Genomic DNA, 144,179 nt, shown 5'->3' with positions numbered 1-144,179 from the left:
TAAAACTAATCTAATTTCTTTGGACTCGCAGTCCCTAAGCTTCATTTGGGCAACGGACGATTATGTAAGTTAATATTTCAGACTGACTGTTTATTAAGAGGATTTCTCTCCATTCATACAAATTGAAATAGCAGGCGACCAAGAATAATCAGGTGGGATTGAGTGAAGCTCAAGTGCTCTACTTCATATCTATCAATTTTAATAATAATCCTGGACCGGTGGCTGGAGGTTAATAGGACCGTTCCCAAAATTCCATGATTAAACTCAACTCCTTGATGGTCGATTAAGTGCTTAGCTTGTTTTACCTTAAGCACGCTTTTCCATTTTCACCTTTGAAGTGGATTTCATGGAGAGGAGGTTGTATGCTATTACTGTCATTGAGGTGCTTGCAGTCTTTTGGGTATTAACAAAACTGAACGAAAGGTGGATTGTTATTCGAGTTAATCTCTCACAATTTGCAGTGGGTAACGGGTGCCAATAGTTCGGAAGCGATAAAAAGTGAACTTATATCCCGATAATTGATATATACAGTCTTTTAATAATAGGAATAACGGTCATTTCATTTCAGAAAGATGGACCACTCCACTCCTTAATTTTTTCTAAACAGCCTAGTCAGACCTTTGACCAGACGTTGGACGCCTTTGAGTAATGTTGAAAGTAACCTGTTTGTAACTCAGATGAATGCCACTACATGTTCGTCAACTACAGTGATGTATTATTTAAAACAAGTAGATCAGGGAAACCACGTAACGGGAAGTCATCAAACTCTTTTATTCGGTCTAAAGTGTAAGAAACTGCAAGCTCCTGAAGATGGAATTTTGAACACATGCTATTACTCAAAGTAGATGTCAACGCCGTTCATACTAGAGCATGTTGTGACAATTAAATAACCTTAAAATTATTGGTGGCTACTTTTCTGTTTGACTGACTGTCCTTTACGTTTCAACACCAGATCAACTTAGTGGACTATTTATTCATTGGACCATAAGACTTCATTTACTAATTTATAGGGTTGAAATTACTTTGGTGTACGAAAAACCAAGCTATCCCAAAGTGGACTTAATCAGTATCCGTGAGATCACTTACTTAATACTTTCAAGTGCAAAGTACTTCTGCAAGACTGACAGAAGCCCATCTGTATTCACTCTTTGTGGTCACCTGTTAGTAGTCGAAAACTGTGTATGTGAGTACGAATGCGCGCTAGTAGTGACATGAAAGATGAAATAACTTTACAAATAGTGGAAGCCAGAGTGACACTGCATTAATCCAGGCCTTCTTTGACACTGTCGTGACTTAATCTGGGTGTTATGTTTACGATGAGTCAACGAGAGCAGTTTCGTCCTGTTGAGGTTTAGCAACTATGTGCGATTAATACCTTCGAAGGGTTTGTGATCCCCAGTCGTAATACTATGTTAGTAATACTGAAGTTCGATAACATGTGTTCTGGCAGTAACAACCCAGTTAGTATCACTAACTTAAAAACCAGCTTTAGTGCCTTAGACATAATTTTACTAATATTACCACAGCGACTTTTATATTACCCATTATTTGCCAACGTTGGGACTGGATGGAGAAAGTACAGGTAGTCAGTTTATGGCACAGCGCCTTGATGTGGGCGAGTTGTATAGGACTCGGATTCTCTGAACAAACAAGGCTCCATGGTCCGAGTTCTAGAGATAACAAGACTCAGTGAACTGAGATGTCATCAGATATAACTCAGATTAGCCAGTTGGGATTTTTGCAATTTCTTAATACATAAAAGTGAGATCAGCTCCACTAACATAATCCTTTTGGTTATATTCAAGCAGAACCCTTGCTCAAGTATTTGTGAACTGTATGACCCTTCCGTTCCAATTCCCGGCTGTTTAAAATAAGTGGAACTCATTAGACACACGCTGGATAAAAAAGACTAACGTTGAGAGGTACTTTTGTATTCTGATCATAAGGAAAAGCAAGACCTGCATACAGGAAGGTTGCACTTAAGCTCTTCGAAGAGAACCGGAAAGAGCTTATAGAGTAAAAATGTTATGGCTCTAGGACCATAAAGAGACACTTTGAAACAAAAAAAGGTTACAATGGATGTTATCCAGTGTTGCGCACCCACCAACGATAGCAGTAAGACGATAAAGATCACCTTTGTGAGGCTGCAGTCTATCGCACAGAACTGCCACGGATGCACACAGATGTTTCACGTCCTCTTCAGAAAGATTTAGGAGGAATAAATACCAACACACTGGCACGAAAAACACATCCCACTAAGATAAGGAAGTATACCTTACAAAGTGAGAGATACAGAGGCGTCACAGTCAGTCAGTCAGCTACAACGTAGGACCAGACACATATGTGCATCCGTCCAAGTTGCCACACATTAGCACAACAAGATGAGCACCGAATTCATAGTAGTCACTTCAATTATAGTAAAGATTGTGTATAAGGATATAGTACAGGAAGAAAAAAATAGTTCATAGGAAAAAAGATATGAAGCGATTTTAATTTCACAGTTTAAGGGAATACAGAGTGTATACACCTACGGCATTGTGATCGATTCTGAGCCATGTCACCCAGTGTTTCTAACTATTTGTTACGATAGTCCTGCAGACTTCAACCAAGTAGTCTGCGTCTGCCAACATGGCTCAGACTTTGTGGACTGATGGCACGTTTTGGTTTGGCCGCCCCTAACTTTGTTCCATCCATCTCCAACACCGGTTAGCATTGCATGTCGTGGTAATCGGCGTTCAGGCATACGCAACACGTGGCCCAACCATCTCAGTCGATAAAGATTCACCATCGTTCCCTAATACCCTACGTCTAACCTCATTATTACTTACCCAGTGATCCCAGCAGACGCCAGCAATATTTCTAAGGCATCTGTGGTCAAATACTAGTAACTTACGAGTGCCTTCTACTCTTAATGGCCATGTTTCGCTGCCGTAAATTAAAACAGAACGGACTGCCGCTCAGTATACCCGTCCTTTTATTGATAGACGGATATCTCGCCTTCGCCATAGGTGACGTAAGTTGGCAAAAGCCAAACGAGCTTTTCGAATCCGTGCTGAGATTTTGTCAGACACCAACGCATTAGAGCTGAGCAGACTTCCAAGATAAGTGAAGTTGTCAACGCGTTCGACCACTTCACTCCCTATCCCTAGTTCAGGTGTTGACGCAGGCCATTCCTGAAGCAAAAACTTGCATTTAGAGGGAGAGAAGTGCATCCCAAACATTCTGGCATTGTTGCTTAGTGCTACCAGAAGACTCTGAATTTTGTCAGCGTCTTCACCAAACAGGACTATGTCATCTGCGTATTCTAAGTCGACAAGTGGACCTCCTGGAAGGAGATCAATGCCCGAGAATTCAGTCGACGAGAACGTTATTTCCATCAGTAGGTCTATGATGAAGTTAAACAAAAATAGAGAGAGTGGACAGCCTTGACGGACACCACTTGAGGTTGCAAAAGCAGATGACAGTTCGCCATAAGCTCTGACTGGACTGGTAGTGTTCGAGTAAAGAGGCTTCACAAGGTTTATGTACCTCTGAGGTACGCCTTTCAATGACAGACACTGCCACAGAATCTCGCGGTCTACCGAGTCAAATGCTGCTTTTAAGTCAAGAAAGACCAACATTGTCGGACACCGATAAGTATGCCTATGTTCTAGAACCTGACGGATGGTGAATATGTGGTCGATACAGCCACGATCAGGTCTGAAGCCAGCCTGACTTTCTCGTGTTGATAGTTCACGAGTCTTTGTTAGGCGTCCGATAATTATTGAGGCTAGTATTTTAGATGCTATATTAGTTAAACTAATCCCTCTATGGTTGTCACAGGACGATTTTGATCCCTTCTTATATATTGGGATTACGTCCAACTCCCAGATTTTAGCTAAAATATTAGTCAACTTAATCGCTAAAATTGGACCAACTGCCCAACCTAGTTTCAGATTAGCTATGGCCTTACGAACTTCAGCTAGAGTCGGGGGACCTACTTCAATGTTCCATTCACGCTGTCTGGGAATGATGGGTAGTTGTAGAGTAGATGAAGGCCTGTTGAACTGCTCCTTAAAGCGTTCCGCCCATCGTTCTGAACGCCTGGGTTGAGAGCAGATAAGAGCGTTTTTTTCCGAGATAGTCTCACTTACACTTGACTATTTAGTTGCAGTTTCTTTTATGAGTCTGAAGAGCTGTCTTGTGTTACCTACAGCCGCCACCTTTTTTATCTCTTTTGCTTTCGTTGTTCACCACGGCTCACGGTTATTCTTTAGACTTTTGGTTAACCTAGATCTGATTTGCTTTCGCCCTTCATCGTGTTCAAAGCCTGAAGGGATGAGTTTGCGAGAACCCATCTGTGCAATAGACTAAGTAGGAACCCACTGATTTTTCGTAACCCTGTAGTTTAAATCGCAGAGCCATCACACTAATACCGGTGACAGGAAAAGTTTACAAACGTCTTGCTGAGCCGAATGAAAAATCCAAGAGGCTCCCAACTTTGAGACCAAAACACTGGTTTTTATGCAGACCGATTATTTAACAGATAAACCCCGACACTACTTATCTTTGTTTGAACAATCAATCGGACAGAACTTATTATTGTACATCAACTCAGACTGTGAGAAGGCATTTAACAGCGTGAATAGAAAAACTGAAATTTTCTGACACTGTGGAGTACCTAAGATCGTCACCACCTCATAGAACACCTACGAATGACTGAAGTGAAAACTTGTACATGGAAAGTAGCTCACAGATGTATCCTAACTAAAGACGCGTGTCAAACAAAGGTGCCTGCTCTCACAATTTCTTTTTCTTCTAGCTGTTTTTGCGTTATGAAGATGTCCATGTCCCGATAAAAGCACGGAATACAGTATACACCTTGGACGCAGCTGGATAATTTAGACCATTCTTTACCATGCAAAAGCTTCTGCAGCGATAGGACTCAATATTCAAGACTCTGGAGTACGATATAGTGAGTACCAACCAGCTCTGAAAGAGGTGGTGACTTTTATATACCTGGGAAGCATCACCAATACACAAGAAAGATCTGATACAGATGTGAAGCAAGACCAACATTCTTATACTTGAAGAGTATCTGACACTCGATACAACTGTCATTCAAAACCAAAATTAAGACTCTCAACACAAATATCAAAAGTGCTATTATATGGGGGTGAAACCTGGAGAACTGATACTACAATCACCAAAAAGTACAGGTATTTGTGAACAGCTGTCAGTGAAACATACTACAGAATCCTTGGCAAGAGACCATCAGTAACCAACTGTGACAGAAAACAGAATAGCTTACAGCTGAGGAGGAAGTTAGGAAGAAGCTTGTTAGCGGGACATAGACTAGATTAAAGCATGCTCAATGCATGATTGCTTTGGTGCACGCTGATTGGCTGATTCTTATCCAATCAGCACTAGTCGATAGTTGGGGAATACTCTGGAATCTTCTTATGTAAAAACTATAAATATACTGACGTTTTCCCTATTGTGCTTCTGACTTGCTTCTTGCCTCCATCTAACCTTGTTATTTGGAATATAATCTCCTTCCTGTTCAACCGTGTTCTGATTTGGGGACTTGTCGAGTGAATCGGTGTCCTAGAATACTAAGCAATAGGAATAGCTGGGTCATTACCGTAAGAGAGAGAGAGTTATAACAGTGGCGACGGGGAAAAAGGAAAACAAATTCAAGATGCCCATATCAGATGACCAGCTTAACCGAATACTACAACAACAGCAAGCACAACTTGATGCACAAATGCGGTTGTTAGAGACCCTGACTCAACAGCTCAACATTCACAGCTCGAGTTCACATGCTATTTCAAGTACGTCTTGTGATGCAGTTGCTAGCAGCATCCCAGAATTCATCTATGATCCCGAAAGTGGAAATACTTTTCTCACGTGGTTCAAACGTTGGGAAGATACATTTAGAACAGAATTCTGTAACCAAGACTATGCGTGAAAGACCCGATTGTTGGTACGTAAGTTGGGAAGCAATGAACATGCACGTTTTGCTGACCATATATTGCCAAAGTTACCTCGAGAGCTCAGTTTCGAGGAGACGGTATTTCAGTTGTCAGAGATATTCGGCGAGTCATCCTCGTTGTTTAGTATTCGATATCGGTGTCTAAATTTGGTGAAACGCGAAGCTGATGAATATGGTGTTCTAGCAGACATTGTCAACAGAGAATGTGAACGTTTCAAGTTACGCTCGTTGACTGATGACCAATTTAAATGCTTAATATTCATCAAAGCTCTTCAGTCACCACAAGATGCTGAGATCAGGACGAGACTTTTAGCTCGACTGGATCAAGACCCAAACGTCACACTCAGAACATTGACAGATGAGTGTAAGCGTCTACAAAGCATCAGACACGACGAGTTGATTGAACGGGTAAATCCTAATTTAACCTGCGGTAGTGTAAATACTATTACTAGGTTAAAAGTTCAGAAGCCGGTAACAACTCGTAACAAACCAAGGACTGCGTGCTGGTTATGCGGTGATTGGCATTATGCCCGATTCTGTCCATTCAAGAAGCATAAATGTCAGGCGTGCAACAAACGTGGACATAAAGGTCATTGTCCACCGAAGCGTACGTCTCAGCCTAAGAAGAAGCATAAACGTCCTCGACATGTGAAATCAGCCGAGTCCAAATCTCTTTCTTTGGTAGCTGCTTTTCAAACAAACTATGACATTCAGAGAAAGTATGTTACCATCCAGATAAACGGCATATCAGCTCGTCTTCAAATTGACACGGCATCAGATATCACGTTAGTGTCTAGAGAAACGTATAACTTGCTGGGTAAACCGCCAATGATGCCATCTAAGAAAACGGCTAAAAACGCATCAGGTGGTGTGCTAAAACTGGTTGGTGAATTACAGTGTGAATTTTCCTTCAATGGAACTAACTGTACAGGAATATGTTACCTAACAGAACGGCCGAACCTTGATCTTCTTGGTCTAGATATGCTAGACAAACTTGGAATAATGGATATACCAATTAACAGTGTCTGTAACGTATCGTACTCATCATTGGACACCCCAGTACTTCCAAAGAAGACAGGTGAAAGGTTACTAGAAAAACTGAAAAGAAAGTTTGCCTCTGTTTTTCAGAATAGCCTTGGCCACTGTACCAAGATGAAAGCGCACTTACCAGTAAAACCAGATGCCATACCTATTTTTCGCCCGAGACGTCCTATACCATATGCTGCTCTTGAGCTAGTCGACCAGGAACTTAATCGCTTGCAACAGGCTGGTGTAATCCGACCAGTTGACTACTCTGCATGGGCCGCACCGATCGTAGTGATTAAGAAGGCCAATGGGACTATACGCATATGTGCCGATTTCTCGACCGGTTTAAACGCTGCATTAGATGTATATCAATATCCATTACCAGTTCCTGAAGACCTGTTTGCCAAGCTTAATGGTGGGACATGCTTCGCGAAAATAGACTTCTCTGATGCTTATCTCCAAGTGGAAGTAGATGAAGATAGTAGAGAGCTTCTGACCATTAACACTCATCGAGGGTTATTTCAATACACCCGTCTACCATTTGGCATCAAGACCGCACCCGCCATCTTTCAGCAAATAATGGATACGATGCTAACAAGTATACCTGGTACAGCAGCTTATCTAGATGATATCATAGTTATGGGTTCAACTGACAGTGAACTTTCTGATCGACTACACCAAGTCCTTAACCGAGTGTTGGAGTATGGCTTCCAACTACGTGAGGAAAAATGTATCTTCTTCATGCATTCGATCAAATAGCTTGGTTTTATCTTAGATAAGAACGGTCGCCGACCAGACCCTGCCAACATCGAAGCCATTCAGAAGATGCCTGCACCAACTGATGTTTCTTCATTAAGATCCTTCTTGGGGTTAATCAGTCATTACAGCACATTCTTGCTTGAAATGCATCGAGTGAGAGGTCCCCTAAATGAATTACTATCGAAAGATAAACCTTGACAGTGGTCAGCAGAATGTCAAGCATCTTTTGACAGAGTCAAATCAATGCTCAGCTCAAAGATTCTTTTGACGCACTTCGATCTCAGCTTGGAAATTGTTGTTGCATCTGATGCCTCTAGTCATGGAGTTGGAGCAGTGATATCTCACGTGTTTCCGGATAAACCAGAAAAGACAATTGCCCATGCTGCTAGATCACTTACTCCAGCCGAGCGAAACTACAGCCAAATTGAAAAGGAAGCTCTTGCAATCATTTTCGCAGTCAAAAGATTTCATAAAATGTTCTATGGTCGTACATTTACTCTACTGACAGATCACAAACCTTTGATTGCAATCTTTGGTTCTAAGAAATGAATCCCTGTCTATACGGCTAATAGACTACAGCGCTGGGCAACAATGCTCCTGAGTTATGATTTTAATATCAAGTATCAGTCGACAAATACTATCGGTCAAGCTGACGCTCTCTCCCGATTAATTGGAGTTCAACATCCTGGACCAGAGGATATAATCATTGCCTCCACAGCAGTAGACCCAGAAATACGAAGTATAGTGGCAGATGCCATTCGAAACACTCCAGTGTCGTCAGATGAAGTCAGGGAAGAAACGCTTCGAGACCCAACACTACAAGAAGTTAGAAAGTTCCACCTAGAAGGGTGGCCCTCGAAAATCTATTCCACAGAGCTTCAACAGTTTTACCAGCGAAGACTCTCTCTTTCAATCATCGATGACTGTCTGCTGTTTGCCGAACGTATCATAATTCCCAAGAAGCTACAACCAGCAGTGCTTGAACAGTTGCATGCAGGACATCCTGGAATAAATCGCATGAAAGCACTAGCACGAAGTTATATATACTGGCCGCATTTAGACACCCAACTGGAGCAGCTATCCCGTTCGTGTACCAAATGTGCATTAGCAACAAAAGCACCGCGAAAAGCAGAGCTGCAATCATGGCCAATACCACAGTTACCGTGGCAGCGTATACATTTGGACTTTGCTGGTCCACTTCATGGACAAACTTACCTTTTGGTGGTTGATGCATATAGCAAGTGGCCAGAAATTTTTCTCATGGAACACCCGACTGCAAGCTGCACAGTCAGTAAACTACGTCAACTATTCAGTCGTTTTGGAATCCCGGAATTGATAGTTAGTGACAACGGAACACAGTTTACGTCCGAAATCTCACAATTTTGTCGGCAGAACGGAATCCAGCACCTCCGAACACCTCCATTCCATCCCCAATCAAATGGCCAAGTGGAACGCTTTGTGAGTACATTTAAAAATGCTCTAAAAAAATCCAAAGGGGAAGGGACCACTGAAGTTATCTTAGAGAGGTTCCTGTCTATTTATCGCTCTACACCGAACCCTCAGACAATTAACGGGGTCTCTCCAGCAGAAGCTCTACTTGGCAGAAAGATACGAACACATTTCGATGTCATCCGTCCTACGCCAGTTATTGAACCCCAACGAAACCTATCGATGGAGAATCAGTTTAACCGACATCATGGGGCACAAAGACGATTGTTCACGGTGGGACAAAAAGTGCTTGCTATGGACTATCGTGGGAAACATCCTACATGGACAGCTGGTCGGATCTTGAAAAAGAAGGGGAGTGTGGTTTACGAGGTGTCAGTTGGCTCGGAAGTTTGGGTACGTCATGCTAACCAATTGAAAGCAACCTCGATAGCCAGCAACAAGATTCAATATCGATTACCTCTTGATGTTCTGCTAGACACCTTTGAAATCAAAACGCCGGGAATAGACACATCAGTTTCTGTGCAAGAAAGGAGTGATACTTCTTTATTGCCTAGACGATGGACTAATCGAAAGCACAGGCCAGTCACTCGGTTGCAGTTGGACCCTAGCACCAGATCCTACGAATCTGCTCAGAGGGGAGGTGTTAGCGAGACATAGACTAGATTAAAGCATGCTCAATGCATGATTGCTTTGGTGCACGCTGATTGGCTGATTCTTATCCAATCAGCACTAGTCGATAGTTGGGGAATACTCTGGAATCTTCTTATGTAAAAACTATAAATATACTGACGTTTTCCCTATTGTGCTTCTGACTTGCTTCTTGCCTCCATCTAACCTTGTTATTTGGAATATAATCTCCTTCCTGTTCAACCGTGTTCTGATTTGGGGACTTGTCGAGTGAATCGGTGTCCTAGAATACTAAGCAATGGGAATAGCTGGGTCATTACCGTAAGAGAGAGAGAGTTATAACAAAGCTAGAAGTGGATGGGATATAGTTTGCGAGAACCAATAAAACTGTATCACAAAACAAGCAGTACATCAAGATCTTTAAGGCGAAAGGAAAAAAACAGACCAAAGAACACATGATGCTGGGAATTGAAGGCAGTTATCAGGGACATAAATATTAATAGGCAAAAATTAGAAAGGATAGCTCAGGACAGAATTGGTTGGATCTCATTAGTAGGCCGTCTATCCCGAAAGGTAACAGCCTTAGGTCAATTGCACCTAAAGTGAGTTTAATGATGTTCAACTAAAGCACTGATATATAGTGATACTGCTAGTTTGTGTAAACCGAAATCTATGGGGCGAAGGAAGAAGGCTCTAGAAACGATTACACATCTGACGTATGCTGGAATACGGTTTTTACACTTAATTATCCCATATTCTGGTTTTCTTAGAAACAGATGGTTACTACACCCTGTAATGTTTTAGAGATATAAAGGAATCACAACTAAGACTTACATTAATCAGGATTTCGTTTGACTGACTTTGATTTTACATACATCCTAACTACTCAAAGAGCAGATCTATATAGAATTACATAAACCCGTTACTAAATGTTATATCCTTGGTGCATAGAATTTGATTCGTATTTCTTATGACAAGACCTGTTTTGGAGACTAAAAACAACCATTAACTTTGAACAAATGACCATTTGATTCACAGTGACCTATGAGAACTTTTATTTGAAACAAAACTGAACAAGCATACATGTTAATATAAGCACATAGTCCCATTTTAGGAAGCCAGATTATCGTAGTTAGCACAGTGGTAACTTTGAATCAACAACAAACATCTTGGTTGTTGAAAAGAATCAAATGACGTTTTGTTAACATGAGTGCAAGACCGACAGTGGTTAAGTATCTACTGTTAAGCAGTACAGTGTCCAAATGAACTAGGATACGAGACCACTATTTAAGCGCATTAGCTTCCAAGATGTTACAGGCGGGTCAAGACTCGTCTACATTGCAATAAGTGGCCAGTTTATTTCATGGACTATTCCGTTCACAACGTAATTCATGAAGTCAGGCATCAACAATTCAGTATATAGATTTTCTATTGGTATATGAAATACATTAACGTGATCAGGGAGTGGCTCAACATTTACAGCATGCGGTTTCCAGGCGAGTGGCAGGTCTGAACCTCGCCTAGAGACAGTAAAGTATTACTAGTTTTTATACTCGAATTGTTACTTGCAACCAAGTACAAGAATCTGCTTCTCATAATGAGTAATCTACAATTACAATTAACATGAACGGTACGTAGGTATTCTGGGGAAAGTTAAATGGAATATCTCCAACTCTTCGACAGTGAATGAAGGATCTGTTTAGGAGTCCAATAATAATCAAAGTACATGAATATTAACTACTATTTTGCAGATTTTAGCTTTAATGCCTATGTTTCTGTAACGGTGCACAATATTACCAGGTGTTATAAAGACCTAACAAAAAAATCAAATATAAAAACGTATCTCGTTGGTCAAATTGATAAGTGCGCAAAACAAGGTGAAATGAAAAATCACACAAGAGCCTTCATGAGGTAGCATCTCAAATTTCTTCAATTGACTGTTTCTATGAGCACCCAATGAAACCGAAGACTAAGTATACTGGGACATTTAAGCTGCCCAGTACATAAAACTAAACTATTAATAAGGACTTACGAGGGGTATAAGTATGAATAACCGGTCTCCCGTAATGATCAAACTGTGGTCTTACACTGGAATCATTGTTCTGAGTAGGCAACTGCATTACACCAGGTGGCAAAGAATTTGGTAACATCGGAGGATTTCCCGGTACTTGTTGTGTCAAAAAATTTGGGTTCACATGAGCATTTGTTGCGATGGATGTTGCAATCGTGCTAGGAAGAGTGAAGTTTGAGGGTAATAGTCCTGTAGCATTTGCTGCTAAGGTTGCTGTTGACATGCCACTCGGAGGCATTAGAACGCCGGTTGAACCCGGAAAGTTTAAAGGCAATTGATTTACGTTTGCATTTCCGCCTAAGCCGGAGTGTGAATTGTGATTAGCAAGAGCTTGTTGAATACTAGATGACAGATTGGCTGCATTTCGAACGTTTGGGACGACTTGTCCCATCAAAGGACTGTTATTGCGTACACTGAATCCAAGTGATGCAGGCATAGTAGGTGTAGCCATTAATGGAGGCGGTAAGCGGTTCCCCAAAACACCAGTAGTGCCTGCTAAAAATCGTCAATACATACAGAGATCGACAGTTACCTCCAGACACCTTCATTGTCTGCATTTCTTCCGTGCGAGGTCGGGCAGTAGCCTGATTGTCGCTGCCAGCGGCTTTTTCAAAAACGCTCAAATTGTGCTTTGTATAGCTTGTGACAACAGGATTTTGGCCGTGGAGATCTATTTTTGGAAATTTGTCCATAGCCAAACGCATGGACTGTTCTGACCCGAAAACCATTACACAAAACCTACAAGTAAATTGACGTGTATTCCCACAGCTTACCCTTTGGATTGACCATTTTGTCGGTTTTCGTGAAATTTTATTTCAATAACATCGTTAATACCGATACCTGATGCTGCTTCTAGCAAATCTAAATCTGTTGTCCACTACAAATTTGTTTTTTATTCGTTATTTGAAAAATTCACAACTACCCAAGTCAAATTACCGACATAGACTGATACACGGCGCCCTGGAGGAGCTGAAGAACTATATGAGTGCTTAGAGGCCTTTGTAACATGACAATTATACATAATAGAACAGAAAATTACCATTGATGGAACGCCAGAAGAATTCTCTGACTTAATTGGTGCGATAACATCGTCATATAACTCTGTGAGATCGGTACATTCCTAGGAAGCAATATAGAGAAAATCTAATTAGTACCTGCACGAAGTCCTCGTCAATATTATCATACAAGTCTATTTCAGTGTTATCACCCGCCATCCCAACGACTGAAATTACGAATCTCCAGACTCAGTACGAAATATAAACAAAACATTCAATAGAAAGAAGCCAAGATTGTATATTCTAATGTTAGTCTTAAGTCATAGTTAATAATTTTTCCAACATCGAGAATTCATTTCTGACCATGAGATAATCTTGAGTTTACAATACTTCTAATGCTAAGATCCGAGTAACAGACTTCAGTTTGTAGCTGTAAATAATTCTTCAGTCTTCATTTACAAGGGTAGGGAGTCTATCGATCCATATATTAATCCTTGCAGTTTGTTACACTGTGGAGGTTTAAGCTCATTTTCAATATATCAACAGGAGGTGCTGATATTACATGTTCCGGTAGAGAATTCCAGTAATTTACTACTCAGTGCGAGAAATGAAACTCCAGACTTCATAAGATAGGCCAGAGAGACCTTTGCCACTTTAGTCCCTCGTCATTGGACTCATTCCAGCACGTCCGCCTCATACATCAAACAGGGACTCGCTTCTTGAATCCTATATTTCAAATGCAGTCGCACGAAAGTCGGGTATAATAATACAAACACTTCTTCATCCAAACACTGAAAAGACCTCTCAATAGCCCATAATACCCTACAGTCTCTTGCAGCAGCAGCCTTACAGTTACTAGTAGTTTTGAGATCTCTGCCTATTATGGTTAATAATAATTATCATAAGAAAAGGGAGAATGGTAATAATGGGGGAACGGAAAGGTACAATCAGAAGAAATCTTTCAGTTAAGGGAGAAACAACCACTTTTTATGAAGAAAGTAAAAGAACGTTACAGCAGGATCGCCACTGACTTCTATTCTGACCCATATCTGATAACGTCTCTAGCCACTGTGTAGCACCATCTCTACGACCCCAGCCAAGAAGTCAAGAAGGACCAACGGAAGCCAGTCCTTTGCAGCTTTCTTTCACACCACGACACCATGTCATATACTGACCACCTCTCCACCTTCTCCAACCAGTTCAAGTGTCGAAAAATGATGCACGACGTGGAATTCTCTGGGACGACATTCGTAGAACATGCCCAAGCCACCGAAGTCGGTGTTTCAAGATGGTGACACCAATTGCATTATCGTCTCTGTGCCCGAACACACGATGCCGAACCTCTGTATTACTAACATGGAGTTGCCACCAAATGTCAGCAATCCTTCAGAGGCAACGATGATCGAACACAGGGAGTCGTCTAACGTCCTCAACTCGGAGAGGCCAGGTTTCACAAGCATAGAGCAAAACTGCTCTCATCGACGCGTTGTAGATCCGACCTTTTACAGCCAGACTAACATCACGAAGGCGCCAAAGGTGGCCCAGATTGGCATAAGCCGCTCTGGCTTTCACTATTAGTGCATTGATCTCATCACTCACACCACCAACAGCACTTATGCAGCTACCCAGATACACGAACTTCTCGACTACTTCTATCTGCTCACCACTTAGGGTGAGTACAGGATTAGAATCCTGCCAATCTTGTAGAAGGACTTTGCATTTTGAAGGTTCAAAGCACATACCATACCTACGGACACTAATTGCCAACTGATTAAGTGCGGATTTCATGGCTTGGGCATTATCGCACAGTAAGACAATATCATCCGCATACTCAAGGTCGAGAAGTCTTTCTCCGGACAACAGATCCACACCGCCATTACTTACATCAATCAGAGCTGTTTCCAGAATGTCATCGATGGCGAAATTGAAGAAAAATGGTGAGATTGGGCACCCCTGCCTAACCCCACTGCTCGAATGAAACAATGGAGAAAGGTGGTTGTATGCCCTCACTCTGTCTGAGGTGTTTGTATATAGGGCTTCTAGGTTGTTAATAAACTTCTCAGGCACACCCTTCTTCAATAGACAATCCCAGAGAACAATCCTATCCAACGAATCGAAGGCAGCCCTGATGTCAAGAAACACTACGATTGTTGGCCTTTGATAAGTATGGCGGTGTTCTAACATTTGGCTGAGGGTGAAGATATGATCAATACATCCACGACCAGAACGAAAACCAGCCTACTCCTCGCGAGTCAATCTTTCTCGGGTTTTGAACAACCTACGAAGTATGACGGAAGCCAATAGCTTGGACACAATCGGAAGTAGACTTATCCCCCGATAGTTGTTACAGGAACGACGTGTACCCGTTTTAAAGATAGGGACAACTATCGACTCATTCCATGACGTTGGTACACTCTCTAGCTCCCAAACCTTTGTAAACAACGTCGTCAGTTCCTTAGTTAGAAAGTCACCACCATCTTTAAAAAGAGTCGGGGGTAAGTCATCTGGGTCAGGTGATTTGTAGCGCTTCAAGAGTTGGAGTTCCTTGTGGACTTCCTCCTCGTTTGGTGGATCAGTCGTCACCGGTCATGGAGGGCAGGACAGTTTGACCGATGTTGCCGGAGCAGCAGGCCAGTTGAACTGCCCTTCGAAAAATTCTGCCCATCGTCCAAGACGTCGTTGGGTGTTAGTGATTGGCATCCCGTCCTCCTCACAGATTGTTTCACTCACACCAGACTTCTTGCTGCCAGTGGCTCGGATGAGTTGGAAGAGCTTCCGGTAGTTACCAGATGCAGCTGCTGCTTCCAGCTCATTAGCACGCTTCGACCACCAGGCTTCTCGGTCCTTACGCAAGCTTTCGCCCAATTTCATTACGTAACATCCTTCGTTTATGATCAAACTCACGGTCACCCGGAGTAGACCGACGGGCTTCAATGAGTTGTAAGGAACCAGAAGAAACCCAGTGCTTAAAGGCAGGACGTTTCGCGAACCCACAACTGACTGTACCCGCCATTTTCATGGCGTCATGCGATTGCAACCAATGCTCATCTATAATTTTCGGTGGAATGGTAGCTAGCCTAGAGGCTAGCTCGGTTCGATAATTACTTGCAACAGAAATTGCAACCAACTTGCTAACATCAATCCTTCGGTGGCGGTCACTTCGTTGTCCACTGAAAAATAAGGTGAGATTGGTGCAGACTAGGGCATGATCAGGGTCCAGGTAGGTACTCCAAAAGAAGCGGCAGTCTTGTACACAACCAAACCAGTGGTAGCTGATCGTGATGTGATCAATCTGACTCCAGGCTTGAGATGCAGAGGGAGGACGCCATGTGGCATTTCATTCTGTTTGTGTGCGGGCTGTGATACTGCCCGAATGCCCAGACCGCAGCAGGTGGTTTTCTTAGGGGGCCACACCCCGAGCCTTTGACCTTAAGGTCTGACCCATAAGGCAGTGGAGCATCGTGAGGAGATGCAGTCCCATGGTAGCCGGTGGCCAACGATTGGTTCATACGCCATTTGTTCCTTCAGGATACTGGAGCCCATATGCACCATTGGGTTGGAATACGGTTAAAGCGCCGGACATTCGCTTTTTGTCCTCTCATTTTCGTAAACAACACCCCCGCCACGAGAAGGCAGTGAGTAGGACCTCCCTGGAAGAGGCTATATACGCGTGGCCGTGTGAGAGCATTTCGAGGGGGAGGGCGGGCTCACCCCACTCTCGGTCATACAAGGGCATTTGGGGGCCTTCTTATATACGAGAATAACCATTTCGGATTATTTTTACAATCCCCAGTCAATTGTTTTTCATACGACTATCTGGACTTGCTTATCAACACTTTACAAGCATTCCTGGTCCTACAATAACTTGACCTGTAGTGTTTTTTTAAGCCAGTAGAAATGAACGTATTCCAGTGCTTTTTCCTACGTCTCAGAAGTTTATTGACTTGTTTGGCTATTCATGTTAGACAGTTATTCGATCTAGGTATGGTAAGTGAACGTAACTGAACTGAACTTGCCTTTAAATATAGACCACGCTTCTTCAACTGATGAGCTAGTATCTACTGACCATTCTGTCTTAGCAACGCACTCCTGAATGGCTGATATGTTAGCTCTCCATACATTTGAGCGAGGCTTGATGTGATCGTATATCTCGTCACCAGCTCTAAACATGAATGGCAAAACAGTGTGATAAGTATTCACTAACGGTGGAAGAATATTTAGGTTGGCAATGTCCTCTGTTACATGAGTGATTACCAAGTGTAACAATGAAGAGCCTTTATTTGAAGCAAAACGTATGGGTTTGGGCACATGCTGTACTAACACATGCTCCATTACCGTTTTCAGGAACCTACTAACGAAGTAGTTTTTAGATACAGCCGTGGCCATCTCAGTTCAACTTATATCAGGTGCATTCGTCTCCTCAAATCAAGTATCTAGATAAAATATTATGCCCTCCCACATAATTTATAACAGCCATCCGAATAATTTTTTCCATTAGTTTGACAACTGCAGTAATAAATCCCTAAAACAAATAACTCTCTGAGTCTTTAACATTTGAGGCTAACCGCACAAGTTTTAATGGACTCACCTAACTGAAGGCGCTTGATCATGCAACGGCACCAGATCACGAGTGAGTACACCGTGCTTCACTTCCCCTACAACCGCTAGCCAGATTAGATAAGTCTCTTTTCGTTACATCGATATTCTATCAAATATATCTTCGAATCTTTTCGCTTTTGACTTCTGATTTCACTGGGTTGGTACGTTTTAATTATAGAAGGTTTTACTCGTTAAGGTGTTGCCAAACTCCGAATACTTGTGGCATCTTTTGATTACTTATGTTGTCTTCCGTGTTTTTCGATTCACTTATTGTACCTATGTCCAGCACTAACCATTTAATATTGTTTAGTCACTTCCATCACGTCGCTTATAATTTTGATCTGTAGTCTACGACTTCTGCTGATTGTAGCAATTTACTATGATCAATTTTTAAACCTCTGACTTCAAATGTCGAGATCGCATTTCCTTCTTCGCTGCCACATTTCTACACTTTCGGGTGCCCTGCTAAATGAATATAAAACTGGAAACGGACATTTGCGAACAGAAAACTGTCAACGACATTGAGTGACTTTCTGTTTTCAAGCGATGGAAGTATGATCTTCAACACCAAATTGTAAAGTACCTATAGTACCATCATTGTAATATAACCAGCTAAAGCTCAACGATCCTTAGTTAAAAAAACCATTAGTCACTTTTTGACGCTTTCTGTTTCAATGCGACTTATTAGGACGTCTTTTTTAAAATTATTATTTTGAATCTCTTATTATGCATCATTCTACATATAAACAACCTGGTCGTGATTGCTCAATAAGTTGATAAACCCGAAATTCTTAGACCGATTATCATTTTTTATTTCCAAGTCAGTCTCCTGCTACTCTTTCTGACCTATCTTCAGGCTTCCAATGGATCCTTGAGTGACTCGCGTTGGGTGAATTTCTTCAACACATTCGGTACTGAATCAAACGGCCATTGAAACTAAGTAGGAGTGTTGTATGATGACAGAATCAATCTTAACAGCTTCTACGTTAGACGGGAGAGCGCTGAACCTTGAAAGTTTACTGAATACAAAGCCAAGTTTGAGGATAGTTTATGAAGAGTAAACAACCCCATACCATGAACAGCCTCATGCAGCAGCGGTTCTACTATGTATTTTCACGCCTGTTCATGCTAATAAATGCTTTTTGTCCTAATAAGATTGTGTTTATTCGGCTCAGTCACTTGGTCGCCATGATGAGATAAAGTTAACTGAATGTATACATTCAGGGTGTAAGCTAGAAGGTTTCAACCAATCCGTCCAACTTGAGTAGACTGACCATACGCATATGTCGGAGTCAGATTATTGTCTACACCGACTCGTCTGATCATGGCAGTCAGAAATATGCAAAAATCATTAAAGAATACACTCAAATAGGTAATAGATAAATACATTTAGAACGAAATAAGTTTACAGAACTGCCACATTTAAATGGTCGAGATTTGTCGTCTCGATTAAATATTTCCTATATTAAATTTACCCAAGTGTTTTACGGCTAGCCCAGCTTCAAGCGTCGTGTGCCTAGATGCCAACTTCACATCACCGCCCTCCAACAAGAATCAACACGAATCTGATTCGATTCCAAGCAAGTTTCGGTTATCTCCGGTGCAGCGTCACTATGCCCTAACCAAACCGTTAACCTGGCTGGACGGTTTCCACATTAGATGACACGCCGCTGGTTGTTCAGCAGTCTATCAAACATCGTGAAAGTCAAGGATGACTAATGCACATTAGCTGATAACCAGTACAGTTCTTCCTCAATGTCATGTTTGTACCATACACTCATCATGTTAGCGACAGTGCCTGGACACCGAAAGAAAGCAATCAACGTTGGGTATTAACCACGTGGTATGACATTGCTGTGAATTCATAATATTCCCGCCTAACTCAAGAAGACCGAAATCACCCACAAAAATCATCTACACTGGTGACCTACATGTAGATACCAAACACCTGGGTCAAAGTGCACACCAAAAACTAGCTGATGGTTGATATACTAATCCCTTGTCATATAATCTGTACTTTTGGCCAGTACAGTAGAGGCATATTAGTTAGTGGTTGTTCTATCATTTTACAGCCACAAAAAGTTTGGATTCTATAGCTAATCACGATCTCAGGACTTGGCATAAACGAATGAAGTACATAGACAATCGATTCTAGTATTATAATAGAAGACGTTAAAAGTGAGTCACATGAAGACGTTAGTCAATCACGTTGGAGTAGATATCCAAAAACCCAATATCGAACGACTACGTAAGGTCAATAGCGTGCCACTCGAACTGTAGTGAAAGCCCCTAGATACACTATACACCCATACACTGTACACCACAACTGCAATTTTCGCGACTACTGTTCAGATAGTGATAGAAGTGGTCTTAAAAGTACCCTTTCAATTAGTCACTCTTTTTTAAAACGTTTCATGGAAAAGGTAGTATTAGGGATAAATTGTCTTTGATTGCTTAAATATGTATTAGACGGAGGATGTTACTTGATACTGGTTCGTTAATCTAAAACAGCCACCACAATGGCGGTCATCACCTCTGTTTGTGACCTTCACTCTCCAAAATACTGAAACATCTGTATACCTCACCATAGTACAACTTAACCAGAGCCCCTAATACCTATAAATATATATTTAAATACGTCGGCGGTTAATAAACCTTCAACATGATATCTCATCGCTTCAAAAAACAGAGTAGACCGGAGTCGTATATGCAGCCAATGTTATCATGTCAACAGCAGTGAAATACTCCCTTCAGCATTTTATTCTGTGGTAAAAGACATTTCGCTGGATTTTGTCATTTAATCAAAAACCGTTGTTAGCGAGTCGCTAAGGTCAAGCGTTAAGATGGGTATTGAAAATCGAGCGATAGAATCGGCAGATCCATAGTAAGATGGAGAGAATCATTCAGGGTCTAGCCACATATTCATTCAGGAAGTCTATTCACAACATTGACGATCAATCGCAAAGGGTTTAGATGTGATCAATCATAAGTTTCTTAATCATTCCAGGTGTGCATGGATTATGTAATTAAATTCGAAACATTTTCCTACTTTTTCTAGGTTTTAAGACTCTCTGAGTAACAATATAGGTTGATGGAGGGAAAGTTACTGTGGTCTCCATGTCTAAATCTAAGAAAGATAGCAGTACCTTGATTGTACCACTGTTAAAATCAGTAAGCTATAGTTGAACCTAAAAGAATCTTTCGGAGTGGAGACATTGACCTCCAAAGTATGTGGTCATGACCAGCATTTTTGATTCTGAGACAATGATTTATTTGGTACCATGAAAATTTTCATGTCGGTCATTCAAATATATAAACTTCGGAATGGCATTGCCCCAACAAAAGTTTATCAGAACTCATGATATCAAGCACAACTGCCACTGTTCATTCAGACTAGTGAAAAATTGATCAAAGTTCAAGAACGACTAAGCTACTTGTCCTATAATAACAACACAACACTTGTGACTGGAACAACCATATTAAATGAAACCACAAATATATATGAATAATATTCCACACGGTTAAAATACAATTTCAAGAAACTAGGCGTTCTTAGTATTTATCAACGTACAGCGAATTTCTGATGCGCCTCACTATACCCCTTCGGTGTAACAATCATGGTTGACTATAAAGGAATGACAGCTGTCTAGCGAACCGAATCAAAATAAATCTAACATTCTGTGGTCGTAAAGACTGCCGATATTTGACAAACTGATGAGTCCTGCTAAAGTGATCCTCAGCGTTATTTTCCAGACGTTTCTAATAACCGCGGGCTAAATCAAAACGATAATTCGAACACGAGAGAAAAGGATCAAAGTCTGGTGGTAGAGATTTATTGGCTGCTCTTTTCATTTTCTACAATAATATAGCCGAACTGACGATTCAAAAGAAGGCCAGCTTCAAGGCGAAGTACATCGTTTAAAAATTAAAGCATGTGAACTTAGAACTGTGAAATAAAATAAATTCGTTAATGTTGGAACGACTAATACGAACTGCTGAATTGGATAAGCATATACGCCAGATGAAAAATTGAGATTACTGATCGGAATAAATCACAGCTAAGCTGATGTGAGAGTTAATAACGACACTACAAATGAAAAATGACACAGTACATACGACAATAGGAATTAAGTAAGAATTAGTAAATATAATATTAGTGATAACGATAGTGTCAATAATGACAATTAGTAATGATATTATTTGTGGTTACAATAAGTTTAAGTAATAAAAATGCATGAGGGTGGCCTGAACGCCAAATGAATAGTGCCAACATATCGTCAAAATGATTATCAACTAAGTGACTGGCCAAGTTAAAAAGAGAGATCAAATATGATCGTTTATATTCAAAATCGGTCACAATGGGGTATCCGGATTATGTTCATTCGTTGGTCTGCATAACTTTGATAAATGGGTATTAATCAGCGTTAATGTTTCGTGTAATTTTCACGGGATTACCTGTTAATCTCTAGGCATTTTAAAGGATTTGACGAATTCATTCACTATCTTATTACTGGAGTTGTTTCGGTCATCCAGCTTCTAAAATTTCAGATCGCTAGTTAAGATGTTATTCATCTTGTCCATACAGTATTATCATACTTTAGTAGAGTGGTCGGTAATCATTCTAAAACCACACCATAAACACGTAGTTGGGTATAGTACTAGGGATTTATTCCAGTTTGTCGACAAGATTGAAAGCATAATTACTGAAATTCGAAAGATAATGTCCTTAAACGTAATGTCGTTGATTACAAATGTAACTCTCAGGGAAATTGTCGGATATGCCCGTGGAGAACTTGTAGAATATAAAGTAGAGATTACATTCCTAGTAGATATCACCAATGGATTATCTCTAAAACGAAGTATAAACTTAAACCTCGAATTCACTGGCGAAATATGTAAACAGACAGACGATGAATTCACTTGATATTGTTTTACTTGAATCTTCCCATTGATGTTTTTGGACTGAAATTGATCAGTCTCTTATTGGCATATGTGCAAACAGGACGAAACGCGCGTCCTGGATTCCACTGCTAGCCACTATCCATCTTTGCTTATAATGCTTGTAAATTAAGGCAATATCGAGGCATACGTACAGTATGCACATATGCCAATAAGAGACTGATCAATTTCAGTTCAAAAACATCAATGGGAAGACTCGAGTAAAACAATATCAAGTGAATTGAACTTCAACCCATTGCACAAGCAAGTGGCTATCAGGACTCAGTAGCTAAGTGGATAACGCGATGGCGTTTGAAGCGAACGGTACTGAGTTCGAGTCTTAGAGTGAACATCAACTCTGAGATGCAGGTACATCCAGCCGACTAGTCCCAAACAGGACGAAACGCGCGTCCTGGATTCCACTGCTAGCCACTGTCCATCTTTGCTTATAGACAGACGATGAGTTCACTATTAGGTCCCATATTGGCTGAAAGTTTCCTCACTAAACTAAAAAACGGTCAACTGACACAGCAAGGTGACCGCTGATAAATGGACGATGTATTCACCCTTTGTAACGTTCTTACTGATCAGACAGAGATATACAGGCGATTGAACAAGGCCCATCGTCTATTAAATTCCCATTTGGGGTTGAAAATAAGGAGTAACGAACGGAGTACCAATATTCGGTTTGAACGCAGAACTAATGAACCAAGGTTTATCCGACTAGACCACACTACGTTTTTCTGCATGGCGTACGAATCGTTTTTAAGTGACCAGGATTAAATTATATCAAAACACAAACTCTGTGTTCAGTTTAAGCGGTTCTAATTTAAGAATTAGAATAAATCATATCAGTAGTACAAAATACCTCAAACGGTACAACTTGTGCTATGCAGTCAAGAGTTTCTCTAACATAAACCGGCGTGCTAAACAACAAAATAACTAGTTAATACACAAGAGTTATATAGCTGAGAATCAATCCAAATATTCCTAACAAAATGGGACCAAATCTAAATTTGCAAAGATTCCGGCAACCTCTCCAGGAAGACAGTCAAAGGCTAACTGTCATGCACTGAAACATGGTCAAACACAATCTTATTATCAGCAGTCCGGAAGCATGTACCAGCAAAATTAATTACCAAAATGTAGATCTTTACCAAAAGCCATATGATAAAAGCTCAGATGAGAAAAACTGGAGAACATAGAGGGTGGTTGTAAGAGACTCAAATGAAGGCTGAAATACAAGAGAGGATGAAGAAAAAACAGATGACACTACTGTTGGATAAAATGCTGTGTAGAAATTCGCAGCCTGTTTTCTCCATTGCATAGAGGTAGAACAGCCTTTCTAGGTATTCTAATTACAAAGACGATAAGTATGTCAATAAAAAGAAACTTTACGAAAACTACATGGATTGGCCAGTTCACAAATTTTCATAGTTTTGTTTCTCTACAATGTATAAGGAACCCGATCATCTCACTTCATAGTGGAATCAATACCATATTCCCCTTAAATGAGGCTAAAGAAGAACCAAAAGCACTGTGAACTATTCTGGAATAAGACTGGTATTTGGATAAATTTATAAATAAACATTTAATTATGAAAAGGGATCACAAGAAAAGACTGACGTTGAGCGAAATGTCTATGTACATATCCTTACAGTTTTGTGATATTCGTAATAACTGATTACTCCTGGAATTCATTTTGCCTTTGCTGCCTGAATCTTCCCATTGGTGTCTAGGACTTTAACTGATCACTCTCATTAGCATATGTGCATCCCGTGCTGATTGCCTTGATATTGCCTTAAATCAAAAGCATTACAAGCAGAGACGGATTATGGTTATCAGTGGAATCCAGAGGAAATTTCGTTCAGTTGATACTCATTAACCGAATGTACATTCATCCCAGACTTGATGTTTACTTCAGGACACAAACCCACTACTATTTGCGTTAAAAATATGCCAGAAAAGATTGATCGGTTTCGGTCCTAAGCATTTATAGGAAGATCAAGACAACCAATACATACATTCAAAATAGCAACTAACTATCTGAACTCAGTAGTGGATGACATTTTAAACAAGCGGTGCTGCGTTTAAGTCCTGGAGTGAACATCAACTCTGAGACGCAGGTAGATCCATCTGAAGAGTTCCAAATAAGACGAAACGTGCACTTCGGATTTCACTGCTAACAACCATCAACATCTGAGTATGATGATTCCTTTGAATTTGGTTGCGTAATTATTTCGAGTGACAAATATCACAAGCTCTGTAGTGCACATTTAGTTCCACCTACCTTAATTTACACTATTTGGCATTTCCAGATGAACCCATTTCATTTTCCTACGCGAATCTAAAAAACTACTACTAAATTAGGTTAAGTGTACAAATTTCGAATGCTGTAAAAAAGCTAAACTTCATTAAAAGATTTATCAGGATAACGGGAAGGTTAGAGAAGTTATCCTCAAATTTCAGGAACAAGCCATCAAGTGTAAATTTGGTAACTATTTACATGTGCGGATGCGTGATCGATTGATAGCAGGAATTAACATACCTAATTTGGAAAGCAAGCTTATGCGAATTCGAAATTTTCCCTCCTAGAATGCTAGAACGGTTTGTATTAATTATGATTCAGTGCATGAAATCGACTTCCAGGACATCAAGGATTTTATTACATTACTCGGTTATCTTAATCCGATGATAAATGTTTAAATAACGGTAATTTTCGTTCTCGCGGAAGAATGGATAACAATTCGGGGATGCTTCCCGAATCAAGTTACAGAGGCGAGCACAGGATTGGTGTGGCAAATTAACCTTACGTAATTAATGTTCCTTTCGTCATGCTGGAAGCTATAAGTGTGGCAAAATGAGACAGATCCAGTCGGTTTTCTGCGAGCATGCCATCAGATTTCAATATCATCCGATGATATAGTGAATATAGTCACCATCACTGTTTTTGGTAAGTCTAAGTTCCTGAGAATGCCATTCGGATTAAAGAATGCCTTACAGACATTCCAACAATTTATGGATGAGGTCACAAAGGGCCTGGTTTTCGTTTCCACGTTTAAAGACCATGTATTAATAGCTAGTAGCTCACTTCGTGACATATTGGTCATCTGAATCAACTATTCGAATTATTTTGTAGATTTTAAGTAGTTATTAGTCCATTGAAATGCATTTTCGCAGTCAAAAGTCTGGGTTTTCTCAGATTAAAACATGGAATCAAGCCAGTAAACGGAAAAGTCGCAGCCATCAAAAATTCCACAGATCCAGATTTATTGAATAAACTTTGACGTCTCATGGGGATGATTAGTTTTTTTCGCCGGTCTATTCCACATTGTTCAGACATCTTGCAACTGTAACTTATCAACAGTGATGATCTCTGTCGAATGATTTGGGGCCTACACGAGTTAAACGGGAGCGATTTGACTGACAGCTAACGTCGAAGTCACACCTCTCAGTCAGCGCCTAACGTGGATCATTCCTTCGTCGTATCAAGGTACTATGGATGCTTTGAAGTCTGTACAACACAAATTACGTTATTACAGAAATATATTAGTTAAAGTAGGTACAAGCGAAAATGTGACCCTCACCGCACGGGCCAGTTCAAGGTGTGCGATTGACTAATGAGCGTTGGTGGTCCGTGGCCTTGAAGGGGATCGATGATCTGTTCGATATTCAGTGACCTAACTGCTATGTGATTTGGCTAGGGCTCAGTGACTCCACACAACTTTCAAAGGAGTCGTCGAAAAACAAAAAGTTCATATTATCTTTCGAAGCAAAAAATGGTTTTCCTATGGTCAAAACAGCAACTGACTTCACTACCACTTTGATTTACTTAGATCCTGACTCAGAAGCAATACTATTTTGTCTGCAGACGCGTCTGAAGCAGAAATAGTTGCAGTACTACTATTTCGAAGAAACTAGAGCGAACCCTAACGCGATATAGAAATTTCGGAAGTGAATTACTGGCCATCTGCTTAGCGGTTAGATATTCTGAACATCTTCAAAGTAAAGATTTTGTGATACTCAACCATCACATATCTTTGACTTACGCCTTTAAACCTAAGGGCGACCGTTAGCCCACCAGAGAAATGCAACAATTAGATTTCCCAATTTTCAACCAACATACAGTCTATAAAATGTTAATCAAATATTGTGGCAGATGTGCTATCACGTTTCAACGTGGATGCTATTTGACCCACCAAAGGAGTTGATTTATTAGACATTGAACATTTACAGATTGGTGATTCTTCTCTCACTGTGTGTAACGAACATTCAAGTCTAATGTTAAAAAGTGTTCCAATGCCACATTACGACTCTACTATAATGTGTGATACTTCGACTGGAACACACAAACTATTTGTGTCAATAATGTATAGGAGGATGGTTTTTGATTGTCTTCACTCAGTATTTCATCCAGAAGTCCGTGCTATCATGAGACTGATCGCGGGAAGGTCATCCCAGTCATTAGACAGTTGAAAAGCTCGCGGGTGGCACAGCTTAATGTAACCAGATGGAGTGAATTCTTACCTCTGATTTTATTGAGTATATTCTACATAGTCAAGGAATATCTTCAATATGCACTTGCACACCTCATTTATGGAACTAAATTAACTAGACCTGGTCAAGTGATAATGCAAACAGATACATCCAAATGTACAGACTTCGCTTCTCTCAGTGAAATACTAATAGGCCGTTTGAACAGTTTTAGGCCTGCTGCATCTCAACTAGATTTCTTAGAAGAGCAAATGAACAAGCATTTAAATTCACATTTGTCCGCGTTCATTCAGTAAAACGTTTATTGCAACAATATTACGAAGGAACTTAGGAAGTGGTGAAGAGACAAGCAAAACATTTTACAATCAAAAAGAACGGAAAAAGGAGACCGTTTTAACTGACAAGACGTAGGGATGCCGCTGGTGGACTCACAGAAGCTCTAAGCTCTAAAAGAACTGACGACATTCCATCCAATCATCGTTTGGAAGAATTTTTCAGAATCTCGACGTGTGACTTCTCAGTGCAAGCGGATTAGATGGCTGTAATAATGATTTTGTTTATACTAAATACTTGAGTGTTCTGTACTGCCTTTGACACTTTTTGGAGTAAGATTCTTTCCCACTCGTCTTCTGTCTCCTAAATTGCGACTTGGAGGTTTCAAACGTTTGAGCGCCCAAGTCGTACGCGTTATAGTAAGAATCTAATTTTTAGATATAACGCAAGATTGTACCTGCATTTGTAGAATCTGAATCATATGACGCCCGAAAGTCGTCTAAACACAGCGGCAACTGCACAACACAACTTCCCACATTTCCAGACAATTCTTCGCTTACTCCTGTGGAATCAGCACCCCTTACAATCGGTTATGCTAATGTCACAAATCTAGTTCCCAATTCCACCATTTTACACATCTAAAAACCACCCGCAAGGGTAGATAGGTACATGTCCATAAACGTTATGTTGAATTAATTACTTGATTTTTCTCCTGTTATTTATTGTGTGAGTAGATATCTATGTACTAGCATAGTTGTTAATAACATTTACTTTGCAAGCAAACATTTTTTTGAAAACACACCCAATCGTGTGCATTTTTATTAATGATATATTCACCGTTTTATCCCTACATGGATGTACGATCTGTATGATATTCATTATTAAGTGTGTAACGACATTTAACTTTGTTGTGCTCATTCGTTTAAGTATTAAACATATACACTATATACATTTTGGTAGAATATTAATTAAGGCTGATATTGGCGTTCTGGACTCAACAGGCAGGAGTTGAAGAGAAACAACGATAAGGAGTCTAGGTTGCTCGTACCGACCAACAAGTAATTAGTTTGGTACAGTACCTAGATTGTATAAGTCCTGCTCTAATTAGCAGTCTTATCACGTGAGAACTGATAAGCCACAAGATATAACAAGAATGGATTTTGAAAACGAATAGTTCACACATTTCACGCATCCAAACAGATGATCAGAGAAACGAAGTGAAGGAAGCGAAGCGATATGAAATGACACGCAGTAGAAAAGGCGAGTGAATCAACCTGATTTAACCAACCGTAACTCAATATTCATATTTAGACAAGAATAAATTACAGACATATAACAAATAGGGCAAGCAATTAACACACATACAATCATATAAAAACAGCCGGGGTTATTAGGCGAATAATCCACAGGGTAAAAACGTAGCTTGAAATGGATGAATAAACTAACCTGTCCTTGACATAGTACCAGCCACTACAGGACTTATACATCATATCCCTGTACAAATCGTACATACCATTCATGATACATGGCAGTGGAAAGTCCAACTGTGTTTATTATAAAGCATTTAACAAGTAGAAAGCTGATGTTTTGAAACAATAACTTTGTTAATCAGCAATACAAAAGCTGGAGTCGAATTCATACGTTATTCTAAAACCCACAGGACTATTTTGAGCAATAATATTCAACACCACAAAAACATATCATTCTATGAATTCTCAACGGAATACCATACCATGTTGAGTGATAACCAAATATATTATGAAACCTTTCTGAACTCAAAAATACATAACATAATTAATAATCTCTGGTTTTTCACTTATATTAACGTATTGAGTTTTACACTTATCTTGTTATTCTTATTGCCCTGTTAAATTCTATCTTGTGCATCATTCCATTTCAAAAGTAAATAAGATTTACTATGCCAATAATTTCTCTGATACTGTCCAAATAAGCACGTAAAGTACTTGAAGGAATCTCATGGACCCAGGATCCTTTGAAACAAAGAAATAGAGAATCACGATGAATGTTATCCAATGTTATGCACCCATCAATGATAAAAACGACGACGAAGATCAGTTCTATGAGAGGTTACAATCAATAATAGGGATGTGCTCAGGAAAGGACCTGACTATCTTGATGAGATGGCGATAAAGTTAGAATGGACAACACTGGGTATGAAGATATCATGGGACGTTATGGACTGGGAGAAAGGAACGAGAATGGTGACGGATTCGCAAATTTATGTGTATTCGACAAAATGGTTATAGGCGGCAAAGTATTACCCCACGTACGCATACACAAAGCTATATGGGTATCACCGAATCGCGTCACAGAGAACCAGACAGATTATATTTGCCTCATTAAAAAACTCAGGAGGACAATGGAAGATGTGAGAACCAGGAAAGGAGCTAATATAGCTTCGGATCACCACATGGTTGTAGCCAAGATTAAACTGAAGCTAAAGATGCAATGGACAGCATTACAAAGGCTACATAGAGACTTCATCCAAGATACTGACAAACTAGACAAATTCAAGATAGCTCTCAACAACAGGTTCCAAGCCTCACAGGATATACTGAAAGAAGAAACTACTATGAAAGACAACTGGAAAGGGATCAAGAAAACACTAACGTTGACAGGTCAGAAAGTGCTTGGTCGCAAGAAGCATCATCATAAGGTATGGATCTCTATAGAAACACTGGAAAAGATTCAAGAAAGGACGAAAAAGAAGACAGCAATTAACAACAGTCAAACAAGAACAGAGAAAATCAAGGCACACACTGAATACACAGAAGTAAACAAGCAAATGAAGAAGAGCAATAGAGCCGACAAGCAAAAATACGTAGGAGAGCTAGCAACAACAGCGGAAAAATCTGCCAAAGAAGGAAATATAGAACACCTATATGATACAAAGAAGATACAGGTAGGGAAATATAGTAGACTAGAGGGACCGGTCAAGGACAAAAAATGAAAGTCAATCACTGAGATTTAAGAACAGAGGGGTAAAAAACTTTGAGGAATTCTTGAATAGACCAGCTCCATTGAATCCACAGGACATCGAAGCAGCACATACAGACCCTCCTATGGATGTCACTCTACGAACGATCAAAAAGATCAGGATGGCCATCAAACAAACTAAGAGTGGGAAAGCAGCAGGACCTGACAACGTGTCAGCCGAAGCCCTGGAGTCAGACATAGAAGTATTTATTTATTTGAACACATGAATGTTGGTGCAAAGGAGCAGATACAGAAGCAAACGCAAACATGCATCACACTCTATTCAGGAAGATTTAGGATAGAAAGAAGTACCAACAGATTAGAAAGAAGGATAGCTCATCACGATACCAAAGACAGGAGATTTGAGCAAATGTGAGAACTACAGAAGCGTCACACTACTATGGATATCAGAAAAAGTTCTCAACAAAGTGTTGCTTTACAAGATGAGATCAACAGACCAGACTCCTTACGGATAGGTCGTGCACAGACCAAATATCGACGCTACGGATCGTCGAACAAACAATTGAATGGAACTTGTCAGTTTACATCAACTCCCTTGATTATGAGGCGTTCGACAGTGTGGATAGCACCTTATGGAACCTTCTTCGACACTATGGTGTACCTGAGAAAATCGTCGACATCACCCAGAATTCATACGACGGATTACACTGTAAAGTGGTGCATTGAGGACAGCTGACAAATGATTTCCAAGTGAGTACCGGAGTCAGACAAGGCTGCTCACTCTGGCTCTTTCTCTTTCTTCTGGTGATTGACCGGATTATCAAGACCTCTACATCTGAGGGGAATCACGGAATATGATGGACAGCTCGAATGCAACTAGATAAATTAGACTTCGCAGATAACCTAGCTCATCTATTCGACACACACCAACAAATGCAGGTGGAGATAGCCAGTGTAGCAATGGTCTCTACATCAGTAGACCTCAACATACACAAGAGAAAAAGCAATATTCTCAAATACAACACAGAGATCACAAAGTCAATTACACTTGATGGAGAAGCCCTGGTAGAGGTGGAAACTTCCAAGTACCTGGATGGTATCATCAATTAACAAGGAGGATCAGATGCAGATGTACATGTAAGGATTGGCAAAGTAAGGGCAGCATTCCTACAGTTGAAGGACTTATAGAACTCAAAACAACTGTCAACTAATATCAAAATCAAAATCTCCAATACGAATATCAAGATAGTCCTACTGTACAGAGCTGAACCTTGGAGAGATACCACAACGATCATCAAAAATGTACAAGTATTTATAAACAGATGTCTACGCAAGATACTCAATGTCCATTGACCGAATACCATCAACAACACCCTACTGTGGGAGGGAACAAAGCAGCTTCCAGATAAACAGGAAGTCAGGAAAAGATGTTGGAAGTGGATGGGGCATACAGTAGGGAAATCATTAAACTGAATCACAAGGCGAGCCCTAACGTGGAATCCTGAAGGGAAAAGGGGAAGACCAAGGAATACACTGCGTCGAGAATTGGGAGCAGACATAAGGATTGATGGCAACTGGAAAGGACTGCCCAGGACAGAGTTCGATGGAGAATGCCTGTGAGCGGCTTATGCCCTCCATGAGGGGTAACAGGTGTAAGTAATGTCAATAATTTGAACCACACACCAATAGTTCTTAGTAGCTGAAACAAGCACCTTGATTGAGATAAATGAGAACGTAGGAGCGCGGATTAATTACAATGACCAAAGTATCAATTCGTGATAAAGAAAAGATATTACTGAAATATCTCGGGTGCTTCAAAGAGGTAATAACATAAATTTTTAAAGATATTGAATCAGGATGCAAGCAGTACTAGATATAGGATATGACAAACGGTTATCACAGTAAATTTTATATGAATCACTATATGTAATTCGGAAGAAAAAGAAAATTACCTATCATCGAAATTAAATTCCACTGATTTATGATCAAATGGAAAACAGATTTATAATCAGAATTCTAACAACTAAGTGGTTTACAAGACAACAATATATTTTGATAATAAAGGGATCGTTTACAAAAACACAATCAACAGACAAAATAAAAAGTATAGCATAATTTGATAAGTTTTATACAGGCCATACATGATGAAAACAACCATAATAATGATAATGCTTACATTTAGTTTGGTATAGATGTAGCCAATGCAAAAACAACAAACTATTCAAACAAACAAAAACTGTGTCTATTTTATCCATAAGTGGGTGCAAATTTTACTTATAGGAAATTTAACTATTTTTTTTTTAGCACAATCCTTTCAGTTTACTTTTAATAAATAAATAAAAAAAGAAGTGATAGAACTTTTCCAAGAAAATAACACAAAATAAAGTTTAAACTGAAATGAAAGTAGAGACGAAAGCAAAGAAATATAGAGATTATAATTTTAATCGAAATAGAACAAAATACTGAAACATAGTTACACTGGTCTATTTGGTTGAAATAATAATAATAATAATGACTGATCAACAGTTGATATACACAATAAACAATCAGTTCACTGAGAATACAAAGACAAAATCATAGTTGTTTTAACAAATTTGAAAAACATACAAAACAAGATATCAACAACGTTATAATAATAATAATAATAATAATAATTTGAAAATGTGAAAATAAAAAATAAATTAATTAGGAATTAATGATTAATTCATATTAACAAAATGACTGTGTTTTAAATAAAATTAGTTATTTCATAAAATGCAATTCAATTAATAATTAACAGTATTTTCTTCTTTTAATTATTTACAGGTGAACGAATATACACAGTTTTTGTATGGTATGACATAGACAGATAGATTGAATTGAATAATTTGAACAAATGAAGATAAATATACTTTAGATAAATGAAATAATAACTTATTTAGCAAATCAGTAATGTAAGAAACGAAATGAATGAATGTAAAAAGAAAAAGTCACTTTATAACAGAATATAGTTACACAATATAAATTAAACAATAAGCTTCGTTTGAATACTATGATTACAATTATGTACATAACAGTTAGATGATACCTAAAAACATGATATATATATATATATATATATATATATATATATATATATCTGAGAAAAATTGTAAACTTTAAGCGGAGGTGGACAAGTGACTAGACAGAACTGGATAATGACGAATAAGTGTGATAAAGATTTGTTAAAGGTCAAGTGTTATTGTTTAAGTTATTATTCAATGAAGTTTTGTAATGTGGATATCGTATTGTTGTTTAGTGATTCCGTAATGGTTTTATTGAAATTTAAATATTCCTTTATACAATCAATGCTCTCATAGTCGATTTTATCACTATTACTATTATTCAATTGGGAAGAAGTATCGGAGGCATTAAAAATAGTAGGTGGTAAAGAAAGATGAGATTCTTTTGAAACTTGTGTAGTCACCAACTCCGATAAGTGCGAATCTGAAACTCCAACTTTCTACACATAAGAATAGAGGAAAAAAATCACATGTTTATCTATGCATGAAATTGTAATTAGAATGAAAAGTACTATAAAGTGATAAGTTTGTCCAAAAGGTGGTGTTGTATACGAAATTGAGAGGACGAAAAGCGAATATCCGGCGCCTTAACCGGGTTGGTGGATATGGGGGGTCCACCTAAGAGAGTTGGAAAACCCTGATTTCAAACCAATGGTGCATATGGGCTCCATGGTGCTGAGAGAACCTATTATTGGTCACGGGCTAGCATTAGAATGCATCTCCTAAATTCGCTCCACCGCCTTGTGGATTAGATCTCTAGATCAAATGCTTGGGGTGTGGCCCACTAAAAAAAACCACCTGCTTCGGTATGGGCGCCTGGGTAGTATTTCAACCCTTCCTTGCATCAATGTTTATGTGCTTAAATAAATAAATATAATAAATAAGTCTAACTAGTACATTCTATTAATATACTTACCTAATGCCTAGTTTTATAATTAAAAAGGCAAGCGGATTTAAGTATGAAAATTATGTTTTGTTACTTTATAAGTGGTATTTGATCTTTCTGTTGAAGCATAAACAGACTGAAAAGTTAAACAGAATATTTCTTTCATCCACATTCTATTATTACAAAAGGAAATAGTGAGGTAAACTAGTCTTAATATCGGATTAGAAATTGTAACTAACGGTATATAGGAATTCAGCTCTACATACGTATGGACTTTTCTGGTCAACGTTTTTTAGTAAGGTTCTTTTCAACATGTCAGTCAGTTGAATTTAATCACTTCAGATTTATAAAGAGAATACAAAAGACAACTTCAGTTTTTTTCGAAATACGAAACAAACAACAAATCATTCAGAAATACATCAAATATTTATATGACAGACATGTACTATGAAAACATATGGTGAAAAGAAGTATCTTGAATTAATGATGAATTACTATAAAAACGTCTGTTAATACTCTCCAACATATTTTTGAAAGGAACGTATGAAGCTGCAGTAATTGGAGATAAAGGTACTCTGAACACAACCCCTAGCAGGCGAGCCCGACGATAACAACTATTTCGATACTGTGGTTGAACATGGCTATCATGACCACTCGATTGGGGTACGGTAGCCAAAAAACAGAATTCTTGAAGTCACATAATAGTAAGCAAGTTGATTAAGTAGCATTAAAACCAAAAATGGAAGATTTAAATTTCAAGAGGAAAATCTTATTATCACAGAGTGACGGCAAGCAAGGTATTTTCTAAAAACGACCAGTCTATTCAGTGATTTTGCCTTTCTAATGACAGTAGAAATGGTCAGCGAGATTCACACTCCACGAGTTTTTTTTATCCCTGTGATAAGAATTGAAAAGTACGGGTCCAACAGAACAATAAATGTTTAGAAAAAGATTGTGTGCAGCTGAGTTCGAAAAGTTATTTCTATGGCTCTGATGTTATCTTTTCAGGTTAACAAGACGTTCAACCAGTAATCCAGTATCCCTTGCAGGTCGCACAAGCAATGTTCTAACACAATGTGAGCAATCAATTTTCTGCACATCTCTAAAATTGACCGACTTCGTCCTGTTTATAACAAAAATCATCAATTTATGGATATTTACACACTAATACAAAATTTGTCAAAATACAAATTCAATCTACTGATTATAATTAACTTTATTTATTCTTGTGTAAAGAAGAAACAACTTTAAAACTCCATGGTAAATTAAAAGATTTCAAACAAATAACTCAATGAGAAATTGCAAAGAAATACTACAGATAATGAAATAAATACATATTACGGATATTAACAATTGCACAGAAAATGTTCAGATTATCATAAATCAACTTGAACCTACTGTTGTCGTCTCACATATCGATTGCTCATTAACATCATCATTACTGTTATCAAGATTGTTTTGGTCTTTATCACAACTAACTGCCAATGATAGTTGTTCAGATAATTGCCCTTGATCTGTGGCTTCTGAATTGGAATATGACAGAGGAAAATCTTGATTAGGCATAGAATCCATATCGTAAATGGTTGTAGACAGTTGGGAGTCAGCAGAAATATGATTTTGATCCAAATGAACAACAGTAACAGGAATATTTAAATCGATCACTTCAACATCATTTGACAAGTAATCTGTGTAGAGCAATAGATAAGATAAATCGCATTGTCGAATGATTTGTAGAATTTTATGGTGTGAAGAGTAATTATTATGAACCACTGTTGTGGAAGTAGCCTATGAAAAACTATCAACACTAACACAAACTAGTATTAAGAGTATGGATAACGAGACTAAGGATTTAGTGACTCACAATTATTGCGATTAAGAAGAGGATTAGTAAGGACAATCACTCCATAACTACAATCCGACAGTAAAACATAAGACATTGCACTGCAGTAATATACATTTTATTTTTAAGGCTGGAATATGTAGAGAGAGATATACGAAGGAAAATGGATAGAGTTAATACTGTTAAAAACGTCAAATGTGGCGGAAAACAGGTGAAATCTTTGGCTAAGTCAAACGACTGATTACGAAAAATACTGTTTATCAAAGAAGTTCTGTCTGTTATTTATTGCTTGCCAAATATAATTACTGAAGGGATGAATGGGGCATAGCGTATTAATTGATAGGTGAATAAGAAGTTAAGAAGTTAGTAAAATTTCATTCTAAAATACCATGTTTGAGGGACTTGAGTAATCAAGTACAAAGAGGAATAAAAGCAGAAATACGCTTGAAGAGTTTAGTTATTAAAAAAATATCTGCTTCTTATGTACGTTACAATTACCGTCTCTTATATTATTGAGTGGTGATGGTAACACGAAAATATTGCATCCTTGTAAATAAATACTATTCTTTAGCTGTCTCGTTGAATATTTGAGGGAAAAGTTGTGGGATATCGCCAGACATTGTTGGTAGTTCTGTTAATTTACTTTAAAAATTCTTCTATTTCTCGTAAACTTTGAACTTTCCACCCCTACTTTTCAGTGGTTTATTTTTTGGTAATTTAAACTTTTAGTACATCAAGCTACTTTTCCTCTCTTAAGATAACCTGCTAAGTATTCATAGGTGTTAAATTTATGAAAATGATTAAAATTTCAAATTACGGGCGTCCCTCTAATACGAAGAAAAGCTAATGAGAACTCGATAGTACAGCCACTGACATACATGATGCTTCACAAATTACCCCCAAACAACGAAACCTATGAGTAAGACAAGAGTTCAGAGAAAGCTTGATATTCCAGAAGTCAAAACTAAGCTATAACAACACATTTTGATAAAACAATAAGAAAATGGAGTTAAAATATTCGCGCTACACATTTCGAACAGTTTGGTCATGCATATTTGTCAAAACATTTTATATGAAAACTAATAAAGGTCGATTAAATAAACATCCAAAACTGTAAATAAAGCAGAGAAAAGTTAATATCGGAATAATGAAGATTTATCACACCACCTTTGGCCGTAAAGTGGCTTAAAGATTATCAGGATAGATTCAAGGTTGTCTCTAAACATAAAGGTTTGAACTTGAGAATAGTTAGTTTCTATAAACCTAAGAATTCGTCCTTGACGACGCCTATAAAGTGCTTCAAAAGCTATTTTGATGACCTTTATTAATTTTCATGTAAAATCCCTTAACAAATACATGTGTGACCAGACTTTTCGAAATGTATAGTGCAAATACACCACTTTTCAGAACAACTCCGTCTTCTCATCCTATCAAAATATACGAAAGGAACTGTTTAAAACTCTAGGAACTTAGCAACAAAACGCAACCTTGGGACACAGTAAAATCAGCATACTAATAGTCAGAAGACAGGGAAGGTCGTGTAGAAATATGAATTACCAAATATATTATTGCATACACATAGTTCCCTTTATTATCTTAAATAGAGCAAGAACAAAGATTGGTGCAAAATAATATGAATTCATTTTATTTCGTTAGGTTCTCATCAGCTGCTTACAACCTAAATTATTTGAAATTCAAATTATTACAGATATTGACATATTTATACATAAGAGTGTGATTAAGGATCAATACATGTGTATGATGATGTAGCAAAGATTCAGATAGAGTTAATGAGCTCATAAAATGTTTGATTCGAATAAATAAATAAAGTTTGAGAGGGAAAGTTCTGGAACATTGAAATAGTGATTAGAACTCATGAAAATAGATTAATGGTAATAAAGAAAATATGAATTGAAATCAATCAGTTATGTATGATGTAATTTATATTTCAGAAAGAGTTGCAATAATGACGTAATAAATAAATAAATAGGAGCAAATGAATAGAAAGAGTGGGGGTTATTGTTACCAGGGTAAAGAAAGATTTATTACTGTCTCTTTTTGTATACATAGATCTGGTTTTAAACGTTTGATTGCTAACGCTTCAGCGAATTTCAAAAGGTTCGAGTTTGATTGTTTGTTAATCACCTTGAAGGACTTCAGTATATCAGCTTTATGTCCTGTATCAAGGAGATGTCTTGCGATAGCACTGTTGAATGCAGTTATCATTGGTGGATAGAAACGAACATATATTGAAAAAAAAACTAGATAACCCGAATTCGCTTTGGCAAACAGATTTTCTTGAAACAGTATGAAATATCTTGAGATGTTTCGTTTCTTCACTTTCAACATCAAATATCTGGGATCTATCCGTGAATGATGTAAGCTTACACCTTATCTTACCATATCAGAAATATAACTCTAGTTATGGTTTTAATCCGTATTTCGTTCCAATCATTTATCAGAATTTAAAAATACCACAAACTATTTTATGATAGAAAAATTTTGAGTAGGAAAAAAGTATAAAAAGTGGACCTGAAACGAAATTTACAAAATTGTTTAAAGTAAACAAAAGAGGGCTTTGATATATCTCAATATGTATGGATAAATACTAAAAAAGCTCAGTATTGTTTATTCCTCTGCCTATGAACAAGAATTTCTAATTGTAATGATTTTAAATATTTAAAGCTAACCACATTATTAACAGGTGGATGAGTTACTCAATTCATAGATTTTTCAGTCATTTTTTAATACTTTGAATGATTTCCTTTAGTCTTCAATTACTAACAACAGATGATAAACGTTAACCTGAAAATTGAAAAATCATTTCACACAACAGTTGTCAGTGGATGATATCGTTTAGCTGAAGTTTGACACTTTGACGCCATTTAAATCTAACCGCTATCACTATGCCTTAACGAGATGTAGTATCTTTCTAGTGTTTCAGTAAATTTATTGCATAAAATTCCATACAGATATAAATTTTATTTATTTTATTTTATTTGAACACATATATATTGGTACAGGAGTGCGCCAAATATATATGCGCCACACAATTTCAGTTCATTAATTGCGTGTGGGCTGCGATACTGCCCGGGTGCCCAGACCGCAGCAGGTGGTTATCTTAGGGGGGCACACCCCGAGCCTTTGACTTAAAGGTCTAACCCACAAGGCAGTGGAGCATCGTAAGGAGATGCAGTCCCATGGTAGCCGGTGACCGAAAATTGGTTCATACGCCATTTGTTCCCGCAGGATACTGGTGCCCATGTGCACCATAGATTTGGAATCCGGTTAAAGCGCCGGACATTCGCTGTTCGTCCTCTCATTTTCGTAAACAACACCCCCGCCACGAGAAGGCAGTGAGTAGGACTTCCCTGGCAGAGGCTGTATACGCGCGGCCGTGTGAGAGTATTTCGAGAGGGAGGGCGAACCCACCCCGATCTCGGCCATACCAGGGCATTTGGGGGGTGTAGTGAACGAGAACAGCAGTTGGTATAATCAAATGTATTTGAACACAAATTAAAAAATCTCATAGTAAAATCTGGGAACCATACAGAACAAACTTGATTTGCAAAATGTCAATCAACTGTCCCATTCTTCATTGTTCCTTCATTCCCACACTAATCAATCACTGTTCTCGTTCTCTTTTCTTCGGTCTTCTTAACCATCTGCCGCCAAACATTTCACTTTCGATTGATGATAAATACTACTTACATCTGTCGACATCAGTTGCACACACCACATAGGTACGAAAAAAGGGACAAATATCCCGTATAAAACAGAGCGTAATGAAATTTACTGATCAAACACAGATCTTATCCTCTAAAGGATTGATAATAAAGGTCACCAGCTAAAATATTTGAAACAAACAAATCTATAAAAACGGCAACAGATTTCATTCCTTTTATGCTACAAGAGTAAAAACAGACCGGTGGTACATACATAAAATGATAAAGTTAAACATGCACGTAAATACAAAGGAAAGTATGGTGAAAAAATGTGATTATTTTAGATGTGTTAAAGGTTTATATGTTGTTAAAACCACCGAAGAAGAAAAATATTTTGGAAGTGTTGTCGTTTACTAATTTTAAGAAGTTTCTTTCCAATAAGACTAAATAAAGGTACACATACATAATATGTATTGAAAATGATTTACCTGAAACTGGCTGACAGTTTGTTGATACACCATCATAATGTGAAGAGAAGTATACAGTCCCTTCATCACTTTTACTGGTACTATTATTATTCACAATATAAGCACATGAAGTTATATTGTTTGCTAGCAATGCAGAATCAATATCAGTCGTGGAAAAATTCTGGGATATTGAAGAATTTATTTGAATATGATCACTGTTTTTATTCTCATTTTTGTTATCATTAGATGAACAAATTTCATCTGTTGTATATTCGTAATTTGATTCACAATTAGTAGACATGATAGTATGATTAAAATTTATTTCATTGGAATTATTATTATTTGTTTGAGTTAATTCAACTGGTGTACCTGTCATATAATATAATACACCATCGGAACTCATAACAGGATATAGTTGAATAAAAGAATACGGTGTTAAAGATTCATGACTAAATGACAAGTCACAATTTGTAGTTATAGCTTTAGTTGTATGTAGCTGATTGTCTGAACAACAAGAAACTGGATTTTCTATTGATGAATTAACTACAACATTAGATATGAGGGAATCAGTAGATACTAGACTAGAATTATGTGCATCAGACGACCATGGAATAGGGTAGACTTGAACACCGGGAATAGAAGAATCATTTGATAACTATTAATTCCAAAAAAAGAAACTTTATTAACTTGCAAAATCTTAACGGAGAACTATATATTTGTATAGAATTTATTAGAAAAAGTCAGTACCAGTAGTGATCTGAAAGCTCAGTTGTAGTATCTTTACTAGTGACAATGAGTGACATCGGTTTGGACTGTACGAGGAGCATCAATTCCTTCAAGATTGTAGATATACCTTATTGACGGATGCTAACTTCTAGACACAGGGCTTACTAACAACTGCCCCAACAACTTAAAATCAACGAAAATTAATGTGCTTAAAAAAGAAACACAATTCAGCATGGCAGTCAGTACAATTATATATACCAAAAGAGCACTGATATTGTTATGATGAACTATGTTAGAGATTTTACATTGGTACACAATATGTTACGTGCTAACTCGACTTACCACTTGAGCTAGAAGAAAAGAGTGAAAGAAAAAGTCTATTGGGCTACTAAACAATATGCATAAATAGTCACATATATGTACATGACCTTTGAAAATGAATTAGTTTCTTAGCTAATGATATGCATTTGTCCTTAAGGTTATATACTTGGTTGTCATCAAGTGACCCTCTCGTCTGAAGAAACAGCCTTGGAGTGCTTCCAGGTCTTGAATGGTAGTCTAGTTTCAATTGACTCATGATCTCAATCACTGATAACACATATAAATCAAAGAATTGCATGTTAAGAATAGATTCAACGCATCAACGGAGGTAGACTGTTAACATCAATTTTTAGAATCATCACATGTAGCATTCTATGGGTGTCAAACAATGAACTCTATGGTTTAAAAGGAGATAGGAAAAATCTATGCATACACCAAATGCTGGTGTCTCGATAAAATGAAGTGTAATCTGATCTGCTAAAACAAAACACAGCAAATAGTTAAAATGATTGCATTTGTAATTTACTACTTACATTTTGTGACGTATCACTACTGTTACATGTAGTGAAAGAAATCTGGGAGGCATAAGCTGCTGCAACAGTGAGTAAATGCGGTGGTTTATTAACTGTATCACTTGTGTTGACCATAGAATCATAAATTACATGATTATTTATATTCATACTATCATTTTGGTTATCAGGATTATTATTTGCAGAGTGGAGAACAATGTTGGCTGAATTTGGATGAATATGCAGATTCCCGTTCGACGTATAATTTGATGAATATTTGCATAGTCCAATAGAAGTATTATTACCACCATCGTTCTTATTGACTTTTCTTGCCAATAATGAATTTTGTTCAGATGAAAATAAACTGTTAGTCTGACGACGAGCATTTCGACGTTTTGGTTTTAGATCCAGCAATGAAAACTGCATGGATGATTGCTTATTACACGGTTTAGGCTACATTTTCGTTCCATTTTTTTGGGAAAAAGCAAAAAGTAATAATAAATACAAGGTACGATGAACAGTTAAACATCTTTCTAGTGAATATTCAAAATTGAACAGGGCTAGGCTGATAGCTTCATAACATTGTAATCAGTTTCGATCCAGTTTGTAATGGTTTAGATTACCCCATAGTTGATATTTTGACTGAAATTTTACCAGTCTATTCTATGTAAAATTGCAAATAATTATTCAGTCAGTCAGCTACAACGTAGGACCAAGCACAAATATGCATCGGTTCAAGTTGCCACATCTCATTAGTACAATAAGATGAACATCAAGTTAATAATAGTTACTACGATGATAGTAATATATAAAAGAAAGATTGTGTATAAAGATATAATACAAGAAGAAAGAACTAGTTCGTAAAAAGAAAGGTATAAAGCAGTTTTAATCTCACGGTTTAAGGGCAGACATATCTAAGAAAATCTTTTTAAATAAAACTAAGTAACTAATTTATGATCAAATAATCATTATTTTTTATAAGTAATAAGATATAACAATAAACAATGAATCAGAAGAGTTTGGTTTACAATTAGACATGAAAAACAATTGTTTGATAAATACTTATTAAACTTATTCAAACTAATTCACCAAAAAATAACCTTCCATGTTTCATATCTTTGTTTTAATGATTATTTCTTCAGAAAATCCCCTAAAAGTATTTGGATAAAATAAAAAGCAAACTATTTATTCCTCATCATATCTCAAATAAAGCAAGTTTGTGAGTGTGTGAGAGATAAAAATCTAAACAAAATATGTTTGTTACTATAGATGTGCTGTGTGCTACTTATATCTGTCGACATAAGTAACATATGTAAGACCAATTGGAAGTGGAAACCCTATCAGTAGAAGGCTAAGAATATCAAGTTGAAGAGAATAGCAGGGAAAATAGAAAGAAATAACGAATAGGAAGAATCATACAGATTGTGAAGGATAAATGATGGAATTTCGCAAATGAAGTATTCAATGTATGGTTCTCATATTTTCCAAGAGATTCTGTAATTTTATGTTAAAATATATATTCGTTGTCCCCACCTGTGTTCTCGTTCATTGCATAGAGACAAAAAATTACTACAGCAACGATTTTTGTCATAAATGGTTGTAACAACAAAATGTCACGATGTTGATTCACAATACTTTATAAACCATTTGTCAACAGAAAAATTATACTTGATTACGGTTTGAATACACGGAATAAGTTATTTTTAAATCGACGGCAAGTAGATGAGCTAATATATTGATAAATTACATGATATAAGGTACAAACAAGTGGTTAATTTCAATGTTTACAAGGAAATGATGAATAATATCATCAAGGTAGAAACTAAAACACCAGTAATGTGTGTTATCGTTGTTCTAAGTTACCTATATAAGTTCTCTTACAAGTGTGAATTGAAGAACTATAATCTATAGTTTAATGATACTACAATATCATACTGACATTTGACATAGTAACACATATAGTACGATAATATAAATTATAATGATGAAATCCAAACTAACTAAACAGTACAACTAGATCACTACTTCTAAACTGTTTGAAAGTATAATAAACCTTCTTTATGGGTTAACGGACAAATGGTAATTATTATCATTACATTAATTAAAAAATGCATTAAATGAACGTAGAATACAGTAATCATTATGATACTCACTAGAATTGTACGATATCGAGATTCAATGATGTTTTCTTTACGATGATTATTATTATTACTATCAAGTAAATCATTCCTATAACTATTAACTGTATCATTAGATCGCGTGGACTTTTTGTCTAAATTTAGCAACGAAAAAAGATAAAAACAATTTTCTTTAACTAATTTCTAGGTAAAATCCAAACTGGAGTATATGATACAATTTCAGTAAGTAATATAATTATAATTCGAAATTTATTCATGTAACTCGATAGGGCAAATTTCTTTCAACATAAAATGAGTTAATTAAATCTGTGCAAAGAAATAAGCAATTGAACGTAGTGATTAAGAAAACATAGTTCAGATTTTAAAATGTTATTCATTCTGTCGGATTTAAGTGAAAAACGCGCTTGCCTTTTAAATCATCAAGTTTGATTGTATAGAAGATAGTGTTATGTGACTAAGCGTTATTTGACTAGAATTTATCTTATTCAAATCAACATAGGGAAAACTTTATAAATGAATCTACATAAAGAACTACATACATAAGGTTAAAAAGAATAATGAAATGTGTAGATATAGTTGTAGATTACTCGAGTAACAAACTTCTATTTAATAAACTGACAATTTCATTACTAGTTAAAGAATATATTTTACATTATAGAGTTTAAGAAAAGATCATTATTTATGATGTCGACAGCCACCTCTTTAGAAGTAAGATACATTATCTCCCTTAAGATGGGACAAACTATATATTGTATTAAGGTAGAGATGTAGGAAAGTTATATTAACTGGATCATTAACCACAAGTCACTCCCCATACCTCTGTTTAGACCAGTTTGGCCACCTGAAAATGAGTAAGGTATGATTACTTTCATTCATTTTTTTAGCAAGACAGCTTCTTACGCAGTTATATTTTTCCTATTTGTCTGGTTGAGTTCATAGTAGTTGAATTGGAATGTACAAGGAAGTGAAACACATTATTTCACGTCTAATTTTTGGTCGGAAAAATAAGTATTTAAAAGGATTACTTGTCAGTGCTTTCGTAATTCACTGACAATTATGTCATGTGCTTAGATGCATTTGATTATTGAAGATGGTCAATGATTCGAGTTCTTCACGCTATCCAACTAGATTTGACTTTAGGTATGTGTAGACAACTCATTTTACACTGATATTTTATAGACCAGACTTGAAAGGTACTATTTGAAACAGCATAGGAAAGTGGATTTCTAAATATAAGTTTTCAAACTAAAGGAAAGCAGCTTGTGACCTTCAAAACTGCGACTCTGTTAGAAGAGAATAAATTTCTTCATATATCAGTGTGCGAAATTGTACGCTCCTAAGGAGACCTTGAGATAACTAGTTTTCTTTAATAAACGTTAGTTCTTCCATAACTACATAACTGGAATAACTTTTTTCCACTCCATACTATCGCGCTGGCCTTGGTTCTTATTTGATTGGCTATTCTCACTTCTAATTTACTAGTTTTATGGGGTCCAAAGGTCATTTTCTATTGCTATATACTAAGAGTTGTTATATTTCAAGTTTGACTTAGTTAAATATCATGCTTTTTGTGTTGCGTACCGCGTTGCGTTGGGGATAATCGTTGAAGCATTGTGCGTCAGTTGCCTGATCTATGGAGTTCGTATTAAATCCCATTAGTATTAGAAGAATCTCGTATTCGTACGCAGAAATCGCCATAAGCCTAAATCATAAACACCACATGCACTCAAGAAGTTCATATGCATTGCCTATCGTTCTATCTATGAAGGTAAAATATGCATTTCCGAGAAGGAGGTTGAAACAGAACCCTATCATGAACAGTCATTTTTATAACACTTCTAATAATAATATTAGTGATAACAAGAGAGTTGATATGAAGAAATAAAGTTAAATAGTTACTTACTTGATTTATGCGCTCTTGCATGGATCTACAATGAACATAGACAGAATTTAGTGGATAATTTAGAAATCCTTCTTGAAAATAGTGTGAATATAAAACAAGCCAAGTTTCATTCAATTTAGTCATTCATAATAGTTACTTTACATTATTCCCTATACCCTAGCCCATAAATACAACAGAGAACTTTAAATTATAAATAACAGAACTGCATACACTAAACACAAACGTACACTTATTATGCAGTAAATAGAAATAACATCATTTCTAGACTTTAGTTATCACAATCCTCTTGCCTTAGGGGATCATGGTAGTACTATCAAAGGTGTTACCCATTACTTGACGCATTATCCAAACAAAAGTATCAAGTGTCCACGCAACAAAATTATTGATGAGTTATGCAAGCAAAAAATAAATATAAATACATTTGTAACAGAGTCGGTATATCTCTTGAAAAGATAGCTAATTGAGGAAAACAGCGAAGTTTATTCATAATTACTCATCAACAAATTTGTGTATGGACTGAAATACTGCTTGAGTACTCAGACCTGAGAAAGTGGTTTTCTTAAGGGGTCATTCCTCGAGCCTTTGACCTAGAGGTCGGATCTATATGACAAACGGGAAACACTAAATTACGTCTTACGTTAGCCAATAGTCAGAAACAGATTCATAAGCCAAGTTTCTTCAGGGTCATGAAGCGTTTGTACACTACTGGCTTGAAATCAGCATTTCCTAACTCCCTAAACCGAACAACCTGGAAATAAGCACACTCATTACTTTGAAACAGGTTCATGAATTTACTTTGACTCGTTCCGCAACTTCATTATCTCTGCGACATTCTTGTTAGTACACTCTTACATAATAGCACTATTTCACTAGATATACAGGACAAACTGTATTCATCTTGATCATATTGAGCATGTAGTCCTACTATTTTGCATAATAAGCTCATATAAGATAGTGAGAACAATTCATTAATAATCCACTCAATTAAAACATGATAAATATCATTAATAATTCTCTAGAGATTAGTATTATAAACTAGCGCTACTGTATAAAAAGACTGAAATAACTGATAAAAATGGCATTATCGTAAGTAACAACAAACAGAACTTAACCACTGCACTTGTCGCTTTAGAAGAAAAACCACCATGATAATAGAGGATACATTATTAAACGTCATAATAGATAGACATTTTGGGGTAAATTACTTTTATAAATACAGCTGCAACTAGTGATAAAATGATATTTAGTAGAACAACATCATAGTAATTGACGTTACTTCTCTTAATATACAATTAATCATAATGCTGGTGTGTTCAGATGCCAAATATTAATTTGATAAATATTTACTGAAACTATTTGAAGTTTTCCAATCAATCATTAATTTTCCACATTATACAAAACAAGACTAAATATGGAAGTGATAAGTGTAACTAAAAATACAGTTCTAATGCAATGAAAACGCCATTCGAAAATTGTTAAATTACTTTGTATGCCTGACTGGTAGCAAAACTACGATTGCACTGAGAGCACATAAATTCATAGTTTACAGTGGTGGATGAATATTTCTCAGGTGAATGGCCATCTAAATCAACTAAATAAAAAAATTAGCCGAAAAAAATGAAAAAAAAAACGAAAGATAATCAGCAGAAGTAATCTTTTTTTGGTATTTGTGAGATAAACGGCATCCCCAATTGCATAAATTAGGCTACATGTGACAACATCGATCTCAGTGATATATATACACTCATTATTTACATATGTTTAAATTGTGTTAAACTACTATTCTATACTTTTATCAGCCGACTTCATTAGTTTCACTTAGACGTAACCATTATATTCGGTTTTCTATTAAAATCAGAGTTGGTATTTACACTCCTTAGTAGATCATACTGTTGTTGCTGCGCTGATGTGGAAGGTGGGGACTTGAAGTGATACAAATTTGTGCTCTATTGAATATATATAAATTATTATTTATTCCCTAGCATTACATTATCTATTTACTTTCATCCATCGCGGAGACTTGATTTTCTACTCTACAGTACGAATGAATTGTTTCCTTATTTTATGTGCAACATTTCATTATAATTGCTGTATACTACAAACATAACACAAAGGTACATAAACGTACTTTCGTAGCCTAGGAGAAGCATATATCTATTAAGATATCAAGATATCAGTAAGTTTTATTTATTGGAACACATAAATACTGGTAAAAGAATGCGCCACACAAAACAATTAGAATTTAAGGGGAAGGAAAAAAAAGAGAGAATAATAACGAAGAGATTGACGTAAGGTGGTGTAATAATAATAATGGTAAAAATGGGGGAACGGAAAGGTACAATCAGAAGAAATCTTTCAGTTAAGGGAGAAACAACCACTTTTTATGAAGAAAGTAAAAGAACGTTACAGCAGGATCGCCACTGACTTCTATTCTGACCCATATCTGATAACGTCTCTAGCCACTGTGTAGCACCATCTCTACGACCCCAGCCAAGAAGTCAAGAAGGACCAACGGAAGCCAGTCCTTTGCAGCTTTCTTTCACACCACGACACCATGTCATATACTGACCACCTCTCCGCCTTCTCCAACCAGTCCCAGAGTCGGCAAATGATGCACGACGTGGAATTCTCTGGGACGACATTCGTAGAACATGCCCAAGCCACCGAAGTCGGTGTTTCAAGATGGTGACACCAATTGCATTATCGTCTCTGTGCCCGAACACACGATGCCGAACCTCTGTATTACTAACATGGAGTTGCCACCAAATGTCAGCAATCCTTCAGAGGCAACGATGATCGAACACAGGGAGTCGTCTAACGTCCTCAACTCGGAGAGGCCAGGTTTCACAAGCATAGAGCAAAACTGCTCTCATCGACGCGTTGTAGATCCGACCTTTTACAGCCAGACTAACATCACGAAGGCGCCAAAGGTGGCCCAGATTGGCATAAGCCGCTCTGGCTTTCACTATTAGTGCATTGATCTCATCACTCACACCACCAACAGCACTTATGCAGCTACCCAGATACACGAACTTCTCGACTACTTCTATCTGCTCACCACTTAGGGTGAGTACAGGATTAGAATCCTGCCAATCTTGTAGAAGGACTTTGCACTTTGAAGGTTCAAAGCACATACCATACCTACGGACACTAATTGCCAACTGATTAAGTGCGGATTTCATGGCTTGGGCATTATCGCACAGTAAGACAATATCGTCCGCATACTCAAGGTCGAGAAGTCTTTCTCCGGACAACAGATCCACACCGCCATTACTTACATCAATCAGAGCTGTTTCCAGAATGTCATCGATGGCGAAATTGAAGAAAAATGGTGAGATTGGGCACCCCTGTCTAACCCCACTGCTCGAATGAAACAATGGAGAAAGGTGGTTGTATGCCCTCACTCTGTCTGAGGTGTTTGTATATAGGGCTTCTAGGTTGTTAATAAACTTCTCAGGCACACCCTTCTTCAATAGACAATCCCAGAGAACAATCCTATCCAACGAATCGAAGGCAGCCCTGATGTCAAGAAACACTACGATTGTTGGCCTTTGATAAGTATGGCGGTGTTCTAACATTTGGCTGAGGGTGAAGATATGATCAATACATCCACGACCAGAACGAAAACCAGCCTACTCCTCGCGAGTCAATCTTTCTCGGGTTTTGAACAACCTACGAAGTATGACGGAAGCCAATAGCTTGGACACAATCGGAAGTAGACTTATCCCCCGATAGTTGTTACAGGAACGACGTGTACCCGTTTTAAAGATAGGGACAACTATCGACTCATTCCATGACGTTGGTACACTCTCTAGCTCCCAAACCTTTGTAAACAACGTCGTCAGTTCCTTAGTTAGAAAGTCACCACCATCTTTAAAAAGAGTCGGGGGTAAGTCATCTGGGTCAGGTGATTTGTAGAGCTTCAAGAGTTGGAGTTCCTTGTGGACTTCCTCCTCATTTGGTGGATCAGTCGTCGCCGGTCATGGAGGGCAGGACAGTCTGACCGATGTTGTCGGAGCAGCAGGCCAGTTGAACTGCCCTTCGAAGTAAGTATATCAAGTCAAATCTGCAAATTTTACACCAGTACTAGAGAGAAGCAATTAATAAGACGAAATGCAAATGATTCAAAATAGTAACATTACTGGCCTAAAGAAATTCTAAACAGGAAATATAATTTGAAAAGAATAGATGACAAGAATTAATATTAAAACTCAAGATCTAGAGTAAGACAATAAAAGAAATATTCCCATCACCGTAACCGATTTTGAGACATATCTTCTGAGGTTTACAATTATATATGACAATTATTTAGCTAATACTAAACAGAGAATCAACTGAATGTGTCCAGTTGAGTTTCATTAAAAACAAAAAAGAAGAATATAGGTCATTTGAATAATACGAGAATATCGACTACAGAGTTGATTTAAAGCCTTATTAGCATCTACAAATGTTTAGCAAAACGAATATAGATTATTTGAAGTTCATGATCTCCTTTACTGTTACTGCTACAAGTTTTGATCGTTCTTTAAAACTATACTATGATAAGCTTCAGATTTCAAACTATTATTCACTTCTTAATATTTGATCTAAACAGTGCGCATCCACGATCCCGCACGCGGGATTTGAACCAAGGAAGTTAAGTTTCGCGTGCGAACGCTTAACCTCTAGACCGATGAACCGGCATCCAACGGTATTAATGTCTAACTTCGACCAATCCACGATATTGCGTGACAATCTTTCATTGTCTCCTGTGGATAAATGTCTCACACCCGACACGGTTGAATTCCACTAGCCACGGCTTCGAATCCCGTGTGTGGGATTATGGATGCGCACTGCTGAGTCCCATACTAGGAAAAAAAGGCCGTCCAGTACTTTCAGGTTCTCAATTGTGGTCTAACACTGATCGGTTCATGATGTCAATTAAAACTCAGCGATCTCCAAAACCCTATACTGTTAATCTAAACAGTTAAAAAAATCAAATAGTGTATAAATCAGATTTAGCGATTAAAGTATGAAATAAAATCAGATTTCACTGACATTGAACTGAACATACAGTGAATAGCAACAAAATGTACGCATATTCCAATAATAAATCTAATAAACTCTATAATGTGGTTGAAAAATAATTTTAAGAAATGACGAGTTAGTAGGTTGTGAGTGCTGGATATTGTTACTCAAAACTTGATGTCGATTTGTATGTATTCACTGTGAAATATCACAAAATAACTGCTGTTTTAAATAAATTACATCAATCTGAAATTGACGTTTTGATTCATTTACCGTTAGCTGACTTAACTATCAACGGCTGGAGAAAAGCAAATTCTACTTGCCAGCCAATTAACAACCTAATAATTATGGACAAAATGTTTCGTAAGCTGTACATTTATTAAGTGTACAAAAATGTTTAATTATGTGACTTTCGAAACCATCATTTTCAGTTAGTAACCGCGCCAAGAAGTTCCGAGTCATTCACGTATTGTTTTTATATCAATTATCTAATAACTAACGTCATATTATTTAACCCTTAGTGTTAACAAGAATTAGAATCCAGAGCTTTTTTCCGACTGACTTTAATCAACCTACAATGAATATGAAGTACCCTGAGCTATTTAGTAATTCGGGTTAGTGGTTATAATACAGGTTGATTGATAGGATTCAATCTAGCAACATGAACTAGGAATGAAATTGATCACTATTATATAGTTAAATTGTGCGTATTCTTCATATAACAAACGTAATTTTGAAATAACTTTGAGTAAGAAATTTAGGAAATCGGAAAGCATTTTGTTAAACACTGTAAATACCTGGTTTTTCATCAGACTGATGAGCTGGTGCATGCGATCGAAGAGTGTGACGTTCAAATGCTTTATAACTACTAAAACAACGGTTACAATCAGGGCACTTATGCTTCAAGGAAGAGTTTATTGGCTAAAACGGGAAGAAAACAATAAAGTTATAAAGTGATATAAAGACAAAATAAACAACAAATAATGCATCATCAAAATCATTTACTTTTTAATGGATTTATTGAATTTATGTACATACAAATTCAGTAACTACTGCACATAACAGCCTATCGCTTGAAAAATATGATAACATTAATCCGTTTAAAAAAGGTGGGATAACCACGAATCTTTGCCAATTTTCCGAATATACTGTTATAGCTTGAACCCTTATGAACGAACTATCAAAAACCAATATATATGATTTTATGAACTAAAATTTCTACAACTGTACTAAAAACTATCCACCGACTACCTAAATATGTTAAGTATTAATTATACTCACAAATTTATCGGCTTTAATAAAAACAAAATATTTATCCCGACTACTTTTGAAGCGTAACATTCCATTTAAAAGTTATAAAATTAATTTGTACACACGAGACAGAATAAGGTATTACTAATTTTTTGCATCTCTAGACTTTCTTCATTGTGTTAATGTAAACTGAAGCAACATGGACTGATACGAATATCCATGTATTATATTGTTGCTATGTTCTGTTAGCGGGACATAGATTAGATTAAAGCATATTGGAAAATGCTGATTAGTCATTTCCTAGCTAGTCAGAGCTAGTTTATTATTTATATGTATCTAAACGCGTATACATTGGTACAAGGATGCACCAAATAGATATGCGTCACATAAATCATCCGATTGATGTGAGGGCTGGGATACTGCCCGGGTGCTAGTGGATACTCAGAGAAGACTCTAGAATCTTCGTGTAAAATTATAAACATACATTTTTCTTGTGACTCCTACTTCCACTCAGCCTAGTTTATTTGGAATATAACTGCATTTTCGTTCAACCATGTTCTTACTTGGGGACTCATTGAGTAAGTCAAAGTGTCCGAAGAACACTAAGCAGTAAGAGTAGCTGCGTTGTAATAACAGAAATCATAACATATGGTTATGTCTATTTTTTGTATACTAAATTATCGTTATGTACTAAATGATTTCTTTTTCAGTTTGCTTACAATCTATATATACAATCAACATATATTCAGAAACATATATTTATTTGTTCATTATTTACTTACATTCCTTTTTCTATTTATTTAAATGTATTTTGTTTAAACTAATGAAAGCAACCCATGATGTCGTTGAAGAAAAATTAAAGACAATGCTAAATAAGAACTTTCGTCTAAATTTAAACGAATAGTTTCACAATATTTGGGCGCCGAGTTCATTTGAGACATTAAAAAGAAGAATATATTTGTAAAATCTCAGCGAATGAATGTATCTTGTTATTGAGATTTCAGTACGGGCCTTTCCTGCTTGCAGAATTGAGAAAACGATTGAACTACATTAATAAAATCAGTTCATTTCGTAATCGATAACAGCAACTAGTATACAACATATCAACACCTGACGGCAAATACAAACAGAAGATTAATTGTAGGGAAACTTGGTGTTCGAAGTATAAAAAGAGATCACAAAGAATCCGTAAAACAACGTACATTTATAGTAATATAAACAATCAAGGGTATCGAAATTTAGTGATCTTAACAAATCAGGTGCTATCTGTGGGGTTCGAACGCGCGCTATCCAACTTTACAATCTGAGACGTTAGCAGTGATCTATTAAGGCCGTCACCAAACTTTTTTCAAGACTGAGATATTTACGACCGATCGATCACTGAGTAGTGACCTGGATCACATTTGTCTAGTCCTTTAGATCTGACCGGATTTTATCCATCAAATCGGAATTATGTACTCCGAAGTACAAATTGGGCAAACAAAAGTATAAACCGAAAAATAACCTGTCCAATTACAATCTTCCAGTGGATTATTACAACAAACTTACATCTTTCGGTGAATTAGATGCGGATAAGAATGCCCCATATACCAAAGATGAAGTAGATTCATCGTCCCCACCGGATATACCCACAGGTTTTTCCGGATTTTGAAGTTCTGGAACATTCGGTGCCGTTGTAGGTAGTGGTGGTGAGCTGTTTAAAGTGATCGTAATCTTCTTACGTGTGCAGTTCAATTCTCTTAAAACAGGAGAAACTGGTGACTGTGGGGGACTGATTGAATCAACTGAATTTAGATCGTTGGTAACAGGAGAAGCTTCATCTACATTTGTTGGAGATTTTGATGCATAAGATGTTTGGCAATACAAAGTGTTTAAAATGTCTGAAGTGTGATCTTCTTTAGTATCGGAAGCAGCGAAGTTTGAATTATCAGTGGTTAATACTGACTCCAGACCAATATGATTGGAATCATTTGAGTCATCACATGAACATAGTTCTGAATACATTTTGATCTGAATCTGGTGTCTATCAATAAGGTGAGTTTCAACTAAAGATTCATTATCTGTTCGAAAACCGGAACAAATACGACAAAGATATATAACTGATGGAGTGTTAGGTCGTTCCGTAGTAATATTTTTCTCACCTGTAAACAAAAGAAGGAAGCGCGAACCATAGTCGTAAGGGTTACATTTGCAGAAAAATAAGTGCAAAGAGAAGGATAGGTTTGGCTAGTCCTAACCTTCATACTTAAGTAAGGGAATGGAGTACATATGGACCAAATATATTGAATTAGTGAAAACAATTGTAAGGCTTTGCATTAAGAACGAGTCTTTTTTATCGTATAAAAATCGTCATTCCGTCCTTCAAAAACTAAGCATAATCAAAAAGAATATTTGCAAACGTCTGCGCTATTGTTAATTGAAAACCATGACTGTTTCAAAATCACGGTTATAGAAAATGCTAGATTACAGTTAATTTCGTTGAGACATTGTATATTGACAAGTATGGTTTAGTTTCTTGAAGATCATAAATGATTTATGTATGAAATCAAAAAGATGAATGCCATATGTTATACATTAACTATGTACTAAATAATAATAATAATAATAATAATAATAATAATAATAATATCCCCAGATTCCATTTGAACTACTTTTCTCAAACCTGAACATTCATTTAACACAGCTTTTAACCTGAATAGTATATAATGTAGAAAAATAAATCATTAAACTAATAATCTACTTCGACTGCCAAAATATTTTAAATACGAGCCTTCATATCTACGTGGAAGAAGCCGGCCAGAAATGGGGTATTGCAGAAATCTTGTTTAGTAAGCAACGAAATTGAGATCGCGTAGTTAAATTTCAGGTACTTATGTTTAAAACATACTACAGACAGGAAGCACGTTGGAGCACGCCGACTAATCCACTTCTAACCAATCAGCGATAGTGGATAAGCAGAAAACACTCTGTAATCTCCTTACGTAAAAAAATTATATATACAGTGACATTTTCTTACTATATGAACTTAGTTTAAACCACCTTTTTGCATGGAAATAATTACTTTCCTGTCTACGCTGTGTTTTAATTTTGGTATGATTGGAGTAGGGTAAAGTGTTCAAGAAACGCTGTGCAATAGAAGAATACCAGATCACAGTGAGAGACTTAATAGTTACTTTTAGCCTAAGATTGCTAATCGCCTAATTGATTCTGATTTTCTGCAGTCATTCAGGTAGTAGGCAAGAAATGAAGTGGTTGGAAGAATAACAAGGTCTAAGTTGAGCTGACTATGGCAACGCTGGTAAGTTGTTTAGTCAGTGTACATATCATTTTGATTTGGCTAATCATGTTGATTGCCCTGAACTGTTTTCAGTCATTCTACTCTATCGCAATAAATAACACACACGTTTAAGACAAGATACTCGGAAATCACTGCTAATGCTCAAAATATCACTTGACGCCCTCAAATAAAAACAAGATCTGTTTTTGAATACTATGATTCTCAATTTCTATCATTTTGATCAACTTTTTATCTGATTAATTTTTTAACAGGTGTGATTGTGATATTTCGTCTTTAAAGTTTCAGAATGACAGATAGAAATAGAATCACTATACAGTTCAAACGCTAATCTCTGTATAAACAATGGCAAAATTTTCTTGTATTGCACAAGTTATTTAACGTTTTATAAAATATATGATGACAGGTAATTAGTGTATGGTTCGTATTCTGCAAAACGGTACACATCAACAAAAGTGATACTCAATCCCTTTATTTCATGACTGTGAAACGTGGTCTTTAAAATTAGATGACCACTTTATTCCGATGTGTTAATGGGGTGTGACAAATTTAACCGATGTATACACGTACCATGTTCTGCATTGCGTTTGACTGATTGACATTTGTAGGTTACTAATATTCGATCATAGATATCACACAACCATAATCCCCATATCCTGGGCACCATCAAGTGATTAATCAGTCAGCCAGTCGTGTGAAAGGTGGAACCTAACCTATGTGTGTGTCGGTTTAAGTTACCACGCCACATTAGGACAGAGACAAAATTAACAAGATAAATCCCAGAACAGTAGAAGTAGTAACAGTACCAGTAGTAATAGGAAACATTAAGTGTAGAAAAAACGAAACAAAAATTCATAAGGAGATTTCGGGATTCAGAAACTAAAGGAAGACAAAGAGTGAATGCACTTGATCTATTGTAGACGATTGTAAGCCATGTCACCCAAAGTCTCTAACCACTGATTGCGATAATCACGCGGACCCCCACTAGGAAATCTGAGTGAGCATTGCTAACGTTAAACACGGGGTACTAGCCAGAGACGATAAATCGGTTAATTAAGTAGTAAAATCTTTATCGAATAAGGTGGTTGGAGCATGTGTTACGTATACCTAACCACCACTTCCCTAGATGCGGAATATCGTCTGGAGTAAGATTAGGTGGAAGAAAGCTAGGGACGGTCGAATCAAAATATGGAATCAACTCATGAATCTGTTGGTTGTTAAACCGAGCCATGTTGGTGTGTGCAGACTACTCGATCGAGGTCCTCTTAATTATCATGATCAATGGTTGGAGGCATGATTCAGAGTCGGTCCCAATGATACAGATCCATTCACTCTCTTTTTCTATAAGTAGATTTTGAGTTTCGAAGTAATTTTACACATTTTATTTTGTGAATTCATTCTTTACTCTTAAATTATATTACATGTTCGGTCTTTTTAATCTCGCTGCTATTTCTACAACTCCAGTATTCATCATGTTAATTTGATCTTACTGCACTGATATGCTGTGGCAGCTTAAACTGATGTACATTTAAGCTAGGTTCTACACTGCTCATGACTGAGTGAGTGATAATGAGTTCCCGTGAAAATCATTAAATTACCACCATAGTTACCTTCAGTACTTGCAATAATCAATTATTACTTTGTTAATAATAAGAAACAAGTTAGTTGAGCGAAACTATAAATATTGGATGAAATAAACGAATAAGCCAAGCGGTGGCAAATGAATACAATAAATAGGTTGTGGACGGCACATCATAGTCTGACATTTACCAAGCAAACCGCATAAAAAATACCAATTTATTTCTTAGATTTCTACGAATATTGCCTATAATAAGTGCATAATTTATTTTTGCCAGTGACTAACAAATAAGCTTATAACGACTAGTGAAACTGAAATATACCACTATCTTTGGAAATTTAGAACTAATTTTCAATGATTATCTATATGCCACGGAAGAAAAATCTATGTTGAGTACGTCAAATAATCAAGTATTGTTGACAAATATACAAGAAGCTGATGTTCCAACTTTCATGAAGGCTACATGTTACAGAAACCAGCTCACACATTGCTAATAGATCTCTAATAACGATAAAGAACGATAGACTCACTTGAATTCATCTACTATGGTTAGAGGAGACAGGTAGTATCATTGGCCTTCATACAAAGTGTAGAGTTAAGTTCACTTATACTTAGTTACTGAGTTATATTCGATCTGTCATAGGACAGAACTCGGTGAAAATGTTTGTTACATTGCAGAATATTCATGATTTGAATATGGAAAGTTTAGGGTGCCCAAGTCGTCAAATATTTAAAGACCCATGCAGCTTAGTTAATTATAAGACGGATAATAACGTTTTGCCAAATAAGTTAGAGTGAATTTCTTTAAGTGTTTTAGTGTGATCGTAAGATGATTTATGATCGGAAAGAAACGAAAAACATATATATAATTAAAGACGGAAACAACTCACATTTTATCTTGATTATGTACTTTTTCCATAGGTTGTTCAGCATAGTCCATTAAATACCATTTGAACATTGACGGAAAACCTGAGCAAGGGTGAACAATAATTAGAAAAACAACCAATAATGTGAGAACGAAACATTCTTAACATGACATACAATTAAAGAATGTCAACAACACTAACCACAACAAAGTGATAATAACAGCAAAAGTAGTAATAAATGGACATTCTAGTATTAATGGATACCGTCGAGATACCATGTTATCACCATGGTAGGACTTCACTATGCTTGACTTGAAACCTAAAATCAAGTACTGGGCTTTGTATCACAGTTGCAGCTGCATAAACTTAAGTTCCAACCATTTAAAACAGATAACTCACTGCAGCTGAGTTTACTTTCGAGATATTTACAACACTCTACCTACATGAGAGAAAAAACTAGGGGGATGACATGTTATCAATGCATAACGTTGTTGACTATTGATCTAAATCATGCTGGTTGATGCAGAATACCCTGGAGTCAGAAAAATAACTGAGATCACTCGCTTAAGACTAAGAAACGGCTAAGAATCAGTCACAATGACACAAATGACATTACTCCTTATTATCTTGATCTTTAAAACTCTAGTTCCCTCTCATACATACTGTTCTACCGTCTTTTTTAACCAGATTTTCAATACTCAAACATTATTTAAATCATTTCTGCCGTTCGTTCAGTTAGTTTCATTTCATCGTGCTTATATAGTATGACAACTTTGGGCAAAGCACATTCGTGCCAGGCTTTATGTTGATGATGACCGACTGATGGTTATTTCAAGCAATAATGTTACTTGCTTTAAAGTAATAAGCGACTTGGAGAATTTGAAGAACTAATTCAGGGGATGGAGTGCTACCGGAGAAAAAAATCGAAAAGATGCTTCACTGAAAATATCACTTTTGTAAAAGCTGTATAAGGAACCAATAAAAATAAAAATGTGGATGAAACACTTCAAATTAAGTTTCATACGAAAAATAGTCCAAAGTACTACATTTTATTTACAAAAGGGCACTAACTAAACATATTTAGACAGGATAAAAGCCGGATACAAGTAGACATTTGAGAATTTTAAGACAAAAATATAAAAATGACTTTATGAACGGAAACCCAGAGCCTTTACGGGAATCGAGTCAACGGTCAACAGGATGTACAGTAGACCTTTTGTACTTTTCCACTGCAGCGAACCTGGGAAACTATCGTTCAATTTCAAATTTCAAAGCACCATGAATAACAGTTGAGCATACAATGGATTGGTAGCACCGAATCGAATTAAGAAACTTCTAACACTGTTGTAAACCACTGGGCCCGACTACCATTAAACTGATTAATTATAGATGTTAACCAAAAGCATTGTTAACTAACGAATGAAATCCATCAATTAATTTACAACCTAATACAAGGGTTTAAAGATTAAATTTACCAAGTCTCTAAACTGCACGGTAAAGGAGCGAATAGTAAGACAAGACCAAAACAACGCGTTGTGAATTTAAAGCAGAATACTCAGTAAACGTATCTACACCATTGGGATAGACTGAGACTACATATCACGATTACCTTAAAACAAAGAATTAATAACTAATTACTGTTGGGTATTCTATTGAAATAGGTGGTGGTTCAGTAACATAAATTTGTACTACCTTGGTTAATACATGTTTGCGTGAATATATAGTTAACTCCATATATTAAATCTCATTTAAATAACCCCTACAATAACTACAGTTTTTGCCGCTTCGTAATAGTGACCAATCTTTCCACGTCAGTTTTAAGAAGTGTATTACGTACTGTAGATAGCCATGCGAACGTTTGAATATAAGATAATATTAAGGAGTATGATAAAACTATGATTCACGGATGACCCTTAGGAGACCCAAAAGTGACCTTGATAAATCCCACCTACTCACTAGGGTTAAAAGAGGGTTAGAAATTAGTATGGGGAATAAGGATTAGAATTTGTAGTCAGTGTTAGGAATTAGAATAAGGGTTTTAATTATGAACTGACATCAGTTACAATGCCGAAATCCCATTTAAACATATATATGGGTGAACTTCGTGTCGAAATCCCAGACTCTCTATCTTTAATTTCGTTGGTTCGACCAGAAGTTAGTCTTGCCAGAATTACTTAGTGCATTAGCATATATTGTCCCTCATAGTCTACAACAGATTTAACCGTATTGGCGTTAATGAACCAATAATCCAGTACAAAAGTAAAACAACAGGGATCTTTGGAGCATACTTATTAACACAATCGGTCTACGACTGAGAAGTTAAAGAAAACGGTAATGTTGAGCGGTTGTAATTAAGCAGCTTAACCATAGAGATGTGAACATATGGTAACAATGTCTACTGTAAATATTTTAAGAACTGAAACAAATATAAGCAAAACAAAGCAGATTGATAATAGCGACTGGTTATAAAAGCCAATATTTAATGCAGAAACAATTCGTGTGGTTAACTTCAAAATTAATATGAATTCGAAAGCCAACACAGCATGAATCCGGTCTGTTCAGTGACGGAGAGCTTAATGAGTAGTTCAACAGTTAATGCCTAAATAAATGAGTAAAAAAAATAGTCGCTATCAGTTGCTACACTTTCAAACCAATAGGTCACAGGTTCACAACCTCACATGGCTACTTCAATTTTGGCGGATTATCATTAAACATACAGTGTGGCTCCAACAGGAACAAAAGCACCCACACTTCCTGACTCAGTTACACCTATAATGGCACAAGACAGCAGTGTACCTATCTACTTTGCTGAAACAATTATCTCAGTAGACCTACTGTTATAAAAATGGTGCGCCTCATGTTACTTAACACCGCATAATTGAGCTTGCGACTTTAAGCCCTAAAACCATACTACCTGACAGACAAAACATAAAAGTCCCACATATAATACGGCTATAGATGAAACGAAAACTTATATTTATACTTTTTTTCTGTGGCCATTAACTACTCGGTTTTACTTTTAGTATAGTGACCCTTGCTAATTAGAAATAACCGGAACAAAAAATTGTGACGGAAGACGATATCAAAGTGATAAAAATATTTCATTTCGCATTTTTTTATTTAGAAAGACGTAATTAGAGACAAATATTTGTCAATAAAGCTGTCCAATATTGGACAGCTTTTTTGATCTCAACGGAAAAAATACACGTAATTCAATAATTTGTAGATGACAGGACAAATCTAATCTGTGGTAGATGGCCTTTTCACATAAATTTCGAATAAAAATACGTATATACTTAAAATTACCTTAGCTACATATGAGGTAAACTTGTGACAGAGAAACGAATACTTCCTAATCCCCGCTAAACTCAGTAGCACAACCACCGGTAACGTTAAACAAGGATCCATGAATTTCTTGCTATGTCCAATAAACTAATTTAAAAAGTTGTGTTTCAATAAACATTACCAGACCACAGACTTTCGTTTCCATACATTCTTGTATTAGATGAAGTAAAATATTTATTGCCTGGATAAAGTAGACGTTTAGTCTATCTTTTTCACTACTCCTAGAGATATCGACAATAACTTCGTTATAGTTAGAGCAGTCAGATCAGAGTGACTCGCCTAGTGACGGCGTTTGCTCAGAGTTAAAATATACTTTCCCTGACTGTCTTCGAGGTAACTCCCTTGAGGGCAATTTTTGCACTTCCAGACATGTTGTTTCAAACATTCTGAACGCAAATTATTTTAAGACGGACCATTATCCGAATATAGTTGAATTCCAAAGAAATGCAATAGCATCAGGCCTAGCACATGATAAAACTTACTCCTTCTGCCCCCCCCCTCTTTCCTCATTCTCGATGGCAAATCTTTGAATCCTGTGACGGATCACTCTACTAACCATCCCTGTTGCTCCAGTCACCACACCAGCAATCTCCATCATGTGGTTATTCAAGTGAGATATGAAGATAAGATGGAGAGTTCAGGCAAAAAATCATGTACTTTGCCTTATCTAAGGCCAAATTACATAACACAAAAGTGCTTTTACAGTACATGGGCGTAGCTTGGCTTAGAACATTATTCAAAACAATCTGGGATGTTGGAATTTAGATTTCAACACAGACTATTGAAACAACTCGAATTTTTTTGAAGTCTGACTTTAGATTGCTTCTATCACAGATGGTTATTTCTGTGATTAAGTTATCCGGGATTAGTATCGTGTAGTATATTTAGGTCAGGACATGATACGGTTAGCCATGTTCTAAAAAGGTGATACTCGAGAACCTCATGTAAAGTGTTTTGAGAATATTATACTCTAAAAGACGGACCAAAGCTTGACCAGCTGACATATATTTCAAAGTGACTAGTAAGATAAGCAAATTTGCATAGATATAAGTATTGCGTAGAAAATACAAGTTCTGGGAACTTTTTGTACCTCTCTGCGTCAGGGTATGTGTAAATCCAATTCACTTTAATTTTCATGTGACGATAATGTATTTGTATAAGGTTTTAGTACAAACTGTTGACCGTGTTAGTTGGGAAAAGCACGGTCAAAGCGTTTTTATGAATAATATTTGCATCTACTACATTAGTACCACTGTTGTCGACAGGCTGTTGTGTTTTGTGATAGCTGAGCCAAATAGTGCGTAACTGGTGAACTCATTTAACACTGTACTACTGGGATTACAAGACATCTTATACTTAGATTTATGAAGATTAATTGCTAGACGTGTCGGTACATACAAAATAGCTATAAATAGGATCAAATGAATTTTTACGGCTCCAACATACTCAAAAGCAAGCCCCCATACTTTTAAACACTGTTGGCAATGGTAAGGCCAAATAACTATCAGAAAATCGAACAATTCAATGGTAGCCTCACTTGATTGTTTTATGTTCATTCTAAAATCTCTGGTAAAATACTGTAACTTTGTTGGTGACTTACCGTAAATTGTGGAAGCAAATGTAAAGCAGCGTTTAAAATTTTATCACGGAACTCCGATTAATATACTACTTTGATGTTCAATTTTATTCTCCAGTGACCATACTAATCAAATCTATTGTAGCCAGTTTTATTCAGGTTCCCTGGAGACGCAGTTTATTAGATTTACAGTTGCAATAAAATGTGTTCAGTTTTTAAAAAAACATGGGGAAAAGTAGTATTGGTAAGAAAGTTCTGGTGTATCGCTGCGACTGTATCAAGTGTATATCAAATCTGTAAAAACTTAGGTTGGTTGGTTAAGAGTTGCGTGCAAACATCTAAGTAAATATCAGGACATTATAGCTCAAGTATTCATTCATTTCCTCATTTCACATAGGCACTATATTTCCTAATACTTCATATAGAATACTTAAAAGCTTTGTGTGTTTGAAAAGAAAACGTCGCGATTCACTGAACCGTCTACGATCTAAATGAGCGCCTATTTACTAGTAATCTGGTTTCTTCTATCAGTAGAACGAGAGGAACCCATCAGCAGGAAAGATCTGATAACCGTCATAATTTATTTGCCTGGAGCTTCCGGATCACTTGAAAAGTGATAAGACGGTTGATCACCCTAATATTTTTCCTCAGTCATGCAGTTCGCAAGAGTTTTCATGATATGAAGAAGTTCTGTACCGAGACTAGTCAGCGTTTTCTACCCTTGATTTAGAGGGAACGAAGTATGTGACATTGTCGGTAGTCACTACTTCTGAATAAGCAGCTCCGAGATGGAAGTTTCAGCTGTTAAAGTCTCTGCCTCAGTTGCTGTTATTTGTTTTTTGCAACCTTTATGTTTGCCTCCAGTTCCTGGAGGAAGGTGTTTTTCGTTTGTCTCCATCTTCCTTTGATAATTTAAAGCCAAAGTTTTCCTCAAGATGAAGGTTAAGGATTTATGCACATTATTTTATATCGAACTTCAGCGTTTTCGTCTAATTTCATGTTCAGCTAGCGGTTAGTATTTTCTCTGTTTGCATAAGTTGTTGCTGACGCTCTCTGCTCAATGGATTTACAGTGTTGTACGTAAACAACAGTTCATAGATTGATGTACGTTCGTATTGATTTTAGGTGACCATTTTTTGATTTTCTATACAGATAGCAGTTGGGACTTTTTTGCCGATTCGTACATTTTAATAGGAGAGTCGCTCACGTTTGATATGAACACGAAGGATGACCCAATAAAACAAAGATTTATTCGATTGAACCAAACAACTGCGTTCTTGCTTACAGGATGAGGAAACTATTCGAGTCACAATCAGCGACTACATCAAAACTGGAATTCCAAGCGTAGCTGATGCGGTGCCATAATATTTTTAGGAAAGTTTATGTCTAAAATTCAATATATTTCAACAATCACGATCACCCAACACACAGTCAAAGATCCCCTGATGCGAAATCATGCACTGTACTGCAAGGAATGAGTAATACACAAATCTTTCAAGTACCTGAGAATCGAAAGGAGCATACTAGACAAGGTGAATCAAAAATCTGTTTCCAGGAATCACATCAAACTACAAACTTTTCAAGCGGGCAATCAAGGAAAACATTTAATCAGTAACCCGTAGCTGCCATGTAGAGTTTGACCAACCAAGTCCTTATGGTCAACTATCTGGGATCACGCACTAATGAAAGCAAGGCCTGACCGAAGTCAGTCAGTAGATGTTTTTTCCAAAATGATCGAAAAATATGACTACGGACGTCCTGAGTTAAAACTAACACATGCAACACAAGGAGAAAATTTCAAAACTAAAATTCAATCAAATAAAACATTTTGGAGAAATATGGATAGTATTGATCCGCTTACACTCTTAAATACACATTAGATCATCGTTATTAGTTATTAACCCCATATACGTATACACTGGCTACCGTTTAATTCAGGAATTCCCCACCAGAAGTGTTCTGATTAGTATGGTTTTAAAAAAGTTGAAGTAGTTTGAATTATGTACAGTAGATACTCATCCTTTCTCGTAGAATAATTCAAAATACACTGGTTGGGTAGGATATGGTTCGGATTAAAATATTTTACACATAAATTTTGCGGAATTATCTAACAGATTAGCACTACTAGGATACATAGATCTCAGAGTTGATCACTAAGCTTAAACAGTCCGATACGCAAGGCATCTGGTAAATAACAAGACAACAGGCACAGAATCATCACTATTTAAAAGAAAAAGAGGTTTTCAAGTTAATCAGAAACACCATCCTACTTATTTTGGGTAGATCGAAAGGTCAGTTCCAAGGGCAACTGCCGAACCAGTGAAAATACTGAAGAAGAACTCCGAGATTAGTGCTGAGATTATAAAATAAATCTGGTTCGTAATAACCACATATATCGGTTGGAACCTTAAAACAATCACAATTGCAATTGAAGAAAATAATAACAGTTCCATCTAGTGCTAAAGCTCTAACTGGATGTGTGGATAAAATAGTTGAAACAATAACTCTACATTTAAGAGTATCGGAAAGGATTATTTGAAGTGGTATTGGTCCTAACCACAACATGTTCAAACCAGGTGATATAACTGGGAAAATATATATTCGACATTTAGTACGGAGAGAAGACCGACATTGTTGAACGCGGGAATGTCAACTCAGTCGGATGACATGGCTCAGCCTCACAGACGTGATCATTCTACATAACCTGTCTTTATTCACATTAAATATATTATCCTACAATAATAATAATAATAATAATAATAATAATAATATATTTCTGCATGAGCAAGTACACGCCATTTTTGCAGGCATGATCTACAAATTACATTTGTTGGCTCACAGCGTGCTTCCCAACTTATTAGGTTTATAGCTGTTGTAAGGTAGACTCGTGGAAAGCTTGCTGTAAACTACAACCTTGAGGAGACGCGTAGGTCAAGTTTGTTCCAGACGTCAGGAGTTCCATAGCCCTCAGAGCGAATTTCTGAAGAAAAAAAAGAGAAACAGAAGAGCAGCAAGACACTTGGATATGAAAGCCAAACGTTGCTTAACAGTGTGTAGTAGAACGGACAGAGGTATAATAAATTAGAATAAATTCGTATTATCTCTCGTTAGAGTGAAATGAAGTCAGAGGCTCCATATAAGAGAATGTACTAATGAAGAACAGTAAGTTGTGATGTTTAACAAGTTGGAGTAAGCCCACATGAAGGAAGGGAAGTCAAGGTTGGTACAAGGAAAGCGGTTTATTAGGAGGGAGTGTGCATATAGAGGGTGAAGTGTTAAGAACACAAATGACTATATCTTTTACTGTCTGTTTTTTTCTTTCTTTTTTCGTCCATCCGATTCCAGCCACACAATCCTAGTGTAAAAGTCCGAGTTAGCACGTTATAGTTTGTCTTAGTAGAACAGCTAATCCAGCATAAAATTGGAAACATGAGTCTGAGTGGTGGGTGTAGGGAGACGATCTATATCACAGGTTGATTGACTAATTCTCAGTCATAAAGAGCCTGATACGTACAAAATGTTCTGCCCCCACAAACACGGGTGGATTGAAGTTATCACCCTCACCATCAATGCTTGGAGATTATGTTTCTGCTGTTATATGTACGGATTTATACTGACACTTTTGATCTCCGATTATGAACCTCAAGTATTGAGATATAACACAAACCATACATAAAATAATACTACAGTTGCAACAGCTATACTTCAGAACCATTTCTGGAGAGCCACTTTTACACTCTGAGCCTTCGTCTGCAGTTATTGCCCTTCATGATAAAATGGTTCAAATGGTTGTAGATGGAATCGAAGAAGCTTTCGCTTAACGGGCTTCCGTATCTAGTAGCAGTGGATCATCAATACCTCCAGGCAGGAAACTAGGTATGTTAGCGAAAGAAGTGGAAAAAGAAATTGTTAAATCATACTAAGATACTATCCATAGTCCTTAAGAATATGTCAATTTTCCTCTTAAAACACTCCTGGGAATTCTTTTGGACTATCTCAGCCGGCAGCGAATTACAGCATTTGACTACTCTTTAGGAGCAGAAATTGTATCTACAGTCCTTTCTGTTTTGTTGTCTCCAATTTCTGGGTGTTACACTTTAGTTTTGTGTTGGAGCTAAACTTAAGCAGGCGTTCAAGGGGACGTCCAGAAGTGCTAAGGCTGCTGTAATCCATTAGAAGATCATCTCTAAAACGCCTAAACTCTAATGGGTAAAGATTTAGTGGTTGAAGGCTTGAATTTGAGTCCCCGAACTGATTTCGTGGCTCACCATTGGATGCGTTCCAGAGTGTCATTATGCTTTTGGAGTGAGTAGGACATACTATGCTTTCGTATGTTTTCGGGACGAATCAAACTGTTGAAGATTACGTTGAAAGTTCTTCCGTTGAACTAGCCATAAATGCACTCCATTCTTACCAGTACGAGGTTTACTCGAAAGGAATTTTTATCACAGTTAACGTAAGACTTCAAATCGTAAGACCAGCACTCCTACATCTTTTACAACTTGAGATACTTCTAGAGGGGAGTTGCCGTAGTTGTAGCTGTGGTCTGCAACATGTCTCAGATGAACTACTTTACACTTTGAAGCGTTAAAAGGGAATCCGTTGTCATCTACCCAACTTTGAAGTCAAGTTAGATCTTCCTGAAGAGATAGTATATCCTCTTTGTTGCATATTTCTCTCCAAAGTTTCACATCAATAAAAACCAATAAGTTTGACGATACCTGAAATATAAGGGCTTGGTAACATACAGAGTTCAAATCATTTATCTGCGTCTAATTTTTTCATGATACTTTGAGATTCTTATGTGTTGTAGAGATTTTCGTGTTCTGGTTGACAGCCTGAATGTAGAGGAAAAACGATAGTATGTAGTCTTGTCTGATACCACTATACGCATAGGATTCAGTTCCTCTTCAGTTTCATTGAATGGTGCTGATCTTCTAGGGTACTCTAAATTGTTGAAGGAGGATTGAAAAGATTCGTAAATCCATTCACTTGAATGCTGCCTCTTAATTAAGAAAGCTGATGTTGATCCTGACCGATAATATTGAATAGACCAAACATTTTTATTTAATATCCACAGCTTACTCCCTAACTGATTATTATTACTTTTTATTCGGTTGAAGATAGAACAAGCTTCATTCTTTTCATAAACATTCCCAGCGTTTCCACAAGTTCAGTTCGTAATGTCCTAGCTGCTGTTCGGTAGGAATGTATTTATTGTCACCTGTGTAATTAGATGAATGTTTTCATGTTATTTGTGGTAATTAAAGTATTTTAAGTTTTAGAAACATTACAAATGTTAAATATATATATTGCTACCTGTCATAACAGTAAACGTACCAAAAATCAGGCTGTCAAAGTTTTGAGTTCCATCTGGGCAGTTCATGTGATAGCGAATTGAGTTCTACAAATGGTGCATAATGAACTTACCATAATGTGACTATCTAATCTACAAAATCTCATGTCGAAATCACATTATTGTCCATACTGACTCGTCACATCGCCATAGTCGGTACTGTGGTTTGCAAGAATCATCAGAAAATAATTTGCTCACTGCAAGTGGAATAAGTCTACAGAATGACCACAACCACGTGGTCGATGCATGATACCTAAATTAAGTGGTCTCACTTTGACTTTATCTGCTGCCCAGCGGCTAACGAAGATCTTCTCAGTAGATGCATGTTCGGCTCCGCAGCCATACTTAGGTGGAAAATCAGAAACTGTCCGATTATAAAAAGTTCAGGATATCCTAAATTATTGTTTGTTCTAGTTCATATTCTAATAGTACGGAACATTTTTATCATTGCTAACAACCAAATGTCGTTTTTTTCCTTCTTACTTATTATTATGGGGCCAGTGAAATGTCACTGAGTATCGAACAGATCATCGATTCCTGTCAAGGTCAATGGCAACCAACGCACAACAGTTGATCGTATGTCATGGACTGGAACATAAGGTGGTGGTCTCACTATCTTATTAGTATTCATCCTTATTAATATATTCCCTGTTATGACCTTGAATTGTCTACTCTCGATTAAGACATTAACGCAGTAGGCTGATCGGCTAAACCTTGAGGCTAGTACGCGTGAGTTCGAGGCGGGGTAGAGAGGAGAAAACCATCCTATCACCTGATTGACTGACAAGCACGCGAATGAGAGAAGACAAGACAACTGGAACAATATTCGCTCTATTCTGATATACTGATTTCCCGTGAGTTCAGATTAGTGTTAAAGGTACATGGATAAATAAGTGATTAACCCAACCACAACGTACAATAATTTTGGAAAATACAATTATGTCCAAAACTGGGAATTAGAGTAGAAAATAAGGTGCAAAATATTGTATTTAAACTACAATAGCTTCGGAACAAAAAGGAGTATAGCAATGAATGACACATCGAACGAAAGCCCATATTCTGTAGAATGAAATAGGGACAAAAATAAATATCAATGCTTTACAAGCTTTGAATAAAATGAAATAACGTCCCGAAAAATAGTTTTCATGGTTTGTCAGGGCTTGTTGTTTCCCTGTTCACATCATTTCCTTAATAACGTCGTTTGTGCTATATGGTCTTCAAATAAGCCATAGTAATTTGGTACATCGAAGGGGTAATCCACGTTAGTATTGACCGCAAAGTGTGGCTTCGAAGTTAGCTGTCTCGCCACACTCTTCTCGTCTAACTCCAGTAGGTCTCCAGTCCTTCGACACAGATGGTCTGCGTTGGTAATCTACATTATCTTACTCACAAACTTTTCAGCCTTAAACTCCCTTTTCACATTCCCTGACCAGCTCTCTGACCTTATTATCTCCAAACAACATATCATTTGACTAGTGTCTTATGATTCATCTCATTAGTTAACCTAATAGGAGTGTGATATACTATATGGATGTTCATCCTATAATGCAGAAGATTTAGCTGTCTGATTTACGTGTAACATTGAACTAGTTGAGACAGTGTATCCTAACAGAGTGTGCAACATGGAGTCTAGATTATAGCGACATTCCACAGACGTAGCATCACAAAAGGAGGGAGAGTGGTGTTCCTGTAGAAAAAACATGATGGTGTGGAGATAACCTTAACCCATTCATGTTTGCGGGACAGAAAAGCTCGCTAACACACTGTTTCTTTTGAGGTATAACTAACCAGTGGTATGAGTGTCAACTTGCCGTGGCAAATATTTCTTTGACTCACGTTTTTAACCTTGAACTGGTTTTCTCCCTACTGGAAAATTCCAATAGCCAAGCTAAACTGAACAATTAAGCCAAGTAGAGATTCACAAATAACTCTATAAAAGTTATCATAATAAAGAAGAGCTATTTTAATTGCTATCAAAATAGCCATCTATGTATATAAACACTGTGCATTCCTTTATGCATTTTGGAAATATACATAATCTTATACATAATCCTTTGTTTTTCAACCAGCTAATATATCCTGTTGAAGAAGTTACCTGAAGCAGACAGATGTATGGCACCACTGTGGTTCTCGAAACCAATAAATTATCATTTCCTTGTTATCTTGGTGAGATATTCCACTTTTCCGTCTGCTAGTGTTTTTGCCTTCCCAAAAATCGTTTTAATTAGCCACAGTGCGTTTGAATTTATTTGCATATCTGGCTTCAGTACTTCAGCTGATATACCGTCTGTACTTGCTACCTTGCTATTATTAGTTTTTCTGATGTGTGTTGGTAATTTCTCTTACTATCGGTGTGGTGTCACCAGTTAGGGGATTGCATTTGCTGCTTCGATATCAGGTGAGTGTCGCACTTTATTCAGCTATTTCGTCGCAACTGAACTGCAGATGTTGATCTGTCCTTCTTGTCTCGACTAACCACTTCGGTTTACTATATTTTCGTTCAAGCTTTTTGATTGCGTTAAAAAGTTCGTCGTATTTCTTTCTTTTGGAGCTTTTACCGTTCTTACCGTGTCTTCTACAAGTTTCTTATTGTCAGCTCTATCACTTGTTTTCACTCATTTGTTTGTTTCTGCCAATTCACTCCGTGTCTTATCTTATGTTTGGCCGTTGTTGATTACTGTTTTCTTGTTTACACCTCTTGGATCTGGACCAGGATATCCACATAGATCCATTATTTATGCTGGTATTTCACGCTGTCCAGCACTTCCTGTCATGGTAAGGTACGTGGCTGTTGAATTCCTTTGCAGTTGTTTCCCCTGTTAACTTCCTCTTCTTACAGTAAACCTTGAAGGGCTTAAAACTCGTTACTGATAGGAATCTTGGATTCGAAAAGCTTATCAACGTCTGGAAGAAAGGCTGCATAAAATACTTTTGGTGATGTTTTACTAACTTCCCTAAGTTTAGCTTGTCTACTAAAGGCTGATGATATGAAGCTTTGTCAGATCCCCTCTTGTTCGTACACCCTTGATTGATCTTCCGAGTTTTTTATTATGCAATTGTAATCCGTCTGGTTTGCTGTAGGATGGTTCAATAGAGCCTATGTGACATTGCTCGTGTGCTTGTGGGGGGAAATTGTGCCACCAATAACCATGTTGTTCAAATCACACGTACTAGTGAGTTTCTATCCGTCACCGTCCTATTGTTTAAGTCCTCGATGTCTTCATATCCAGTGTTTTCTGAGCGGCTTTGATGTTCAGGTCGCTTATCAAGATGGTTGGGTCTTTTATTTGGCAGCTCTCTGAGATGGGCTGCAGACTCTCATAAATTTGTTCTCCACGATTTTGATGCCATCCATGTTGGGTGTGTTGCACTGGATGACACTCATTGTGAACGCTTATTTATTTGTTTTGAAACGCTCTTTGAAAAACTTCGTCAATAGGTTCTTCATCCTTTAAGCGCTTTTCGTACTCGTATGATCAACATTAGTGCTTATCTTTGTGCTCAGCGAACAAGTATTCATGATCACAAGACAATATCAGCTCTCCCAGTGCAAGTTCTTTATGCTTTACACATGTCCACCGGATCTCCTCAACTCTAAGGTTATTCGGGATGAATTTTCTTATTTTTGTGGCTATTTGCATGGTCCCCTTGGCCCTCCTAATTGTCTGGACATTAAACATACCTACATTAGATGTTACTGTGGTTGTGTGGTTTCCTGGGGCCCGTCAAATGTCATGTAACAAAATCACCAATGAGAAAAACAAATTTTATGAACTTGTTCAGCAACAGTGGCCCTGAGTCATCTCTGAACCCTTAATCGTCCCCTGTATGGTAGCTTTCCTCCCAGCTCATCCTGTACAGTCCATAACAAATGTTAGTCTCCACTGTATGAGTCATATATTTCAGAAGTACGTTGTCAATAAACAAGCAGACGAGACCACACCATAAAGGAAAAAATAATAATCACACAGGATCGTGCCCAAAGTGGCTGTAATTACGAAATTTAGAACGACAAATCATATGATAGCAGCCAATAAGTCAACTGAACTCTGATGGTGAAAGGAGTAAAATCATATGTGTAATCTAGGCGCCTAATAGCTATTCAATAAGAATATGTGCAACAATAGTTCTTAAATAATTCCCAGCAGTTATCACTCGCCCATTCTTCATTTGGGTGTAACAGGTTGTAAAATCGGGGGTAACCATGTGTATTCTGATTAGTCTTGGGTTCAGCCATGAGGCACCATAGTACTTCGGTATGAGGACATTTCTGCTCCACAAACAGAGTTTGAGTGGCTTAAGAGACTTATTTGTTTGGGTTTTTAACATGTCCATTTTTATGGTGTGACGTGGAAAATATTTGTCCAGCCTTCATCCCTTATTCGAACTTGTCTCCAGCAATAACTCTAGAATGGATCCAGAAAGAGTTATGGAACTATGAACAGGCCAGAAATATACTAATAAAGAGCGGCGCCGGTCAGCAACAACTGAATGGATTATCAACACTAGTCAAACAGCTTGACGAAAAAGCTTATAAATTACTGACTGTCCCATTTATTATGTCATGATCGTCTAGGCTGAAAAAAACAGTATGAAATTTATAGATAAAGACAGAAAGACAAAATATCTCACAATCTATAAAATTTGCCCCTTATTATTTACCTCGAACTAGTACTGCTGCCAACACTCGACCTTTAATCATAAACAACTACAGTCCTTGAGCATCGCTAATCTCACTACTCAAAGGTCATTTTGATTTCATGACGCCTGGATTTCAATTCCGAAAAAGGCTTTGAAAACATACGGCCGGACCACACATGGCTCGTCACTACTTAAAAACTGCAAATGTTGAAATTATATAGTACAGAGTAGTTCTATACATTAGTCAACTTCTGGGAGATTCTACAATCACAATATTCACCAAGGGAACGACCGTCATAATCGCATAATGCAATCAAATGTACCTGTTTCCATCGTGGATCGCTAGAACTTAAATGGCGTACTAAACATGTGATAGTCTTCAGAATACCATTTAGGAATCCTGAGACGAAAAATGAGTAGGCAGAATATGTATGATGGAGGCATCAGAATACCTCAAGATCGATATCCGGAACACAAGGAAGAAATAAAGTAGTGTGCTTTGAGAATAATAATAATAAATGCGAACATAGACACGAATTAGTGAACTTAAAACTTCCAAACTAATTATCTGGAGAAAGAGTTCTAAAATTGGAATGGAAAACCATGCTATCTTTATTTTCGTGTATTCTGCAAACCTGTGTTTTTGAATAAAAATTTACAGCTTAATGAAAGGTTTATATTTAATGTTAGATCCTTATAAGATTTTAGAAAATTAATTGAGCACTGTTTCTGTGGCACTGTACATATTAATTTGTTTCAAGGCGCGGCTTGCAGTTTTTTCACGTTCCGCAGACACTACGATGCAGACTGTATCCAACCAACCGAAAGAGAAACCTAAGGCCGTACAAGTGTTTGGGCGGAAGGTAATTTATATATTTAGGCCTCTCATGTGTTATAGAAAACAGCAACAGCTGTCGCTCACTGTAAACTCGGGTCTGGAACCATCAGAGTGAACGGCAGACCATTGGATGTACTGGAACCACGTCCTTTGTTACCCAAACTAATGGAGCCCATCCTACTCCTTGGAAAACACGGATTATCTACTTTGGACATCAGAGTTCGTGTCAGTGGTGGTGGCCGAGTGGCTCAGATATATGCTGTCAGACAAGCTATTGCTAAATCAGTTGTAGCATTCCATCAAAAATACGTCGATGAGTGTTCTAAGAACATAATTAAGGAGAAGTTCGTTCAGTATGATAGAAGCTTATTAGTTGCTGATCCAAGAAGATGTGAACCAAAGAAGTTTGGCGGCTCCGGAGCTCGTGCAAGATACCAGAAATCATACCGTTAAAGCTAGCATAAATATATTCTGATGGCTATATAGTTTCTTTTTCATTGACTGCAGATTACATTTTGTTGAACTGATTAGGATGACACTTTAAATGTTAAGTGGATAGGATGAATATATGACGTTCAGGTATGTGAAATAATATGTTTTGAAGACAAGTCAGAGCACTCATCGAGACTGACCGTTCAATTATATAAGAACTTAGTTTGATAGCCGTACAGTAGTAGTCATCTGAGGTGTATATTCGAGTGATAAGAGTCACACCGTACTTTCTATAGTCTCAAATGGTGATTGTTATTTGGAAGTTAGTTTCACTTTCGCCGCACAGAAAATACTTCATCATGAAACCTCTACAGGACCAACAATATCCGGGCCTATTCTGCATCTAAACTTCCAAATAGGATTTTCAGGGTTGATTTCCAAAACTTAGTACTGCGAAATTTGTTAGTTCAGTCACAGGAACATAAAACGAACTGTATTGATTGGATGAACTAGTCTTTATTTTACATGGCATGAGTTAGTAGAATATGTGGTTTTATATTGTGGAACTAAACATTCATGCTGTAGTGTACTTCCTAGCTGTTTAAGTTAGTTGAAATAATAGCTGGTAGCTAGTTTGGTATAGCATGATTTGTGGGTTAGCGGGTTTAACACAATGGTTTAGTGTCGTCCCGCCTCATAGACCTTACACGATAGTGTTTTCGTACATAAGTTTGGGACTAGCTTTGTTTATTTTTTTTTCGATTTTTTAATGGCTTTATTCAATATTACATTTTGGTACAATATAGAATTCTCGGCACAGGGTATTTCAACAAGTTTCTTACGCAAAAAACAGAAACAAAGACAAAAAAGATTTTAAAAAAACAACCGAAAAACTAAAACTTTTCAAATTAGAAACATGTTAAGAATGCAGGTTAATGACTAGGTTGACTCTAACAACCTGTTCGTCACAGTATATTTACTAGGTAAGGTATTATAGAACTTTTATACTTTTGCTTGCGTGCATGGATTCTAATGTAATTACGTCTCGTTCTACCAGAAGATATACAAAGAGAAAGATAAGAGTGCAGGGGATGGTTAGTATCTGATAAAATAACACCTTCCATATTTTAGTAAAGTATTTTCTATCGGTAATGAGGAACGACCAACGATTCATCGTGACCGTGACGGCTCGCTGACGGATCCTGTAGTCATTGAGAAAGGTACTGTTTTAAGGCTACTTCAGCATCTCAAACCTGATAAGCCCAGTAGTCCTGATGATATACATCCTAGGATTATGAAAGCCATATCAGATGAAATTGCTGAACCATCAAAGATACTATTTGACATGTCTCTGAGACAGTCCAGATTGCCTAGAGACTGGAAAGACGCTATAATAAGTCCGGTGTATAAGGCTGGGAGTAGGGATTTAGTAACTATAGACCCGTCAGCTTAACTAGTGCAGTTGTAAAACTGATGAGGAAAATCATTCGGATATCTGTTATAAATTATGTTGAAAGGCATAATCTTTTCTCCAGGGCACAACATGGTTTTCGGGAAGACCTATCTTGCTTGACAAATCTCTGCTGCAAAAGATCGGAATGTTCCTGTGGATGTGATTTTCATAGATCTAAGTAAGGCCTCCGATAAGGTTTCCCACTCTGGTCTTAAATTCAAACTGGAACGTTTTGGGATCCATTATACAGTCGTGGATTGGATAAGTAACTTTCTCCATGACAGGAGACAAAGTGTGAGGGTTAATGAGGCTCTCTCCTCGTGGGTACCTGTAAAAAGTGGGGTTCCCCAAGGTATAATCCTAGGTCCTCTTCTCTTTTTACTTTATGTAAATGAACTGCCAACTGTAGCAAAATCATCCGTTCTACTCTTCGCTGATGACATAAAGATTTGGAGACCCATACATAGTATGTTGGATAGATTGGTATTACAGGATGATCTTAGCTCATTGGTGGCATGGTTAGACAGGTGATCACTAGAAGTAAATCCTAATAAGAGCGTAGTGATGCAGTTAGATAACTCTGACGAATCGTATCACTATACACTACGTGGATTCGTGCTACCCAAAGTAAGAAACTATAAAGATTTAGGAGTCATATTAAACAATGATCTCAAAACCACTAATCACTGTAAGGCTGCTGCTGCAAAAGGCTATAGGGTATTATGGTCAATTCGTAGGTCTTTCCAGTATTTAGACGATGAAATGTTTAGATTACTATACCCAATTTATATGCGACCACATTTTGAATATGGAATTCAAGTACGAAGCAGATATACTGGAAAGAGTCCAAAGACGAGGTACTAAGATGGTCTATCTGGCCTATCTTATGAAGACATACTGAGACACCTTAACTTATTTCCGTTATATTACCGTAGAACACGGGGTGATCTATTATTGGCTTATCGTATACTGAACGATGACCTTGGTACTAACATGTCTTATCTCTTGTTTCTGTCAAGGACTGATCATTTGAGAGGACATTCGAAGAAAGTTCGAAAACCGAGATCAAATCGTTTACGTCTGGAGTTCCGTTCCTCGCACCGAGTAGTGAATTACTGGAATTCTCTACCGGAACACGTAATATCAGCACCGTCTGTTAATATATTCAAAACGAGATTGGACCTCCACAGTATTACGAACTGCAAGGATTAATATAGGTCGACAGACCTCCTATCCTTATTACTGAAGACTGATAAAATAACACCTGGCAGGAGTTTGCATGACTTTAGATGTCTATCCACAACCATATTATGACCTCGAAAGATTCACCACACATCTTGCTAACTGCCTTCAGCACTCTCCGCAATACAGCAAAGTCTTTTCTCAAAAGCCCGGGAAAGAATAATGAAGAACAGTAAAGAATAATAGGTAATATGCGAGAATTGACAAATTGTAAGAGTAAATGACGAGTAATCCCAAGAGCATGCAATTTCTTTATGTAGTAAGTCAGACGGAAAGCCTTCTTCGATAACAATAAAACGTGAGAAGACCAAGAGAGATCAGAGGAAAAGGTAACACCAAGATAATTGACCTTCGGATAACTGTCTTTTTGGGCGGATATAAACGGTTTCAGAACATTCCGACCAACCTCACTTGTGTAAGCATCAGGTTTCTGCTTTCTCCACATCAACTTTGTCTCGCGCCTTCTTACGGATGTATGGTACCGTTCAAGTAGTAACTTCAGACTCATAATAAGCATTCAGTAACTTGCATAAAGTATCTAGTTAGGAGCCTACTTACAGAACATTAGTTCTGATGGACATAATACGTCGCATTCACTTGGTAGTCTATGTAGTTTTTTCTGTGTAGACAAACCAATATGCCATTATGGCAACAAAAAGTCAGCGAAATAATTACGTCTCGGAATATTTAGAGTCACGAAACTCAATCTCACAGTTTCACTGGGCTTATAGGCTGTACTTGACCGGTTGGTGGGAATCAACAGGTATGACTGTTAACGAAAATTTATAAAGACGGGCATTTAAGTGGGCCTTTAGGTTAGTTATTTCCCGTATATCCTAACGATTATTCTCGTTCCACAGTCTGTTCAGATGCTGTTGCAAGTGTTGGATTCGATATGTTATGTTGGGTGGTTAAATGTAAGTAGAATCTAAACAAACAAGTTAATATCTTCACTTCGTCGTAAAAAATGTATTGTAGGGAGACTCAAGGACCACTCGGAATTCATAACTCACAAAATCTACTCCAGACAGCATTGAATTCTAAATATTAAGAATATTCATACGGACTGTAAGAGCTTAAAAGACCAAGAGCAGAAATGTCGTAAATAACAAAAAGTCTAGTACGACCGAATCGTATCTACTTCACACTCATTAGATTGTCATAGGTGGTTAAAACAATGATAGGAACGCAAGCAACAATGTGCATCATTGACTCCAAGGTGTCACGCTGTATGTAAAATAGTCTATGTACTGTGTCGACATGAATAGGTTACAAAAGCTAACTTTCGTTGTAACTGTAAACTGGAACCATCGGAGTTAGGAAGAAAGTTCATTGCTTTGACTGCACACATCTAACAATTTATCCTATGGAAGAAAACATAATTTTAGGATGGAGAATTGCAATAATGCATATGTAAGGAAGATCTATAATCCAGGACGTTCATTGCTGGATTTTAATAATGTAACGGCGCATAAATTGTTTTGATTGAGATCATGAATCGACAAATGTTAGACCACCATTGAGAACCTGGAAGCACTGGTCAACCGTTTCGTCCTAGTATGGAATTCCCCAAGAGTTTACATCCACAATCCCGCACGCGGGGCCCGGACTTCCGGTCTCAAGCGGAAGCCTAACCCCTCGACCACTGAGCCGGCGTCTAACCCCAACCAGTCCACAATACTGCGCGACCATCCTCGGTGAGGTACTGCCTCACACCCGATCACAGCTTCTCAGTAGAACTCTGATAATAACCTCTCGAAGTTGATCACTGGTGAGCACATGATAATTATCAGTATAGAGTTGTGTCTAATTATCCTATTAAAGAGGTAATTGGAAACAAAAATGAAGTTTGTTTAAACTAACAGAGAGTGCACCACGCTTTTCTGATTAAATGGGAAACTAAGTCTAATGTGCAATATGTTCAGTAGCTCCCGGCGAATTTTTATCTCCAACATGGATTTCTAACAGCCATAATTTTTAACTTGAATGAAGTATAGCCAGTCTTTTTAAGAAATTTAAATGTTTTTTGATGTCACTTCGGAAAATCACAAGAATATTAGTTTGTTTAACAATTCAAGGATTCAAAATCCAGTATTTACGTAAAATAAAAGTGCGTACAAGAAACCCGACCTCAGTCATTAAAGGAGAGAAATGATTACACGCTTAAGTTCAACAAATTTTATTGAAGACAGAAAATTATATATGAATGAAACAATTAATGTTATAAAATAAATCGATAATTATTAGTAACGGAGATACTCAAAGAATGTACAGGGATATTAAAACATGAGTAAAATACACCGCGTTCAAAAGCTTAGTTTGAAAGCAAATAAATGAGTTTTCGTATCACCAGGCATTTCACCGTTTAATGCGTTGATTCTTACCATATACTTTCGGGTTATTTTTACATTTGCCAAGCGAATTAACAACTTTTGTTGGCTTTTCACTATCATGTATGGAGGTTTGCAGTTGTTGAGTGACAGTCTAAATGTAGGGTAATAAACAGAACGTAAAAAATAGCGAGGTGAAAAGAAAAATGGATACTTAGAACTTACACTCACAAATGACAATAATGAAAAAATCTACAGTAGCTTTCCATACGTTTTGTGAATACAGATTGTTTGGATGTTTCTTGCATAATGAGAAACGTCACAACACACAACTCTATGAATTGTTGACAGTCTCTGTAGGTTATTTTTTACAACTGTACACATATAATGAATAGCAACCGAACGACCTCTTTGAACTTGAAGTGCGTTAACATTGATTAACAAGTGTTAATATTGACATCTGCAACGGATTTCATTGACTAGAATCGTCGTAAGTGGAGTGTGTGGTCAATATAAGCTGTAACTGGTCAGGGAATGAAGAAAGACACAATTGGATACCTCACACGTAAGATGGATTAGCTGATTATTGTAAAAAAACCCGACTTCTACCTACTTTGTATTTTTTTGTTCATTTACTCTTGTTGTCACTGAAGTGTGGTCTTAATTAGACGGCCAGACAAGTGTGATTATGGTTCAGCTAAAACTCCGTTTGTGTTTAAAAGACTATAATGAGAAACTTGTTTAACAATCAAAATAGACTGACAAAAATCATGAAATATTATAATTTGATCTTAAATAGACAGGAAGTTTAGCAAAATGTATGCGAAATATTACAAAAGTAATAATTTTTCAGGGAAGTCAGTCAGCTACAGCGTAGGACCAGGCACAAATATGCATCGGTTCAAGTTGCCGTAACTCACTAGCACAATAAAATGAACACCGAATTCACAGAAGCAGTCACTTCAATGGTAATAATATAAAAAGACGATTGCATATAAGGATATGATAGGAGGAAGAATTAGTTCGTAAAAAGAAAGACATAAAGTAATTCTAATTGCCTAAGTGTGACAGTTGTTCCTGGAATTTACCTTTGGCTTACTCATTGCTGAGTTCAACTCGAATGAGTCTTCTCAATGTGGCATTACTGCGTCCATTGATGCGCAAGGGGATGGGTGCTCGTATTGGAAGTACTAGCGGTAGTCTTCCATCGAGCCTCTCCGACGATGACTGATGTCAATATGGTCTATTTGAGTTCATCGTTGGTTTGGTGCAGGAAGTCGCCTTATTGGACGATGTCTCTCCTTGTGCTTAAAATTTATGCTTGTTAGATATAAACGATTGTGTGAGCACAGTTGCAGCAGACGGTCAATCACCATTATCTGTTCGCTGAGCCGGAATACTAAAACATCCACCTAAATGTCTTTCTGTTTGTTTTAAGCTACCTACTTGGACATTAAAGTCACCTGCTACGAGTACTGTCTGAGTGTTTAGCTTTTTGAAGAAACTCAAAAACCTTTCTATAAAATTCATCTTAGTTGCAGTCAGTGGGAGCGTAGGCAGGAATGATGATAAGGCAACGACCTGTATCCCTATCCTCCCGAGTTCTTACGGAACCGTTTAGCCAAATAGCACATAGGCGACTATTAACAGGATTCCATTTTAAAAGTGCTTGTTCTACCCCGCCAGCCCACGAGAGCTTGTCATCGGATCGTTAGATAAACGGAGGATGTATCTCGTCGACTCCTCGTCTTGGCTAGATGAGGTCAAGTGGTTGACCACACTAGGATCCTGCATGCGTGTTTCGTAGACACAACATACATTAATGGTACGAGATTCTAGGATTTCAGCCAAGGAGGCCAGCCGACCGCTTTGACATACGTTGAAGGCTCCAATGTGTAGTTTGAAGCGAGGTTTCAGCAGACCCGGGACAGTGTTTCGCGCACTAGAATCGTTGTCCATGGTGACACTTGAGGAGGAAGTTTAGAGTTGAATGTCGAGGCAGGAGGAATAATAGGAATTGAAGAGGGATTATGAATACAGTGAACTGGAGTGCTGTTAGAGGTGTGAGGGCGTTATCACTTCCCAGTTTCCCACACCGTGAAAGCATTCTTCTAGAGGTACCTGGAAAAGAAATAGGGTTAGAGTTGGTCCTAGTGACCTTAGCGCGTCACCGCAGTGCCCAAAGCACAACTGCTTGAGGCCGGACATACACGACCTTTTCGTATTAGCTCCATACTTGTTGTGACCTCATCGTCGGATAAGGCAAAGTTTGCATTTTTAGGGGAGACTTTTTCTAACCCCATCCGTCCTTTGTGAGAAGGCACCATCACTGCCTCGCTGGTCATCTGAGGGAGACACTTTACTGCCGTAACACCTCAGTACAGTAAGCAGTACGATTTCTCTCTTAGACCTTGAGTTTGCCGCTTTTCAACCGATCTGTCTGACATGGTAGGGCTTTAAGGAACGATTGTTACAGTCAGTATAGTCCGACTGGCATATCATGATAGGCGAGCCCGATCACCACGTAACATTAAGGTAACGGTAACAGTCGGGCCCACAGGAAGTAGCAATACGTTTGTCGTAATGAAGCTTCGCTGATCAAATTCCTTAAGTTCTTAATCAGAGTGTCTGCTCATCTTTGTGATTTTGTCGTCAAAACAAAATTTCAGTAAGCAAAATATGTTAAATCACAAAGACGGTGTCTAGGACATAATTTCTTACAAACGCATTTGCTTGAAATCCGTCGATTCTTCGGTATACTTTAGAAACAACAATTTACATAAATGTTGAGTGAGTAACCTTCACAGGTTATCTATTTATTCCCGTGCACGTGTCAAAGCACATACACTGAAAAGGCACAGAGAACAGTAAATGTTTGCATTTAAATAGAATTGAGATTGAAAGGTGTCGCAGCTCTGAATAGCCCAATGGCTCAACAAAATCTATAGAGAGCAATATTACTGACATTCATAAATGTTTTGAAATTATCAACAGATAAAAATGCAACTACTGCTTTACACTTTACTGAAGTGTAAAAAACTCAAACCAGTTGTGTATTCAGAAAGAGTCAATTGCCAGTTCATAAATACTATGATAAATTCATAATTTTTATATTTTCTGCACAATAAAATGTTATTTTATTTATTTCGAAATTATCTTTTCACTTAACGAATTCTTAAACCCAAGTATACTTTTCGAATTTCTAATAATTTCTACGCGATCTAACATGATCTTTTTCACACTCATGATACAAACTGCTTTAGCACTCTACTTCGTCCATTTCCATTTTTAATCTACCTTACACATTCTTATTTATTATATAGATAGATAATATTATAATGACAATCGTCGTCATTCTAATAATTTAGTTACTAGTGTCTACTGTATAGTATTTAAATAACAATGCGTTTGTAAGGAGCTGATGAGAAACAACAAAATAAAATGAATTCACATTATTCCACCTCAATTGAATAAGATCCAAATAAAAACGGGAACTGACCTTGCCTTTTACAGCATTGGGTTCAGAAACAATCCCAGAGTCCTAAAATCGGAAACAACTAGTGTGATTAAATTGGTCAATAAAAAATTAATAAAGTAATTTATTCAAGGTTATTCTAGTAATAGGATCCAGGATGGAAGTTTATTTATCGTGAAAGTTCATTGGCTAGATGGTTCAATATCCTAGAGTGTAACTGTTTGCTGAGTTACAGTAATCAATTCTTATAGAGATTCGAATGGTAAGCTGTTCCGAACAATTTGGCAAAGTATGAGCATAACTATCAGAAACAATCAATTTCACTGAATGATTTAATTTGATGTAGACTGCTGAAAAGATGAAAAATGTTTCAACTAGTTTTTAAAATACTCCACTTGGATTATTTAAATAAAATGAAATCGGAAAATAGTTGACAACTTACCGGTCCATTTGTAGAAACTGAGATACAATCGCCGTTATCTTTATTAAACTCAGGTTGAAGAGTTGTTATCTGATCTTCAATAAATGTAGACTCGTTGCAATCAGCAGCAAATAACAGATCTTCGTCTGGAATAGGAATTGTAGCTAAATTGTTAATATCTTCAATTGTCCTATTGGAACGATATGCTTTTAATATGCGGTGATAGGGGCCTGTTTTAGCGAATTCTGTTGGATAGGAAAACTTTCGGGATTGAGGTGTTTCCCCCGTTGGAACATAAATACGATATCTCCTATTCAATATATCTTCCATTTCATTCGGCATAACATACAGATTTGTCCCAATCAGTTGGAAACTTTCACTGAACTTGAAATTTAATGAAGATATAAAGACATGATGAAGAGCCAGGAAAAAATTTATTATGACTAACAATAGCGCGAAATCACTTCGAAACTTACCTCAATACTACGATCACTGCCTGCACCTTCTAGGCCAAGAAGAATGCGAGTGGGTTCTTGAAGAGAACTAAAAAGATTATTACTCATGATGTGTATCATTTTTGTCGTATGATCAAATAAGTTATAATCACTACGATTGTCGTTAGCCGACTGCCAGATTGAAGCTTTTTTCAATAAATCCGCACCAAGACCATCAGCAGCAAATTGTTCAACGCTCTTGCATACATTATTCATACAATTTTCCAGTTCCCCTTTTAGATTTTCGTGGTTATGTGAAACAGTATTCGTAACTTCCTTCAAACGATTAATGGACAACGTATTTGAATCGTGGGCTTTACAAACATCTTGTAAGATTTTTTCCTGTTTACTCGACAGAGACGATTTCAATTTTTCAACTTCATTCTGACTCGATCTTGAGAATTCTGTTAGACGAGAAGATCTTGATGACAGTTCACCTGAAATCTGCTAGTATAAGGAAAAAGAATTATTATGACAATATTTGAAAAATGAGGACCAACCCTCTTGGAAAACTATATATATATATAATCGTGACAATGCTTTGCCATTTCTGATGTCTCAAACGGAATGGACCATTTCGCTGATGTGTACATCAGAGTAGAGTCACATATCTGCCCTTCCTCTATTTTAAACCATATAAATTGTCAACGGGAATGACGTTTCTAACCGATAACAAAGTATTCACATATTAAAATATTGGTAACAAGCTTAAAAACAAGAAGATATAGTAGAGTAATAAAGTGATCTGTTTTAAACGTTACTAAACTAGTAGTTGTCTAAACTTAAATGTGATTACGTATATGAAAAGAGGAATTGATTATTCAGTTAATTTTAGCTCCGAAATGTTATAGAATCAGAGGAAGAATATTGAACAACAAGTTGATGCTTCCTGCTGACTCAAAAACAAGCGGAAAATATCAGTATATTAGGGACCAGAACTTATTGTTCTCTGCGGTAATTATATACTGACAATTTCGTTGGAGAAGTGAAGCATAAAAGTTGGATACAGTATTTGAGAATTGAAAAAGTGCCTAATGTTGCTGAACAGCTTGTGAAATGAAGTTATTTAATAGCTGAACTGCAAGAAGTATAAAGCGAGCATCTCTGTTAAAAAGTCTGTATGAAGCAACAGCAACATATTATAAAACATGAGAATAGAAGAGCAGAGAGTTAAAAACTATTAAATAAGCTTACCTCATCATGGCTTGCCATTAAATTCTTCAACTTGCTAGTTGTGGATTCCAATTGCTAAGATGTCAAAATATGAATGTTAAGTTGACTTTTAGAAACAAAACAAATACTGTGAATAAAAATGTGAACTATGGTATCATAATGAACCAGTTCAAATTGCTACAAAACAATAAGTGAGGCAACAAAATATTTATAAAATGATAAAATATCAAATAAAGTCCCCGGCTGTTGATTTCTTTTATTACAAGATACATGGAGAAAGAAACCACAGATAATTTTTAACTTCCGAATGCTCCTAGATTTTTTAATTTAGCGAAGGCAATAGTTCCTGTCAGTCCGTCAGCTACAACGTAGGACCAGGCACATTTATGCATCGGTCGAAGTTGCCATACCTCATTAACACAACAAGATGAACACTGGATTCATAGGAGTGATTAGGTCAAAGGTGGTAATGTATCAAAGAAAGATTGCAATAAGGATATAGCATAGGAAGAAAGATATGAAGCGATCTTAATCTCTTAGTTTGAGGGAAGATAGAGAGTGTATACACCTACGCCATTGTGATCGACTCTGAGCCATGTCACCAAGAGTCTCCAACCATTGGTTACGATAGTCACACGGATCCCAACCATGTAGTCTGACTCTACCAACATGGCTCAGACTAGAGGTTAGTGACTTCAAGCACTGATGCCACGTTTTGGTTTGGCCGCCCCTACTTCTCGTCCGACCATCTCCAACACCGGTTAGCATTGCACGTCGTGGTAATCGGTGTTCGGGCATACGTAACACGTGGCCCAACCATCTCAGTCGATGAAGATTAACAACCTCATCAACTGATTTACCATCATTACCTAATACCCTGCGTCTAACCTCACTATTACTTACCCAGTGATTCCAGCAGCAATAGCTCCTGAGAATGAAACAATTTTAAATCATTTACAGCTTTACCAATTTTAATTAATTAAATCTCTGCTAACATAAACACTGTCCATCTAGTCATTCAGTAATACAGTTATCCTATAAACTGGTTATTCATGTGGTGTACACAAAGTATACTATGTACTAGTAGCTTAATGGAGTTCTTATTAGTATTATATTCAGAAAAAATATTAACTGAACCCTCTATTTGTGTACAGAAATTCAGTTAAAACCAATGAGACTGTTCGTACAATATGAGTAAATAGTGCATTCAGCAGTATGACTTAGCACTGGAAAGTGACTCAGTATGTTTACAAATACAACCTATCATCAATGAAATCAAAAATAAATCCAGTGAAAATTTACGTAGATCTCAGTCATATACAATAACCTCTACTTATAGTGTAATTATGTAGTTCTACAGACAGATTTTATTACTCAAAGATGCCATAAATTTACATACGACCATGTGAATTTACGAAACAACATATATACGTCGCTACTTACATTAAGCAGATTCCCATACTGTGTTCTATAAGAAGCAATTTGATTTTGTATAGCCATGTCATGTTTCATTTCACCATGCACAAAACCAGAGGACAATGAAGCGAAATTATCTAGTTGCTTGATAGCATAATCCAATTCCTGATTTGATATTTGGTAAGCATCAAACTGTACGGAAAAATGATGCAAATACAAGTAAGTAGGAAATCGATGTTGTGAAAACAAGTAGATTTGCAGTTCACACTATAGACTGTAGGTTCTGAGAGAATCCTCTCTGATTATCCTAAGAGAACCAACATAAATCTCGTTAGAACAGAAAGTGAAAAAAATGACATGTAGAGCAAGCTATACGAACTGAAATTCAAATTGTGACCTTTGTTGAGGCTAATGTCCTCTATATCTGACTCCAATAAGTAATATCCTGTTAACTGAGTATTTAATGCAGGCTAAATCTCCTGGTAGAATTATGGATTTTACGCGAGATTATTCAAATTCCTGAACACCAGTTGTAGAGATAATTTGTTAATAATTAATAAAAATCCGCAAGCGTACAGAAAGCAAGCACACGATGAAACAGAGTGAGTGTAAGTTTGTGTGTTAAAAATCCATATATATTTTTGAGAGTTAACTGGGTGTGGATAAATTATCGATTATCGGTACATTGCAACCAATAGGAGGGTAGCTTAAGGGTTAATGTACAGACATGCATTCGATCATACACACCGAAATTAACATGATGAATTAAGTGTCTGAGTTACAATGAGTAGACAAATGATACAGTGGTCAAATGGGCTTGCCACACCTTCAACAATCTGTATTAATTATACTGATATATATTGATAACGAGACATGTGTACAACAGAATACAGGAGTACATACCTGATTGAGCAAACATTGATCCAGTTCATCTGCACCGATAGATAGAGATGTAACAAGTTTCTGAAGACATTCAAACTGTGGAACTATGATAGTATCACGACCAGTCCTTGCTTCAGTAGCTTGTTCTTCAGCAAATTTGTTAATTTGGTTGGCGGCGGTGATACACTCATCGGCCAGGAAAGTTCGTAGTTTTTTTACCATTTCTCGTTGCACCCTGACTGCGTTACAAGTAGACAGCATGACTTTCTCCTTTAAATTACCTGAAAATAAACATATTAAGAAACAAAATAATGTGAAAATCAAGACTAAATATTGAAATATTAATTTGCTAGGCATGAAAATAAACTAGAAACGACACAAGTATTTTTAAGTATGTACAGCATATTTTCAAGTAGTTTAACCAATCGATGATGAACCATTAGCTATAAATTTACAAGCACATTCCAAATACTACAAACAGCAGTGGCTTGATCGTAGCAAGATATGGTTATTTATGATAGGATGACCAGAAACGTCAGTTGTTATTGAGAAACATTTAGTAGTTCAAGGAACTGAATTGATTAATTACTATTCACAAAAACTAGTAAGTACGAATTTCTGTAGTATCCATCCCTAAATGGTTGGTTATTTGTTGATAGCCAATGTTGAGGATTAACAGTTACTTGACAGAATGATTTAGTAAATAAATTTTATATCTAGAATTGGAACACCTTCTTTATGTAAAGGAGAGTGATATTATCCAACCGACCAGTCAGAAATTCCAATAACGTCTTTCACAGTCACTTGATAATTTTAGTAACACCACATTTTTGTAACCCTATAGAATAATTTAAGGTATTTAAGTTGCCAATTTATTTCTAAGGATAATTGATACTGAAATTCTAGTCGAAATCTATGGATACTGTTCTCAAAGTATTTTAATCTGGATAGGAACTAAACAAGTATTTCATTTGTGTAACAGTTTTGTAGAGCACATCAGTAGTAACAGGAAGGAAATTCAATTTAAAATACCAAGTTTTAAGAGAGAAACCTCTGTATGTCTTCTCCTTTCACTGAACTCTATCAGACAGCCAAGTCAGATTCAGCGTTCAGAACAAAGACAAACCATCGTTTGTATTGAATAAAGTGACAGTCTTACAGTGAGATGGCACACAGAATATCCAAGTCGGACCTAACCAGTTAGCAGTGTCCGTAAGCATGAGATGTATCTCCTATCTTGAAAATGGATAGTACTCCTGAATGACTATAAGTTGCCTGTCTTTTATGGAGAACGACTAGAAAGATCATGTATCTGGGTAGTTTTGTGAATGCTAGTGATGAGATTTTAGGTGAGATCAATCTACATAAAGTGGAAACTTGTGTTAATCTTGACAGTCTTTGGTACCATCGTGATGTCAGTTTGGTTGTTAAAGGATGAGTTTAAAATGTGTTCGCGAAAGCAGCTGTTTTAGGCTTGTAAGTTCTTGACATTTAAGAACATCGACTTTGATAGATTGGATGTTTTATGTATATTAAAGTTGGGACTATGGAAAACAGAGGCGATCGGTTTATTATATGACGTGATGGTATGATAGTTGTATAAGATTGGTATCTGTTAGTTCATAACAATTCTTTGACTAGGGTTAGGATTGTGCAATTTAGTAGTTTTGGATGGAAATGGCTTTGAATAGAGGCCAGTGGCGTTCCTGGGGTTTTTCATTAAATTATTCATATTTATTTATTTATTTGAACACATAAATATTGGTACAAGGGGGCACCAGATACATATGCGCCACACAAATCTCATTTGATTTGTGTGAGGGCTGTGATATTGTCCGGGTGCCCGAACCGAAGCAGTAAAGCGAATCACATGAACTGGAAATTTCTGTAAAGTATATTTTGAACTAAATTGCATCTTTTATTAAATACTAGTCTTGTCCATATTAGTTACTGATATCATGACCCCTCTCTCTTTTACCTTTTTAATATGTGGTTGATTATTTTAGTGTTCTAATATAAGATAATTTTATGTGTACTATGAATGAACAAATGAAGTAACAAGGCTTAACGAAATGATACGTGAGTCCGATAAATATCTAAATCTACTACATGTAAGCAAGTTTATAGCTGAATAATGCTGAGTTTTGATATCATATTTAGCATGTCAGTCATTAACAATATCCCACCAAATAATCACGTTATCAAAAAGTGACCTAATCAGTAAATGTATCTTGATTCAAACTTAAGGTACTGATCAAACATCAAGCACTTTTTACAAGTGAAAAGCAACAGTATTAGTGTATCTGCCAAAGGTCAGTGAACTTTCTTATAATTTAACTTGGTGGATTTAAAATACATGGATTCTTGTGTAATTGCACATAATATTCTTACTTACTTGTACTATCCTGAACAAATAGGCAGAAGTCCTTCACTTGTGTAGCAAGCGTTTGAAGGTCACGTGCTATTGGGGTCAGACGCTCAGGCAACCAACTACTATGCAATGTATGCAGACGTTCACGGTTTTCTTTATCAAGGTCAGATAAGCGAACCAGTTTTTGGTGCAGACCATTCACATCACAAACGGCCGAATCAGTTGTTGATAATAATGATTTTGCCTGTTCATGAAGACGCGATTCCGTTTTCTTGTGTTCTTGGCGTAAATAATCCGTTTCTTCATAACGCATTTTTAATTTCAAAAAACGCACACGCAGATTTTCCTAAAAGTAGTAGATGAGAGTTTTCATAAAAGTACAATGGCGAAAGTGGTAGAAAATGTAATTTTTCAGCATTTGTGGCTTACGAAAAGAATTGAATTGGGATTCGTCTGCCAAATAACATCGACATTGCGTGTTAGCCAAGTGCTGTTGCGGGATATCGTCGAGACTATTCATATAATTCACATATTGTCCAAATTGAGAATCGTTATTGCAATGACTGCCAACGATGCACGATTTTCAGACGATGAAACGAGGTTTCGGCAACAGTTTATTCTAAGCACATATTAAACAAACGACTAGTACGCGCAGAACGAGACAAATTAAGGAATGTAGCTCGACGAGATGTATGGACATGAAAGTGAGTCATCAAGAGATTTAAGTAACTAACATTTAGGCTAGTAAGTGATATAAGTGAATATACAGATGGTTGATCGAAGGTAATTCTTGGTATGAGGATATGAATATAGGTGACATTTTAGATTAAATTAACAGTCTGCAAAATAGGTTAGGTGAAGGGCTTTCTAAATTGACACATACAAACGCACGTGGGGGTAAGGGTACATGGTGGATAAAAGCTTATTTATTTATTTAAACACATAAATATCGGTACAAGGGGGCACTAGATATATATGCCCCGACCGTTGTTGCTACCTTGACGTGGTGGTTGGGCTTCCCTATCGTGATGAAGCAACCGAGCTATACTGACTGGAACAACTGTTCCTCAAGGTCCTACCACGTCAGAAAGGTCGGTTGAAGAGCAGTAAGACTAAAAGCAACAAACCCAAGGTCCGAAGGCGAAGTCGTACTGCTGACTGTACAGAGGTGTGACAGCAGTAAGGTGTTTCCTTCAGACAACCAGCATGACAGCGATGCTGCCTTCCCACAAGGAGGGATAGGGTTAGAAAAGGTCGACCGCAAAAATGCACACCTCGCCTTATCCCACGGATATCCGTCTCCGGCGGTAAGGTCTCAATAAGTACGGAGCTAACACAAAAATTGCCCATAAAAAGGTCGTGTTTGACCGACCTCAAGCAGTTGTCCCTTGGGCACTGCGGTCACGCTCACAGGTCACTAAGACCACCTCTAATCCAATTTCCTTTTTAGGTACCTCCAGAAGAACCCTTCCACGGTGTGGGCAACCGGGAAGTGATAACCGCCCTCATACCTCTAACAGCACTCAAGACCACTGTATTCATAACCAACCTCCCTCTTCAATTCCTATTATTCCTCCTACATCGACTTCAAACTCTAAACTTCTTTTTTCGGCTTCCCCCTCAAGTGTCACCATAGCCAACGATTCTAGCGCTCAAAACACTGTCCCAGGGATACTGAAACCTCGCTCCACACTACACATTGGAGCCTTCAATGTACGCACCCTATGTCAAATCGGTCAGCAGGCTTCCTTGGCTAAAACCCTAGAATCTCGTACCATTGATGTATGCTGTGTCTCCGAAACACGCATACAGGATCCCAGTGTGGTCATTCACTTGACCTCACCTCGGCAAAACGGAGAGCCAACGAGATACACCCTCTGTGTATCTGGTGACCCGATGGCCAGTTCTCGTGGACTGGCAGGAGTAGGGATAGCACTAAGCACGAGGGCGGAACAAGCACTGTTAGAGTGGATCCCCGTCAACAGTCGTCTATGTGCTGTTCGGCTAAACGGCTCCGTAAGAACTCGGAAGGATAGGGACACACGTCGTTGCCTTTTTGTCGTTTCTGCCTACGCTCCCACCGACTGCAGCTCAGATGAAATGAAAGATGAATTTTACAGAAAGCTATCTGAACTTCTTCAGAAAGCTAAACGGTCAGACATAGTACTCGTAGCAGGTGACTTTAATGCCCAGATAGGTAGTTTAAACCAAACAGAAAGGCATTTATGTGGGTATTTTAGTATACCGGCACAGCGAACAGATAATGGTGATAGTCTGCTGCAACTATGCTCAGACAATCGTTTATTTTTAGCAAACACAAATTTTAAACATGAGGAGAGACATCGTCTAACATGGCGGCCCCTACACCAAACCTACGATGGACTCAAATAGACCATATTGCCATCAGTCATCAATGGAGAGGGTCGGTAGAAGATTGTCGCTCATTCTGGAGTACCTGCTCGGACTCTGACCATGCCCTAATACGGGCACGCATCTGCTTGCGCCTCACTGGACGCAAAAAAGCCACATTAAAAAGACCCATTAGAACTGAGTTGAGTAACGAGAAAACCAAAAGTAGGTTCCAGGAACAACTGGGGTCACACTTAGATAGTTCTGAAAACGAGGCTGACCCAGATGTTGCTTGGAAAGATATACAAACAGCTGTGGAAACAGCAATGAAATCTATTAGTAACTTAAACCGCAGAGTTACAAAGAACCAGTGGATTTCTTCAAAGTCTATCACACTGATGGATTCTCGCAAACTCGTCCCATCAGGTTCCGAATATGATGAAGAGCGACAATAAATCAGATCTAGGTTAAGAAAAAGTCTAAGAAACGACCGTGAGCAGTGGTGGGCAACGAAAGCAAAAGAGATGGAAAAGGCGGCGACTATAGGGAACACAAGACAGCTTTACAGACTAGTAAAAGAAACTGGAACTAATAAGTCAAATGTAAGTGAGATTATTTCGGAAAAAGACGACACTGCCATCTGCTCCCAGTCCAGACGTTTAGAACGATGGGTGGGACATTTTAGGGAACAGTTCAGCTGGCCTTCAGCTACTCTACAACTACCCTCCATTCCCAGACAGTGTGTATGGAACATTGAAGTAGGTCCCCCAACTCTTGCTGAAGTTCAAAAGGCTATAGTTAATCTGAAGCGAGGAAGGGCAGCTGGTCCAGATGGATTGGCTCCAGAAGTCTTTAAGCATGGTGGTTCAATTTTAGCGATTAGGTTGACTAATATTTTAGCTAAGATCTGGGAGTTAGACGTTATCCCATCTGACTGGTCGCAATCACTTATCGTCCCAATATATAAGAAAGGGTCAAAATCATCCTGTGACAACCATAGAGGGATTAGTTTAACTAATATAGTATCTAAAATACTAGCCTCGATAATTATCAGACGCCTAACTAAGACTCGTGAACTGCAAACACGAGAGAACCAAGCTGGCTTCAGACCTGGTCGTGGCTGCATCGACCACATATTCACCATTCGTCAGGTTCTAGGACACAGGCATACTTATCGACGTCCGACAATGGTGGTCTTTCTTGACTTAAAAGCAGCATTTAACTCGGTAGACCGCGAGATTCCGTGGCAGTGTCTGTCATTGAAATGCGTACCTCAGAAGTACATAAACCTTGTGAAGGCTCTTTACCCGAACACTACTAGTCGAGTAAGGGCTTATGGCGAACTGTCATCTACTTTTGCAACCTCAAGGTGTCCGTCAAGGCTGTCCACTCTCTCTATTTTTGTTTAACTTCATCATAGACCTACTGATGGAAATAACGTTCTCGTCGACTGAATTCTCGGGCATTGATCTCCTTCCAGGAGGTCCACTTGTCGACTTAGAATACGCAGATGACATAGTCCTGTTTGGTGAAGACGCTGACAAAATTCAGAGTCTTCTGGTAGCACTAAGCAACAATGCCAGAATGTTTGGGATGCACTTCTCTCCCTCTAAATGCAAGTTTTTGCTTCAGGACTGGCCTGCGTCAACACCTGAACTAGGGATAGGGAGTGAAGTGGTCGAACGCGTTGACAACTTCACTTATCTTGGAAGTCTGCTCAGCTCTAATGCGTTGGTGTCTGACAAAATCTCAGCACGGATTCGAAAAGCTCGTTTGGCTTTTGCCAACTTACGTCACCTATGGCGAAGGCGAGATATCCGTCTATCAATAAAAGAACGAGCATACCGCGCGGCAGCCCGTTCTGTTTTAATTTACGGCAGCGAAACATGGCCATTAAGAGTAGAAGATACTCGTAAGCTACTAGTATTTGACCACAGATGCCTCAGAAATATTGCTGGCGTCTGCTGGGATCACTGTGTAAGTAATAGTGAGGTTAGACGCAGGGTATTAGGTAATGATGGTAAATCAGTTGATGAGGTTGTTAATCTTCATCGACTGAGATGGTTGGGCCACGTGTTACGTATGCCCGAACACCGATTACCACGACGTGCAATGCTAACCGGTGTTGGAGGTGGTCGGACGAGAAGTAGGGGCGGCCAAACCAAAACGTGGCATCAGTGCTTGAAGTCACTAACCTCTAGTCTGAGCCATGTTGGTAGAGTCAGACTACATGGTTGGGATCCGTGTGACTATCGTAACCAATGGTTGGAGACTCTTGGTGACATGGCTCAGAGTCGATCACAATGGCGTAGGTGTATACACTCTCTATCTTCCCTCAAACTAAGAGATTAAGATCGCTTCATATCTTTCTTCCTATGCTATATCCTTATTGCAATCTTTCTTTGATACATTACCACCTTTGACTTAATCACTCCTATGAATCCGGTGTTCATCTTGTTGTGCTAATGCGGTATGGCAACTTGGACCGATGTATATATGTGCCTGGTCCTACGTTGTAGCTGACTGACTGAGATATATATGCACCACATAATAACAATGAGAATGGGAAGAAAAAAAGAATGTAAGGTGCGTACAAGAGAGAAGAAGGGGAAAAAGAAAACAATGACGACCACAGATTAGTATGTGGTAGTGTAATAATAATAGGGGAAACGGAAAGGTACAACCAGAAAGAACTCTTTCAGTTAAGGTTACAACCACTTTTTATGTAGAAAGTAAAAGGTTGCAGCAGGATCGCCACCTGCTTCTATTCTGAGCCATATCTGATAACGTCTCTAGCCACTGTGCTACACCATCTCTCGGACCCCAAACAGGGAGTGGGGAAGGGCCAACAGAAGCTAGCCCTATGCAGCCACGACACCATGTCATACACTGACCACCTCTCCGCCTTCTCCAACCAGTCCCAGAGTCGGCAAACAATGCACGACGTGGAATTCTCTGGGATGACATTCGTAGAACATATCCGATCCACCGAAGTCGACGTTTCAAGATGGTGACACCATTTGGATCATCGTCTCTGCGCCCGAAATCACGATGCCGAACCTCTGCATTACTAACATGAAGTTGCCACCAAATGTCAGCAATCCTTCGAAGACAACGATGATGGAACACAGAGAGTCGTCTAACATCCTCAACTCGGAGAGGCCAGGTTTCACAAACATAGTTTATTTATTTATTTATTTGAACACATAAATATTGGTACAAGAGAGCGCCAATATATATGAGCCTGTTGCCGCAGCAACAGGTCAGTTGAACTGCTCTTCGAAGAACTCTGCCCATCGTCCAAGACGTCGATGGATGTTAGTGATTGGCATCCCATCATCCTCGCAGATTGTTTCACTCACACCAGACTTCTTGCTGCCAGTGGCTCGGATGAGTTGAAAGAGCTTCCGGCAGTTACCAGATGCAGCTGCTGCTTCCAGTTCATTTGCACGCCCCGACCACCAAGCCGCAAGCGGCTTTACTCACCATTTTGATGGCGTCATGAAGATGCAACCAATGCTCATCTATATTTTTCGGTGGAATGGTAGCTAGCCTAGAAGCTAGCTCGATTCGATAATTACTTGCAACAGAAATTGCAACCAACTTGCTAACATCAATCCTTCGGTGGCGGTCACTTCGTTGTCCACTGAAAAATAAGGTGAGATTGGTGCAGACTAGGGCATGATCAGGGTCCAGGTAGGTACTCCAAAAGAAGCGGCAGTCTTGTACACAACCAAACCAGTGGTAGCTGATCGTGATGTGATCAATCTGACTCCAGGCTTGAGATACAGAGGGAGGACGCCAGGTGGCACATAGGCGATGACTGTGTCGAAAGTTAGTGCTATCCAGAAACAGGTTGTGATCTGTGCACAGTTGCAGCTACTAAATACTTAATGAAACTTACTGCATCCATCTCTTAGTCTTCTTTATCTTAAGATTAGAGTTTAAAGAACACAGAAATTCAGTTAGTTATCGTATACAGGCAGGGACAAATGCTTATTGCTAAAATCAAACTAACACTTTTACCAGGTACTTGGGTATGAGTCATTTTGATTGTGAAGCTAATGGTACTACCCAATTGCCTAAACGGAAGTCAAGTGCTACTAGCACTTGGGCCGCCTTTCCACAAATGTACGTTGGCTCAAGTTGTCAACCACATCGAAACGGCTCGGAGAAATTAACTTAACGAATCGGAACAACTGTAATACCAATGATAGTAAGAAAGATCAAACCTTGAGAATATGGTTTGAGAAGATAAAATAAAAGGATGTGCATGAAGCAATACTAAAAGTCAATATCTAGAGGAAGAAAAAGAGACTGAAATCTGAGCCGTATCACCTAACATTTTCAACCACTGATTACAATTATTGCGTGAATCCTACTAGGCACTTTATATGTGCATGGTATTTGTACTGACTAATGATTCATCCGTACTTGTTTAAACTCCCAAATGCCGTGGTACGGCCGAAGTGAGGAGACTCCGCTATTCCTCTCGAAATGCTCTCACATGCACACACGCATACAGCCACTGCCAGGGAGGTCCTAGTGGAGGCGGGGGGAATGAAATTAAGAGGACGAAAAACGAATGTCCGGGGCTTTAACTGGGTCGGTAGACATGGAGAATCTACGCAGGGGAGTTGGAAAACCCTGATTTCAAACCAGTGGTGCAAATAGGCTCCAGGATCGTGAAAGAATAAATGACGTGTGAACCCACTGTCGGTCACCGGATCCCATGGGACTGAATCTATTAACGTTGCTCCACCGCCTTGTGGATTAGATCTCTAGTTCGAAAACTCGGGGAGTTGTCCTCTAAGAGAACCACTTGCTTAGATTTGGGTGCCTGGGCAGTATTCCAGCCCTCACACAAGTCACTCAACTTGTGTGGCGCATATATATCTGGTGCCTCCTTGTACCAATGTTTGTATTTAAATAAATAAATGACTTAATTATGTGTTTATTACGAATTCCAAATATAATACGTCCGAATGTGATCATCTAGTTCTACCTGCCTTAAAATACACGATTTCGGGAATTATTAGTTAGGAAATCAATTTGAATACTTCTAATCATCGTAATTTGCTAACATGATTCAGTTAAAAAGTTGAGGGCTTCATGGACCGACCAAACACCTTGGATCAACCGCCCTCAGATTTTTCCCGAATTAATCCTATACCACCCAACATTCCAACTCGGTGTGTGGTACGTCTGCGTAATGAGCTGATTATTCTCAACTTCAACTTCAATACGATGAATGAGACTGCCTGTATCTTTTTCTTCCTTGTCAGATAGCTAAAGTGATAAGTCCAAGTTTATACAGAAGTTCTTCTTGACAGAATCAAGAATAATTAATTTACATTTGCATTAATTCGATTATTCAATGAATATTGGTTACAGAAATTTACCAATCTGAGGAATTACCATTGAACACAAGATTACAATGCATTAGTCAACATAATGAAAAATGCACTGGAAATCAAATTACTAGTTGCATATTGAGTAGCCGATACAAGTGAACACACATTTAAAATCAATGAACAAAATCCATTAAAAATTAATACAATGGAAATATGTTGGGGGATAACTAAACGAAAATCGTTTTAAGTTAGTATAAAATTCTTAGATTTGCTTTCTTTCACATACACTATCATTTGAGATTTCACTAAGCTAACAGATTAAGTAAGGTAACACACCCCAGCCACAGTCGATGAAGATTCATAACCTCATTACTGGATTTGCAATACTGGCTTCATACCTAAACCTAATTCCGAGTATTGCTACCACAGTTGTTTTAAAACACACCAGATTATACATCTTTTACTTTCATATGCCATGCTTTGGAGTCATAAAGTAATAAAGAGTAGACTGATGCGCGGTGTACTCACTCTTTGGTTAGCAGACGAACATCTCATCTACATTACAATTGATGCGAGATGCCAAAAGATTTTTTAAATACGTGTCAATGTTTCGTTAGGATCCAACACACCAGGGTTGGTAAGACTTTCAAAATAAATAAAGGAATTCACATAGCAATACTATAACCCACTGATTTGCAAAAGCAAAAAAGAACTCACTAAATCTTTTCCATAAGCAATTAACTCATTCTCCACTTCTTCCTTACGCATCCGAGTTTCACTGAGTTCTTCTTGAGTAACAGTGAATAATTCTTGAACTTGAGCGATTTCCTCTTCCAAGATTTCTCGTCTTTCTTCAAGTTCACTAAAATGTCAGAAATTCAAAATATCAAGAAAATGAGGACTAACAACACACACATATTTTAATATCTACTGAAAGCGATAAGGACTGAGCAGTTTTGCCAAAGTGTCACTCTGTTTGTACCCAAAAATCACAGATAGTGAATATCATTTCAGTGTTTAAAATTTATTTTGGAGTTCTCTTATTCAATCAAAGGCAACCTAAATGGGATGAGAAATATCAAACATAATAGGAAGTAGGGACGACTTGCCGATAGTAGCTGGCTACAGTGACATACGGATCAAACTTGTACACCCTAACAACTAATCAACACTTGCTTTTCCATATCATATTATACTAAGAGGATCATTGGAAAATTACTATGGTCAAAAGCAACAAATCCCAGGTTTAAGGATGAATCCATTCTATCTGCCAAACCAGGATGTAGAGGCAGTAAGGTTTTTCACAGATGACCAGTATCCCCAACGTTGCTGGCCTTTTATACACAATTACGCTCCTAGATAGATGAGACCATCGATCAACTTTTGAAATTTATTTAAATGTTTCCCATAATGCGAGCAACAGGGAGGTATCACTGGCCAAAGAGGGACGTGGGGGGGTAGCACAATATTGATTGGATAAAAGCACGTTCCATCCAGGATTGTTTTGGAGCACGCTGGTTGGCTATTCAGTAATTAATCAGCACTAGCGGATAACTGGAGAAAACTAGAATCTTCTCGTGTAAAATTACCAATCCACTAACGCCTTTGTTACTGTGACTCTTTTTACTATTTAACCTAGTTTATTTGAAGTATAATCACGTTTCTATTTAACCGTGTTCTGATATGGGGACTAGTCGGGTGAAGTGGTGCCTGAAGAATACTAAGCAATGAGAGATCTCAACATTAGGCCATTCCGTTCATTACTAACTAATTCACTGAGTACTTGGGTATGAGCCACACTTTCAGTGTGATAACTAGTGACACAGACCAAAGTAGACAGAACGGGTTTCGAATTCTTTGAAAATTTTACCACCGCTTATTTTCGTCACCAATATTTCCTTATTTTCTTGTAACCAGTACTTCAGGTTAGAAAATTATTTTTTTACCTATTTTTTACTTTTGTTGGTTAACTTTTTAATGCAATCTAAACTGACTAGTTTTAGAATCAATGTTTTAAACACACCTAGTTATTTAAAAAATGAAGTAAAACATGATATAATCTATTCAGTCGAATGTAATTTAACTGACCATTAGCTGTAACTACGTGAGAATTATGAATGATGAGACTAAGTAGCGGTGTCTAAAGGAAGTCATACTCGGTCTTCTCGTGCGAAGTTTTAAATGTATTGCCTTCGTACTTCAAAGGCTTTACCACCGGGGATGAGGATCTATGGGGAAAGGTGAGGTGTGACATTTCCTAACACCGTCCTTCCATTATGAGAAGGCAGTGTCGCTGCAGATGCCGGTTATCAGATAGAAACAAGTTACCATCAGCACACTCTCGTAGACTGAGAAAAATGAATTTATACTTACATCTTAAGTTGCTGCTTCTAGTTTTATCGTTTTCCAACAGACCTATCTGGGACGGTAGATTCTAAAGGAACAAGTGATCTACACAATATAGCTCGATTATGTCATAACAATAAACAAGTCCGACAGTTGCATCAAGATATCGGCTAGTCAGTGAGGCCTCAATATGCACATAATTAACTGGTCTTTTTACAGAATGAAAGTTGGCATATTCTAGTGATAAACCGTGTCACCAAGTTGAGGTACTTTTCAACAATTACGTGGACAGTGTAATACGAAACTCAACACTTATGATAAGTTATTTCAACTAAACATAAGTGAAACAAATAAACAGATAGACTTACCATATACGAATTCTTTGTTGGGCGAGTTGAGACTGCAACATCTGATAGTTTTCCTCATTTACGAAAATTCCATTTTTCGTTCTTGCAGCTTCAAGGTCTCGACGTAAACGCTCTAGCTCTTCGTTATAGCCCTTCACCAAATCAGTTTTATTAAGTCTCGCGTTAATTTCAGGTCGGTTCTCAATGTTTTTGGCTCTGTGAGCATAGTCCAGAGTTGACAAGGTTTCTTCCAAAGAAGTCATAGCAGGGCTTATAGTGGCAATTATTGAGGTTTTGGTACGTCCTCCAAGTGAGTCCTAAAATAACCGGGCACGGTTAGACATACACGGCCTATGTAGACAGGTGACAAGACCACCTATCACATGCCTTAGTAGATTGTTTGAGGAACTTTTTATTTTATTTGAACACATAAATATTGGTACAAGAGAGCGCCAATATATAACTGCTTTTGACCTCTTATTCAGAAGGAAAGATATTGAGATAAACAACCACGTAACTGCTTATTTACAGACAATCACACAAAAAAGTGAATCATCTGTAGCCTAAATAATCCTCCGGTTAGGGCCTATGGAACAACCAATACTGTAAATCTAATAATTCTACAACACAATACTTCACGTAATCTATTGAAACTGCTTAACCGGAATTGGACACAATTCAGAGCAAAAGTTAAGTGAAAACTAACAAGATGTTACTTTATCCTTTTGGCAAGATTCAATAGTGATGGGCACATGGTCTTTTGGATTGCATATTCTAGTCCGAAAGTCATAGAAAAAATTATGCGTCCTGAAAAAACCATTTACTGGGTATATACATAAAACTGAAATGTAGAGGCATCGAACACCTAAAGTGCTTAAATGCATATCCTTGTACATACTGATGATTCACTGGTGCACAAAAGGTCTATCTGTAGCTTTCTCGAACCATTTACACAATAGAAGTTAAATTGATTTTTAACTGGAAAAAAACAGAAGACAATGAAGGTTTTGGTTACCTGTAGCAAACGTGTAAGTTTGCTTTCTCTATACGGTATATGAGGAGCGTGTTCCACAAGTGAAGTTATTACACGACCCAGAGTCAGTAAACTTTGATTGATTGATCCGGCCTCACGTGCTCGCTTTTCAACAGCACCTGATCTCCCAACATTTTCACTACCAGCAAGGTCTACTAAGTGCAATTTTCCAATACGCAGCAATTCTTCACTAGTAATCGCATTTATCTCCTTTATATGGACAGTAACCGTGAAAATAGAGTGCGAGCGACTAAAAGTAAGAGACAAATCCCACGTACCTGGACTGAGCATTTAAAAGAGTACAAGCAGTTTGACGCCTAGCTATTCCTCGCTCAATAACACTGTAAACGTCATCCTTGTCCAAAACCACCACCTCCCGAAGGCCTTTGACAATAACAGAGCCCTTACGGTTTACATCGTCGTATATTGTTAAACGTGTGACATCCTCACTGGCAGACAGAAGGTCAAATAACTCCTCATTATAAACTTCTAGGAAAGATACGCGAACAGAAAAGTCAGAACCCTGGAGGATTATTACTTTCGTTAAGGACAACATACATTTGATTGCAGCGTTTCAAACAAGTGACTTAGGGCGCGAGGAATAATCCCTGCGAGTGGATCCGTTTCCCACTCATAACGAAGCTTGTCAGACCTTTCACCAGTCATCGTAAATGTTTTACCACTACCTGTTTGACCATAACTATAAAGGTTAATTAGATGCATTAAAGTTTACGCGAAAATTGTGCAATTATAGCCCAAAATTATTTCCTCAATCATTGGAGCAACCATACTTTTGTAGACGTCGATTTGCTTCGAGTATTGATTGAAGACATGATCAAAGGTGAAAACCTTTGACATACTTTTATCCCTGACTGTTACTTTTTCCCGGCTACACTCCACACATGACCGCACGGCCTTTTCCAGCTCCTGCTTATTGATAGGCCTGACCAGAATCAACACATTAAATGCAGGTGACATACCGACAACGAACCGCTACTCGAATATTTTGTTGGCATTCTCGAGTCGACATCATTCGAAACGAAACAAGCGCTTAAGACAGATAAGCTTTTAGTTGATACGGTCAAACACCTCAATCGGTAAACTTTAAACTCTAACAGTTAGGGTAAGACGAGCATTTTTCTCCGTGATATGAATTCGAATAGTAAGAGATAGGTTTTGGATAGAGAGTTATGTTACTTGAAAATGTGTGGCAAGAACAAATTAGTCAATATTAGGAATAGCGAGATGTAACACGATAAGTACTAGGATAATTAGTAGAAACATTTTAAATTCACGGGACTACAAGATTATTCTGTCAAGCGTTATCTGACGGAATATGTGAATATCAAGTGAATTACTTCAACCCAGTTGATTGACTAATTCAAGTGTGTTGTGTTTTAGTCATTTTACTGTTTTTGTCTGGTTGATTGTCAAGATTTATATCTTTTGATCAGTCTTTATGATTATATCGGTCTATATAAGTTTGAGACGTGTTGACTGACTCTTTGGACTTTTTGGATTTACTTCAGTGCATATTAGGCTGGTCTAAAATAATACTTGATTTATTATATCCCAAAGCAATTACTAGTGAAACTTATGTCAATGTCGATATAGAGAGAATTCGGTTATGGGGATGTCTGGTTCTAGTATAATTCCAATAGTAGTATAACATCACTCAACTAGTATCTGTTCAGTTCTATAGTCCTTTGACTACCATTAATACCACCGTAAATTTCAGTTTATTCAAATACTGGAATATGCATTCAAGACTATTTGAATCGGGGTTCTTAACTAGTTTATTCATTCTCAATCGTTTAGTTGAAGATGACTAATATAATAGCAACTTCACCACATTTGCTACATCAATAGGGTTAACATTGGTCCTTCCCGTGAAAGACTCCGCAGGATGGGACGTTATCACTGGACTCGGTAGGGAAACCCACAACTTACCAATTCAAACTGTGAGACATATTGCCTAGATTTCTGTGTCCTCCCTTGTTCGTTGTATCCTAGTCAACTTTCCTCTTAAATTTAGTTTATTACTAAAGGATATCTTTGATCTGGTGGAGTGGAAGGTATGATGACCAATATGATATATCAAGATTACACGACAATTAATATGTCCACACGGCACTGGTTTGTAATTCAGAGATTTTAGACATCATGAATGTGGTTTGTATCCTAGATTGAGTATCTTCTTGGTCACGCTTATTTGAACACGTTTCAAGGAAATGATATTTTTCGTAAAGTAAGGGAATAAAATAGTCAACTCGGACAAGTGTCCCTAGACAAATCTATGGATCTAATACAAACATGATGGTTATTGTTCAGCGAGATCACCGAGCTATTTTATTTACCCAACTGTATTATAATACAGGATTTATCGAGTAAAAAACTATGTTGCGATATAGAGAGTAGAGTAGTTATGAGATAGTTAAGGAGACTTATCATTTGTCCTTTCCATAACTTTCACGACTTTGTAGGGCCAGCGAAATGTCACTAAGCCCTAGCCAAATCAATGGCAGTATGGACATCGGCATCAACTGATAATACACTTATTCTACTATCGCTATAGCATCATTACTCTTGCGGCAAACTAAACATTGCTCATCGGAGGAACTGAATTACTTGTCAAAGCCATATATTTCAGGGCGACTTGATAGAACAATTAGACGCCTTGTTCTTTTCATTATTTCTATGGTTACTCGCTTTACGTTTAACCAACGTCCTACTAATATATTATTACTCGCTGTCTTCCCGATCAGTTTCTGCCGCCTACTTTCCATTTTGTTTTACAGCTCGGCAATACCCGGAGGATTCATATGAATCATTTGGTGATATGGGTGCGCAACAACTCCTAACGTGTTTGGTACCGATTCAAACGGCTGTTGAATCTGGTGGGAGAGTATTGTAGGGTCAGCGAAATGTCACTAAGCCCTAGCCAAATCATCCGGCAGTTGGGTCATTGAATATCGGGCAAATCATCGAGCCCGGTCAAGGGCAACCAACGTGCATCAGTTAATCGTATGCTATGGACTGGCCCATGCGGCAGTGGTCTTACTTTCACTTGTATTTACTTTAGTTAATATATTTCTGTAATAACGTCCTCTGTGTTGTTCAGTCTTCAAAGCATCTATGGTACCTTGATATGTCGATAGGGTAGTCCACGTAAGGTGCTGACCATGAGGTGTGACTTCGACATTAGCTACTTTGTCACATCATTCACGTCAAACTCGAATGGGCCTTCAGTCTTTCCGACATAGATCATCTACGTTGGTGATTTATAACTTCATATAGCAGCGAAATCGGTTGGTAGTTGTAGGCTTTTACCTTGTCGTCTTCTTTGTGCGAGTGTAGAAACGAACTCCTTTCAACGAAAGTAACCCATTCTTGCACTGAGCAATTGAGTTAAGGAGTAGAGGGGACAATATCGATCACCACATTCTATCAGAACTCTCAGTCTAAGTACATAAAAACCGGGAGATTATATGACTTTAGACGCCTCAAAAGTGACTTGATTTTAGAGACTCACAGTTCAAAGTTTTTATTTTGCCGTGATGGATGGATAGATAGTTTATGGATAGCACTGTGTTAGGACGGTAGGAACTAGTGGGAAGTTCTTTGGACCTTAGCCTAAGGGTGGCAATATTTTGATTGTGTACTATTCCGGTTCATAATAAGTAGTGGTATGAACCTGGCTCTTCAAAAAATTGTGTGGCATGCTTTACCAGACGAAAATGACAGGTTATTCTGTCAAATTCTGTCTTATAAGTATGCCTATTATGTATTGATTTATAGTTCGACCAGCTACATGCAACGTTGTGGTGATGTCATTCATTCCAGTAACGTGCCTATTGCTGATACATCTGCGGGAACTAGATCTCAGCTCGGTGAATAGCTTAGAAGTTTTCGTGTATGAAATGTTAACAAAACCTCAGATTGCTTACAAATGCCATAGTCAGAGATTATTATATAGTGTGCATATAACTGGTAAATCATTCATGAGGATAAAAAAAGTAATCAAAGGCAAGGTTGCTTAGTTCCAAAAGGTATAAGACTAATAAATCGTTAACCTCCTATAATCGGTTCAGTCCAGCCTATAGCAGTGTTCATCTAGTCTGAAGCGGGTAAGCTGAGATGCGTTTCAAATAAGCTTACTCCTGTTATCTAGTTTCTAATATCGAGATTAAGTTTGAAATAGGTAAATAAAAAGAGCTTAGAAGCGGTTGACTCACCCCAGGGGAGCAGGAGCTTCGGGTGATCTCGAATATACACATAATGGTCAGGATCCAAGATCAAACTTCACACTGCTTTACATTATACCGTATGTTACTGATGCTGGTAATGTAGATTTTGCGTGGGTTGATGTGTCAATAATGACCGTATCGGGTCGGTCATTTGAAACATGTGGATATTGTCACTGACAGTTATAATAAGACAAGCCTCACGCAGGACCATTATACATAGATGCTTACCGTGTATTAGTTCTCTGAGTTCGAAGATTATCAAACACAAACATTTGAAGATAAAATCTAAATACAGAATGTAAGAAACACACTGACGAAGCAATCTGTATCTGAGTGCACGGCTCAGTCCAGCAGTTAGCTTATTTATGGACTGATGCCACGATTTGATATGGTCTTCCAAATCTTTTTTATGACTTACTCCTACAACATTTATCATCGTACACCAAAGGAAACAGTGGACAGACATACGTGTTACGTGCCGCAGTTATCTCAGTTGGTATAGACCTGTAGAATTATGGTCTACTACAATTTTAGTACTGCTCTAATAATAAACCTAACCATCGCATCGTAAGTCACCAATACATGATGGAGAACAAGCTTTGTCAACCCCGAGAAACACAAAAAAAAGTAAGTTCAACCTACAATCTCCACTGAACTCTATGGAAAAGAAATTCTATTTTCAAAGTATGAGTAAATCTAAGCACAAAAGACTATTCAACACAAGAAATATATTAGTTAAATAGGCCACAACTTTCTAGGTAGGTAAATTTTCGATGTAGCAGTAATGGCGGTTATATCACTATGGATGTGAAAAAAATAATGCAACTCAAAAAGCAAAGAATCTAAATGAAGATTACAGTATGACGCACATGGCAACATGAAATAAATAAGCAAAAATGAACGTTCAGTAGTAGGTCATAGAATAAAATTTCATACACTTTCAGAGTTGTAAATAGAAACCATTAACAATTATTCTTTATAAAAATATGATATTATGGAAAATATAAATATACATGCTTCTTAGCGAAGGTAAATACACAGAAAAGCAAAAATTAAAATAAATCACACTTATTGAATAGAAATAGAGACAACAGTTTATGGAAGTAACTAATTATCATTAAAGAATACTGCAGACATTGAGTGTGCAAGATGAATAAAGACCAAATAACATAGAGACAATAGTTGCATGTATATCGAACAAGAAAACACGAAGTTATGGTCGAAAAATGGGTGACCCCAAGTCGTACCTTAAATAGAAAGAAACAAAAGCTCAACATTCCATTTTACTTTAGGCATAAAGAAGCTAAAAACTGGTGCAACATTAACTAATCAGTAGGAATAGGAAATTTATATAGGACGTTATTTAGTAAAATCAACCTTGGTGGTTCACCAGCCAATCAGAAAGATGTTTATTTTTAGAAAAGATTAGTGATAGGAAGCAATACAATCACAGTGAAAAAGTAGTTTCGATATGATATAACGACCCTTACAAGTTGAGTTGTTCATTATAGTAAAAGAAAAAGATTTATAATCAAATAATGAGAGCTTAGATAAATTTATGAGTTAGGGTAAGAACGGTTGTGGTTGGAAGCTTTAAAGTAGGAAAATACGCTTGGGCCATACGAACGTCCTTGACTATGGATTGAGTCATTTCAAGTATTCTAATTTATAAGCTGCATTAGTGAGCAGAGATTTCATTTAATCTAGTTTACGCACAATCTCATATTCACTATGTGGTTGCGTAAAAGATATTTACATTAATTCTCAGTATTTTTATAACTAAATGTTGACGATTTCCCTTATTCCTAATAAGACACATGCCGTCTTTCACTGCGATCTGAATTTTGCACAAAGCCTGAGATGTTACTATGAATTTAATTGGTCCATTTAAGATCGTCAGTATAATTTAGTTTTACCCGTTATTTGATTTGAACTGTAGGGAAACATCCATTTTGTTAAGCACCGAAAGTCAAAACAAATACTGACAAACAAAAATTAAGCATCTACATGAACGTCATAATGGTTTCTCACTTGCGGGGAATATAGTTTTAGAAGAATAATCCTAAAATATATCATGAACAAAAAATAATTTGTCTCGAAACATGCAGAAAATATTTTGAGGTATACAAGTGTAGTTGGTTACAACCAAAACCTTTCACACTTGGAAGTCGATAAATTTGTTGTTAACTCTTGTGTTATTAACCTGAGTAAATAGCTTGATTTATATTATTTTCCAAGGAAAATCTCGCTTCATTTAGTCGCAAAGTCTCCAATAGCAGATAGTGCTTCACTTCAGAAGCCAATTGGTGAAAAAATATTTAAAGATAGACATTAATCAATGGACCAGATTCATAAAACATCATGCATAATCTCATCATAACAGATATCATTAGTTGAATAGATGTACCTTCACATAGGCAGAAACCATCAGGTTGAAGTGACTAAAAATAATCTGAACAATGAGCTTATCCGACTCCATCTTCCATATATTGAGGGACAAAACAACTAAACATGATATTCACCATGTGTTTAGCTGGAATTCAACTATCCGGATTGAAAGTAATCTCTGAATACACGTATGAATACATTTTTCCAGTAAGATTGGATTTTATGAGGATAAAAAACACATATAGTGTTTATATGAATGACAAATATTTCACAAGTGGAGTGAAATACTTCGATAGTTATGATTGTTGCCTTAGTTCTAAAAAGCAATACAAACGTCTACATAAGCATATTTATTTTAAAAAAACAATAAGAAAATAAAGCATTAACCTTACCACTTAGTATCAGCTTTCCCGTCTACTGAATCAATAAGATTTATCGACAAAGTTCCGATGAAATGCGTTTTTCCACTACGTGTAAAACGCCCAACATGATTTTTGATATCCAGCCTTAGAATGGTTAATGGAAGGTGGTCAGCCTCAATCGGAAACTGAAAACTGAAGTATAAAAGAGAGGAAAATAATATCAAGTAGACGTAATTAATAGACAATTGTATATAAAGAATAATTGAAGGTAATACACTGTGAGATCAGTACTGTGTTTTCTGAAACCGAAGTTAATAAACAGAGTAGTAGTGGTACTGATCTGAGACTACCACGTTTTTAGATAATACTATAGTTTAAACAACGCAGATTATTAAAATATATGTAAAATGTGATCGATAGACGAACCCAACAATAATAAAGTGAAACGCCCACCACCACATTAACTCCCTTTGACCTTGTGTGACTGTATCTCTTTATTAACCAATCACAGTTTGATGTTCATCGTAAAACAATATTTGCTTTGTTGACTCATTTTTACTATTCTCTGGCTACTGTTCGGTATGTTATTTGTCTGTTTTTCCCTGTATTAATAGACCGTACTGTTTGTTTGTACAGTAACGATGTTAATTTATGTTTTAGAAACAGATAAAGTTTGTCTAGCCAAATAGCTTGCTTGTTCTGACTTGGGCCAAACCAAGGCTCTGTATTCGACGGTCTAGGGAATAGCTCAGAATTAAACCTGTAGGAAATTGCTTCCTACATTATATGTTCATGATCTGACAATATCCATCAAAGGTACTTTTCCAACAAAACTGTTTTTAGAATGAACAGAAAAAAACTTCGAACGGTATAGTACCTGAACACAGCATATTAATTTGGCGAGTACAGTCACTTCCGTAAATATTTAAACGTACGTATATATTCCATACATACAGATGGAAACTATAACATGTGAGATGTTACCTATCTTTTTTATGTATTGAGTAACAGATGAGGAGAAAAACCTTTAATTAAAACTGAAACATTGTTACTTATAATTTAGGAAGTATATGTTCAACAGTTATGAAAAATATGTGTCACTTTTGTATTTGTTCAATTAGTTCAATCTATAAACAATTCTCACCACTGATTCCCAATCAATGGAGTTCTTTGGTTGCATGAGAAATTAATAAAATTAATCATATGTGAGGTTCTCATTACATCACCAATCATAGGTAGGTAGCAAATGAAAGTGATAGGAGCACTTGGGGTGTAAAAATATTAGTGACATAGAAATACATGTAATCAGTAACGATTATAAACTTGGGAAATTTATGCGTGTTACAGGAACAGACAAAAATTCATCCCAAAAGAGAAACAATATATATTCTCAGGATTTGAAGCAAGATACTTAAAAAAAATGATATGCTTATTTTTAAGGCCAAGGTAGCACGACAATAGAAAGTAAAAGTGGTATCATATGAGAAAATATCTAGAAATTGAGACAGTGCAGAGCATTCCGAAGACTTAGAACGCAAATTGATGAGTACATTGAATCGATTCCTAAAAAGTGTAGCACTTTCTTGAGGTAAAATGAGTACATTTTTATTGATAATATTTTAAGAATAACACAGTAACATTATGAAAACGTATAATATTAAGTAGTAATTTAATAATTCAAAGTCATTATCAACCGTTTAATTTACTTTAATCTGAATGTTCACTTATAATACCGGATGACAAACTAAGAATTAATAACAAATATCTTATATAATATACACATACACATGTACTAACTTACTTTTCTTCGTACTTTGGATCCAAATTATCTTTAACAGTTTTAGTCTTTTTTGAATCACTGACCACATTGTCGTGTAAATCCATAAGATAAAGTTTTACATATGGATCAGATAGACCGTCTTTATCAACACCGCTTAAATGTCTACATACATAGGGATGAGATAGGAAATAAAAATATCATTAATAAACTCAACAAATCGAGGATGGATGAATTAAAAATCTAAGACAAATGAGCTATACTAAGTCAGATGCAGTTATTTTACATCATGTGATAAATGAATGAAGTTGAACACTGGGTTAATACATATGTATTGCTTCCGATCTCGTTTGTTTTTAACGTGATGCAACACACTACTTGGTGAAATTCAGTAGTTCAAGTTAGAATTATTCATTTCTTAGGGTTGTGATGTGTATGGTTGAAAAATGTTCTCAAACAGAAGTGTTGATTTATTCTCCTAACTGTCCTGGTATTTCATTTTCCTATAGTTGAAATCATGAGTCAATTGAAGCTAGACCACCATGGAAAACCTGAAAGCACTGGACGGCCGTCTCGTCCTAGTAACACCGTTGGATGCCGGCCAGCTCAGTGGTCTAACGGTTAAGCACTCGCGCGCGATACTGACAGGTTCTGAGTTCGAATCACGCGGGGGGCGGGATCGTGGATGAGCACTGCTGAGGAGTTCCATACTAGGACGAAACGGCCGTCCAGTGATTCCAGGTTTTCCATGGTGGTCTAGCTTCAATTGACTCATGATTTCAACGATTGAAATTTCTAAAAAATCTCCACAAAACCCCTTCTGATTTCATTTTTCTCCCCAAGTGAATATTTTTTACACGCAACATTCTCTGAAGCTTGCCACCTATTGAAATATAGTGCCAAATCTTATATTCTAGACAAATATCGAAAATCAAGAGGCACTAGATGGCTGTTTCGTTCCAGTATGGGACCCCTACCCCTCAGTAATGTGTACCTATGTTCCCGTCGGAGATGACTAATTTTCCTACTAATTACCTATAGTTACCGAAGTGAAAATGATGTAAATCGCGCTTTAATTAATAAAATAACGAGATGTCAATATAAAGTGTCAGTATAAATCTTCATTTAAGCATACATATTTGTATGTAGTTTTATGTCTGCATAAAAATTAAAGTATCACAATAAGAGTGGCATAAATACGAGTGAACTACTTACTGACATTCATGTACTGTTACTTCTAAATAGTTCGATAGACAATGAAACTGGATAGTTAAACGAATACGACCCAGTGACGAATTGCTTATTTGTTGTATACTATTACTAGTCATCACTTGTCTAATTGGCTGAACAGACTGATTATCGAAGTTTGTTGTTGATAAAGATTCTGTGGAAGAAATAATATCCTAGAACAAAAAATAATTTCAAAGAAAAGGTAACCGAAGTATCAGTTGACAGTAGTTTTACTTCTAGAGGTGGTTAGTATGAAGTTTAACGACAGCATAACGCATATTCATATTAATATATATACAGTTCTTGAAAGTATAGTTCTGTTCAGAGAATATCACAAACAATAAATGGATGAAATCGTCAATGTTGCTACTCAAAAGTTATCGTGAACACGTTTTCTAAAAATACCTTCAACACATTGATTTCTAGTGTGTTTAACGTTCCATAAATAAAAAAAAATTATGACCGCAAAATTTGGAGAGCTCTATAGAAGTATACGTTGTTAGTAAACAGTGGATTAAGCTTAACAAGTACTGATAGTCCATAAAATGACAAAGATTACTTGAATTATAGTCAATGAACTCAGTATATTGAAACAAAATTAATCCCAGTTTTATCTAATGTATACGTAAGATACTTGAAATGTGTATTCAGTCTTTCTCGAAGTGCTGATTTAGTACAAATTCAATTTATTGTGATCAGGGTCCCTTATAATACTGACCAAATGGTGCTATGATACAAGGAGTGCTTGTACTTTCAGGCCATAGTATCTCACGAAAGTAATTTGGAGAGTGCTCAGGCTAAATCCATCATCGAATGACTGTAGTGGTGAAAATCTCTAGGTCTTCTGACAGTCTACGTCTACATAAATAACGAAATTATTTCATAGCGTGAATAACTGTTCCTTTTACTGACAGCTAGTAAATTCTTTTCAAGAAGGGGAATAAATAAATTTATAACAGCTAGCGAACTAAATACGGAAGGAGGTTAAGACAGACAAAATAGTATCTTGCAACTTTGAAGAAGATACTGTTTTAGTGAACCGATAATGATGTTCATTTAACAGCTGTCAAAATTATTCCAGCCGAAACCAAAGGTTAACTGTTGATCGATTGTAACTTAACTATGTTAACATAAATTAAGTAATATCCTTCGGTTACAACATAAAACCACATTAAGAAAGTTTTCATTGGAGGCTAAAATCACATGAATGTAGCAAATCAAATACTAGGAAAAACCGTTGCACCATAAGTCTAGATGTGTCAACTCAATTTCTTTTGGAACCGACCATAAGAAGATCAAAACCAAACAAAAATTATAATCAAATTACTGAAGTTGAAATACAACCAATTGAATCAAATGATAATGAAATTTATTACTGTTAAGAAATAACATAAGTCATAAGTATCATAGTACTTACATTATCATCAGGAAAACGATTTCTCACAACCATTTCTGGATTTCCTGTGGGGGATTCTGCAGGTTTTTCAGTTGGGATAGTATTATCAGTACAATTCTTATTCAGGGATAAACTCCGTTTTATATTGGTATTATCATGCCCGCTTGGATTTTGGCGTTGTCCAGGAAGTAAAGCCTGTTATAATAAGAAACATTTATTTCTCCTTCGGTAATCAATCATTTAATGCATATTTAGTTGTTCTACAGAGATTATTCACAAAGTTGAAAACTATCAGCTAAACTATCATAAAAGTGTGCTAGGAATTAAATCACAACTTTGTGTAAACGTCCATAACGCGATGGATTGGTTAGTGCAAAGGAGCTAAAAACAATTACCAAATGGTTGAGAGTTATCTATTGAACAAAGGAGTTAGTCATATATGACGAAGAGCCTGGTACAAATACGGGTTAACAAAAGTTGGGATACTACATTAACATGATGAAATCAAATTAACAAGATGAATAATAAAGAAGTCGAAATAATGCAGTAGTAGTGATGATGAAAAGACTAAACACTGGGAATCTTATTTGAAAAGGCAGAAAGAATAGCTATGTATGAAGGGATATGGGAACGGAAGATCTAGAGAAATGTTAAAATGAAATATGCCTGCATCACTTTGACTGACTCTGAGTCATCCAAAGTCTCTAACCACTGGTCACGGTTAATGAGCGGACCGTGATGCAGAAATGACAGTAGGACAACGATCTATGATTAAATTTTGACAGTCAAAGGAAAAAACAGACTTGTAAGTTAAATCAATTTCTATTTAGAAATTTTGGATATTGTGTTTTCAAACTGAATAAGTATCAACTCATTCTTATTCAGTCAAGAATAACTAATGTATGTAGGTCCAGTAATTAATATTTTCTTGAATCGTATCTTCGATGACTAATCTTTACAATCACCACTCGTGATGTTACTACGTCTAAAAGTTCATTTCTCTATTCTTATGGGGTATGGAAACTGATGTATATGAGTACCAGGTTCTATGTTATGACTGACTGAATTATCTAAGACAACAAACCATAATAAAGTGGAATAAGAATCCCATATCTAAATGCTAGGCCGACACATGAAGTCAACCTGTGAAGTTATTGATTTTATGAGAAGATATAGATCTTATAGTTAGGGTCCATGAAACAATTGTAAATAATTATCAGGAACCATAAGTGGTCTATAAACAAATGACCTTTATTTAAAAAAAAATCTAAATCATGTACATTTTGTTATTTAATGTTATTATTTCATTTTCGCTAATGTTCTGTACTTGAATTAGATAATTACTATCATGAATGGTTTCACTTTTTATTGATTACATACTATATTCCAGTACATAGTATGTTAGTTGTTTTTTTCTGTCTGTCTTCTATTGGTTTGAAATTAATAGAATTCGGTGTAAAAGGATTTTATATAATTCAATTGAAGATATTTGAGAAAGAACCTTAGAAATAGTGTAGTATTTAGACAACATACAACTGTCTCAGATAACAGACTTCGGTAGTGCATGTAGACGACGAGTAGATTTATAATAGAACCAAAATATTGGCCTCATAAATTATGAATTTATTAATCTTAATAGAGTAATTAGACATGAACGTTATTTAAATGGTGTTACTCATGTAATGTGATAAAAAGAGAATTTGAAATACTGTTAACAACCAAATGTAGCAGTGTGGTGTATGCTTATTATGTCTGTCATTATAAGTAGTATGTAACACCAATCAGAAGTGGAATGGCTGACTGTAAAAGGTTGAGAAGATCGAATTGAAGAGAACGGAAATGTAAACAGAGAGTAATTATAATAGCAATAAAGGAACGATGAAGTTCGAGACAATTGATGGAAGATTTGCAAGTGAAGTATTTAATGTATTGTTTTTCATATTTTACGAAGACACTCTGTAACTTTGCGTTATACAATAAACTGGTAGTCCCCACCTGGCTTTTCATTCATTGCAATAGAATTTCAGAAAGTCAGTAATTTACGTCTTAGTAAACCCTGACGATTAAGTCAATATGGGATTATTTTCTCATGTCAAAGATATTCACGTTAAAAGTATAGTGTATCAAATCAATATTAATTAAAAATTTCAACTATTTATTCTAAAATTTTACGTAAAGTATTGATAGAACTCACCAACAGTTGTAAATGCATGTAAATGGTTGATGTTTCTCGACCTGTATCTTGTAAGGTGAATGGTTGCGTGACAGACATATTCTTCTGTGTTAATAAGGTTTGTAGTGAGATGTTACAAGATCCTAGTTTTGTCTCCGTCCGACTATCACGTATCTAAATCATGTCACAAGGGAGACATGGAGTACAATTTAACATTTTAATGAAACATGTAAAAATGATATGAAGAAATCAGGATTACGCAATGGTGTCTCGGTTATCAATTTGTACGAATACACACAGTGAACATACGAACAGACTTATAACTGTTCTACTGCACAACCTGACGTAACAGTGGATCAATTCAGTCACCGAATTGCCATGTTAGTAAGTTGTCATGCATAGATAAATATATTAGAAGCTGGAAAAACTTGAGACAGTAACTGAGAAAAATCGGACTAGAATAGTGGATGTTCAATATTTGAAGCAAGAAGTACGAGTGAGTCAGTATGAGGATGACTATAAGTTATTAACTGAAAGTCAGTGGTTTCATTGACTACGGTAATCCATTATTGTTAACGTTTCGAAATGTTTCCCAAATTACTTCAATCAATGCAGGTCACCCCTCTTACGTAATCACTGTATTTGCTTATCAGGGAATCCTCTATTTGTCATTAAGGAGCCAAAGACGAACTGAATGTCGGAGGTCGATTTGTATTCTCGGACATCAAATAGATTAAATTATACATTAAAACCTTAATTGATAGGTTATAGCGCATTACAGAAATTGTTGTTGCACTTCATGGTAAAGAATTATCTATACTACTGTTAAAATTTTTAAAAACGACCTAACAGCAGCCTGCAATAGTTTTATACTCATGTTCATATGTGCGACACATTGTTACAAAATCTCATTACTTTAGACGAGAGGTATACCAAATGATAAAATATTCTAGGTAACTAAAGATAAACTCCTACCTCTACAAATACAGAAACTATGGGTCAGTATTCTAATAAACTTAGTTTTAAGTAAGTCAACTTGATCCACATCTCTGCTTCAGTAATTATGACTACTAAAAACACCCTCCCAAAGAAAAAGAAAAACATGAGTTAAACTTACAATAAGTTGAAGTATATCAACGTTTGGATCACTAACAAGAAAATGATGTACGGAATTCCAAACAGGATTTTGTGTTTTTTCTTTAACTTCGTTTGTTTGATAATCACGTCCTAGATGGATATTACAAAATGGTGAAGGTTCTTGTAGTTGTTTTACGTGCTGATAATGGAAGAAACAGAAGAGAAAGGAAGTTGAATAAAGGGCAACTGTCTAAAATCATACGTAAATGATTCAAAGGTAATGTTTTTAGATACAAAAGAAAAAATGTTCAAGATGATGTACAAAAACATTGGATTTCAGTAACTTGTTAAACAAAAAAGGTGATTGGAAGTTACTGCAGATATACATTAGTTGCATAATGGTATCGTCAATTAGCTGAAGTAGCTTGAAAGCCAAGTGCTATTTACTGTGTCCATGTTAAAGTGTTAACTCTGCCTGGAGCCCTTCTAGAGTTACTCCCAGTCCCCAACCCGAGTAAAGGAGGCCGGTTTGACTTTGAAAATCACATTGATGATGCATAGATTGACAGACTATTCCTAACAAACTTCAGCAAGGAGAACAAAATGAAACTACTTAAATATTATTATTCACATAATCTATGGTAAAATCATTTTTACGATTAGCCTGTTCAGATTTACGTAAGTAGTCTAGATTAACTTTAGAGGCAAGTAAGATAAAGAACAGTACCAAATACACCTTTCTGTGATTAATACGACCTGTTAAAATCCATGAAGTTAGCATTTATAATCTTGTAGTTATATTCGTCATAAAATCTAGCATCAAGTGAAGTTTACACTTTAGTATCGATTTTCGAAAATGCGACTAGAGTATTGATTATACTTGTCATAAGGACTCATAACCATCAGGCGTTACACGTCAAAATCCAAAGTGATATCTATTAGGACAATGTTTTAGACAAAGAAAATCATTCATGCATAAACGTTATGATAAGTAATAGCGAAGAAATCAGTATATATTTCATTCTATCACTTTAACATAAAAACATCAATTACAAAAGTGTACATACCTAACCTTTAACAATAACCGAGTTATGATAAATGAAATGTTATCTTAAAACTTTTAAATGTTGAAAACTGAATCCTCTGGGAAGAATATTAATGAAAATGTTTAATTAGGGAAGCTGGGAACTCATTAAGAGTGTAAAATGTATATCATCAAGAACATGATATCTTAGAACACGCGAAACCTAGTCAATAAAGACATTGAAAGAAGGTACAGGCAATCTATCCAATAACCGTATTTAAATTTAAATTTGAAGAGACGATAGTATTCCTTTTTGATGTATGAATTATGGATAAATGGATGAATATTGTGAAAGTGAGCTGTCAGGTGTGACTTATTCCTATCATATATTATGCCACTTATCTCGTGACTTCTGCTACGAAGGCCCCAAATAATTTAATTTTTTTCCTGTTGCTAACAAATTATAGTTGTAAAGAGTAAGTCCTCGATAACTTTCAATGCAGATTACCACGTTGAAGTGTGCTCTTCTCTAATAAGCTGATTTCTCTCCTAGTTTGCTATTCAAAAAGGTCATCGCTGCGACTATACAAATAGTTGCTGTAACACATTCGACTTGTGAGAATAGAAAGAGCCTTTTTAACTTTTCTCTTACTGAGACGTTTGGAGGAGATTATAACGAAATTATTGTTATTGTAGGGAAGAAATTAGTTACTAGGTGAGAATACAGAGACTAACTCCAGTTTCAGACATAGCCATCTAGGAAAAAGATTTAACAATTCAAAGTTTCCTTCAAATTTATATTTTATTATTTCCATTCAATATATATAAAAAAATACTGCACATGTTTGATAAAGTTTACAAAATAACTTACTGGCAAATTATTCGCTTGTTCAATAACAACGTATAAAAATCCTGAACTCATACTTCGTCCGGATGCTTTACGATACTGTAAAGCCTGTTCCATTGACTAGTAATCATCATGTAGTTTGGAACGGCATGATTTAGTATAAAGAGAAAAGAAGGGAAACAGAAGATGAATAAAAAGCGAATATTATCACAAATAAATTATAAAATAATAAATAGAGAGGGAGTATCAGCAATGAAATTATGTCAAATCACAATTAACAAGATGAACTGAATAGTAATTGACTGACAAACGATTCGATTGTGCGAATAAAGTGACTAAGAAATAAAACAGACAGTAGGAATAACAAGTAAACATAACAACTTTCTTGTGATGAGATTTGAGATAAAAAAAATCAAAGTCAATGAATTCGCAATATCACGAAGAAAATATCCAACTAGCTTGAGAACGTTTAGTTTGTAATGCATTTTTGTACACAAAACATGAACAGCTGTATAGAATGATCGATTGCCGCACAATCATAGAGTAAACATTCAAACATGAAACACGAATGAAGATGATATACATTTACAGTGGATTTGTAATTATTTCAACAACAAATTTCATATAAATCAGTTCACAAATTAGAAATCTGAAGACTAAAATAAACAAACAGTAATCAAAACTAACAATTAATACAAGGAAATCATGTTGATTTAACGACTAACAAAGGTTTTAATATTTTTATCACTTTTAATACAATTCCGTAACCAGGTACAAGATCGTGTACTCAAATTGAAGACTGGAGTTTTATGTGAGGTCTAGCGAAATTACTTGACCCATAAAACAATATAGGTGAGGAAGATTGGAACTATTGATTTAACAACCGAAATTTAAATGCTTTAATCACTAAGTCATTTCTCGTACGGTATTCACATTCAAGATGAGTAAACCAATACCTGGTATAGAAACATAATCACCTAGATTCAGGTGAATAGATTGACTCGTGATTTCAATTGTGAAAATACCATAATCTCCACAATTCCCTCATACAAACAGTGCAATCAGATATTTATCTCATTTTTATGTGAAGCTCACAATAATCTAACTTCGATTAGATAGACTTTTAAGCATTAGGGTGCTAAGATCTAGTTATAAGCCATATATATATATATATATATATATATATATATATATATATATATATATATATATATATATATATATATATAGAGAGAGAGAGAGAGAGAGAGAAAAAAGTTTGTGGTGTTGACTAAATCAAGTTTTGCAAGTACGTCCTATAAACAGTACAAAAGTCAACATTATTTAGGCTACCACAAATGTTAATAATATGAATCATATAATATGTGACTAAATTTAAAAGTGATAATTCAATCAACTGATAAATGAAATAAAGGAAACAAAATATGTAGAAATACAATCTACAATGAAAATAGAGATTTGGAAATCTATCAAACTAAGAATATTCAATATCTTATCTGTTTAGAGAGAAAAAAACACCAACAACAATAACACAAGTATCACATAGAATCTCAATAGATGAATTATATTTTCAATAACAAAAAATAAAACAATAACCAATAGGAATTGAACAAACTAAACATTATTCTATTGAAAATGGAATGAATGCTTTAAAAAAATCTATTGAATTGTTTTTTTTTTTTGGGGGGGGAGAGTATTGATTGTAGATGGGGATATGTAATAAAAATTAATCAATCATACAAAATACACATAGACATAATGAATTAGTGGTAAATTACAAAGTGCATGCGTAATCAACTTTAACATTAAAACTGTGATACTGAAATTTACACGAACTCACCATGTATAGTATAGTTGTATGTAAAATTTGACAAGTAATCATGATTAAGAAATAGGAAAATTGAAGAAAATCAGTAAATAACAATAATATTATACTAAGATATATTTCTTGTGTAACATAATGTTACTAAATGCAAACGAATATATTTAGGGGATACTTCCAATGTGTAAACACTTGTTATATTGTCTGATATTTGTTCTACGGAGAGGGTAGTGAAGGATTAAATTGGAAGATTTTTGGCTTGTTTTTATTTTGTTTGGAAAGCATCGATTTGAGTGGTTTGTATTATTTTCTCTGAATAGGTTGTCTATACAATCTTCGTGTCAATTTCAAGGTTGCTCGTCGTTTTGAATGATCCGCTATTTCACATAAATATTTTATATACAAATCATTATGATCTCGCGTAAAATTGAAATGTCAAAAAACTTCACTCTAATAAGCTTTGAACCGTTTTTTTCGGAAATTGTAGACTAACAAACGACTTTTGAAAAGTTTAATTTGACATGGATCGAATTATACAGATGTTGATATTTTTAACTAAAATGTGATCAATCATGGTTGGTATATGTGAATCCTGCACAGATTACCTCTATATAGACATTATGACACATGTTTGTATATAATAAGCAGGATGTAGCGAGTTCCGTTTGTTTAAAAGGGATAAGCCAATCTAAGTGAGCGGCTATCTGGACTGAGTGGCTAAGTGGATAATGCAATTGGGCTGGCAGAAAAGGGTTTTGGATTCTAGTCCTAGAGTGAACATCAACTCTGGAAAGCAGCAACATCCATTTGGATAGTCTCAAACAGGACAAAACGCGCGTCCTCCATTCCATTGCTGGTCACATTATATACTAATTTCTAAAAATATTATCGGGCTCTAATATCTGAAATAGACATTCGCGGTGGTAGAGATTACGATCACTAAAAATTTATACTGGCAATCTGAAATCACTGCTTTCAAGGATTTGATTAGATTTCTAGTTGGTAGGGTAGAGAGGGTAAAAAGACCAAAAAATCTGGCTCCCTTAAAAAATCATTTCCGTAGACTGCTGATATTCCCTTAGATTTATTATGCAATTCCCAAACTACGCGAATGACTATTATGCACTTAAATTTATCAGGTATATCAAACAGTGGCGTGGCAATTGATTTGGTTACTAAACACTGTTTAGTTGAATACTTCGAAAAACGATTTTTAGAAACCATGCCAGTTATCACACAGTGATAATTTCTAGTGGTGACAACATGAAAAACAAATAAGCCTTCCATTAGGTAAGTCAAGCTCTTAATTTTACATGGAGTGCAAGGCTACTCAAGCCTAAAAAAGTAAACGTCCTTCGTTTTTTTCCAACTCACGGCAAATTGTACAACAATAATTCGACTGCATAAATGGAAAAGAGCCTCACATTGGGAAAAAGACAACTACCTAGTAGTATTTGATTCGCAATATCAGTATGTATTAACAAAAATACAGAATTGGGTGGGCTATTTGTCACTTAATCTACGATCATAAAACTTACCTTTTTAAAATTCCTAAGTTGCATGGTCAATATGTGGAAATTTGTACAATGATGAAAAGTTTATAGTTTGTATGACTGTAAAGAATAGTGGACTGTGATAAAACGAAACTATGTTTCGAACTTTGGAGATTATTGACAAAAATTAGTCAAGTGAATGTACAATCAAGTATTATTTGTCATTTAAATATAAATAATTCAATTTAATGCAAGTACCTTCATTTGTTAAATGTTCACTTAAAAGGTGAGATATGAACGAAGCAGTTTGATAACCAAAATTAAGAGCAACAACTAGGTGTACACAACTACAGAGTACTATAATTAAAGTAAATCACAAACAAGAGTTTATATCATTAGAGAATTATATCGTTATAAGTAGGTTATCGCTAGTTTTACCATAGAACTCTTTAAAGCCACAAGTTTACCCAATCAAGTAAACACTAACATAAACGAAATCCAGATTCGAGGGAGGAGTAACTAGATGATTGACAAAAAAGGCATTTAAGATAGACATGATTTTCAAATTTTAGATAAAGTTACCGATAAATTTTGCATTCATGTCGTAATTTTCTATATTGTGATAAATTATGGGATACGTATAACATCTAATCATTGAGTTTTTATCGAGAAACTAAAATAGTACACATTTAACCTATTATGTTGTATAAAATATTTAAAAACACCTCGGCAGATTAATGTCTACATTCGATTAAAAATATCACGCAAAATCATCTTGTTAATGTTTCACCAAAGGAAATTGTTTTTGAGATGATAACTTTGGCTAGTACTACGAAATGTTTTATTTGTTTGTAATACATAACAATGTTGGGTAAGACAGGGGAGTGATCTCCGGGATTCAAATACAAGCGGGTAAGGTTATAAGAGGAGCATTTCTCCAGTCTTCGATCCACAAGCCAGTGGATTAAAGTCAAGAGATGGAATCCCTTGGAAAACGGTGACCATAGTATTTTATTCGTCCAGCCTATAATAGGTAAGTCTTCTGTATTCATTACAAGTGTTGAGATTTTTGGGAAATAGATATTTTTAGAAAGCGGGAACAATACTAACGAAGTTACGTGGCAAAAAAACCACCACTTTGATTATGAGCAATTTACAGTGGCATTTAAAAAAGTAACGTTATAATGAAACGGATACTACAAAAAATTTGAACTTGTTTATCGAATCATCTGTAATTATGATTTTGTTATATATATATATATACTGATTTATCTGTTAGGATGGTGGATGGCAAGTTGTCTGTATTCACTATTCAACAACAGGAAATGGAGCATTTTCCCCAAAATATCAGGTTGTAGCACTGGCTGAAAATTGACATAGTAATCAGGAAGCAATAAAAGCTAAAACTAGTTAACCTTGGAGTTTTAACTAAAATTTCGCGTTGAAGATGCTCTGTGAACAGTAAGTGCAAACATGTATTAATAGTAATATCAAATGCAAACATATATCCAACGATTACTACAGATACTTCTTTAACATAGTTATGAAGCAGATTAAAACACTGGTCCTAAACACAGTCCACATTTCCTTGAATAAAGCAGTTTAGTTATTAGAGACGGGGTTTTCCAAACTACCAGTAAAATATTAAACAGTAAATGCCAAATAACTTAAGAATAAACTGGTGAAACAAGAAAATAAGAAAAGACAGATAATATGATTCTAAATATCTAATACTAATAGTAATAATAATGATATACGACAAAATTGAATTTAAAATTATTTTATCAGTGAAATACTCGGGTACTAGTACTGAACCGGTAATCTGGAAGGAATGTTTCCAAATCGCAAGTTTTTTAATTATAGCCGGGTAATAACAAACCTGAATTAGCAAAAGGAGGTTAGTTGAAATCGTAAACCACTTTCACAAATAAAATAAGAGGAAATCAATCGAACTGACTAGAAAATGCAGAAGAAAGTCTACGATACAGAATAAGGTAAACAGCAGGTAAGTTCCGGAAGATTAACACTAGTTAAAGGTACATTTACAAACTATAGTAATAATAATAAAATAATACCTACAAGAAAAGCTCGTTGAGCATATTGAACAGACTTCTTATCAGTATATATGAGTAAAAAATTAAAGAATAATTTTAAAGTTGATTATTTTAGTTAGCTCAGAACTATATATAACATTTGAATATAATATACATATATTTTGCGTTAAAATTCAGGCCAATATTCTATGAAGGATGTAATTTTAGATAGCTTAGTGTTTTATGATAGCCTTAGTGTATAGAACCATACCATCGCCTGAAAACAAAGAACGAAAAGAACACTGACGAACTTGTAATTTTATAAGAGAGTTTGAACTTGAATAGTTTGTTTGTTAAATCATAGTTTACATAATTACGTAATTGATAGTGAATGAAATAAGATATTAGCAATTCATAATTCTGATAAATTATAAGTTATATTTTTAACCAGATACTTTTTTCCCCGAAAAAAATAATTATACTGGCAATATAGCGAGATTAATCACTTAAGCCTGTTATTAAGGAGAACACTATGACATTTGAGTTTTTAATTTGGATAAACTTTATTCTGGCAAAGGAATATGCATCTTTCAATACAAAAATAAAGTATGTGTTCCAATTTTTAAGCATGATGATGTAACATTAAACTAACAAGTACAAATTCTTTTTTTCCAACAACTCTGAAATAGTTTACCGAAAATGCATTGCTTACAATGAACGTCCACAATTTTACATATCTAGGATTGTAATACTGACTGAAATCACGAGAAACACTCGAATGTATGTTAATTTATAGTCATCCGTGTGAATATTTATTACTATGAGATACCCTACAAAGAACACTGATGAAATGTCACAGAAAATCGATGAAAAACTTTAGACAAGTTTTAACTTGAATGAACAGTATTCAAAGTTATTCAAATTCAAATACGAGGAAACGAAAAAAAAATTTTTTGTTTTTCATTAGCTGATTAAGACTGAAATGTTTAGCAAAGTAATCAAAAATCATCAAGAGCTTACGTTATGTAACAATTCTAGAAGTAATAAGAGGAAATAGTCTATAGAATAAAGGCTAAAGATAACTATTACATAAACTATTACTTGAAGTATTCTCTTCACAATTTTTGATTACTTTGCTAAATGATACAACCCCACTTTTTATTCAATACTTAAATGTTATTTAAGAAAAGAAATGGAAGTGTTCGAAGTAAAAAACGAATATATTTTTCTAACCTGTACAAAATCCACTTCATGATTTGACAGTCGAAACCACGTTAATTGAATATGTAATGAACCAGTTTTTACCCCTTCTAATGAGGACCACTAAATAAACGGAGAAATCATTAACATATTACGTATAAAAAGGATGAGAACTAAGAAAATCTTGAATATTTTCTGTGTAAAACATTTGCTACGAATAGTTGAATAGTTTTTACAAGTTTAATGCTGAAACGAAATGATCTCTCTCTCTCTCTCTCTCTCTCTCTCTATATATATATATATATATATATATATATATATATATATATATATATATATCATTTGATTTACTTTATGTTGTCAAATATATCGTTTACTTTATTTTTATTTACTCATTTACTGAGTACAGATTCGTATACTTGACTCGTGAGTTACACTACTAGTGTGACGTTAGGTGACATTACCCGGGTGGGTTTCGAATAACGACTACTTAACCTAATGTATGAAATTATGCAGCCGTGTTTTTTGTGAGACTTAATAATGTGTAGAAACTTATTAGTCTAAAGCAATAAGCAGTTAAAGTCACTCAATTAATAGCTTTCTATATTGGGATGCTACTGAGTCTTATATAAAGAAACGTATGCTACAAGTCGAAAAGTCTGTAAATACTGATGAGAAGTCCAGAATAACTGAGTCTGATTTATGTGTCTGTATGGTATATTTTTGTACTTGGTGACAGTAATTACGCTGACCGATGGAGAAAGTCACAGTTTATCAACCCAATCATTAACTAGCAAATTTCAATCACATTCAGTGATACTGTAGGGTTCGCAATGAGTTATACTACCGAATGAAGAGCTACAAAGTAGAGAAACAGAAAGGCGAAATGATGAAACAACTACATCGACTGTTATATTTACCGAGATATATAGTTTGGTACTGTACGCACTTGAAGGCGAGTTAGGTATTTGTTGACATACTATGATACAAAACCACTATGAAGCTATCATAAATAAATGTGCTAATTAAAATCTTTGAATGAGTGATTTGGTTTGGAATAGTGTGTTAATTCCTAAGGTGGATCAAAATGGAGGATCGGTTATGTTCTGTGTTATATAAATAAGGGCGAAAACATTTGAAAAGTATAGACAGCTGAGAAATTACGGCTTAACTGTGAAACCTATAACTCCTTTTGACCTTCAAGTATTTAAATAATCCAAAGTGCTAAATTAGTTTTTTAGTCGCAAATATAGTAAAATGAGAATAATTCATATAAAACATAATGATTTCTATTTAAATCATTCAATAAAGTAATCCGTTTGTTACAAATTTTACACAACAGTTAATAAACAGAATAAATAATGTATGTCACTGTTTACATTTAATGTAGAGGCCGTGAACCTTTGAATTACACAACTGGACATGATTAAACAAGTTGCACATGCACTTTTATTATTTTTTTGATGGAATGTGATAGTTAGTATACATGAAAGATATACGTACATCCTTCTTGACAAATATTAGGAGGCTATAATAGTGTAACTAGTTCCTAGTTGCTTTGCTTCGATCATCTAAACTAGTACGGAGATGGGAAATAATGATTCAGTATTGTACAAGTAACTGTCTACATTAATAGTTCAATCAAATTCCGCAACATTTGTCTAGTATTCAAAAATGAATATAATTCATTTATTGACTTTGTATGTGATAAAAACATTAGATTTTGTAGTGTCATCATGATTTCAGTTGAAAAATCGTTGAATTTCAAGAATTATTTTGTTCTTATTAACATCGGGTTTGATGAGTAACACAATATTTTCTGATTATTAAACGTGAATTCAATAGTAGGTACTTACTTTTAAAGCTAGTCAATTTGTGATAATAGCTCAATCCTAACAAAAATATCATCAGTGAGTTAGTTTGAGGCATTTGGGACAGATATAATCTTTATTTATAACAAACAACGACTTTGTTAATCGGTTCATACACTTACCGTGTCTATTTCACCTTCACTGACTACCGACTCAACTGGTATCGAAGTACTACATTGAAATGATAAATTTAAAAGACAGAATGTACCAATATAAATAGAATAGAATAAAATATAAGTAGATGAAAACGACAGTTGCTATTGTGTCTAATACAGTGACATGAAATGTTGTACTTCAAATAATACCTGAAGTTGGATTGAAATATATTTCGTTTACTCAATACTGTGTATACGAGAAAGTAAGTCTGAAACTGCGATAAGATGGGCTTGATTAATTACATATAGTACTGGTTAGGTGACTAGCAGCAGAAAAAGAGACTAGACAGCCACTCTTTTACACTTGATAAAGTGTGTATGTTTATCAGAAAAATATAAGTGAAAGTTACATTAATGAATAGTTTGACTTGTTTAAAGTTCCATTATTAAAAAATGGGGAGAAGAATTTTACGTAGATTGTAGCTATGGTGATAACTTTAGTACAATAACCTAGAAAGGCGGCATTAAAACATACAATTTTACATAAAAATAAATGAAATCTTAAAAACCTCAAAAATAACAGCTTCATTAATTTAATAAGCGGCAAAAACTACTACATTGACAGATAATTAAAGCTAATTAATTAATTATGAAGTTGTATTCGTATTGTTCGAGGTATGCACTAACCTGGTAGCTTTGAAGGCTTAATAGGTTGTAAAAATGTGGTTCCTGTGAAAATCAGGAAGTTTCGTCTTAGTCTGGATAACCCTCATAGGATCAAGTGTTTGAAAAACATCTATGAATGAGCTGCATATATAACAATCTACTGGTCAATGAGTTATGATTAATGTCATATTTCTCTAGTCCTTTTAGTGGTGACTGAATTCTATAGATCGATTTTCAATGTGGCCACTAGTTTAAGTGGTTCGACATTGCATGCACTATACCGAGATGTTGTGTGGTTAGGTGTGATAAAAAAAGAGTAGTGTAAGCCAATAGGTGGTTAGGTGTAGTCGATAGGAAAACTTGGACCTAAGTTTCATGGTGTTTGGAACTTGTCACTTAGGTGTACCTAAACTCTTGAGAGGACTGGTGCTCTCTAGAGGATTCCATCCTACGTCCCTCTAATTCAGAGCCTGAGAAGTTTCCGCTGAGGCGTACATAACCTTGGGTGAAATATGAAAAACTGGAGTACTGGATTTTGTCCTAATGGTTGAACACTGTTGAGATACGATATCTGCAGTTTTTGGACCTCACATCCCAGAATGATTACTCAAGAAATGCATAAAAAGTCGAAATAAATCTGCAAATCATATATATATATATATATATATATATATATATATATATATATTGATGGAGTTTTGTTCTCTGAGCTCAGAGAACAAAACTCCATCAAAATCATCCACCTGAGCTACAAATCTTCTCCACCATCTCAATATATATATATATATGGTGAGAGAGACTCGTCAATCTAGTGATTCGGGAACATGACTTCCAAACACTAGATCACCTGAGGAAACAACGTTTTATCTATCAAGCTATATGAACTATTTTTACCATAATATATATGTGACAGCACCTTAGTACACAAACCTGTAATCGGTTGAGAAATGACTAAATATCATTCAATTAAAAACAGATATAACTAAACTTTCAGATGATTATATAGCTTTAATCCAACCTCTTACTTTAAAACTAATACAAATTTTCAGCTACAGTGAACAAGTTCGGTATAGTGAACAACAGCACGCCCAAGGTCTTAGGGCGAAGTCGTACTGCTGACTGTACAGAGCTGTGACGGCAGTAAGGTGTTTCCTTCAGACAACTAGCATGACAGCGATGCTGCCTTCCCACAAGGAGGGGTGGGGTTAGAAAAGGTCGACCCTAGAAATTCACACCTCATCTTATCCCACGGATATCCGTCTCCGGCGGTAAGGTCTCAACAAGCACGGAGCTAACATGAAAATCACCCACAAAAAGGTCGTGTGTGACCGACCTCAAGCAGTTGTCCCTTGGGCACTGCGGTCACACTCTCAAGTCACTAAGACCACCTTTGATCCAATTTCACTTTTAGTTACCTCCAGAAGAACCTTTCCACGGTGTGGGCAACCGGGAAGTGATAAATACTCTCATATCTCTAACAGTGCCTCTGTATAAGTGGACATGAATATGGAACCAGTAAGTTGAAGGTTTAGCAACTGGATGCCGAGGTTTGGTGTTCCGTTAGAAGAGATGAAGCTGTTTTAAAGTTAAGACATAAAGATAAGGAACAATGAAAAGTTTAACAACGATGTAGCTAACAAAGAGGATATTTTACTTCCTACTTTACGCTTGTTTTTAAAAACAAATTAATATACAGTACGTAAAATGCAAATCAAAACTGATTGAGAAAATTATTTATCGGGAGTTTATTTGGAAAGCACAAGATTGAAAACATCAAAGATTAATATCACTCTAGGTAAAGTTGGACAGTGTCCAGCAGTGGAATCCAGGACGTGTGTTTCGGCTTAACTGGGACTCGTTAGCTGGATTCACCTAGATTTACTAGCTACTATCCATCTTTGCTTAAAATGTTTATGACTTGAAAGAGCTACTGAAGCAATTCTTAGATGCACATATGTCGAAAGAGCCCAATCAATCATAGTTCAAACCAGAAGGGTTGCATATTGATGCTTTGAAAAAGATTAGTTTAATGTAGATTTTTTTTTCATTCTTCTGTTTTAATCCATATATATGCATAAAGTGACAGAAGTCAAGGTGATTAAATTAAGTAGAATATTTGTATGCAAACGATCAATGGCAGAGTGACTTGATGATTTGCTTATTATCAATTTATTTGTTGACTTGCATACTTTGTTGTGTATTTTATTCTACATTAGGTCCTAACTCAAATTTACAATAAGCAAATAAGAATTTTAAAATGGTTTTGTTTCCATAGAAATATTTAGTATTTATATGATGACAGGTTTCCAGAAAACCTTAGACCCCGACATAATTTAAATTAGCAAGTTGTAAACTGTGGCTTTGACGCTATACTGATGTACATAAAATTGATCGTCTCTAGCCTGTAATATGGTAATCTTATAGGTCAAATTCCAGTATTTTTGAATTCAGGTAACCCGTTTCAGGAATATTAATTATTGAGTAACATTCATTCTGAGTAGGTATAGATGGAAAAAATGAAATCGTTTTACATCTTTCAGCTGCTAAAACCAGACAGCTAATTTTCTAAAGCAAAAGAAAATACTTACCAACCTAAATAATCATCTTTGTTCCCTTGATCTTTATCGTATACTTCAAATGTTACTGACTGACCATGACAAATATCGACGATAGACTAAATAAAATGTTATTTAAAAAGAAAAGTAAGTAGTATTTAAATGATTGAATTGGACACAACATAAATAATAAAAAAAGAAGTTAATGAGATGTTAAATTCTAAGAAGTCTAATTAATATGAAGGAACTGTTGACATCCAGGAGAAAATTGGAAAACTAGATTACTGAATAGTTGTATATTTGAAGTTATATAAAAAAGTGAGCACAGGTAATTTACATGAATGAACACAAGAAACACAAATATCACGACAAATTTATTAACAATGGGCTAGTGAATAAAATTTCGGGAATTCTATCTAGTAAAGTTAATTTTATTTGAAATACATTCCCAGGAGTCGACACAGATAATAAAACTACGAACGAATTTCCGCTAAACGATTTTTATCACTATTGTATTAAGTATGGTCAAATACACATTACTTATTTACACCTATCACTCGTGGGATCGTAATAGCATTCTACATCCAACTCTGTCCTAGGTAATCCTATCCAGTTGTTTCCAGTTGCCATTCATCCTTTTTCATGTTTGTTTGCAATTCTCAACGCAGTGTGTTCTTTGGCCTTCTTCTTTCCCATTGCCCTTCAGGATTCCAAGTTAGCGCTTGCCTCGTGATGTAATTTAGTGATTTCCGCAATGTATTTCCTATCCATCTCCAGAGTCTTTTCCTAATTTCTTCTTCAGATGGAAGATAGTTTTTTTCTCCCACAGTAAGTTGTTACTGATGGTATCTGGCCAGCGGACGTTGAGTATCTTGCGTAGACATCTGTTTATAAATACTTGTACATTTTTGATGATCGTTGTGGTAGTTCTCCGAATTTCAGCTCTGTACAGTAGGACTATCTTGATATTCGTATTGGAGATTCTGATTTTGATACTGGTTGACAGTTGTCTTGAGTTCCATATGTTCCTCAATTTTAGGAATGCTTCCCTTGCTTTACCAATCCTTGCCTTTACATCTGCATCATATCTTCCTTGTTTATCAATGACACTGACCAGGTACGTTAACCTTTCCACCTCTCCCAGAGCTTCTCCATCAAGTATGATTTAGATGGTACTCTCTGCGTTGTACATTGGGATCTTGCTTTTCCTTTGTTTATGTTGAGACCTACTGGTGCATAGGCTGCTGCTATACTGGCTGTCTTGATCTGCATTTGTTCGTATGTATGAGGTAGAAGAGCTAGGTTACCTGCGAAATCCAAATAGTCTTGTTGCGTCTAAGCTGTCTATTATATTGGGTGGTTCGATATATATCATTTACTATCCTTAAGAAAATACCAGACAAAATGTCTCTTACACATGATCACAAATATCTCGATGAAGTGGCAAAGGCTGTTCCGCTGAGTATGCTCCATTTTCTAACACTACTAATGAACCACTTATTTGTCACTTTATTTTGGACGCTCACTTATGTTAAATAACTGCAATAATTCATGCAAATCTGCTTTAGTTGACACATAAAAGATGCATGTAAAGTGTTATATAGATGTCTTAAAAACTGGAGTGATGTGAGCTAGTTATGCGGACAGACATAAGCAGTATGTAGCAGGAACTGGGAGTAGAATGCTTAGCAGCAGAGGTTTGAAATAAATAGAAGAGGAAGAAAAACGAAAAGCAATCGGAATAAGAACTGGGTCAGAAGAATGAAGTTGTAAAGGACGACTCAAGGAAGATATTCAAATGATGTAGTTAGTTTATGATTTTCCTACTTTATAAAGCCACTGTGTGACTTAAATTAATGTATAATCGTTTATCGTACTTGAGTTCTCGTTTACTACAGTGCTATCTAGTAAAACATAATTTTTTATAGAGCGTCAAGAAAGCAAGAGAAACATATCTTAGGGTATTATGCAAACATACATAAAGATAAAAAACCAGGTCATAATGTCGAATCACTGAAGTTTGCAATATGGACGATATGATCATGACTCAGAATTCAAAAGACCATTAACAATCAGTTGCTTAATCTATAATTCCAAGGGTACATTGCAGAGTATTTACGAAGTTAAGGGCAAGTCTCTTGTGTCATCATAGAGTTGAGATGAAAATTATGTGAGTGAATAGACAGGCGAGATGCATAACTATTTTGATGAACGCTATATATTAGCAGTGTAAATCAATATAAATTTATTTCTTTTTTGTCAGTTTGAAGGTAATATGTATATAATATTTAACCTTCAGTACTTCTAGTGATATATTTTCAACTTGATGAACCTATTTGCTTATTGGTTGCAATAGTACAAAGAACTCTCAAAGTTATTAACGACTGATGAAAAAGACCTGAAGACATCAATAATATGCATTATTTTCTTATCTCGAACGGAAATCTTGACATAGTATTTTTGTCTGTTCTGACGAGTAAAATCGATAAAGGTACAATGATTTAGCTAGTCTGACCTAGAAAATGGCCGGTGGTAGAAAGCATGCAACAGAAACATACCAGTGACTGAAGTTGAAACACGGTATACAAATATGCGCACAGACAAGCGCAAATTAAAGAAAGGAAATATTTTCAGTATAAGTCACGAGGACTGAACAAATTCTAGTGTGAAATTGCACACACGTACGATATAGCATGCGTTCATTATGCAGCAAATGGTTGTTACATTTGTGACTCAATTATGAAAGTCACATAACTATCCAACTTTTGTGGATTAACATAAAAGTGAGAGAAATTAAGAATCTCAGATAGTTTATTTCTTAGTGAAAAAGACAATTCGATTAAACATGTAGACTATTAGCCAGGAGTCATTTGACCATCTATTTAAACTTATAATCCATCAAGGTTGACATACTTTTGGTAGTAATCGAAGTCAAATTTCTCATTATTAAGATGTACATGTTTATATGAAACAAAGAGGGCATTAGTTGAATGCTCATGATCCACAGGAAGACATGAATAAGCCATAACTGCATCTTCAGTACTTTTGTTTATCTGAAAATGAAGCCCCTAGTCACCTAATTGTAACAGTTTTAGGTTTTTGAACAATTAACCAACGATTTATACACAGATAAAGTTAAAAGTCCCTGATTTCATCGACTAATGCCATGCTTGCGTTTGATCACAATCCGTTATTTTCAACTTACTCTGATTACTATAGCACTGTAAATTTTGGCAGGGCACTAATATATCTGAGCAAAAATCCCAGCTAAAGATTAGATCCTTTTAACCAAAATAGGTTCACCTAACAAAAGTTTTATTCAGAAAATCGACTCGCAATTTTTGGTTTTATTTAGAGACCGCTTATCTTATAATATTCATTAGTCCTGGTGGGTTGGTGTCTAATGAAATCTCGACAACAATTGTAACAGCTCATTTGGCTTTTGCCTACTTACATCACTCATGATGTATACGAAATGTCCGTCTGCCGACATAAGGACGAATACAATTAGAGGCAGTTCGTTCTGTCCTACCATATAACTATGAAACGTGACCTAGAAGATTAGGAGAGATTTGTAGGTTGCTTGTATTTGATCATATATAGGTCGTGTATACTGAGATCATCGAGTGAAAAGTGTTGACCTTAAAAGCAAGGTAATAAATAAATATAGTAAGGTGGTTGATGAGATTATGAATAACCATTGATTTAGGTGGATGGAACATGAATTACGAATGCCGAACCACTACCTGTCATGATGCGAGATAACGGCTAACGTGGAAGTAAATTGAAAAAAAAACGTAGGGGCAACCAGATCAAAACTTGGTACCAGCATATGATGGTGGAGAAATTCGAACACTTCACTTCTATCTGAAGTTTGTGCTGATGATGTCGTTCAGAAGAACGATGAAAGCTCCACGACCAAACCATCCAGCTCAGAGAACAAAACACCACCAAAATACCAGCATATGAATTCATTGATTGTTGCTTTGCTATGTTGGAAGATGTTAACTACTTGATACACGTCTGTGTGATTGCCTTGATCGATGGTTAAAGGTATTGGTAACATAACTCTGAATTGGTCCCAATGGAGATGTATCCAATCAGATCCTGAGTTTCTGAACTATTTGGTAATTTTTATTGCGAGATCTAACGTTTTGTTTATAAATCATATCATAGTTACCTGATCTTTTTTATAACCACTGATATTATGACTATTACTTCTACTGCTTTGGTATCGCTCCAGGTAATTTTGTCTCGCTATGCTATCGTGGTGTGACAGCTTGAACCGACACACATGTATGGTCAATTTTAAACTACTTTTGGCCAACTGATATGTTTAAAGACTAAAGATCCACTTTCATTAGAATTACTGAATAGATTTCGACTTTTTTCTTGGAATGTAATTCAAAACAAAACTAGTCTGGATTCAACGGGCAAAGAAGGGAGAGAAGCTATTAGGTTGAGGACCACTAAGTCCATAGCAGTAAATCAAGCTGCTGGTGCTGGTTGGAGTGTCACTGATTGGTTCAGGGTCAAAGTTACAGAACTCGACATTCTGATTGGCGGTTTTGTTACGTGATATTAGTCAGAGGCCACAATTCATAACACACCAATTCTGAGAATAGTGGAACACTGGAAAAAGCAGAGGTTAATACACCTATTTACAATCCGCCATCGTTATTTACAATTTGTGGAAAATTGAAATAGAATAAACCTATAACATTCGCAGAACATTTAACACTGTTGTACTGAAGCCTCTAAAATGAAGCACTAGTTTACGCTACTGGGATCAATGGCTCAAGAGATTTAAAAGCTGTAGAATATATGTTTCTGCTTGTAGGAGATATTAAGGATCAGTGGAGCACAGTTGGTGTTCAGAGCAATGTTTAACAACAGGAACAAAAGAAATGAATAACTGATTTACAAACTTATCAAAAAATCCAGGAAATTTTATTTTATACCTGACAGTAAAATACTTCAGTAGAGTATATGATAGACCAATTTTGTAAAATACTACTGAACGAAAATGAGTAAAATACCACCATGGTCATGCAGTTTAGTCTGTTTGAAGTACAAAACAATCTTCGCATCAATACAAGTTAGGAAATATTTATTATGCACAGATTTTTGTACAATGACAAGAGTTGATAACACTTATCTAAACAAGTAACATAATTAAATTTAAAACAAATGATGGAGAAGGTAGAAAAGCATAAATCTATAATAGTACAATACATTTCAAATATTGTTTTTTATGGTATTCTAAAGGTTTATAAAATATGTCGATTAGTATGTAAAACATTATGCACCGTTTCATGTGCATAAATATTTGCAGTTTTCAACAAATAATGAAATGTAGGCGTTTTGGGTCGTTTTCAGATAGGAATCTTTCTAGGATAATAAACAAGTCTCATGGAAGGGAGGAGTGGTTAATATCATAAATGGTGAAGCAATCACACTATGGGGTAACCTTCACGTCTAGTAAACACAATAATGTCGTACAGAAGTGTATCCTGTAACGTGGTGTAACTTAAACATAATATTGAAGAGATAATCTGCATTTAGACTATTGTCGAAATAACGCAACCAATCTCATTAGTTAACGATATATAAATGTTACATGTTTCTGAAATAGATTTGAGTCATTAATAGACGCTTTACTAACTCTTTAAATATACTGTGATACTCTGAAATTCGCTTGAAATTAGAGGTAATTTAAAATTGCTCGAAACAAATTTATCTTAAATGCTGAGTATAGTGAGTTAGATGAGATCGAATTCGGATATGTAGAAAAAAGGAAACCAATCGATATCACGAGACAATGACTAAAAAAGACAGCAATTAAGAGAACTGAATGACCCACCTCAAAATGTTGGTTCCAAACTGGTTCTAGTGTTTCTTTAACAACAGAAGTAGTGAACGTTCTAGCGCCAACTGTGAATGAAAAAAAATTAAGTTGCCGATTTCGTGAAGTTGAAAGAGTATGTTTTTCATTGACGATCATTTTATATTCTATTACATGTAAGTTTTTCGAGAGTTATTAGGAATATCAACTCCAAGATTTACGTAAATTTAACCGAGAGGCCTCGGAGAGATGTTGCCTGAACTTCACTACAGATAGTCACTATATCCAAACCATACACAACTGATTATAAATTGGAAGAAGTGAAAATATAACAATTTTCGATTCATACACTTAACACTCATATTTTGATTCGGATCTTTGGTAGGAAGTATTGAATTAATGCCCAAGATTACAGAAATCTTCAAAACGTGATCGCAAAGCCCAAGGGCCAACTGCTTGAGGCCAGTCACGCACGGCATTTTTATGGGAAGTTTTTGATTTGTTAGCTCCGCACTTCAAAAGGCCTTACAGTCAGAAAGGGAAGTCCGTGGGGTAAGGTGAGGTGTGATATTTATAGGGTCGACTTTTTATAACCCCTTCCTTCCGTTGTGAGAAGGCAGCATCGCTGCAGATGATGGTTGTCCGAGGGAAACATCTTACTGCCGTCACATCCCTCTACAGTCAGCAGTACAACTTCACACTTAGGCCTTAAGTTGGTGGTTTGTGAATAAACTATCGGATATCAAAAGTTGCAGTATAATGAAAACTGGTTCATATTAACAAGTTACACAAGACTACAGGCGGTTAAAATAAGTGACTGCGGGATCATCTAGACGTCAGGAAGAGTGGTGACTAATCTGTTACAACAATCATGTATAAAGAATTATCGACAACCGGAGTTCCAGAAAGAAAATAGGGATAGCACAACTAACATTTTGAATCCACTTTTTAACTACATCTATTTTATTGAAAATAAAATACAAATCTACCATAAAATTGACATTTACCTCGTATAACACAATATGGATCAGATGTACGGTGTCCAATCACATTTTTATCACCTGCTTTAAGATTCCGACCAGATATGATATTGATATGAAGAACGCCCTTTTAACATTGATCAATAATGAAGGTATAAAAATAATTCGAGTAGCAATAGTGAATAAAATGAGAAATAATAATGTTCGAAAATTAATTAAGGTATTCAAAACAATTGGATGATCAGAAGAGAATAGACTTAATTGTTTACCGAGATAACACAGTTCAATATATCATAAAATTATAAAAGATGGATGCAATATGGAATCGAACTACGGAAGAGATTAAAAACCAAGAAAATGAACGGGTGTTTTCCATATTAAGAATAATATTGTTGCTTAAAACTACAAGCCACTTTTCAGACATCTTCCAAACACCAACCTGAAGATCTGTTATAATAAATGATCAATTAGTGCTACAATGATATCTGATTGCCTTAGTACATCATCCATTATTTTGAGTTTATAAACCCTTGAAAAGTACGCATAAATGAATTCACTTGTTTAAAAAAGGTACAGTTCCACCAATTGCTTTAACTAAAATACCTAAGTTCCTAGACCTGACAACAAAAATTTAAAACTACTAAGTGGAAGAAGCAATAATGTCAATTGATATCACGAACAATGATTAATACAATTCAGTATTGTTTTTTATGATACTAATCATGTTCTGAATTTGGGTTAAATAGTGTCGAGACATACTGTTCTATTCGGACTTCAGATACACGCTTACTTGAGGTAATGGATATTTCAAACGCTGTATGTCAATATCAGGAACCAGTTGAACCGGTAAACGATTTGGGAGGACGACCAACTGGTTGACAACATTACGAAGTACTGTGTTCAATGTTTGTCTGAATGGATTTAAAACAAATACAGTTGTTAAACAGTAGAAGCAATGTAAAAAATAGACAAGATCGACGTTTAATACCTTTTAAAAGTTATTTTTATCTAATTACATAACTTGTGTTTTCGAATTCTCTTGGCGACGTGAAAAATAAACTGATTACCGTGTCTTTCTCAGTCCCTAAACATTTAGTGTGTCTTAATATTTGATATTTAATTCACTTATGATATATCCAGTAATTGTGAAGATTAAGTTTCTGGCAACAAGATCATTTATTTGTGATTGCCAAGTTATTGACTAAATAAGCTATAGTTTGGACAGGAATTTTTATAGTACACCATCATGAAAATAACACATCAGTTGAATAAAAGACTTTCTACACGTCTACAACATTAAATCTGAATAGCAAGTTTATAGTAGTAGATAAGTAGTTACTTTGAAATCTATCACAGACTATTTTAAAATAACATAAAAGTACAGGAAATCTGGAAAAATTTAAGGCGCAAGGAACACAAGTATTTTATTGTTAATGAAATGTATTTTTTGGATATAAATGAAAAGAATGAAGGACTAATAAATAACAGTTGTGATTACATTTTTCAGTCATATCCAGCCATAACATATGTACACGTGAATGCCGAATAATAGTTTATAGCTTTTATAAGAGTTTGTTATTGTAAAGTTAAACTAACACCATAGACGAATATAGATTACGAAGTGATTGAGTCCTCATTGTTATCACATATTTTTAACACTGATTGAAAAAACTGCAAAGCTTCTGAACACTTGGGAAGTTTTAAGGCTTACCAATAAATTGTGTACAACTTGATCAAATGGTTGGAATTTGTTTTTTGTTTAGTGAATCGTCCGACGATAAAGCGGACAGATGTCCAGCTTGATTAACATCTACTTAAACGAAGTGTTCATCTAGTCACGTTGATCCAAGCAATAATAATTTTTAGTCCTAAAGAAATCTCTGGCTTACAGTTTTCACTGTTGCACTACTGGTCATCTTCTTAAAGAATAAATTTTCATTTATATTAAGACCCTTACGTCGAATTCATGCCGACTACCAGCGCTGGAGATCTCGAAGTAACCAAACAACTGTTCGTCCTCTCAAATCCAACATTCAATACCTTGACCATGTTACGATTATGAAACGTTAGTACATGCTTTTGTGTACAGAAATTTATTGACGGTAGAAGGATGGTGATAGTCAGTAAGCCAATGTTCAGACTACTGCAACTCATTCATATGCAGAGTCAAATGTACAATAAAGGACGTATAATTAAGTGTTCTGAAAACGTCTCATAATAGAATAACAATATAAAGTAAGAAAACTAGAAAAAATAACATATTAGAGTAAACCCACTGCAAACCAGGGAGTCCCAGGATATTTCCCATATCAGTTAAAGAGAAATTGATATACTAAAATTCAAATGAAAAATGAATGTTACTGACTGATATTTCCATAAATAATAGACAACACAGAAAAAGAGATTTACCAAGCTGATACATTTCCCACATGGTATGTGTGAAGTCACTTTGTAATGACGAGTTGAGGAAAGGAATGTATGAGTAGCTAATGTCTAGTGAATAAATTTATAAATTTTTAATGAGGATTTGTTGAATAATATAATGCTGATCGTAAACTCGTTTGATTTACTAATTCCAAATATATTTTTTACTGTCTACGGAAAGAATCATTATGGAGCATTTCTTTTTTAAATAAAGAATATAATGGTGATTTGAACGTCCAAATTACAGGAGCTTCTCTCTATCTCCATAATTCCTATAGGACAGTCTGATTTGGTAAACTTAGTAAATTTTTATGTATTTATTCATATGAATCGAAGTAATAATTATACATGACAAATAAATATAACTTAATTTCCCTATGAATTTTGTCGCCAATCAACTTCTAATTCAAACTGATAGTCTCAGAATTAGTATTTGATGGTAACGAAGGCTAATGAGATCTTGAATTTTAATATACGAAATTTTGTTGATCATGATACTTGTGATAAGCCAGAGTTATGTAGCACCTTTCCAGCTACTGTAGTTTTCAGCCAAATTAAAGAAGCTTATAGATTAGAAGATATTAACGAAGAGTTATTAGTACTAAACGGTAGCATCAGAGTACATAACTTATTTTTCTATTCAATAAATAATGAGTCATAAAATACAAATAATCCTTGCGTTGTGAATGACGGTGCATTTATAAACGACACCAAGACAATTGCCAACGTTTCCAGTACTATACTTGTAATTAATTATGAACCTTCAGATAACATAAGATCAGAAGTTATACACAAAAGTATTAACTACAAACAATATTTTCCTTAACTTACTTCCAAATCGGTAATGCCATAACCTACGTTAAGGTTTTAAGAAACCGTAGAATAATAAAAATCGCATCCATTTACTTCATTTGTACCGGACCTGATATTCTAGTACGTCTACTAAAACTGTTTAAACTTCTCGGAAAGTAAGCATATATCATAACAGCTAGAAACAATATATACATTATTGTTTCGAATCTCGAGATAAGAATGACTTGCACAAATACAGGCATGTGGAAAGCTATAGATTAATAGAAAAGAATTGAACGTCAAGAAACTTCCGGTTGTTTACTAGCTAAGGAACATATAACTAATTAGTAATATGGTTTCCTTAAATTTAAATCTTGGGTAAATTGTAACTTTGACTCTTTTAACTTCCCATTTTTTTGGACTTAATCTCGGATATCAGTTTCTTAACGGAAGACTAGTATCTCGGCATCAAATATTCAGTGAGTAGGTGCCTTGAATCTTTTCTCCGTCATAAACATTCAAGAAGATGGAACGAAATTCCTTTTGTCGGCACCCCATTTGGTCGCGGGTGGTGTATGGCAAGGTGTCTTAGGTCTTGTGCTCTTTATAGCTTCTATAAACGATAACTAAGACTGAATCAGCGTGTGTAAACTTTTTCTGTTGGCGGATGATTTTAAGGTAGCGTATTCATTTTCTTCACAAAAGCATACCAATATATAAAACTGTATCATTATAGAGCCCAGTGAGGTCGACTTATGGTGTTTGAAATGAACTGGACTTAACACTGCTAAACGTGGATGGATTTCCTTTAGTAGTCCTTTTCTCAATTATGACTTCCGACTAAATTGTACTAGTCAGCTTCAAATATAGTGGTTAAAGAGAAGATGGTTAAGCTAAAACTATTTTCAGCTAGATACAGGGTAAATTCCTAAGGCGTTATTGGGTTGTTAATAAAAAAAAACAGAATGAGCCAAACTGTCAAAAGGCGGTGTCTAAACAACTTATTCGTGATTGCATATAGAATACTACAAGTTTGCAATTGTACAGAAACTAAAGAAATATACCAATAATTACTGACTGGACTATCCAGAAAGCACACAGTAACCGCACCAGCGAACGGGACTTTTGGAACTAAAGGCTTCATAACGACACGTAGTGTACCACGCAGCTTACATTGCAAATGAAATAAAGATGGAAAGTGAAAAACATTTCATTAATCAATTGAATAGAATATAATAAATATATGGTCTTAGTTTCACGAATGACAGCATTAGTATTTACTATCCAACTGTAGACATTCATGAAAACTTTCCTAAAGAATCAAAAAAGTCTATCAATTTTAGCTAGTATCTGATTATCAGCACCATCCCTGAACATCGGTTTAGTAGTCACTACTAAAACACCGAAGTACATTTGAACGATTAATGGCACTTTTCTGAGAAAAATTATGTTTAAACCAAGTTCAAACTTCTCATTTTATCTCAAAGCTCTATTCGAGCTTGGGAGTCAGATAACCAAAGTTTCAAAGGCTTTAATTAGTCCACGAATTTTAGTTAGCTGAAAGGAATTATTGCACTTTCACATCCTTAATTTAAGCACAATATAAGCTTGGAGTTCATTACTTGTTATTTCGAACAGTTTGAGAAAATGGATTGAGTACATGCTAAAGTACCTATTCTTTGCACATTGTGTAACGCTTTGGAATCAATTATACTAAGCATGGTATTTAAGAATAGCAATATGCACGATATAATTGTCTTATTTCAGTGTGTGTAAACATTCCCATTAATCTCGTAATGAAACTATCCACAGGATCATACTCGAAATCATCAACGAGGCTTAGGAAGTTTACGTGTTGGTATGACCCTGATAAGTAAAACAAATACACTGAACAATCTAATAAAAAATTTGTCGGCCCTTGAGAGCAAAAACTATAAAACCAGAGAATACAATTTACTCACAATAAAGATAACTTTAAAATGCTTAGAGAGGACACTAATTTCGATCCTTCCAGAGGTCTAAAATGACTGTTTTTGTTTAGAAGCTGGATAAGGGTCGAATTGTTGTAACACAGAACTGTGTGATATTTCAGCAAAGTTACTGAAGACAGCTTTAAAAAAGAAGGAGTACTATTTAGTTGCTTTTGCAAGACCTACAGAATAGAGGGTGACTTCTTTCAGGTCCACTTATTAAACGAACTTAAAAACTAAACTAGCTGAACTAGATGGAATATGTCTGAAGATACTAAAGTAAGTTGAGTTGTTCGTTACTAAGCCTTTGTGTGTTGCTGTTTGTCACTATCTCGGAGGGCGATACCAAAGCAATGAGAAATTGATTCGAATTTAGTTCTGATGAAAGGACGATTAGACTTTCGTCAAAACTATCGCATTTCATTTAGTGCAAAGATGCTTTTAGTATACTATAAGAGCACTTAGACAGTCTTAGTAATTTTCGGAAGATAGTACGATTTTAAGGGAACTTCTAGTTTTTCTGACGTTTCATATAAATGGAAAAACTGGCGTTCCTCCGGATTACAAACTGCTTGTGAATTTAACTCTTATTGAGTTAAACAGGGTGTTTGATACTTATATACTTGGTTGGCATTCAAATAAACATTAGGATCAATAATTGGATGAGTGAAAAATTTCTTAGTTGGACAACGAAGAACACGGATACTCTGAACTATCCAGCTTGAAATATAAAACTCCAGAACAATTTAGAGGCATTAAAATTAATTAGCTAGACATCTATAGACTTGGTACATGCCACTTAGACTAAATGTGTAGATATACAGGGTTAAATAACCTGAAAGATATGAATTATTAAAAAGTACCTCAAACTCCTTCACTCCCGCCTTGACTTTTCCTAAGTTTACTTTGATTCTAGCATCACTGTATAGCCTGTGAAAGCATTAAATAAAGCAGGACTTACATAAGGTCTAGGTCCATAACGATTTCGTCCTTCCTGATGTTTTCATTCATATAAACTTTCACTCCACCGATTCTAGGGGGCTACAATACAAATGACTAACAAAATCCATTTACCGTGTCACCTAAGTCAATAGTAGCAAAATTAAAAGGTGTTAGTGCAGTTGGTAGATTTTGTGCAACGACAGGCTCGATAGATGCAACGATAATATCTCTCGCGTACTCACTAATGGATGGCCACATTCGTTTAATAACCTAACAAAGTATCTAATTTTTAGACTTTATTACTTTGTTTAGCCATTCCGCTCTTTCAACATCTGGAAAGTAAACCTTAGTAAATAATTTACATTATAAGATTTCATTGATGTCAAGCCTACCCAAGACGGAAGATCTCTTACGGTAAAATTTTGGATTATGAATGCTTTTTCGTCTTCTCCAATGGCTTTAAGTGAGCTTATTAACCTTGACTGCTTATTTCTAGTATGTTGCAAAACGAAGTATCCAAGCGACCCGACCAAGACCCAGGTAGTGCTAAGTCGAAAATATCCTACGCCGTAAATGGAGGCGCATGTCAGAAACAACTTAAAGTAATCCCAAGAGAGTGACAAAAATGTTTGTTTAGGAGGCAACGTCTTCTTCACTTCGTCATTGGAAGCACTTCCTTCTAACATCTTCACCTAACTAACAAACTGTCCGCGTTTATATCATCGCGCTCAAGGTCCAGAATCTGAAGGCATTAAACAATTCACACTTCCTATCGCGTAAATTCTGTTCTCTGTGCCAAAACGTAAATGGATTGTATTTTTTCACTACGTTTAGCGAAAAGACTGATCACAGGCCATAAAACGGAAAATACAGTACAAGCAAGGCTGTCCACTGACTACAAAAATGTAGGAATGCCATTATCAAATGATTTTTCGTTGCAGTGAGGGGACAATTTCAAGGAATGTCATCCCGGACCACATAGTGAAAAGCCATAACAGTAATGGTAATAAATATCAGTCTCATGAGAGTTTGCAGTCCATCTTTGAGAAGAATTCACGAAGAAACAATGCTATCAAAGAAGTCACAGGTATTCATAGTTTAACAACACTTCTACACGTAACTCTTTTTTCATTGAATTATGCTGAAGAAATTCAATCACGAGTCAGAAATGAAGGGGTTCAAAGACGTATTTGGAGAGCTATCGGCAAGCGCTTGGTCTAAGCTGGCAGATAGTCACTAGGGTCACGTAGCATGGCCTAACCATTCGTGGTCTATCGTGGATGTGTGACCTAGTGCCTTCAGCTAGGTGTACCCAGTAAAACTAATTAGATCAACCTCAATGTCGAAGACGTACAGAATTTTTTGTTTCGGGGATTTATTCACCACTACACCATCCTAACAAGCTAACTGAACAGTGATGTTAGGACGTAGAACATTAAGTGTGAATACATCATGGAAAAACATTGACTAAGAAAAAAACGAGGGTGACGAAAGACAAGGAGATCCACGTGTAGTCAAGATGATTATAAGCAACAGGATTATTTCCATTAACATACGCGAAGATATATATCTTTATTGTACCATACTAAGGAATACCAGACCTATACGACTATACGAATAGAGATCAGGAAAGTAGTGGGAGATTTTACGGGAAAGATAGCTGAGAAGGCCTTAGTTCAAGATAGATATCAGCTGCAAGTTTGAATGGTTATAAGATATATGATAATAAGAGAAAACTACAATGAAGTATATTTAAAGGTAATAATGGAGAGGTAAGCATAAATCTCCCAAATGAACACCGGAATCGTCCTCCTAAACTCTTGTAATAACTATTGGGTAAATCTGAAAGATAAGCTGAACAATAAGAAGCTGCACGAAGTGGGAAAAGAATGCTTTATTACAAGATTTCTTCATGAACAGTAAATCGATGTGTTTCCGATGGCCAGGAGTTTCTGGAATGGTAAGAATAATATGAGGATAGGTCAGCATCCAGTTGGAAATGTTACTCGTGACTTTTTACTTTCTAGATGTTTATTTGAAATCTTTATCAAACGCTGATTAGACAAAATGTTTCACAGAGTTTTTAGCGCCCCTCCGGACTCTTTCGAGGAATATTTCGGAACCCTCCAATAGACAGCTTTGAACTTATGTGAGGTATCGGACCTCAAAAAGCGCTAAGATAAAAAATAGACATCTACAGTCTACCTCACTAACGTTTAGTCAAGAAAAAGGAGGAAGACAACAGCCACAGGCACCTGAATAAGAGCAGAGGAAGCTAACGCTCAGAAGTATACAGACTGAGATATCGAAATCCGACAATTAAATAAAAGTGTTGCGGATCTACAATGCTGTACAACAACGTTGTTCGTCACGGCATGTTAGTCGACGATCCAAAAGCCAGTCAAACTAGATGTAAGGAACAAAGGGGTTCAAAGATAT

General features: G+C 36.4%; 3 protein-coding genes across 7 annotated transcripts in view; 1 reads left to right on the top strand and 2 right to left on the bottom strand.

The window, feature by feature from the left end:
• Positions 1 to 13,162, bottom strand: part of CPSF6_1 (Cleavage and polyadenylation specificity factor subunit 6) — an 18,774-nt gene extending 5,612 nt beyond the window's left edge. The window contains exons 1-7 of one of the 3 annotated variants that reach the window (XM_051216198.1): positions 13,061 to 13,162; positions 12,946 to 13,026; positions 12,829 to 12,903; positions 12,680 to 12,783; positions 12,439 to 12,644; positions 10,044 to 12,398; positions 1 to 5,511 (exon numbers count right to left, since the gene is read on the bottom strand). The exon at positions 1 to 5,511 is cut by the window's left edge and continues 5,612 nt beyond it. In XM_051216198.1, the coding sequence (XP_051066764.1) occupies positions 11,845 to 12,398; positions 12,439 to 12,644; positions 12,680 to 12,783; positions 12,829 to 12,903; positions 12,946 to 13,026; positions 13,061 to 13,120 (1,080 nt within the window). In that variant the 5' untranslated portion in view covers positions 13,121 to 13,162 and the 3' untranslated portion in view covers positions 1 to 5,511; positions 10,044 to 11,844. Of the gene's footprint in view, positions 5,512 to 10,043; positions 12,402 to 12,438; positions 12,645 to 12,679; positions 12,784 to 12,828; positions 12,904 to 12,945; positions 13,027 to 13,060 lie in introns of all 3 variants that reach the window. The other 2 variants (XM_051216199.1, XM_051216200.1) reach the window with 2 other exon arrangements.
• A 19,030-nt stretch (positions 13,163 to 32,192) lies between these two features.
• On the bottom strand, positions 32,193 to 142,470 carry KIF11 (Kinesin- protein 11). 3 transcript variants are annotated; one of them, XM_051216194.1, is made up of 20 exons: positions 142,133 to 142,470; positions 142,044 to 142,085; positions 141,873 to 142,010; positions 141,760 to 141,839; positions 141,662 to 141,728; positions 137,570 to 139,996; positions 136,403 to 136,523; positions 135,640 to 135,739; positions 134,651 to 134,721; positions 128,821 to 128,906; positions 125,594 to 125,642; positions 123,634 to 123,723; positions 117,077 to 117,160; positions 115,222 to 115,380; positions 114,126 to 114,278; positions 111,953 to 112,126; positions 110,521 to 110,708; positions 109,330 to 109,470; positions 107,559 to 107,720; positions 103,740 to 106,025 (listed from the first exon to the last, which is right to left on the bottom strand). In XM_051216194.1, the coding sequence occupies exons 6-20, from the start codon at positions 137,764 to 137,766 to the stop codon at positions 105,992 to 105,994; spliced, it is 1,809 nt and encodes a 602-aa protein (XP_051066761.1). In that variant the 5' UTR covers positions 137,767 to 139,996; positions 141,662 to 141,728; positions 141,760 to 141,839; positions 141,873 to 142,010; positions 142,044 to 142,085; positions 142,133 to 142,470; the 3' UTR covers positions 103,740 to 105,991. The 3 variants fall into 3 exon arrangements, with proteins under 3 accessions (XP_051066763.1, XP_051066762.1, XP_051066761.1); XM_051216195.1 differs by lacking the exons at positions 103,740 to 106,025; positions 107,559 to 107,720; positions 109,330 to 109,470; ... (15 more) ...; positions 142,044 to 142,085; positions 142,133 to 142,470 and adding exons at positions 77,929 to 79,024; positions 82,370 to 82,411; positions 82,788 to 83,150; ... (10 more) ...; positions 101,265 to 101,474; positions 101,512 to 102,566; XM_051216196.1 differs by lacking the exons at positions 103,740 to 106,025; positions 107,559 to 107,720; positions 109,330 to 109,470; ... (15 more) ...; positions 142,044 to 142,085; positions 142,133 to 142,470 and adding exons at positions 32,193 to 33,644; positions 35,489 to 35,775; positions 40,084 to 40,717; ... (6 more) ...; positions 57,682 to 57,760; positions 60,964 to 61,035.
• Positions 66,784 to 73,866, top strand: RPS16 (40S ribosomal protein S16; the record flags this gene model as incomplete). The annotated part of the gene is made up of 4 exons (XM_012936883.2): positions 66,784 to 66,883; positions 70,531 to 70,709; positions 73,337 to 73,438; positions 73,474 to 73,866. The coding sequence occupies 4 exons, from the start codon at positions 66,784 to 66,786 to the stop codon at positions 73,864 to 73,866; spliced, it is 774 nt and encodes a 257-aa protein (XP_012792337.2).
• Positions 142,471 to 144,179: the final 1,709 nt, after the last annotated feature.

The sequence above is a fragment of the Schistosoma haematobium genome, chromosome 4, assembly GCF_000699445.3.
Source record: "Schistosoma haematobium chromosome 4, whole genome shotgun sequence".
NCBI lineage: Eukaryota > Metazoa > Platyhelminthes > Trematoda > Strigeidida > Schistosomatidae > Schistosoma > Schistosoma haematobium.
Note: the sequence above shows the minus strand (reverse complement) of the source record. Positions and strands in the feature narration are given on the sequence as shown.

What these genes read in the sequence shown, in the direction of transcription:
- KIF11 (XM_051216195.1), bottom strand. Translation starts at nt 101,564, where the DNA reads ATGATGTCGACTCGAGAATGCCAACAAAATATTCGAGTAGCGGTTCGT. An exon ending in TTGAAACGCTGCAATCAAAT is followed by an intron (nt 101,055 to 101,089) that starts GTATGTTGTCCT and finishes ATAATCCTCCAG; the next exon opens with GGTTCTGACTTTTCTGTTCG. An exon ending in ATTTGTTCAGGATAGTACAA is followed by an intron (nt 87,013 to 89,126) that starts GTAAGTAAGAAT and finishes GTTTATTTTCAG; the next exon opens with GTAATTTAAAGGAGAAAGTC.